The 144,179-nt window shown below is 43.1% G+C and overlaps 1 protein-coding gene across 2 annotated transcripts; it reads right to left on the minus strand.

Annotated features, from left to right (window-relative positions):
• Positions 1-19,379: 19,379 nt before the first annotated feature.
• LOC143924688 (BTB/POZ domain-containing protein KCTD5-like) lies at positions 19,380-116,756 on the minus strand. 2 transcript variants are annotated; one of them, XM_077449100.1, is made up of 7 exons: positions 116,427-116,756; positions 86,164-86,272; positions 71,857-71,948; positions 59,181-59,276; positions 56,913-57,029; positions 46,604-46,729; positions 19,380-27,171 (listed from the first exon to the last, which is right to left on the minus strand). In XM_077449100.1, the coding sequence occupies exons 1-7, from the start codon at positions 116,640-116,642 to the stop codon at positions 27,142-27,144; spliced, it is 786 nt and encodes a 261-aa protein (XP_077305226.1). In that variant the 5' UTR covers positions 116,643-116,756; the 3' UTR covers positions 19,380-27,141. The 2 variants fall into 2 exon arrangements, with proteins under 2 accessions (XP_077305226.1, XP_077305227.1); XM_077449101.1 differs by lacking the exon at positions 56,913-57,029 and having other exon boundaries at positions 116,427-116,720.
• Positions 116,757-144,179: the final 27,423 nt, after the last annotated feature.

Raw genomic sequence — 144,179 nt, forward strand, 5'->3', positions numbered from 1 at the left:
GAAACACCAAGTCCGAAAAAGAGGCCTGGTCCTTAAGTGGTTAAGGAAGACATGGCCAGCATATGGAGTTTGCATGTTCTCCCTGTGCCTGCGTGGGTTTCCTCCGGGTACTCCGGTTTCCTCCCACACTCCAAAGACATGCAGGTAGGTTAATTGGCTTCTGTCCCAAATTGTCCCTAGTATATGAATGGGACCTTGGATTGTGGGCTCCTTGAGGGTAGGGACCAATGTGAGTGTGTAATGTACAGGGATAGGGACAATTGTAGACACTCACTCAGGTTGAACTGGATGGACTGGAGTCTTTATTCAACCTTACTAACTATGTAACTATATAATATATTACAGATCTAGCTGAAAATCAGCCAAACTATTTTTTTTTTTTTCTTTAAATAAAAAATGTGATCTCTGAGTCTGATGATATTTACCAGATTCAACCTCAATGAGTACCGTATATACTCGAGTATAAGCCGAGTTTTTCAGTCCACTTTTTGGGCTGAAAAAAGCCGCCTCGGCTTATACTCGAGTCACTGAAATTTTTGCCGGAGATCGAGGAGAAAAAGGGGCGGGGCCATGCCGCTGGCTGACGCTGGTGAATGGCCTGTAAGTGTACCGCTCAACACCATCCCCTCTGCTCCCTTTCGTTCTGTCCAGTTTTTTTTTTTGTTCCTCGATGTGCTGTATGGCTGTATGGCTGCAGTGGCGGGGGGGGACTCTTTCTTCTATTTCGGGCGCGGAGGAATACACCCTCTGCACCCGCACCGCACTCCTCAGCATTAGGCTGGTCACCGCAGTGGGGGGACTCTTTCTGCTATTTCGGGCGCGGATGAATACATCCTCTGCACCCGCGCCGCACACCGCTCAGCATTAGGTTACTGTGTGCTGCGGAGTGATATCCGATCCAATCCTCTCTCTCTCTCTCTCTACACACTATAACAAGAAGCAGAGAGAGCAGGGGCCGGGCGATCCAGTCATTTTTAAGTTGAGGTGAGCGGCAAAAAAAAAAAAATGAAACTGACCTGCTTTTGTAGACCTTATTCTATCTACCGTATATTGATTAGAATCCTGTAATTTTTTTTATCTTAAGCAATATTGTACTTTAAGGCTGGGTTCACACTGCAGAGGTTACGAGAACCGGATGTGATTCGCACTGCAGTGCAAATCACATGCGATCTCTGTGCGATGCGAGTTCAGCCATACAGATAGTATGGCTGAATTGGCATCGCATCCGACCCAAACTCGCACAGGACCCTTTTTTTGGTCCGCAGCAGAATCGGATCGCATGGGTGTTCACACCATGCGATCCGATTCCTGTCCGAGTTTGCAGATCGCACTGCGATATGCGAACTGATCTGGGGGTGTCATTAACATTTCACTGACACTCCCAGTAGTTCGCATAGGGCAGTGTGAAGTGCCGCTGGGAGGTATGCGATGCGGGAACCTGCTGCGGATTCACGGCGTTCCCGCATCGCTGCAGTGTGAACCCAGCCTAAAGTGCAATTACCGGTATTACCGTAAAATTATGTTTCAAAAGGCTGGGTTCACACCGGAGCGATGCGGGAATGCCGCAAATCCACGGCGGGTTCCCGCATCGCATACCTCCCAGCGGCACTTCACACTGCCCTATGCGAACTGCTGGGAGTGTCAGTGAAATGTTAATGACACCCCCAGATCAGTTCGCATATCGCAGTGCGATCTGCACACTCGCACAGGAATCGGATCGCATGGTGTGAACACCCATGTGATCCGATTCTGCTGCGGACCAAAAAAAGGGTCCTGTGCGAGTTTGGGGCGGGTGCGATGCGAATTCAGCCATACTATCTGTATGGCTGAACTCGCATCGCACAGAGATCGGATGTGATTTTGCACTGCAGTGCGGTGCGAATGACATCCGGTTCTCGTAGCCACAGCAGTGTGAACCCAGCCTTAATGAGTTCTAGCACATGTAAACACAAAAGAATACCGGTACCCTTTTTTTTTTTGTTAAATATAAAAGATGTTGCACCGAGTGGTGAATAGATACGGTACCAAACATACCGTACCATGCTTTAAAACGATGCCCACCTGTGGAATGGCAGCACACTACGGTAAATTTATATTATCCATAGACGGCGCCGGGGTCTGGGGAGGGGCAATGGGTGGGGCCAGGGTGGAGCTGAAGGGGGCCCCGTCAGGTAGGCTGTACGGGGCCCCATGATTTCTATCAGCGGCCCTGTCCACGGACATCATCATCACAGCGGGACATCAGCATCATGAGGTGAGTGAAAAATCACAATGGTTACTGTATATTTAATGGGCAGGCTGTATACCGGTATGTGTCTAATGTGTTATCCAGAGCATTATTACAATGGGTACTGTATATTTAATGGACACAGGCAGGCTGTACGGTATATTTAATGGACACAGGCAGGCTGTACGGTATATTTAATGGACACAGGCAGGCTGTACGGTATATTTAATGGACACAGGCAGGCTGTATATTTAATGGGCACAGGCAGGACACTGGTAGAATGTACGGTATATTATGAGCCCTAACACAGGCTGCTCTATGCAAACAGTCATGTCATCACTTTCTGTAATATCAGCCTGCATTAGGCCTCAAAAGGTACCCAAACAAGTCTTTTTTTTTTTTTATCCTGTTAGAAATGGATCCCAACACTTCTACCGGTAATCCTGGACCAAAAGAAAAACGCAGGTCATTCGAAGCTGGTTTCAAACTTAAGGTTGTGTCAAGAGCAGAAGAAAGCAATAACAGTATTGCAAGTAGGGAATTTTGTGTTGATGAAAAACAAGTGAGGGAATGGCGGAAAAAGAAAGCTGACTTGGAAAAGATTCCAAAGGCAAAAAAAGCTCAACGTGGTTTAACAACTTCATATGGGGCTTTAGAGACTGAATTGCATAAATGGGTTATGGAGTGTCGTCAAAATGGTTACTGCGTAACACGCATGGGAATTCGCTTACGTGCCCTTCAGATGGCTAAAGATGACAAATTAAAAGCACCAGGCATTGAAAAATTTGCTGCGTCAGCAGGATGGTGTACCCGCTTCATGAATAGGTTTGGCCTATGTTTGCGGCAAAGAACAAAGATTTCACAGAAGTTGCCAAAAGACCTTGATGAAAAAGTGATGTCATTCCATTCATTCATCATAAAACAAAGAAGGATCCATAACTATGACCTGGGAGATATTGGAAATATGGATGAAACACCGATGACCTTTGATCTTCCAAGCAACAGAACTGTGGCAAGTTTGGGAGACAAAACTATTTTTCTCAGAACCACAGGAAATGAAAAAAATCATTTCACAGTTGTTCTGTCATGTTTGGCTAATGGAACAAAGCTGCGGCCTGTCATTATTTTTAAAAGAAAGACCTTGCCTAAAAAGGTCAAATTCCCACCACGAATTACAGTGCGCGCACATGTGAAAGGCTGGATGGATGAAGACGGAACAAAAAAATGGCTGGAAGAAATTTGGAAAGAACGACCAGGAGCAGCCTTAAAGAAAAAACCATCATTGCTAGTTTGGGATATGTTCAGAGCCCACACATCTGATGGCATAAAAGAAATGGCAAAATCTTCTCAAGTTACTTTGGCCGTTATTCCAGGTGGGCTTACATCTGTATTGCAACCGCTAGATGTGTGTTTAAATAAACCTTTTAAAGACCGTGTGAGAAAGATGTGGCATGAATGGATGTCATCTGGTCAAGCCCGACTGACAAAAGGTGGAAATCTGATGAAGCCCGACATAGAATTGATAGCAAAGTGGGTTCGTGATGCATGGGAAGAGATTCCGGAGGACATGGTGCAACGCGCCTTCAAGAAATGTGGCATTAGTAATGCTATGGATGGCAGTGAAGACAGCGCTTTGTATGAGAACGACAGCAGTGATAGTGATGACTGCGAACTCAGTGATGATGACAATGTCTACGCTGATAATCTCACACCAGCTAATGCTGAAGCTCTGTTTGGACATACAGATGATGAGGAATCCAGTTTTGAAGGATTTTAACTCTTGTGTTTTAGCTTGGTTGCTGAATGAGCTAAGGTTTTTGTACTTTTAAAGTTATTGTTGATACCATATTGTTTTATTGACCCTCTTTACACTTTTATATTTTTTTACAGAGATAGTTTACTGTTTTTCTTTGAAATAAATATTCAAAAACATTATTGGTATCTATTTTTATTTTTGAAATTTACCGGTAGCTGCTGCATTTCCCACCCTAGGCTTATACTCGAGTCAATAACTTTTTCCAGTTTTTTGTGGTAAAAGTAGGTGCCTCGGCTTATATTCGGGTCGGCCTATACTCGAGTATATACGGGTATATACAGCATATCTCTTCTGTCTGTTATTCGCAGAGTGGAGGGATTTTGCTCCCTAACCATATAGTTGGTTATTTATATTTACCACTGCATATAGATATTTAAAAATAAATTGCCTTTTTTTTTAATTTACATATTAACTAAATTCTACACCACACTTTTTTTTTTTTTTTAGGTTATTATCTGATTAATCAAAACAATAATGGTCCAACTAATCAATTATGAAAACAATCATTAGTTGCACAGCACTATGCAAGATATTCTCTGAGATGATGAGGTGGCAAGGCAGTGACATCACAATCTCCACCTCATTCAATCACAGAATGCCTTAAATCCAATAATAAATACAAGGCGTTCTTTGAATGGAGGCAGTGCCAAGCAAGCCACCCCCTGTAGTGAATATGCAGAAGGAAAGCTGCTTGGCCATGAAAACTGCTTGGCCAAGAAAATTGCACCAGTCACTGTAGTAGCCATGATTACTACAGTGATTGTCATTTTCCACAGTGGTCCCTCAGGTATGAGATATGCAACCATAAGGATCATAAGCAGGCCTCAGCTTTAAAGAGGAGCCAATCAAAAGCAAGCCCCCAATGGGTAAAGTGGAAAGCATTTGGAATAGGAAATCAGCTAATGGCCCAGCGATTTGCTAATAACATCATTACTTTATCAAGAGATCCATATACTGTATTTTTATTTTTTTTGCCATAATTTGTTGGAGAAGACTCTTGAAAGTCCCTTGGATGGCAAGAAGATCAAACCAGTCAATCCTGAATATTCACTGGAAGGAGAGATTCTGAAGCTGAAACTTGAATACTTTGACCACCTAATGCAAAGAGAGGACTCATTGGAAAAGACCCTGATGCTGGGAAACATGGAAAGAAAAGGGAGAAGAGGATGACAAAAAACAAGATGGACAGATAGCATCATCAAAACAATGAAAATAACGTTAAGCAAGCTCCGGGAAGCAGCGGAGCACAGAAAAGCATGGCACACTATGATTCATGAGGTTACGAAGAGTCAGACACGACTAAACGACTGAACAACAATTGCCATAATTATTTTATTTTCTATGTCTATTAAGGGCATGAATAAATTTGAACTGGGATCTTGTGAAAGGGGACCGAAACTCTAGAAGCTGCACACGAAAGGCAAAGAAAGGATGTTGTGTGTTTATTACTGATGATCTCAGGCATGTTTGGATCCTAGTCAGAAATCACCTGAGCAAGTTCACCAGGAAGCTGTAGCTAGGCAAATCATAAGCGGTCAGAGCATTCTCCAGTCTGCAGCCACACATGAACCTGCCCTTTGTGTTGGTGTGCTCACTCACTTTTAACCAGGACTTACTAATGCATTGAACATTATAAAGGTAATGTCTCCTGCCACCTAGTGACTGTGCAGCTCCACAGCAACTTTTTGTTACTTTGGTATGTCCCTCTGTTCCACCTGTTTAGTGCTAGGTGGTATAGTCTTTAGATTTTTCTTTACGCTGAAGACAGTTCTTAAAGTATCAGATGTATGCTTGGGGTCATTGTCCTGCTGCAGAATAAATTTGGCATCAGTCACACACCTCCCTGAAGGTATGGCATGATAGATAAGTATCTGCCTGCATTTCTCAGCATTGAGGACACCATTAATCCTAACCAAATCTCCAACTCCATTTGCAGAAATGCAGCCCAGACTTGCAAGGAACCTCCAGCATGGTTCACTGTTGCTCTCCGATCAATTTGTTTCCTGCTACAGCCAAATACAGATAACCCTAATTTAAATGACTTATATCATCAGATTGGAATTACGACCAGATTTCCCCACCCCAATGGCCTGCTATATATTGTTGTATAGTACAGTATTGAATGTATTTGTGTTCTGTACTTGTGCAAGTTAAAACAGAGTTATTGAGCTGGAGTTTTGTGTTTAGACCTTTTTTTCACAATACAGTACAGTAGTTAAGAATGCTTAAAATATTGATTGCCTGTGACTCCTCATTTAACAACCTGGTCGTGGGAACGGAACTTGGTCGTTAAGTGAAGAGAGCCTGTATTTCAAATTTTGACTCATCAGTCCAGAGCACATGCTGCCATTTTTTACACCCCAATTCCTATGTTTTCGTACATAGCTGAGTTGCTTAGTCATGTATTGAAATATTTTACTTACCCTGTAAAACAAACATGGCTTATAAGCAACTGCATCATTTAAAGAAAAGTCAAGCTGGAGAGCGCTAAACCAGAATCCAGGGAACATGCTGCATCCAAAGAGTACTCCCCCTCTGGTGGGCATGGTCTTCCATTAAGACTACTTCTGGCCAGACTTCTCCAGACAGTAGATGGGTATATCTGGGTACCACTGGTTTCCATCAGTTCTGTGCTGATGGCCCTGCTGGACATCTTCCGATGTCAATGAGAAGTAAAGATGATGTATTTAATCTGCTGCATTTAGTTTCTATGGCCAACCACTGCATCTAGAGTCCTTAACATTGGCTGATTCTTCATGCTTCTTGAAAAGAGCTTGAGCAGCACATCTTAAACCCCTAGTTTGCTTTGTAATCTTTGCCCAGGATAGACCTTGATTATGCAGTGTAACTACCTTGCGTCTTGACCTGAGACATGAAACAGCTCCACAACCTCACCTTAGTAGCTGAGTTTGTCTGTTCCTCACCCACTTTTAAGGTTCCTAGACAGCTGTTTTTGTTAATGACTGTTTCAAGCACCCACTTGGTCTATTTCGTTAACCTTTATACCTGACCTTAATCCTACAAAATCCTTAAATTTGTGCAAGTGTAAGAATTGAGAATACTTTGAAGCCAAAAGGGTAATCATACCAACTATTAATTTGATTTTGGTTTTTCTGTTTTCTTACTATACATTTTGTAAACTGCTTAAAAATAAACAATTAAAATATATATTTTTGAAAGCATTTTTTTACCTTACAGTAATTTATATATATCGATATAAAATAAAAATAAAAAAAGCTGCCATCTACATATTTAACTGAGTATTTAGCTGCTTACTTGAATTTCAGCTTTTAAGAGAATATTTTTCTCATGAAAGGAAGCGCTTTTTTCTTTAAAGCACAGTGCAAGGTAGGTTCAAGAACAGAACTGTATTGTACATGTATTTTTTTTTTTTTTTTTTTTTTTTACACCATCGATCTAAAACTTTGGAGCATCAATTTAAAACAGTGAATACATTTATTTCCCACGACCCTTTAAATAGCTTTTATTTTAACCTGCATAGACAGCCTTTGCTCATTCTGTCTGAATCATCAATAGAATGTTCCTAGAATAGTATTCCCAGTATGATATCAGATGACCATTTTCTCCTCAAAACAGGATACATCAGATCTCATTACCAGCTGTGTGATGTATGTCTGCCTGCCGTTCAGCTTCAAGCCTGACAAATGAACACAAAACAAACCACACTGTTGTGTATTAAATTCTAATGCCTGCTATTTATAACCCACATACCAATTTTAGCCAACATTAAACATATTCAATTTAAAGGGCTAATACTTCAGATATAGCCATGTGAATACATGCTAGGTACAAAGCAGAAATATTCAAAAGAAATAATGTGGGTTTCCTATATTTATTTCTACTTATTTGCTTTGCGGGGAGAAAAACTGTTTACAGAGTTCAGTAGCTCATGCATATACATGCAAAGCAGAGCAGTCTCCCAACCCTCTCCATTACTCAGTGCTTGGGTAATCCTGTGTCCCGAGTGTACACTGCATTGAAATATTTCACTATAAAAACTATTTTTTGGAAGTAAAAAAAATAAAATTTGTTTGAAAGCTAAAATCAAAATGTTTAAAAGTTTTTACACAGGAATTCACGCACAAAACATTTTTTCTGCACCGTGCACTGGTGTGAACCGGCCCCTATATGAAACTTTTCCTGATAGATATAGGTTTGTCATGATGATGAGGATATGGCAGACTTCATTATTTCAAATAACAGATTTCCTGTAAGATAAAATATATTTCCATTTGATACCAATTTTACTGCATAAAAAACAGAAAAAGGGTGAAAGTATGAACCATTTATTTCTTGCAGTTTCAAGGATGCAAGCAACATTATACATGGAATAAACACCCAGACACATTCAGTGCAGAAATACTAAAACAAACAAATATGAAATATGTCTACATAGGGATGACACTGTCCAAGTCTTTACATCAAGAATGAAACAGTGCATGGTTAGGCAAATTTCAATTGCTAGTGTGTTTACAGTGGTTCTCGGATGTTCTGTACAATATGCAAAACCTAAACTGAAGTGAAGGAAGGTGACGCTAACTGGCCAATAAAATAAAATGGGTTTATATGAGCCATTTAAACTTGCCTCATGCATATGAATTTAAACACTTGGATATTAAAATCCCAAGCGATAGTATAGATCCAGTGCTGTACTCAGGCAAATACATTTTGGGTGAGGACCCTGTGTATTCCTAGGACTGTTAGTCATCTGATAGGGCACTGATCAATCCAAAATTTCCCAATTTAAGACCCAGGGAAGGACCAAACTGGGCAGCATTTAGCCCCTGGGACAGTACTAAAAAGATATGTTGGGTTAATGGCCCAGCTCTACATGGTGTCCATATATATTTTTAATGGTCCAAATGAATCTGCCCCTATTTGTTGGGTTCTCTCCCAGGTCAAAAACTCTCAGTTCACCCTGCTGGACCCCATCATATTGAGACCATTAGGAAGCCCAATTGTAGGGGTGTTGAGCATAGTCACAGCTAATCTCCTTTGCGTGAAACTTGTGGATTGGAACCCTGTCACACACCTGACATCTAAGATACATGTGACCTATTAGAATAAACTTCTGAGTATTATAATTTCTTTTAGCCAATACATTATGTCGAAGCTTCTACTAGTGCAGAGATAGGAAAGGGACAGTCATTTTTTTAAAAGATCAGATGTTCCCCTAGCGAACAGATCCAGTTGAAGATACAATATATCTTTTGGGGAAGTATGAGCTAATTTGCACACCAAAATAACCTGGGAAATGGAAGCCAACAAACAGTATGCAAATCATAATTATTATGGGCAGAAGAGGTTTGGAACAGTTGAACAGTTGAGCCTTAAAATTTGCCAAAATTGGTAAGTGCATTTGACCTTAGGTCATCAGAGGCAATACTTGAGTTTGGGCAGTAGTCAAAGAAATATTGTCTGTTCTAATGCCCAATTCTTACACAGAACAGCTTGGTCATGCTTTCCTGGTGTCAAACTCTACATAACAGCTTGGCGTGGCAAAACAATACATTGCAATAGCAAGGAAAAAGTTTGGAAAGCTGATGCAAAGACCTTAACCTTGAGGTCGACTATACCGTTTTAGCATGATGGGAGATCTTCAGAGATTTTCCTTACATTACTCTAACAGTAGATTATCCATTAGAAGAAAACGTGAAATGTTTTTTGCTGAAAGATAAACTGTGTACGGTTGAGTGTACAGTTTAATATGGCAACTTCAGGTTTGCTGGTGGTAGGTCAATGCATAAGAAAGTCATGAGCATTGTAGGTAACACAATTTGTAAGAATCTGCTACATAAACTTCCCAATAGGGCTGCTAGGTATCTGGAGTCTATAAAATGTACTGGTTCTCTTGCAGTTTTAAATAAGCATTTTGCTTATGGTAGTTAGCATGGAATGCAGAGCAACATCTAATAAGGCAGATGCATGAAGAATTCTGAAAAATTTACTGGCTGGATATTATATTGTTTTGATCTATGCTATATTAAGTGTATGGCATAGCAAAAACAGTTTTTCTAGTTTTGGATAGAGTGGGGAAGTATTAGATGCCCTGCCATTTTTTTTTTGCACCGCCAACTAGGACTTGGTTATAGAAATGTATACCCTCTTCCTGTCCTGCTGAGAATGATTTTACCAGACAAGTATTGAGGGCAAATCTGCAACAGGAACACTGGCAGGAATGAAAAACCTGACTGGTTCAAACCTTCCACTACTCAACAAAAAAGTATTTAATATTGTGCATTTGGCTTCAGTGTAGATTGAGTTTGTGGGGCTTAAAACTATATTGGTAAGAATTTTTTTACCCAAACCCACAAAGTCTCTACTCTCTAGCTGAGCATTTTACAGATTACCATCAAAATATCATCTGCTGAATTCAGAAGGTATATCAATATAAACCAGGTTTACTATACAGAAAAAAGGAGATGTGCCTCAGGTTGGTGCACCTGATTTATACATAGTGACTGCTGCTGGTAAGTTGATGTAAGAAAATAGAGCTGCTCTCGATTTCCATTTATTCAGCAACACCTGTGGACCCAGCAAGCACAAAAGCATGGCAACTTCAATGAAGTAGATAAATCCGAGTCAGAAATAACTTACTTGATTAAGCTCAGGTGAAGTGGATACTGTTAGGCCTAAGACACTCTCTGTGTCCATCTACACTAATCATAAGTCAATCTAAAAACTTCAAAGAATGCTGTCAGGTTGAATAACTGTAATAGAGATCTCTATACCCCAGGTCCTAGTGGTATGGAAATGGTTCCAGTACCTTAGATTGGCAACAACTGCAGCTGTGGGTAGAACCTGGATATCTGAAAATCGGAAAATTTCATTAGTGTAGCCCACAAGAGAGTGGTCAGTGGCAGGATCAACTTGCAGGCATCACCCAAAAACTGAATTCTTTCCTCAGAATAATTCACAATCAACCATACACGAGGCTTCCTTTAAATGGCCCTGGATAACCCCCACCTTACTTTAAGATATACAGCCACTTGAAGTCAGACTGATGAATGCAACAACACTGAAGTATTCATTAAATTATTAATGAGTCTAAAGTGCACTGGACTTTCAGACAGGATTAGTTCACAGCAAGAGGCTTTCAGAACATGCCTGAAAACATACACTCACAGAATAGTGTTAACCAACTCAACTATAGTACATTGGATTTATTTTAAAACTTCAAATGCATCAATGGATGACAAGAACTAGAACATTAACTGCAGTATCAGATTGTCTATGGGACTAGAAATGAAAACAATATTACAAATTTTCACAAAACCCTATTTGGGTTCTTCACAAAGCACTTTGGAGAATTAGGTAAGACCTGTCATGCACACAACATAAGCAGTCTTATGAGCTCAACAGATTTGGGACTGCAACCAATTTGTTTGCAAGGCATACTACTGGCACGGTTTGCCGATGTCACAGGTTATACAAAAAAACGCATCTACCCAGATATTCTGCTTTTTGATTGTACAGCAGGTCCACTTTAATAAAATTAATTTCAGCAGTATAGACATTTGTGCATGCTACCAGTGAAATTAATAAAAGCTGCTGCAATAGTTTTGGCTGTTATGGTGGAAAAATGCCACGAGATTACAAGTTTTCCTTGTGGAAATGTTTTGATAAAATTCCCTTCTTTGGAGCCACTAATGAATGTGATGACATAAATCTGTGTACCTTATGGTGTGGTCACAACTTCTAATGAAAATACCACAGAGATCACATGCTATTTATTCATATATGTGGGGCACCAATGTAATGGCAGCAGGTCTCGAGACATTTTTGGGGAAATGTGCGATTCCAAAAACATATACATCTATGAGGCATGGGGTTTATTACCTGTGTTTAGGGACAGATGTTCACCCCTGTCCACAAACAGCTTGCATCTAAGGAAAAAGATCTGTGCCTAACTGCAAATACATGCTCCATGTGCGATTTACATCTGAATACCAGAAGACAGCTGTAGCTGCTGTCAGCCAGCAATTGCTTTGTACAGGCTGAGTGGCCACAACTATCCACATCCACCTGTAAATCCCGATCCAAGAACCTGCTAGATTGTTGCTGAATCTGGAATTAAAATACCATGTGAATGAGGACTAAGAGTCCTGACATGCCTGTAATTCATTCCAAAATTGCATTTACTGGTTTTGGACTGTTTTTTGTTTTTGCGATTTGGGTGCCTATGCCCAAGACTTACCCATTTTCATATTACAGAATCTCTGGGTAAAGTTGTATAACTCTTAGGGGAAAATTATAGATTTTTAACTGTTCCCAGATGATATACTGCATGATTAGAGGGCACGTCAAGTAAAACCGTAGTCCTTTGTTTTCATAAAAACCCTTTTTCTCTATAGTGCAGAGAGATTTTAGGCAGGCCATGTATTCATCATTTTTTTCTTTTGTTCAACCAGCAGGTTATCAAAAAAGTAAGGCAGGATTCCCCCATTGACATTCAAAGTTGATGGGGGAATCACTCCCGAAGCCTTTACCGCCGGAATTGATAATGTTGATGGCTATAGCCAGTAGTACTGATCGTTCAGGGAAACATCCAGCAGGTAGGTTCTACAACCAGCCATTCATGGATCGAACTACGATCCATATATAGCTGCCTTAAGTCTCCCAAAGTCCAACAAGACTGCTGACTGAATTGCAGTTCATGGTGGACAGATCATAAAAAGATTCCGTGGATACCAAGGTACAATCTGCAATTTATAATCCGGAGTTCAGGTAAAATGTGACAAGAGGTTTCCTTGGTGGTGGAGGGGTCCTAAACAAACTGGATCCTGTGTTACTGGAAACACACCAGCATGGTTAATTGGAGGTTTTAAGAGGTAATTACATAGTATAGATTACTGTTGATTTTGCTCAGTGTTCACATGCTAAGCCAAACTCTGCAAGGTAGCAGCACAAAAATCCACAATGGCTATAAACTACTTCGCTATTTCTAGTGCTTTGTAATTAAACACACATTTCTTGCGATGTTCATCACTAACCAAAATAAAGCACATTTATACAGATTAGCCCTTTTTTCTTACTGCATTACAAAGTTTTATTTTTAGTAACTCATACAGATTGTATAGCCCTTTTTTTTAAGATTTGTAAAATACAAGTCACATAAAATTCAAAAGTCTGTAAAATGTCAAATTGTGGAGCAAGTGTATTCAATCAAAACAGAACATTTTTAGGCCACACTACAAATATACGGGTGTGTATAGAAGAATTTAATCAAGCACAAAGGTCAGGAATGTAGAGTCCAGACAAATTCTGCAACAGAACACAAATTTCATACCAGAACTGTATAACATATATAACTTTTTGTGGGATGTGGTGCCTATTTTCATGGGTGCTTACTATGCTGAGTTGTACCAAATCTAATTTCTACTGTATAATGAACATGTTAATCTGCAGTTTAACGCTAGCACCCCAGCTGTTTTACGAGTTTATCAGTCATGTGCAAAATGGTGGCAAAAAACATTTATTTTCAGTTTTTTTTTTTTTTTTTTTTTTTTTTAGAGCAACAAGACCAGACAACTTTGTGAAGGCCTAGTTAAATATTATAAAAACAAAAAAGAATTACCGCGCTCCCTAGTGAATAAAAATAAACAAAAAACGTACATAAATAGCTGCAGCTCAAAATTGTGAGATACACAAATAACAAATATGGAATAGAAAGACAAGCTGCGCTCATTGATCAAAACACAAAAAATACTTAATTGAGAAAATCCGTGAGGACCCCATAATAAATAACATTCATAATAATAAAATTGATATTAGTAAATAATTAAGGTGACTATATATGAAAAAAGTGAATAGCCCCCCCCCCCCTCCAAAAAAAGGGCAATTAAGTCCGTGAGAGTAAATAAGATGATTATTCAGTAAGTGAAATGATACTCAGATGGCACCCTATGATGTGATCCACCACTGCATAAAATACACGCTTACTTGAAGGCAAGCGACTAAAAGCTTGCAAATAAATGGGGTATCCAGTCAGCAATGCAACCACAACTCAACCTCACAGTGATGAACCGGAAGGCAGGCAGGATAACTCAGTCCGATGGACACACGAAGCGATCAAACGGCACCCAAAAAGATGAAGACAAGACTTTCCATAGTGTCAATCAGTATAACCAACTTAATAAGAGTAAAAAAAATGCACTTACATCAAGTAGCAGATGAAACCTCACAAATAAAAACAATAGCCAGTCGGCTTGCTAATCGCCCCGTTCAAACTCAGCGGTGCACAGCACTGACGTCATCGCTGTGTACCGATGAGTTTGAATGGGCGATTGCAAGCAGACCGGCCATTGTTTTTATTTGTGACCTTTTATCTGCTACTTGATGTGCATTTTTTTACTCTTATTAAATTGGTTTTACTGATTGACACTATGGAGAGTCTTGTCTTCATCTTTTTGGGTGCCACTGTTTGATTGCTTTGTGTGTCTATCGGACCGAGTTATCCTGCCTGCCTTCAGGTTCATCACTGTGAGGTTGAGTTGTTGTTTGATTTTCTGACTGGATGCCCTATTTTCAAGCTTTTAGTAGCTTGCCTTCCGGTAAGCGTGTATTTTATGTGGTGGTGGATCACATCATAGGGTGCCATCTGAGTTTCATTTCACTTCAATGAATAATCTTACTCTCCCGGACTTAATTTCCCTTTTTTTTTGGGACAATATATTTGGGACTATTCACTTTTTTTTCACATATATATTGTCACCTTATTTACTAATGTCAATTGTATTATTATCAATGTTATTTATTATGGGGTCCTCATGGATTTTCTCAAGTATCTGTTTTGATCATTAAGCGCAGCTTCCATTTAATATAGGGCAGACCCTCATACTACACAGATGTTCGTAACCTGGGTTATCTGACAGATGAAATTGGAAAGTACTGGGCAGGTTTAGAAAAAATATATATATATATATATATATATTACACACCGACAGCATTCTGCAGAGAGAAGTGTCAGATATAAATAGGTGCCACAACAAGCCTATATACCTACAGGCCAGGATTGACCAATGTGTTTGCCATGTGTCAAGGCAAGGGCAGGGAGTGCGCCTCACCAATTTTCAGCTTTGGCTTATTGTGATAAATAGCAAAATATCAGTACTGTACCTACCCAATAAAAGGACTTAAAACATATCTGTGTATGAAAAATCTCTGATAAACCTACACGATCAGCCATCACATTATAACCACTGACAGGTACAGTGAACAACATTATCTCGTTACAATGGCATCTTAAAGTGGGTGGGCTATATTAGGCAGCAAATGAACATGTTGCCCCTGAAGCAGATGTGTTGAAAGCAGAAAAAAAATGGGTAAGTATAAGGATCTGAGTGACTCTGTCAAGAGCCAAACTATAATGGCTAGACAACTGGGTCAGAACAACTTCAAAACTGTGGTTTTTGTTTGATGTTCCATGGTCAGACCCAACCAAAAGTGGTCCAAGGAAGGAAAACCAGATAACCAGTGACAGGGTCAAGGACAGCCAAGGCTCATTGACGCATGTGGGGAGTGAAGGCTGGCTGGTGTAGTCCAATTCAATAGAAATTTCTGAAAGAGTTAATGCTGGTTCTGATTAAAGGCATCAGAACAAAGTGCATGTTGCATATGGGGCTGTGTATCCATGGACTGATCAGGGTTCCCATGCTGACCCATGTCCACAGTCAAAAGTGTCTACAGTGTCTATGGGTGCGTGTACATTGCTTACCTGGGGAAGAGATGGCACCATTATACACTATGGGAAGAAGGCAAGTTTTCTACTAGGAAACCTTGGGTCCTGCCAATCATGTGAATCTAAATTATGTGACACGTATCACATCCCTAAATATTGTTGTTGATCAAGTACACTTCTTCATTTAACCGGTATTCCATGACATTAGCCTCTTTCGGCAGAATAATGTGCCATGGCACATTGAAAAAATGGTTCAAGAATAGTTTGAGGAAATCAACAAGTTTAAGCTGTTTACTTGGCCTCCAAATTCTCCAGATCATAATCCAATTGAGCATCTGTGGGATGGGGATGTGCTGGAAAAACAAGTCCAATCCACCCCCACCTTGCAATTTTTTTTTTTTTCATTTGGGTAGCCACAAAGGTCATTGGTTGTAGTACAAAGGTCTTTGGTTGTAGGGTGATTGCAAAGTTTTATTTGGTCACAGGTACAATGCAGGGTTCATGGTAGGCTTTAAGTGCCCACAGCCATTGTAGACAATGTGTTTAGAGTATACAATAGTGTAATTTGGTAGGCTGTATAGATATTAGCTTCAACAAGCCACAGGGTTAATGCACCCTTCAGTCTGTTAATATCACACAACAGAACTAAAACCATGTGAAGTCAGATCATTCAAAGGGGACAAAAAGAATCGACATGATGTAAATATGAATTCAACATCATCCCCCCTTTGGCTGCTAAGGACCGAATAGCCATTACACACAAAGCAGTATTCCAACCCAATCACCCATTCAGGTAATACTGACTGGCAAATATTGCAAATAAGATCCTAACGGGAATGAAGGCATCCAAAGGCTCTTCTGTAGCCCATAGTAAAATAATTAAAGGGACATTAATGTTTTTAACAAAAATCTTCACAAAGAACTATTTGTGCATATAAACAAACATTCTATGTGTGTTGTTTACCTGTATATATCTTGCTCACAGCCATCACTCAAGTGACACTATACAGTATTTGCCAAACACTCCTCTCTTGGTTGCTATATAAAAAAAAAAGTAGGGAGGGGAAGAGGTGGGCCAGTATAGACTGTGATTAAGACACTTCCAAAAGAGGAAAGTGCTATTGCATTCCAGGAAAAGGAGGCTGTGCTAGCAGCGAACTGACTCTTCTGGAGAAGTTACGTTTTCAGTACATTGCAAGCGAATAAAAATAGAATATATAAAATTCATTTAGATTACTTAAAGGAGGTTCTTTTTTTCACAGATTTGTACTCCATAATTATTTCAATTGCAGAATAACTGAATTCCCCAATAGTAGATTTATTCAAAGCATTCATATAGCACTGTGCTTTACATCTTGTACAGTCAGCTCAGTCCCTGCCCTCAATTAGTTTTCAAAAATAAGGTCCATAGCGCCAGATCCATTTACATAAAATATTTAGCCTTGAACTGTGTTTTAGCCAAAGTTCTCCTTTAACGCGACTTCCCCTAAAATATCTTTAAAGAGTCAAATTTAATGCTACCAAAAGTGATTAACAGTCTTGATGATTTATTACAACCAGAATAAAATGTATTATTTTTTAAAAACAAAAAAATGGTGGAAATCAAAACAGCCATTTAGAAAAAAAAAAGAAAAAGTAAAACAAGGTTAAAATGTTTACTGCTGGTTTATGCAGCACTAGTTCGGGCATCAAAAAAAACAAAAAAACAAAAAACAAAACTCTGGTCTAAAACATTCCTGTCGTTTTGAATGACAGGAAATATAGCCCATTTAATCTCATGGTTGATTCATTAAAACTAAAAGGAGTTTCCAATAGCAACCAATTAGGATTCCCATTTAATGTTATGGCCCAATTAAAGAATTGAACACAATACTGTTCCAAGCCAACACTTCAAACTTGCCTTCTCACCATAGGTACATGCACAGCACCCAAACATCAGTCAACAAAACGCTACATGACGCACAAAGAGTGCAACTCCGGGGGGACTTATTGTAGTGGGTGAGATGCCTCACAGGTGGGAAAAATGATGGACCATCTAAGTGAATAATGTGGATTTCATGCAGATTATGGTGTGGGACATTTTTTCCACACTTTTTTGGGGAATTAAAAAGTTTGAATTGGTTGCTAGGGTTCACTATTTTTATGAATCAAATCTTTTACTCAGTTTTCAAAGCTGGAAGGTTTGTTAACAGTTAAAATTACCTGATGTAATAAGCCAATATTATGTCAGCTGTACATACTTTACTCATTGGGATCTGTGCCATTTGTGTGTGCAAGGAGGAAGTGACACACAACTGGATTAAACTAAAAACAACCAAACACCCCAAAATGTACAGTAGGTACTTTCTGATACCTTAACATATCTTTTCCCACCACTATCAACTTCATCACTAAGGAAGCCTCAAGATTCAAAACAAGTACCCTGAAGGTCTGTATATACCCAGTCCAAGGCAAGCCCCCTGCTCAGGCCCAAATTGTGGGAAGCTAGGAGGAGTGTCAAATCTTCCCTTATATGCAGAAGCACAAAGATTTTTGGGATGGATGCCATAAGGGATGGGGTAGGTGGGTTAAGGAACCAGAGGTTACCTGCTATACAACATAGAGGTCAGGCATGATGGTATGGCGTTAACTTCAGTAATTTTTTTCAACTTTCCATCTATTAAATCTTCTGCCCTTGTTGTTATAACTTTGGATAGTAAAACCTTTTTTTTCTGCCAGTAAATACCTTATACAGCTCACTTCCTGTTTCTTATCTGGTAATTAGCCTAGGCTTATGACATCATGCACAGCCCGCTCTCTCTCTTGAGAGTTTGCAAGAAAGGGAGGGTTGAGTCATAAGGGGGCCAATGAGAGCTGCAGAGCTGGCAGTGTGCCTGTGTAAATCCAGGAAGTGAACAGGCAGCTGCCCACAGTTAAAATGGCTGCCGCCAGACTCAGTGGGAGATTTCTGCAGCATATTTGGCAAGTGCATAATCAGTGTGTGTGTGTATATATATATATATATATATATATATATATATATATATATATATATATATATATATATATATATGCAAAGTGGTTGGAGGAAAGCTTCAGAATGGCAAAGATTATTTTTTATTACAATGTATGTGAGCAGACTGCAGTTCCTCTTTAAGTGAAGATGTACCTCAATTCCTCCACACTTGTATGGCTGGGGTTATTGTAAGTGGCTAGTAGTTAGTGCTTAGAATAAAAAAAATATATATGGATTACTGTTACCAAAACCATTTTCATCAAATTTACAAATACTTTCACTTCCCAACCTTTTTTTTTTTTTTTACAGATGAAATAAATGTCGACTTGCACACCAGTGGTGATTCTGTTTCTATAAACTTGTTTTGTCTTCACAACCTCTTCTGCCTGCACTACTAGTATACATGTTTATTTACATTTCTTAGTTCAACTACAGCAAATTTACATCTGTATCCAAAAAGTCTTGGGTGGAATGGCAATGATTGTTACTTATTATAGAGCAGGGAAGGGATTTTTTTTTTTTTCTTTTTACACACCAACCCCACCCAAATAGAAAAACAAACAAACATAGCAATAAAAAAAAAAAAAAAAAACTATTGCCATAAAAGCAATAAGAAAAAAAAGAAAAAATCGACACCTGGTCACCCAAAAACGACACAAGCTTTTATTAGGAAAAATATTGCTATGTTCAGTTTTACACAGTTGTTTTTAATAAACATTTCTTTTAAGGCCGTGATAGAATATATTTAGAACAGTGTTGGCCAAAGCAACCAATCAACTTACAATTCCTAGGCTTAATAAAAAATAGGGCAGAGCTGATGGATGAAGAGGGCTAAAGTCTGCAGCCCATTACTATAATTATAATTTTTTTAGCCTGTTTTCAATACCTTAGTAATGGAGTCTCAAAACTTGCATATAGTGTAAGGGGTAATGTCAAACTGGCATAAGTAAACCAAAGTCTGGCAATTATAACACTGTAGTCCAGACTTATCACTGCGTCTGTTGAAAGAATTGCCACAGATAAAGTTGTTTGTGGCAACAAATTCATTTTTTTTCTGGGAGTAATGGGAAATTGAAGAATCTGATTGCACTCAGTAACAGACTGTATGAAATAATTCTTCAAATCACAAAAAATGATAAATGAGGTCCATTGTGCTGAGCTGCTGTATACAACGAATTTACTAGAATTCTGACAAAACAATCTATTGAGAGAGGCATGAAAGGACGATGTAGTCTGATCATCACTCACTACAAACCATGGTATACCAATAGGTCATATGCCAGTCATTTTGCTCTCAAAATCCTACTATATATTCTAAAAAGGATTTCCATCATATCTTTATGGAACCCTCCAGTTCAAGGACTACAGCGTACACAGCAATGCGTGGAAGAGAAAGAACTTGGTAGAGTGCGGAGCCAAGTGCATTTGCATGACCGATTACCAGCCAACTCTCCTCACCACAATCCATGAACCTTTTCCTATAATAAAATTTAAATGGGCACAGCTTTCATAAAATCAGGGTGGGAAAAACCATGGGGAACCCTAGAGATCTTTAAAAATATATGCTTCTTGGCCATTCCTATAAGCCAGTGATGATGAACCTTGGCACCCCAGATGTTTGGAACTACATTTCCTATGATACTCATGCACTCTGCAGTGTAGTTGAGCATTGTGGGAAATGTAGTTCCAAAACATCTTGAGTGCCAAGGTTTGCCATCACTGCTATAGGCTATTCTAACTGCCCCCAATTCTTAAAGTGGAAGTCCATGCAAAAACTAAAATCCCTGCATCTATAGCCACCAACATTCTAACACTAACCTCTATAGCCCTGTAAAGAAAAAATGAGTACATACCTTTTCTGCAAGCGATCCTACCTGATCTCCAGTGGCAGAAGCTATACCGAGTACACGTACAACAACTGCTGTGAAATGAATAGGAAGTGATGTCACCCATAGAGTTACTATGGGGGTTCCGTTGACGGACGTGTCCTCTGCACTCACCTCCACAGCGAAGTCACGGCTGACAGCTCAGCGTGGGATCAGAGCTTCCACTGCTGGAGATCGGATCGCTTGCAGAAAAGGTATGTATACTCTTTATTTTTTTCAGGGATAGAGAGGTTAGTGTTCGAATGTTGGTGGCTATAGATGCATGGATTTTAGTATTTGCATGGACTTCCACTGCAGTTTTAAGATGTAGATACAGGTCAGTGATGGCGAACCTTGGCACCGCAGATGTTTTGGAACTACATTTCCTATGATGCTCATGCACTCTGCAGTGTTGATGAGCATCATGGGAAATGTAGTTCCAAAACAGCTGGGGTGCCAAGGGTCGCCATCACTGATATAGCTCATCAGAAATGTCCTGTGGGTTTTTTTTTTTCTATTATTATAATCAAACCTGGTAATATACTTTCTTTTGGGAAGCTGTATTTAGTGTTTGGCCTCTACGGTGTATACATGAATATTGTTTCAAAGATGCATCTTTAACTCCCCCACAAAACTTTAGTATTTTAGTAGGTTATGATGGGGACAGATTTTAAACTAGGATCATTCAAATCTATAAAGGAATGCTTTCTTTGATACTGTGCAAATGCATCAAGAGAACATTTAACGTGTTTATAAGGTAAAAAGATTTTTTACCTTAAATGCATTTTCTGAATTAAGGTAAAAAACAAAAAAAAAAAAAAAAAAAAAAAAAAAAACCCTTTTAAATATTGCTCCCCTCTTATACATTTACTTGAGCCAGATCTTGATCCAGCACTGTGCCCATATGCAGCAGCTGCTCTCCCCTCTCTCTCGTTCCTTTCATGGGAGACTTGGCAGCAGTGGAAGTCATTGGCTCATGCTGCTGTCAGTCAAATCCTGAAAGGGAGCTGGGGCAGGGCTGAGCCAGGCTATGAGTGTCTATGGACACACACATACACATCCTAGCTCGGGATCAGCCTGCATAGCAGATGGAGAAGGAGGAGTGCAAAGCACAAGCGGGGGACCCCAGAAAAGGAGGATCTAAAATGTTCTAAATTTTAAATAATTTTTTTTTTTTTTAATAACAAACATGTCATATTTACCTGCTCTGTGCTGTTGATTTTTCACAGAGCAGGCAAGTATGACATTTTTTTTTTTTTTTTTAAATGACAAACACATTTAAGATTTATAACATTTTAAACTGAACCGATAAGGATTCCAATGCAGAAGCAAGTTAAATATGTTGTTCAGATTTGCTTGATTTTTCTGTCTCTGTTACAGAACAATGAATTAAAAAAGTGCACCTATAATAATAAATGTCTACATCCACACAACTGAGCAGATAGCAAGGGAAAAGTCTTCACACCTTTTTACTTTAGCCTTCAGGAACCTGGGCATTCTGGTCAACTGAGTATTATCAAAAATCCCTAAAAATGCCAGACAGCTGAGACCACCACACCATTTATTTAAACATTGTTCATGAATGCACTGGGAATCGGCACCATTACTGAGGCACACTATTTAAACCTGACACTAAAATAATGCCCAGCTGGGTTTGATTTTCAAGGGTATATCTCCGTAATCTTCTGAGTATATAAAAGAGTAGCGTTTTAAGGAGACAATATGGAAATCTGGAGATGAAGGATAGCACTTTAAAGTATCTTGAGGATGACAGAAAATGGGGGCTGCTAGTGCTGTGCTCCTCCTGAAAATACAAGTTGACTTTCTGGTGTCAATACTCTAATCACAGACCTGGAACAAATACAGGAACAGGAAAGTCAGAAAAGTCAACGGTCTTTTTCAGCATACTTGCTCTGGGTACAATATGTTAAAGAAAGTATCAGAATGACAGCATGGAAAATAGCATATTATAACTAGGTTATAGAGGTTATAACCAACAACCTGGATGTTTTCTCATGACAGGTTTCTTTAAAGGGCGTGTAAACCCTTGTGTTTTTTTTCACCTTAATGCATCTTATGCATTAAGGTGAAAAAACACCTTGCAGTGACCAGCCCCCCCTCGTTTTACTTACCTGAGCCCTGGAACTTCACTCGGCAGGACATGCTGTCTATCTGCCTGGGGTTCTGGGCTCTTGATTGGATAGAATGATAGCAGCGCAGCCATTGGCTCCCGCTGCTGTCAATCAAATCCAATGATGGCGGGGGCGGGGCAGTGTCATACATTTGGTAGCTATGGACGCCGAATGATGGACTCGGGAGCGCGCCCGCAAGGTAACCCTTCCAGGGGAGTGCTTCTCCTAGGGGGGTTATCTGATTTGCGGAGGAGACGCCAAGGGACCCCAGAAGACGGTGTTCGGAACCACTCTGTGCAAAACGAGCTGCACAGTGGAGGTAAGTATGACATTTTTTTTTTTTTTAAATAATCAAAGCTTTACAATCACTTTAAGAAGGCCTAAAAACCTATATAGTCAATTTAGGCTTGTGGCGTTGCATCCACCTGGGTTTCCTTCTGGGGGGGGACACAGGAAAAAAAAAAAAAAAAAAAAAAAAAAGGTACAGAGAATACCTTTAGCTACTGACAGAGTTGGTCAATCACTAAATAGTAAGGAATTAGGAAGGAATAATGAGTACCTGTCAACTGCACAACATGAATTACAATCAAGAGCCAGCTTAAAAGGACACGTTCACTTTAAAAAAATAAAAATAAATGCACATTGTTTTTGCAGGTAAGAAAAATTTGCTTTTTTTTTTTTTTTTTTTTTTTGGCAGCCGGGAAAGCATTGCACCAGTGATCAGATCGCTGATGCCATGCAGGTTTCCTGCAGACTGTCAGTGTGAGTTTTACACTGACAAGACTACTCGAAGTACCACAGCACTCAACAGCGCCAGCGTAGTTCAGTGAAAACTACAATCCGACAGCCGCAAAGGATGCTGGGACTTGTAGTTCATTCATACACAGAGCTCTGTGTATGAATGACGCGGCCATGTGGACAGAGCCCTGCACGGGTTTGCCGGTTTCAAAAAGTCACAGCTAATATGAGGAACTTCTCCCCATACTGCTGCCACAGGGAGAAAGAGCAGCAGGGAGCAACTGCAGCAGTGGTAACATTACATGTTCTACCCTAAAAACAGGTGGAACATGTAACATGTTGCTAAAGGTGAACTTAACTATTAAACCTGTTCAACAGACACCAGGCCGGAAGCAAGGGGTGGAGATGTTTACAGGGGAGTTCACAGTATTTGTATATAATCTGGAAACTGATTAAGGCTAGATACATACAGGCGACAGTTTCTACCACTCTCTGAAGACCGCTTTTCAGAGAGCGTTAGGGTAGCAGCTTCCAGACAATGAGGAGGCAAATCTGTTTATCGTTTTTTTGTTTTTATTTGCCAAATGGCGATTTTACATTGAACCAACATGCTGCAACTACGAGCCAAGCGTTTGGCTCATGGTTGTGAAGCAGTCTTAGACTTTAACCGTCCCATCTATAAAACTTGACAAGCCAAGTTAAAATTTGCCATGACTGCAAAGGATTGTGGCATGTGTGCCACCTCCTTCTAGTGCCTTATTTAGGTTTTCCATGGGCAGTAAAAATGCAGCTGATCTACTTGTTTTTACCACCAGTGTGAATGAGGCCTAAACAGGCCATATGTCCAGAAAAACAAACCATGGTACCTCAGATCTAAAAGCAGCTGTGTAACAGATTTCTAGTGGAGAAAATTGCAATGCATTAAAGACTGGCTACTACGTGCAACATTTCTCTTGCTTTAGGCTACGTTGTGTTTCTACACCACATACAAAATGGCATTGGTTCTGATTAAACATAGTGCAGCCGCTGGAAGCAATCACTGGGAAAACCACCTTCAGGAAACACCATTGTACTCCACATAGCTGTAAATGAAAAGGTTCTTCACCATTACCTGAACCCTGGTGTCTTAGAAACTGCAAGATGGCAAAGGAGAAGTGGAAAAATGCCAGCAAGAAAAATAAAATATTATATATATATATATATATATATATATATATATATATATATATATATATATATATATATATATATATATATATAAACTTTAAAAGGAGAACTCCAATGTGAGATTGTTGCTAAGAAACTAGGGCATGTACTCATGGATATAGATGGCATCTATTTGATTTCCAGCTGTAAAGGTGTTTTAATTCAATAAACACAGGAAGATATTACCCAGAGTAGCCATTTTAAAACTGACAAACATCACTGGGGGGGGGGGGGGGGGCTAAAAGGTTGCAATCTGACAGAAGTGGAAACTAATTTGGTATAAAACTAGCAATATCTATCAGAAGCTTTCACTTCATTCAACTGAGTTCAGAAAGATTAATGCACCCACTGAATATGTATCCCGCTACGAGTTATGCCGCGTACACACGACCAGACTTTTCGAGGGACTAAGTCTGACAGACTTTCGACTGAGTTCTGACGGACTTTCCGAATGAACGGACTTGGCCACACACAATCACACCAAAGTCTGACGGATTCGAACGTGATGACGTATGACTGGACTAGAATAAGGAAGTTCATAGCCAGTAGCCAATAGCTGCCCTAGCGTCGGTTTTAGTTCGTCAGACTAGCACACACACGAGGGGATTTCTCAGTAGGAACTGGGTCCGGCAGAGTTCTGTCGGAAAAATTTGAAACATGTTCCATTTCTAAAGTCTGTCAGACTTTTGCAAATCAAAAGTCCACTGCAGCCCACACACGTTCGAATAGTCTGCCGGAATCATTCCGTCAGACTTTTGATGTTGAAAAGTCTGGTCGTGTGTACGCGGCATTAGATGTGCATTTTAAGCAAAAAGGCACAAAATCAATTTGAAACAGTCTACGCAAAAATGCAGTATACTTATATCATCTCTGCTGCATAAAAAAGCAAGCAGCAAACACAGGAAATTCTCTATTCATATTGAATACTAAAGTGTAGCATTTTAGCAAGAGCTGCCAGCCTGGTAATTGTATTTGGAGTCTGTTGAAGAATTGTATGACTGTTAAAAACCTTACCTTAAATCCCAGTCTTTTTTTTTTTGTTGTTTTACATTGCTAAAATGATAGCTATATACCAGATAGGTAATCAAGAAACCAAACAGGAAAAAAAAATATAAAGTAATAATTTTCTGACATCACATTTAAACCAGCCTGTTACTGTGTTGCTCTAAGCATCTGCTTCATTTGAATCAGCTGCCTAACGCACCACAACATATCACAAATTCTGCATTTAATAGTGTACCAAATCACAGCGTGTTGACTTTAACAGCATTAAAAAGCAGATGCTTTGGGGTTTCTATTTAAGATGCCTAATGCTCATAATCATATGGTGCAGCAACACATGTGTCACAGTGAATTGGTATGAAGGGCCCTTCAATTACATGGTTCTCTTTTGGGATTACTTTAGCTGATGACAGCACTTAGTCTACCATACAAAGACAGGTTGTTTTGCCTTTCATCATGTATACTCTGCTCCAGGCTTCATTTCAGATAATGGAGGAGGTGTGAGGTGACTTGCATCGTTGCAGCAAGAAAACATATTAAAGAAGCCAAACATGTATGTGCAAGGCTGCCGTAGCCTATAGCAAATTCATCATCTCTAACTGACAATTTCAGTAAATTGGATTTAGGTTGCTATAGGTTACTGCATTTGGCACACAACTGCCCTTTTGGACGGCTTCATTTTCTAAGTCTTGCTTTTTAGGAAAATGTTAAAAAGAAACCGCTTAGCAAGTTCAGCCTGTAGGTGGATGATGAGAATTTGCCTACCGTACATAGAATTTGCCAAGTTTATATTGATCTGTTAGAAGATAATAGGATACATTTACATCACAAAAAAAAGTTCCTTAAAAAAATATATAAAAAAAAAAAAAATTGTTTCAGTTTCTGTCAAGGAAGAAGAGTTTCTCTGGAAGAAACCATTTGCAGCAATAGACAAGTGCAGATTACATAGAGACATGCTCCGCGTTCCCTTTGCTGATACATTTCGGGGACCCACCTTGGTTGAAACTGCTTCAGATGTTTTGGTTTGCAGGGTATGGCTGCCTACTAGAGGTTCAATGTAGAGCAGCAACATCCCCCATGGTGACCAGATTGAAATTTTCTGAACAATCGTGGGTCGTGTTTAGTGTCACAGTATGCCTGATACGTCGCGACCAAGTGCAGCGCATTGAATGTACAGATTGTCAGTTTACCACTTTTCTGTATCAATGCTGTGCAAAAAATTATATTGTAGAGAGAAGAAACATAGGGGCTGGGAGGGAAAATAGGCAATAGACCCACTTAATAGAAGTTCCTGTTCAAATACACATTTCCCATTAAACACTGAAGCTTCCACCCAAAAATGCAACTTTTCAACTTTTGAAAAACAAAATAAAATTCTAAAGCAGGCTTCTTGTGGTGGCTCTCCAAAGTTGACTTCTTTGCTTGCAATAAAATTGTATGGCGGGAAAAAAGGGACACTTCACATTCGGGAGCCTCGTTCTTGCAAAATCTGAAAGATAATAAAACTGAATGTTAGTGGGATGACTGACTGGTAGTAATCACACATCTAAAAGAACTTGCATTTCTCAAGTCATATGGTTTATAAAAGGCTACCACTCACATGGCTAAATTACTACAAACTGTCCTATTTTGCCTTTTTTTTCTGGCTCAAACTACAGGCATTGTCAGAACTTCTAGCCAATTGTGTGGCTTTCATGATGATCCTCTAGAAAGATTATAAACTTGTAACAATTTTGTAGCTGGTGAAGTCAGAACTCCTAGTCTTCATACGTCTTTGTCAGTAGCCCATTAGTTAAAGCAACCTTGTATCAGTGGCCTATTAAGTTCACCATTACCATTTTCCCCCTAAAGAACAGCTTCCCGAAGGACCAGTATACCATTTATATACCCCTGTTGCAGAAAAGAAAATGCTGTTCCTACGTTTTGGAGCAGGCATCACTTTGGCCTCTTGCTTTCTTCTATAGAAAACTCCTCTAAAGCTTCCAGGTATCTGGCAGAGCCTTTAGCAGAGTGAGGAAGAGCAGCGGACAGTATATGCGACCTTAAAAAGGAAGTAGAAAAAGTGGGTGGAAATAAAAATAAAATAGAAAATGTAGTGGTACAGTGTGTGGTTCACAGAGCAAAACACACTCTATTCTGTGATGCAGTAAGGCAGTGTATGATGGGATATGAAGTTTCCTTTTTGTCACAATGCTACAGGAAGTCAGGTGTTCAAGTGCATCTTTTGAAAAGAGAGGGTGCAGACTTAAGACCCCTTTCACACTGGGGCGTTTTTCAGGCGCTTTAGCGTTAAAAAAAGAGCCTGTAAAGTGCTTGAAAGAAGCTGCAACTGTAATCCCAATGTAAAAGCCTGAGTGCTTTCACACTGGGGCGTTTTTCAGGCGCTTTAGCTTTAAAAAAAAGCGCCTGTAAAGCGCCTGAAAGAAGCCGCAATTGCAATCCCAATGTAAAAGTCAGAGTACTTTCACACTGTGGCGCTGCGCTGGCAGGGCATCAAAAAAAAGTCCTGCAAGCAGCTTCTTTGCAGCGCTTTTGGAGCGGTGAATACACCGCTCCTAAAGCGCCCCTTCCCATTGAAATCAATGGGAAGCGCCTGCAAAGCACCTGAAAAGCGCTTTTGGCAGTAGCATTTTGTGGGCGCTTTTAACCCTTTATTTGGCCACTAGTAGGGGTTAAAAGCGCCCCAATAGCGCTCAGGAAACGCTGGTAAAGCGCTGCTAGTTTAAGCGGCACTTTACGAGTGTTTTTCGGGCGCTGACATATTGAAAGGGCTCTTAAAGCACTTGGCCTTTCACATTGGGATTGCAGATGAGGCTTCTTTCAAGAGCTTCACAGGTGCTTTTTTTTTTAACACTAAAGCGCCTGAAAAACGCCCCAGTGTGAAAGGAGTCTAAGGCTGTTGTTGACTAGTTAAGTGAGAGATGCTCAATGGGATGGCTTGGGCAGAAAATACTTTAGAAAAACGCTTCTATTTATTATGAAAACTGAAATTCTGAACTTTAAAGCGACCATGTCACCAGAAGATCATTTTAACCCAATAGGTCACCTAAAAAAGCACACGAATATACTTACTATACTTATATACTTTTCAGCAGCTCATGTTTCAGAAAGTCACAGCAAATCCAGTTCGCCAACCACTACAAGAATTCTACACTTCCAGAAGGAATTCCTTCCATCAGCACATAGATCACTACTGGACATGCGTCAAGCTTTCTCATATTAAGGCTTTGGTTTCAGATTTAAAAATGCTGAAAGTCTTTTTAAGCCAGAGATCTTTTGGGCTTGGCACTCATGGTGCTCAGCTTACATACGTGTAGTGTGTACACCAAGCTATTGTAAAGCCTTTTTAAGCTATCCTGAAGCCTTTAATGAAACCTTTTGCTATGGTTTAGGGATGTTAAACAGCCCATTATTGAAATTCTGACTGTCTTGATAAATAAGATGCTAGCAGAACTATCAGGTAGTGCAGAAGCTGAAACCTGGTAACAGAATATTTAAAACTCAGCAGCCCCATTAAAATTTGAGTTCACAATTCCTTAAATGAAAAACTCTGCAATAGCTTACTGTACACAATGCTTTTATAAAAAGCCAAAGCCTGTTTGTTTAAAGCTTTGAGGCCACAGAGAAATGTCAGTTGAGTAGTCATGCAAGAGTCACCATTGCAGAGCTGATCAGGTACAAAGTTGGAGGAGCCCTTTCCCACTCCGTGAAGATACAAAAAGGAGAAGCCTCACACCAATGACCTCACTTGGCTCAGTAAATTTACATTTCAGCAAAAGCAACACAATGCACCCTGCCTGGAGAGAATGACTCTCCTACCCTTAAAGGCTTAGTCGCTGAGGCAGGGTGAGCTGTGTGGATTTTATCGATTAATAAAAATGTACTGAACCAAGTGTTCAGCTTCTCTCTGTCAGTGCATCACTTCCTAGCTGTCCAGATGAACGAGCATCGAAGGAAACACTTCAGTATGCCACTAGCCAGCAATGGCTTGCTCATTCAGCCATCAAGACACATGACAGTTATCCCTGTTGCCAGTACTAAAGTTAACACTTAAAAAGTTTTACCTTGACGGTATTAAATTCTAATAATGACATTATGCCCAAATCAGGAGAAAGGATTTGTACACACTTGGGAAAAGACACAGGCAGATATTGCTTATGGAAAACTGGACACTGAAGAGCTCATCTGGTGTGCGTTTACCTTTTTGTCCACAAATTCCCAAAAGCTTCCACCTAACTCAGCACCATACCCTACTTTTCATCATCTCAACTCTAGCAAGATCGAGGGCCTTTTTTATATAACTCATGGTAAAGATTCACAACCGTATCAGACTGCACAATTGCTATATTTAATGAACAAAACATTCTTTAAAAGGCCAAAGTCAATTTATTTATAATTTAAAGTACACCTGCCATGAAAACCAGAGTTGCTTACAGGCATTCATTTCCAATAGCCTTCCACACAGTACATAGGAACCAACAGGAATCATTTGGTGGAGGGGGGATTATGGCGTGGGGTTGTTTTTCAAGGGTTGGGCTTGGCCCCTTAGTTCTAGTGAAGGAAACACTTAAGGCATCAGCAAGCACAGAAAGACATTTTGCACAATTTCACACTCCCAACTTTGTGGGAACAGTTTGGGGATGGCCCCTTCCTGTTCCAACATGACTGCGCACCAGTGCGCAAATCAAGGTCCATAAAGACATGGGTGAGCGAGTTTAGGGTGGAGGAACTTGACTGGTCTGCACAGATTCCTGACCTCAACCCGATAGAACAGCTTTGGGATGAATTAGAGCATAGACTACAAGCCAAGCCTTCCCGTCCACAAAAATGCCTGACCTCAGAAATGCACTTCTGGAAGAATGGTCAAATATTCCTATAGACACTTCTAAACCTGGTGGACAGCCTTCCCAGAAGAGTTGAAGCTGTTATAGCTGCAAATGGTGGGCCAACTCAATATTGAACGCTACGGACGAAGACTGGGATGCCATTAAAGTTCATATGCATGTAAAAGCAGGCATCACATTACTTATATTACTGGTAATATAGTATATATTCAATGCTCTATGGCATACATTAGCACTAGAAATGAAAGCCCTGCCACAAAATCAGAGACACAGACAAATCACTAAATATGAAGTCAACTTGTGCTGTATACAAGTCATCAAAAGACTCTTGTCTCCTCCCTGTGTATAAGAGTAGCAGTCTTCTCATGTGTGCCTTAACACAAAAAAAAAAAAAAAAAAATACGGTATAAATATTTAGGTAGTTGGGATTCTTGCCTTTGTTATTCCACTCTATTAAAGTGGTTGTAAACCCACAGGGAGATTTTAAAAAAAAAAAAAAATCTGCAAGACAAAGGCATAATGAGCTAGTATGCATAGCATACTAGCTCATTATGATATACTTACCTTATATGTAAGCCCCCACAGTGGTCCCGGTATACGTCTCTTGGAGTTACTTCCAAGTATCGCAGGCTCCGGCGCTGGTTGGCTGGAGCCACCAAGATATCACTCCCGCACATACATGGGAGAGCCGCCGGTAACGGCACGTCAGCTGAAGCAACGACACAAATGAGCCGTTGCTTCAGTGCGCATGTGCAGATGACGACGGCACATGTTTATACAGGGGATATCTCCGAAACCGTGTAGGTTTAGGAGATAACCATGGTAGCTACATGTAAGCCTTATTATAGGCTTACCTGTAGTAAAAAAAAGTGGTAGTAAAGGGTTAACAACCACTATAAGAGAATTGTATACCTGGGGTCTCCATATCGGTAACACTCACGGTCAGTTCTGGAGAAGCAGTCATGTCCCTCCTTATGCTTGTAAGGTCTTGCACCTATCGTACCATGTGCTGTCCTGGAGAATAGTTACCAACATATACCAACGCAACTATGCCCAAGATACCACAAAAATATTTGTACCCAAAATTATGCACAGTTGATAAGTTAAAAGCCTTTACAGCTCATCAGAACTGTGTCCCTAGAATTATTGCCCTCACTCAGACATTTGCGGCAATACCTCCCATGTGTGGTACAATGGCGGTTTAAATACATGTTGCACAATGCTCGTGTTTGCAGGGCAATGGGGCGAAGTTGAATTTTTCACATTTCTTTTAAATTTTTTCATTTTTAACTTTTTGCCATCAGAAGGGGGTTAACAGGTCCCCTCTGTGATAGCATTGGGCAATTGAAAAGTACTAGACCCCCAGTGTCTCCCCTGCCCCTAACAGCAGCTAATAAAACACATACTGTACTTTATATAGTAAATTACAGCTCTAAAGCTGGGAATGCTCAAAGCTGTCCTCAATCTCCTCCCGCACTCCATCCCGAGACCCAGGCTGCCTTGGTATCTGTATAGCAACTCAGGTGACTTTTACATTACCAACAAAAGCCAGATGAGCAAAACAGTAACAAGCTCTTGGCTGCTACTGCAGCAGGGAGCTTGTTATAAACGCTTCCCACCCTGGATGTATGTACAGAGAGGCAAAGTGGTTAAACCCAAAACCCAATCTGATCACAGCTAGACAGATCGTACCAGTCCAGTCTTCTCAGGCTCTTCGTTTTAAACACCAGACACTTATGCCCCGTACACACAATCAGACTTTACGACAACAAAACTGTGGAATTTTGTTTAAAGGTTGTGGGCTCCAACTTGTCTCGCATACACATGGTCACACAAATGTTGGCCAAACAATTATGAACGTGGTGGCGTACAAGAAGTACAACGAGCCGAGAAAAAGGAATTTCAATAGCCAGTGCAGTTCCTTCTGCTTGATTCCGAGCATGCGTGAACCTTTGTGTGTCGGACTTGTGTACACACGATCGGAAATTCCAACAAAGTTTTGTTGGTGGAAAATGTGAGAACCTGCTAGCCAACATTTGTTGGTGGAAAGTCCGACAACAAATGTTCGATGGGGCATACACACGGTAGGACTTTCAGCCAACAAGCTCACATCCAACATTTGTTGTCAGAAAATCCTATTGTGTGTACAGGGCATTACAGTGCCTTGCAAAAGTATTCAACCACCTTGGTATTTTTCGTGTTTTATTGCCTCACAACCTGGAATTAACATGGATTGTTTGAGGCTTTGCATCATTTAATCACTTCAGCCCCAGAAGGATTTACCCCCTTCCTGACCAGAGCACTTTCTGCGATTTGGCACTGCGTTGCTTTAACTGACAATTGCGCGGTCGTGCAATGTTGCACCCAAACAAAATTGACGTCCTTTTCCACCACAAATAGAGCTTTCTTTTGGTGGTATTTGATTACCTCTACGGGTTTTATTTTTTGCGCTATAAAACAAAAAGAACGTAAATTTTTTTTACTTTTTGCTATAATAAATACCCCCCAAAAATATATAAAAATATATTTTCCTCAGTTTAGGCCGATATGTACACTCTACTAAATATTTTTGGGGAAAAAAAAGAATCGGAATAAACGAATATTGATTGGTTTGCGCAAACGTTAAAGCGTTTACAAAATAGGGGATAGTTTTATGGCATTTTTATTATAATTTTTTATTAGTAATGGCGGCAATCATCGATTTTTATCGTGACTGCGACATTATGGCAGACACATCGGACACTTGACGCTATTTTGGGACCAGTCATTTATACAGCGTTCAGTGCCTTAAAAATGCACTGATTACTGTGTAAATGACACTGGCAGGGAAGGGGTTAAACACTAGGGGGTGGGGGGCGGGGTTCTACTCAAATGACAGTGATCACTGTTCTTGATGACAGAAGCCTAAACTGAGTGCAGCCTCTTCAATAGGCACATAAATAACCACTGTATCATATTGCTCATCCTAGTTAGGAATAGACATTCTGATCAAAAACACTTCTGCAGAAAACGTCCAATAAACCTACTTGTACAAACCTCTAAGGGAGTCATAGGGAATACTTGCAGATTAAGGCTGCAATAATTCCTGCAGCTTCACCCTAAATCTATATCCAATCACAAAATTCATAAATGGATTGACCCATCTCAGAATTGCCATAAAATTTAGTCTTTAGGTTTAAACAGGGACCTAAAATTATGAATAAGCCCTGGCCTGCAACAAGTAACCAAACCAGGTTCCCATAAAACATAATGGTTTAGGCCCAGAAAGAGAGCATGCCAAGGACAAGGCAACAATGCCAGAACACCCGAAGCCTACCAACAATTTTGCGTGCCCCTTGAATATAGAAGAATGCAGTGAAGGAGAGCTCCAAAAAGATCTTCTGGTATTTGTGCCTCCATCAGGTTTGGCCAGACAATGCACCAGCATGCCCAGGCCACTCTCCTTGTCCAGCTTACAAACAAGAAGCCCAGACAGGAACACAACTCCCACCCAGAAGAGACACCCACACTGGTTTAGTGAAATTAGCCTTGCCCATCCCAAAGCATATTTGTCCATTCACTGCCCCAGCACTGCTTACAAGAATGATCTAAGCAAGGCCAATCAGCCCAAAGGATATGTCACCTCACAGTACTGGTATTCTCCTAGCACTGAAAAGGGAGCACACCCAGATATTTTCTCAGAAAATAAAGAAAAAGGACACTGGGGGCTCAGAGATGGACAAGAGCTACATTTGTGGCAATGCATTCACTTTCCCAACCCATTTGGGATCCCTATTTAAGCCACCAATCCCCCAATGATCTATTAACAGGGCCTGGTCCTGGTGGTGTGTGATGGTCACCACAGACTGACTGAATGCACAATGGTGCTCATACGGTATCATATATATGGAAAGTGCTACTGGGGCATGTGGTGGATGAGTTTGCATTTTCATACAAGTCTATGGGATGGATCCAGCCTGCAGCAGGTCATATGGACTACAACAGTTCTAATACACCAGTGAATTAATTCTAAATGACCTAAGAAGCATTTCAAAAGGATATCCAACTCATGCCCCTGACAAGCCCAAAATTCACTGACACAAGTGTTTATGTAGGTATTTTCAGTGCCGCAGTTCATAAGGAATGACACTAGATTTTTTTCTTTACTCATTCTTGCAGGGTTCACTTCGCAGTGTAGGAAAAAAGGACCACTTACCTGACGATCTCTAATGAACCCTGTATGGAATATGCCAAGGCACAAAACCAAAGACAGTAGGAGTTTACCGGGCAGAACAAACTTACTACAAACATAGTACAGGAATAAAAAGCATTTCTATAAGCATACTCCAAAAAAATGGGCAGGAAAGAGCTTGGTTTAGCACTGGTGCATTAACATAAAAGGAATCAGAAGGGCAGATAATTGAAGTCTTGTATTATGCTGAGCATCTCACTGACTACAGAAGTACCACGTCCTGCTATTGGTGCATTTTTTTTGTATTACCAACTCAACCAATTCAGCATGTAATTCAGAGAGATGCTATATTTCATAACATGAATTGGGAGGATTTCAAATCTAAAATCTTGCACAGGTGAAGTTCTACTTAAGAGGGAGCTAGTGACAAAAGATGGGATGGAGATAGGTCAGGAGCAGCTCTGAGGACGCAAGTGGGGTTTTTCAGGAAAGCCAGTGCTCACCAGCAAATAAAACTTAATCTGAGTCATTCATATCGTAATCCGTCTCTTCATCCTCACTCTGTATCAGCATGCAGCATGCATGTGCAAAGAAAAGGAATGAAAAACAAAAGAGTAAGTGAAAAGAGAAAACATGCAAGATAGGAAAAACATTGATTAGGGGAGGTTACTAGCATACAATGACAATAGTCTATGATTGGGCTTACAGATACAGTAAAACCTTGGATTGAGAGTAACTTGGTCTGCAAGTGTTTTGCAAGACGAGCAATTTTTTGTTTTATAAATTTTGACTTGATAAACAAGCAAAGTCTTGATATACAAGTAGCGTCATGTCACAACTGAATATAAAAGAGAAGAGAGGCGCCTCCAAGTGTAGCAATATGGTTACATTTACTAAGGATACAACATTAAGCAACTCACATGGTTGCCGATTAAAACAAGCACAAAGTATGCAAGCATCCAGGGTAAAGCTGTCCACATAGACCATCCCCTGCACCGCCACTGACATCATCCCTTCCATGCTGTGCTCCACCCCTCGATCACCCTACTGCAGGGTAGTCTTGCTGGTCATGATTGCAGACTGACAGTGGTGAGAGACGGCGGTGTGGAGGATGGTCTATGTGGGCAGCTTTACCTAGGATGCTTGCATACTTAGATGTGCCTGTTTTAATCATCAACCATGCGAGTTGCTAAATGTTCTACCTTCGTTAAATGTAACCATATTGCTACACTAAAGCCCCATACACACTATCAGTTTTTCTGCTGAGTTTTTTCTTCAGATTTACCAAAACCATATAATATGAGGTCAAACCTTAGGCATTTCAATTTGTAGGCAATCAGGCAGGCCCTTCCACTACATGGTTTTGGTAAACCTGAAGGAAAAACTCAGCAGAAAAACTGATATAGTGTGTATGGGGCTTTAGAGGAGCTTCTATTTTCTTTTATACTCTGTAGCTCTTGACGGAGGCTTCCATTTGTGGATTGACATTTTACAGTTACACAACCTATCCCATTGTTATAATCTTTTTATATGGACTATAAACTGAAGAAGGACTTATGAATAAATGGTTGTGGAATGAATCATCTGAGTTTCCATTATTTCTTATGGGGAAATTTGCTTCGATATACGAGTGCTTTGGATTACAAGCACGTTTCCAGAATGAATTATGCTTGCAATCCAAGGTTTTTCTGTACACGTGTAAATGAAAGTGATACAGCTGTATTAGTCTAGCTATAGAAAGTTAAGACATGAAGCCCTGTAGCATTCCCGTGTCGACACCCATGGGCACTTACATCTTCTCCCAGTATTCCTTCCAGGTTTGGACTCTTCTGCTGCTTGATTGGCTGGGATGATGTAACTACATTCAGAAAAACAAACACCGACAGGCAAGGGAGAAGCATTTACAACAGAAGAGACCAATAGGGTCTCTTCTGTGAAATTCTTTTCCCTGGTAGTCAGGGTTTGTCCAATAGCGTCACCACTAATCCTACCCGTCAGCATTTTTTTTTTTTTATCTTTTACGTTCAACTCTGCTTTTATAGCATGTTTTTGTAGGCACTTTTAAAAAGGAAAAGCTCACCTTTTGTAACATGTTACATGTCAGACCCATAGTCAGGGTATAACGTGCCGCAAAAGGTCATGCTGGAACACAAAATGGCCTTTCCAAAACGGTTGCCTAGAAGGTTCACAGTTGAGAAATGTCTTTAATTTTGAATAGAGTAGTGAAAGGATTAAAACCCCTTTTGGTTTTATACTTGTAGCTGCAAGCGATTTTCCCTTACTCCCCGTCCTGACATTTTAACCTTAACCTTTACTGACAACACTTGGGGGTTGATTTACTCTAACTGGAGAAAGTGCAGCTCTGCACAGAAACCAATCAGTTCCCAGGTTTTATTGTCAAAGCTTAACTGAACAAACTGAAGTTAGAAGCTGATTGGCAACCAAGGACAGCTGCACCAGATTTTGTACTCTCTCCGGTTTTAGTAAAACAACCCTTTGAAGTCAATCATTTTGTGGGAAGAAAATAGTTATGATTATTTAGCGTAGCAAACTTAGGCTACATTCACAAGGCAATTAAGCTGAAGGTAGTCTCCTGTGCTCATTGGAAGCTGTGAGCTGGTGACCACTCCTGACTGCAGCTAAACTATGAATGTAGCCCTAAAGATAAACTCTGGGCACAAAAATTCAGGTAATGTGTTCCAATAGCCACAAAAGGATATAAATCCACTCAACAATGCCCCTGTGCTCACATCTGTTACAAAAAAGGTTCACAGCTACATACAAAGCATTCCCCCAAAGAGTCCAAATATGACTATATTGAGTTCTCTCCAAAAACTCTTACATATGGTTAAACATTTTAAGGGGCAATATGCAACAACATCAGTACCCATGTATGAAAGTAATGATAATGATAAGGCAGTTAAACCAAGATATTTATATTTGTTAGTTTGATCTCAGTTGTAAACCAATTTATGAAGTATAATGCAAGTCTTGCTTGATTGCAGAATTTTTATTGCAATTGCCTCATAATAGTCACTGGACTTTGAATATTATTTGGTCGCCATGCGATCTATACATATGGGGAATTTCCATTAAGGCAACGTTACAGTACAGAGACACAAGTGGGTGTGCACGCCCTATAACTATTTTTGCATTGTAAACCAATCTGAGTGGATTTTATGGGCTATAACCTAGCAACGCTCTTTACAACAACATAGTAAGAAAAGATAAATCGACTGGAGACCATTAATCAATGACTAATTACACAGCCAAAAACAAATCACAGGAAACAAGCAGCAACTTGCAGGGCAGATGTTTTGTCCATCATATGTTATAATTATTGCTGCCTAAAGGAAAGTAAAATAGAGCACATAGAGAAGTGACAGACTAATTTTTTAAACCCAAGGATGCGTGCAACCAAAATTTCAGTGATTAAAATAGACTATAGCAATTTGACATTTACAATGTAAATAAAGGGATGGGGGTCATAAAATGGAACCAAAGAGTGATCAGCAGAGGCGCCCATTCAATTAAAAAGTGCTTCAAAGTGGATTTTTCAGGAAGGTCGGTGTTTATTGATCATAAAAATAAGTAAATATACCATCAACGATATTACCTCAGATTTCTCAATACTTTCGTTTGACCATCTAATATAATGTCTCAGCACAAAATCCCAGCTCTTTAGATACGTACAGCTGTCCCATGCTTTCAGAGGCCAGCTTCCCTCTGATGAGATGCAACTGGTGCAACCAGACCTGAAAAGGGTTCTGCATTATGAGTGTACAGAAACAAAAATCCACTTCCATACTCTATACACATGTTCTCCGAGTTTCTTCTCCTGAGCTGTCAAAGCTTTGTGAGAACTGGGTCCGGGATGTTCCGAATATGGACTCAGAGGACAGGGAGGATATGTGGAATTTCCCATTAAAAAATCTTGTCTCCTTGAGAGACCGCCTCATACAGTACACGATTGTTCACAGCGCTTACCTTACTCCTTCTCGATTGCATAAGATGAGGCCATCCCTTACCTCTGAGTGCTGGAGCTGTGACAATGCCCCAGGGGATTACATTCAAAATTTTTGGTCCTGCCGGGTGATTAGTGTCTACTGGTGACAAATACTTGCAGAGTTGAAGGTATCACTAAATGTCTCTATTGCTCCATCCCCAAGGATATGTCTGCTTGGGTTGGTGGAGGAGCTAGTATCCAGGGTGGCCTAAAAGACCTTGTTGGGTTTCCTACGATTCTATGCCAGGAAATCCATCACCCTGTGCTCGGTGGGCTCCCCCCTCAATTTCTCTATGGAAAAAGCATGTCAATAAGGTGCTGCCTTTTTACAAAAGACATCTACTGTAAATAGAGGCTGCCCTAAAAAATATGACAGGGTGTGGGCTAAATGGTTGGCAGACCCTTCTACCTCTATGATGGATTAGGTGAGCCATTCGGTAATAATTGGCCTTCCTGCAGGATGGATATAAATGGCTCCGTAAAGGGGTAGTAAACCCTAAAGGTTTTTCACCTTAATGCATATGCATTAAGGTGAAAAACCTTTTGTAGTGCAGCTTCCCCCCAGAGTCCCCCCCTTTTACTTACCCAATCAGATTGTTCCAACGATAGGTATGAGCAGAGCAGCTCCAGCCACTGTTTTGGGCCCTTATTGGCTGGATGGACTCACGCTGCTGTCAATCTGAGCCAGTGACACAGGAGCCGGGGGCCCAGTCCTGCAGTCTGTCAATGGACGCAGCAGAAGGACTCAGGAGGGCGCCCCCAGCACAAGTGCCCCCCGGGAATGCGGGTCTCCGTGGGGGCACTCAAGAAAAGGAGGAGCCAGGAGCGCCGATGGAGGACCCCAGAAGAGGAGGATCGGGCACCTCCGTGCAAAAGCCTTGCACAGAGAAGGGAAGTATTACATTTAAAAAATAAACAAAATATCTAACATCATATGTCTATAGTATCTGTATTTTATCTAACTTTGTTTCTCTGTGACCCTGCGCAGTTATTCTATCTTGAGATGTGACAAGATATTGATTGTGCCATTGTATGGTTGTGTTTGTATGTTCTGTTTAAAAAAAAAACACCATCAATGCATTTTGTGGGCCTTTAGTGGCCACTTTGTCAGGAAAAGGTGTACAACACAATGAATAAAAAATACATAAAAAAAACTGGCAAACATTTTCAATATGAAACCAAAAAGGATAAAATTAAAGTTATGGTTTGCACTCTAATATTTAATGGGGATGGTTGTATGGGTAAAATTCCATATGAAGCGTCCCAGTACATGGTGGAGTGATAATTTTGCTTGATTCAGACTAATCAGATCAGATTGCAACTTTATCACACAGAAATATCACTGCACCATATATTGGGGTGCTTGGTATACGATTATCACCACCAAATATTCCATTACAAACCATAATTTCATGCATAATTTAGTATACATATATCCATCTCACTTTTTACTCAAAATCGCAATAAAAAAGGTATTTTTACCACTTTTTTTAATGGCATATATTTTTTACTATATACGTACTAATCAGCCATAACATTTGGACCACCCACCATAACCCATCCAGGCATGGACTCTCCTAGACCTCTGAAAGTATGCCGTGATATCTGGCACCAAGCTGTCAGCAGCAGATCCTTTAAGTCCTGTAAGTTTTGAGGTGAGGCCCCCACCAAACAGTCTTGTTTTTCCAGCACATCCCATAGATTGGATTGAGATCAAGAGAATTTGGAGGCCAAGTAAACGCTTTGAATTTGTTGTGTTCCTCAAACTATTCTTAAAATCATCAGACATAGCCACCTTGTTCCATTGTTTTGTGGTCCAGTTCTGATGCTCATGTGCCCATTGATGGCTCTTGGCTGTGGACACAGGTCAGCATGGGCACGCTGACTGGTCTGTGGCTATGCAACCCCATAGGCAACAAATGGCGATGCACTGTGTTCTGATACTTTTCTATGGAATTCAGCATACGCTTTTTCAGAAATTTGAGATACAATAGTTCTTCTGTTTTATCTACTGGACTACACAGGCCAGCCTTCATTCTTCATGGGCATCAATGAGCCTTGGCTGCCCATGACCCTATTGTCAGTTTTCCTTCCTTGGAATACTTTTGGTAGGTCCTGACCACTGTAAACATTACACAAGAGTGCAGTTTTGGAGTTTCTCTGCCCCAGTTCTCTAGCCAATACAATTTAGCTCTGGTCAAAGTCACTAATATCCTTATGCTTGCCCAGTTTTTCTGCTTTCACCACATTAACTTTCTGGGCAACAGGCTGACTTGCTTCCTAATATATCCCACCCACTTTCAGGTGCCATTGTCACAAATGAATCAATGATGTTCAGCTTACCTGTCAGTGGTCATAACGTTATGGCTGATCAGTTTAATTCCCATACTTTAGATTAACATTGAAAAAGTTTTATCCAGTTTACTGTACACCTTTTCCTGGCAAAAACATTAATTGTCTGCTGACTTCCTGCTTGCAAGACCGCTGGCTTCTATCCCTCTCTTAGCTCAGCCAGTGGGCTGGCACGTCCCCTTGTAGTCCTCTGAAAGCTGAGCAGGAGGAAGCAGACATGTTGTGGGCGGATGGGGTCTCACAGCCCCTGGTCTGTGCCACCAATGGAGGAGGTGTCCTTCTCCTCTCTCCTTCCCAACAGTCACCGCTGCCCCCCCCCACTTCATCCACGCCACACTGCACCTCCCCCCCCCCCATGCAGAGCAGGGATGATTATCATCAGTAATCCCTTGTATGACACAGCGGGGGATCTCCCACGGTGTCAGGTATAGTATACAAGATCGCTGAGCGCTGATGTCCCGCCGTTATTAGCAGTGTGTGCCGTCAATCATAATAACGGTGGGGCGGGACATCTGCTTGTGGTGTTCTCGTATACTATATCTGACACAGCGGGAATTACTGACGATGATCACCCCCTCTCTGCACTGGTGTTCCCTGACATGCTGGTCCCCAACGAGCAGCATTGGTGGTCACTGACATTCGGCACTGTTGGTCCCTGACATGGTGGTCCCTGACAAGCAGCACTGGTGGTGCTTGACAAGCGGAAGTAGTGCCCCCCCCCCACTGATGGTCCCTGACATTCGGGGGGTGTACTAATTTGTTTGCTTTAAGCAGGTTGAAAGACACTCGTTCAACCAATAGAAAACAAAAAGGTAATAGAAACCCCCATATACACAATGAATACCACAGCTGATCCAGAGGAAGGCAAAACAAATACAATTAAAGCATGTGGGGGGGAAATTCCTCCCTGATCCCCAATCAGGCAATCAGATATTCCCTGGTTCAAGTACCTCTGGTGTTCTTACCACTGACTGTTAGTATCCAGTTATATTTCGTGCATATAAGAACGCATCCAGCTTTCTTTTAAAACAATATACTGAGCTGGCCAAAACTAGTTCTTCAGGGAGTCTATTCCACAGCGCTTACTGTGAAGAAGCCTTTCCATATGTGAAGGCTAAATCTTTTCCTCCAGGTGTAAAGAGTGCCACTTTATCCTCTAATAACCTGAAAGTGAACAACTCCATAACAAGTTCACTAAATGGACCACTTACTACTTGGTGATCATATGCCCCTTAATCGCCCTCTTTTCGAGAGACAAATTCAGTTCAGATAATCTTTCCTCACGGCTGGTTCAGTTATTCAGTGGCTCCCACTCCAGGTAACTGGGTGGATCTCAACAGTAAAGTTGGGATCTCTACACGGTCTAGACCAGCTGAGTGACATCAGTCGGCAGCAGACTTTAGCCCGTTTGTGGAAACCAGGTTACAGGAGTGCAGCACAAAGTGCACTCCTGTGACCCACAGGAGAAGTAGGGCCAAAAAGAGCTTTGGAGCTTTGACCCTACTTTTCCTTTAATATATTGATGAATATGTTTTATTGAGCAATACTGACCTCCCTGAAGAATCCACTTGGAAGCAACTTTTTTTGTTGAATGCGGACTACACTTTGGTTCCATTTTGGTGCCCAATCCCTTTTACCGTTGCTCGCCAAATCTCACTGCAACCTAATGCAGTGCAAGCATTTCCAATAAAACCTGACGGGCATCGAGTGTGACCACCTACACTCTGTGTGGAGACAGTCATACTTACACATGTGCTAAAATGGTTGCTTGACCCTAGGATGGTCCTGAGTGATTAAATGCTACAAAACTATACTTTTTGTCATACAATTGACGATAATTTTTTTTTTTTGTTGGGCTTTTTATCCCTCTTTCTCCTTGTCTCTGCTCATCTGGAGCACCACTTACTCATCTTAATGAAAGGCATGCTCATTTAGAGACTAAAGTTGGGTATACACGGAGTATTTTTTTTTTCATTCAACCAGTGGGCTGAATAAGAAAATAAATAAAAAAAACAAAACAAAAAAACAGTACTTCGTGTCCCATAGTTTAGTCACTTCATCTCTAACAATTCACAGTCATCTATAACAATTAGAAATAGGTCACATTACAATTTGAACCGTACATAGTGAAATATAGAGTTCTTGTATAAAGGCCAATGGGTACTAGCAGGGGGTAATCAAGGTTTAACATAAAACAATGGGCAATTACACAATTAATGACCGTTAATGCTCCATACCCAAATAGATGTAGTAATTCTGGACACTTCAATACAGAGAAACAATAACAAAAAAGAGAAACGTAGTAAAGACCCAATTATAGGGTAGGTGAAACAATTTGGCTCATGGGGCTAAAGCGTTTGTAAAGGTAAAGAACAATTACAGCCAGCTCCTCTGTTCGATTAAGTTCTCCTACACCGTGCAATTGTTTTTTTTAAACGATCCATGTAAATACCCAATCTTTGATGGCCGGTCACATGACCTCTGGCTGCTCTATTCCTCCGATCTAAGGGCTACAGAGAGGGGTTGAGAGCCCCCACTGACATCAGGAGGTCACATGACCACTGTGAATGGCCAGAAGAGATCAAAGATAAGGTATTTGCAGGTTTAATTTTACAAAAAAACATTTACACAGTGTAGGAGAGATTACTATAACAGAGGAGCTGGCTGTAATTGATCTTTACTTTTACTGCCAGCTACTAACAGTGGCAGGAGAGGGGCTAAGAGGGGGAGAGACACACACCAGGAGCTGACAGGCCGGGAGGGAGGGGGAGGGAGGAGAAGAGAGCAGCTGGATGACAGAGGCACGTAAACCTGACCACAGTAATCAGGCATCAGCAGCCATGATTACTATGGTCAGCACACAGAGGGGGACACGGAAACAGGCAGGATCAACCAGGTTTTTTACAGCTTAGACAGAACAAGCAAGCACTTTTTTTAGGGTTACAACCACTTTAAGGTTACTCTAGAAGGAAAGAACCCAATAAACTAGTATAGGGTTCTTATTAAATCTAGAAAGCTTTCAATAGAATGTAGAGACCAAGATGGCCAAGTACTATAGTATCCTGACAGTTGGGTCTCCCACCCTGTCAGAATACACTGATCAACACTGCAGCAATTGGCTGCAGTGGCCAATAGAATGCTGGTTTGACAGAAATCGGCCTAATGATCTGTATCTGTCAAACAGGCAGGGCTACACAGAGTTTAAAATTCAGGTCAGCTCCTGCTGAACCAGCTGAATTTTGATATGCGAATACCATGGCTTTCTTAAAAGAAGAAAAAAAAATTCTATTTACTGTAAAATCTCTTAAAGTCCATCAAGGGACACAAGATTTTATGGTATTCGTAAACTGGACTTTACTGATGCCTACAGGAAAACATGTTGACACCAGCCCCCGAAAAATCCCTCCACCCATCATGACCAAACACTCTACTAGAATCCAGCAAAAAGTCAGTTTTTGGATCCAAAGAGACCATATTCAGGTCGTGGCCAGAGACTGGAATCCCTAACAAAGTCCAAAAGGAGCTGAAAAGCAGCTGCAGGAGATGCCCGATTTACAAATCTAGAGCTACAACAGGTGACATGGACATCCAATTGTTGGAAAGGAAAATACCTGGAAATGCAGCAGTTTTAAATAAAATACAGCTACCCCCTTGTAGAAGTGGTGGTGCACCTTCAAGCATAAGAAGAAGAGGTGTTAAAAAACCTCTGACCTTCAATCCCTACGGTTTGTATGGCAGGAAGGATCAGATTGCACGCATTCTACTACCTCTGTAGTAGATTAAATGGGGTTGTTAAGCTTGACCACTGATCTCCTAGGCCAAGGAAAAAGTATACGCCAACCTACAGTGACATTTCTAATGATGGCGTCAGGCACAGGTCCAAAGAGACAATTTCTCTCAAAAGAACAGAGGATGATGTTCCATGGATATGTTATTATTCCAGGCATGCAGCCATAGTGCCCTGCACATCACCATCATGCAAGAAACTATCTTAGATGCTTGCATCATGCCAAAGAGCAAGGCTCCAAAAGGTTTTCCCAAATGCTTAGTGAAAGAAGACCCATGCCTGTGGTAACTAGCATCTATAGAAATGAGACCACCATGAAATAAGTTCTTTTAGAAATGGGAAAGGCTGCATCACATTCTCTGGAAATTGTCCCAAGATGTCACAGGACATTTCCAGTCCTCAAAATCTGAGTCATCTGCAGGTGGCTCAAAAACAGAAAGGGAGGCCTCAGCCTTGCCTGACCAAGCTGAAGAAGATATTGAAGAGGACAAGCCTATAACGTGAGTTACAGGTTCAAGATTACACGTGTCTGTTCCCTCTGGGAACAGTAGAAGAGTATAGTCTGTGGTCATTCATTTCAGTGGGACTGCCTTGTGCGTGCCTTATGTACTCAAACACAAGTAGCTGAGTAGTAGCCGAGTTGCCGTTTTACAAAGGGATCATTTTAGGTGAGCAGTGGAATGACACTGGAAACGTATCCACATGGTGCTTCAGGAGTAGCAGCGGGACAATGCTTCCTCCAAGATAAAAAAAGAAATGTCAGTTGCAGGAAATTTGAAAAAGGTGCCCAATAGTACCAAATGCAAGGCAACTCTCAGTGCTTTGGCCTGACTGGCCTTACTCATTATGAGTGTCCTTCGAGACAGGGTCACACCAGAGGTTGTGCCAGGGCTCTGGACCAAAAAAGTGCTCTGCTACCAATATAAAAAGGTCTAGAAAACCCTACAATGCGGAGCCAACAGTCACATTGCAGGCTAGCTTTACAATCTTCTTGTCCAACAGGTCAGAGTAATGCCTCCAAAGCTTTTGCTGAGGATACGCTGATCCAGACAGCTACTATGTCAAGACGAAAACAACCAGTGGCAGTAGAAATCTTGAATGAAGTTCTTTAACAAAATAAAAAGATAGTTCTACTTTCTTTTAGCAGCGTTTAAAGGGGTTGTAAAGACAATTTTTATCATCTTAATGCATTCCATACATTAAGATAAGTCTGTGTGCAGCACCCCCCTCAGCCACCCTAATACTTACATGAGCCCCCTCTCTATCCAGGCGATGTGCACGAGTCACTCGATCGTCCGGGACTCTCCCTCCTGATTGGCTGAGACACAGCAGCGGTGCCAATGGCTCACACTGCTGTCAAAGTCCATTAGCCCATCTGGAGAGAACGGGAGCAGAGCCGAGCCACAGCTTCATATCTGAATGGACACATGGAGCTGCAGCTCAGCTTGGGTGCCCCATAGCAAGCTACTTGCTGTAGGGGAACTCAACAGGAGGGAGGGGCCTGGAGCAACAAAAAGGGACCCAAGAAGTGGAGAATCCGGGCTGCTCTGTGCAAATCCACTGCACAGAGCATGCAAGTATAATATATATATATTTTTTTTTTTTAATAAATAACAAACACACTTTGCAAGCACTTTAAAGCTTTTAGCATCCACAACACTACAGTACTTAGACAAGCCCTGGTCCCCTTGTTACATATATCCAGGAAAGTTACATTAAAACAAAATCATTTAGAGTAGATAAAAGACAGACAGGACATACCTTTGCCTTTTCACTAGGTTCACTAGTTGTGCCGTATGGGGTATTGTGCAATTCTTTGGAGACCACACACAAAAATTCTGCCTGGTCTTCGTTTCCATAATTATAGGAAGAACCAATGTTGACCAGCTGAAAAGAATATTAACAAAATCAGCCTGAGTTATACTTATTAGAAATGGAGTACAGTATTAACAAAAGTAGACATACAGCATGAAGCACAACAGCTTAAGAAAAACACTTAACTGAGCATTTACCCCGACTGTATTCATTATACAGACTAAAAACGTGTACTTACTGTGCGTTTTAACATCTATAAAAAGGCATCAATTGCCTATCTTTTCATAACAAGGAGATTAATGTCTTTACGATCATCTCAACCAGAATAAAGCCCTTTGTCAACAAGATCACACCCTAGCCTGTGGGTCTTTGTGTGTTGTGAACCCCCCCACCCCACAAACAAAATATAGTTGCTGCATTTCTGATGAGGTTTCAGAAAAACATACTTTCCATAAGAATAAATAGTACTAAATTCAACCACACACCGCAACTTAACCCATGTGTACATAGCCTACAATTTAAAGGATGGACTGCTTTAAAAAAAACTCTGCTATGAAGCACCAATCTTTATTATAATCTAGCCATGCACTAAGACTGGGGGGCTTTTTAAGAGATTGTATTTAAAAAGGCAGCTGTGCCCATCACATAGTAGGTTTTGGGATTAAAACTCAATTTCCCCAAATCAGTGATATCATTCTGGGGGTAGATAGGCCAAAACTGAGCACTCCACCCAGTCAATCATAGCAGACCACTTAAAATTTCCTGTAATATCTTTCCACAATAAATGTGACAAATCCATACAGGAGTCAGAATGCTAGTATTTCAAACGACTACATTTTTATTTATAAGATTACATTTTTCCAGATAATCATCCAGTTGTACAAAAAGACTGACAGGTAACTCAAATTCCTAGTGATACAATGTCCCAGGGCAGTTACCGTAATTTATTAGCGTGTATAACGCACTTTTTTCCCCTTAAAATCAGGGGAAAATCACGGGTGCGCGTTATACGCTGATCTCTGCTGTCTGTGAGGGCAAGAGGAGCGCCGCCGACATTGACCGAGCCGAGCGTACTGTGTACTCGGCTAGCCTTAGATCCACTCGCAGTCATGCCCAGCCACGCCTCCTCGCCTTTACATCCCGCCATTGGCCTGGTGTTGTGTCCATCATAGGAGCTGGGCCAAGGGGCGGGCGGAGGCGTGACTGCAAGTGGAGCCAAGTACACAGTACATTCGGCTCGGTCTATGTCGGCGGCGCTCCTCTTGCCCTCAGAGACAGCAGGGTCGAGCTGAGAGGAGCCGAATATCTTGGCTGCGGCACTAAATTTAAAAACCCAAACATGTTGCAATTTTGGGCAAGGCTGCAGATGGACACTGGGGAAGGCTGCATTGATGGGCATTTAAAATGTAAGTTTTTTCCCTAAACTTGGGGTGCGTGTTATACGCCGTTAACTACGGTATTTAATAAATGCACATGTTACGTTGAACAATTCCCAAGTACACGTCATTTAGCTTTGGTTTGGCAAATAAAGTCCCCTGGCAGATCTTCATCATGCCAAAACTTTCTCCAATACCAAGACCAAAAAAGTGTCAGAACCCTAATAAATATAAATACATTTTAACAAACTTATTTATACACACACACACACACACACCCCTTGTTATTGAATCCTACTGTATAAACCTCAGGCTGAGCCCTTGTATAATTTTGCACTCTAACCCAGGAAAGTCGAAAACTCTAAGGTCTGCCAGGGTTGTTTAAACTTCAGAACAATGAGTGTATTGACAGGTAAACATGATGATACCTAGAGATTCAAAAAGGGGAATAAAAAATCTGGGAAAGATGTAAATGCCTCATGTCTACAAAGGCTAAACAACGTAATTAGAAGGACAACACACTCCATTCAAGCAACACTTTCATATGTGAAAACCACAAATGTTTATTTACTCTACTAATTGGTCATTGTTTTTAAACTGGCAAGAGCACACAAAAGGACGTTTAAAGAAACATTCTGTTACAGGACAGTCTAATCCAGAGGAGAAATTTATATAGTTGAGTACAATGTTGGAAAGGATTCTCAATGGGTACTTTAAAAGTTCTATGTATAAAACATGATGATATATGAAAAGACATAATCCGGATGAAATAGCATCATCTTAAAAGGATCTACGAAGTTTACCATAGTTATGGTTGTTTGTTTGTAATCATTATTTTAGAAATGTGTGCTTCATAATGTAGCCATACCCAAACAAGAGTTTATGGTGTGGGATTTGTATGTATATCATGCCATCAGTGTTGCCAACCACCCAAAGTGAAATTTACTGACAGGATGCCAAAACTTACAAACAGTACCATTAAAAAAATAAAAATAATTACTGGCAGAAATCATGACATTTGCTGACAGTCACATTTTTTACTGACACTGGAAAAAGAAAAAAGGACCTAAAAAATGGCCATTTTCAGTGCTAAACGGTGCAAATATCAATACTTTAACTTAAACATATTGCCAACAGCACTAGCTACATGTTTATAGTTTAACCACTTGAGATCCGCGCTATAGTCAATTGACGGCTACAGCGCAGATCTCCTTTTCCGGGACTACGTCTATTGACGTAGTCCCGTGTATGAGCGGCCTGCGGCGCGCTCTGTGATCGGCGAGTCCATGAGACTCGCCTGATCACCGATCCGTGCAAGGGGTCGATCCCGACCCCTTATCACATGATCAGCTGTCAGCCAATGACAGCTGATCATGTGATATAACGGAGCCGGTAATCTATTATAAAAAAAAAAGCCGATCACCGGTGGCCGTGATCGGGACATCAGTCCCGATCACGGCCAGCCCTGTTAGCGACCACCTGCCCCCTGCCAGTGCCCACCTGCCCCCTGCAGTGCCCCACTTATTAAAAGTGCCCCCCGGCAGTGCCACCCAGCAGTGCCCATAGTGCCACCCAGCAGTGCCCACAGTGCCACCCAGCAGTGCCACCCACAGTGCCACCCAGCAGTGCCACCCACAGTGCCACCCAGCAGTGCCCACAATCTGCCTCAAAGGTGCTGCACCCCAGTGCCGCCCATCAGTGCCCAGCAGTGCCGCCCATCAGTGCCCAGCAGTGCCGCCCATCAGTGCCCAGCAGTGCCACCTATCAGAGCCACCTATCAGTGCCCATCAGTCCTATCTATCAGTGCCCATCCGTGCCACCCATCCGTGCCATCTTATCTGTGCCCATCAGTGCAGCCTATCAGTGCAGCCCATCAGTGCCCACCAGTGCAGCCCATCAGTGCCCACCAGTGCAGCCCACCAGTGCAGCCCACCAGTGCAGCCCACCAGTGCCCACCAGTGCAGCCCATCAGTGCCCACCAGTGCAGCCCATCAGTGCCCACCAGTGCAGCCCATCAGTGCCCACCAGTGCAGCCCACCAGTGCAGCCCACCAGTGCAGCCCACCAGTGCAGCCCACCAGTGCAGCCCACCAGTGCAGCCCATCAGTGCCCACCAGTGCAGCCCATCAGTGCCCACCAGTGCAGCCTATCAGTGCCGCCTAATCAGCGCACTTCAATGAAGGAGAAAAATGACCCGTTTTATAACAAACTATTAAAACATGATTTTTATTTTTATTTTTTTTGCATCTTTTTTGGTTTGTTTAGCAAAAAATAAAACTCAGAGCTGTAATTAAATACCACCAAAAGAAAGCTCCATTTGCGGGAAAAAAAATGATAAAAATTTCATTTGGGTACAGTGTTGTATGCCCGCGCAATTGTCATTCAAAGTGCATCAGCGCTGAAAGCTGAAAATTGGTCTGGGACTGAGGGGGGTTTAAGTACCCAGTGAGCAAGTGGTTAACAAAAGTCAAAAAACATTTATCCATTCACATGAAGGTCAGGTTAACCACTTGCCGACCAGCCACCGTCGTTGTATGGCGGCAGGCAGGCTCTCCTGCATGAATCACCGTACCTGTATGGCGGCTCACGCAGGCGCAGTTGCGGGCAGGCGCACACCACTGGCTGCATGCTCTGCATGAACGTGCCTGCGGGTCAGGTGGACTTAATATCTGCCGGCGACCCGCGATCGCCTAGTAGAGGCAGAACAGGGATCAGTCAGTGTAAACATGCGGCTCGCTGTACTGACAGGGGACATGTCAGATCTTCTCTGTTCCCAGTGATCAGGAACAGTGATTTCTGTCATGTCCCAGTGAGCACATCCCCCTACAGTTAGAACACACCTAGGGAACACACTTAACCCCTTGATTGCCCCCTAGTGTTAACCCCTTCCCTGCCAGTGTCATTTTTACATTGATCAGTGCATTTTTATAGCACTGATCAATGTAACGTCACTGGTCCCCAAAAAGTGTCATTTGAGGTCAGATTTGTCCGCCGCAATGTCGCAGTCACGCTAAAAATCACAGATCACCGCCATTACTAGTAAAAACAATAAAAAGTCCCTAAATCTATCCCATATTTTGTAGACGCAATAACTTTTGTGCAAACCAATCAATATACGCCTATTGTGATTTTTTTTAACCAAAAATATGTAGAAGATTAAATATCGGCCTAAACTGATGAATAAATGTGGGTTTTTTTGGCTATGTATTATAGAAAAAAGTAAAAAAGTTTTTATTTCTCAAAATTGTCACGCTTTTTTGTTTATAGTGCAAATAAATAAAAAAAATGCAGAGGTGATCAAATACCACAAATGCTGAAGGGGAATGTTGAAGATCATGATCTAAGGGGGAACTCTGATGTAAGGGGTGGGGGCTCTGGTGACCAGAGACCACCTTATATCAGAGTTCACTGCGTTCCCGTTTACATCAGAGATCCCTTTTACATCAGGGTCTACAGAGTTCCCCCTTGCACAAGGGGGAATCCTGCAAACGGATGTAAAGGGGGATTGCTGGGAACTCTGATATAAGGTGGTCTCTGCTCATGATGTGGGTGGGGGGAAGGGGGACTCTCAGAGACCACATTCTGCTTAGTGAATACACTAAGGTAAGGGGATGAAACCTTTATATCAGTGCCCCCATGCATCCCTCAGACTGGCATGGCGGCACGGTCACTGACCTCCTCTCAGGTGCACCGTGCAGGGCTCAGTCAGACAGCTCCAGCTTGGTGACTCTGGTTTTATCCCAAAGTCTCCTCTGCAGTGCCTGACTCCTCCCATGACCCCCATTCCCAGCAGTGCTCCCACTGTTGACTCCTCTCCAAACTCCCCCTCAGCGACTGCAGACATGATAAAAGACAGGAGGTGGTCAGGGGCTGCGGACATTGTGCAGGAGGAGGTCAGGGGCTGCGGACATTGTGCAGCAGGAGGTCAGGGGCTGCGGACATTGTGCAGGAGGAGGTCAGGGGCTGCGGACAGACATTTTTTTACAGGCTACCCGTAAATTAATGGGCGGTTGGCAACACTGCCCTATACAGTAGTGTCCTCCTGCAGTATCCACTACATATCACCCCCACTCAAAAGTAGTGTCCTAGTCTGCCCCCAGACAGCAAACAAACTTTACATAGCATTAGTAAGCATTCACAGGTGTGGCTGGGGTGGTAGCTGTGGGGCAGGGCAGAGGGCCAGGGCGGGTGGGGGCTGTCTCTCTGCCTGGTCCCGCCTTGAGCTCTGCCTTCGACTGTCACAGTGGCTCAGCCAGTGTGCCTGGTCTGCTGCCTGCCTGAAATTAGATGGTCAGAGCAACTAGTCACTGCAATTATTTAAATTTAATAGTTTTACCAATTGCCGCTTGCTAGGATTGCCTGCCTGCCTGTCTGTCTCTGAATCATTCACTCTGTCTCTGAGTGACCGACCTTGTGCATTCACCAGAGTGTGCTTGCACTGCTGGCCAGGGCCTGGTGTGTGTTCGTGCAGAGCCCGGGGGTCCAAGTCCACACTATTTGTCTGGGTCTCCCCCTCAATCACACATGCAAGACACCTGCACTGACTGTCCACTCCACGAGGCTCCTCAGTCCAGCCTTTCGACCTCCATGACGTAAAAATCACGGGCAGAGCTCGCCTTGTAGTAGCAAATAGGCACACCGACTCCCATAGAAATATGGGCAGTTGGCAACACTGCATGCCATCTGTGTAGTTAGCAGTTTAGTACTGCTACTTCAAGAGAGTAATGATCACAAAATAGGAAACAGACTCGCTAAGGCAGGGATCTTCAAACTATGGCCCTCCAGCTGTTGCAAAACTACACGTCCCATGAGGCATTGTAAAACTCTGACATTCACAGACATGACTAGGTGTGATGGGATTTGTAGTTTCTAAACAACTGCAGGGCTATAATTTGGAGACCCCTGCTCTAAGGCATTCTATATATTTTAGATTTAAATAAACATAGTCCTATAAATACATTTACTATACATTTGTAATTCCCTCCCCCTAAAAAACTGAAATAGACAATTCGGGTCCTATGGTGCCATCTCGTGGTCGCATGAGTTAATATGTAGTTAAACACAGGGCTGATGATTACAATGCCCCACCAAGCATAGAGGAGGTTACACTTTAAGGGCCAGGTTTATCAAAGTTTTATGAATGTATTCTCTGCCACTCAGTAAAATAGCCTGTCAGGCAACAGAAAGGAATCACATCACTTGAAGGACATTCATCACGACACACAACCATTATCTAGAGATTGCATCACCTGGGAGACTTCACCATCAGATAACCCACCTAGCCAGATGTAATTCTGGGGAAGACCAACTCCACCCATTAGTCAGCAGCCATCTTAGAATAATCTGGCCAGTAACCATAAAAGGATAACCATAGTTTCATATAAATTATTGATTTTATGTGTGCAATTATTTTATGCTAGCAGATTTGCTATCCCATCACATATCCTAACATCTGAAAATGTGGTCATTTTAATTGGCTGTATTAGCATAACTTTAGACGGAATTCACCCGGAAATTCAACTGCAGCAGGTTCACAGTTAGTCAAAAGTACATGATTATCTCCTAAATTAAGTAACAATTTAGGATATCTACAATTGGAGAAAATATTTAGTTTTATCCAAAACATATACCAAGGATTTAGCAATTAATTGTAAATGATAGTATCTGTGTCAACCTATTGATCAAACTGTTAGTGGTGTTTGTAAGTGACCTATTGTAAATAAATATTAATGTTTGAAAATCTCAGTCTATACTTACACTGATCTTATCGTGTTCTTTAAAGATTTTTGCATGGCAAAAAAAACTCAGAATAATGAAGTCAGTTAATTTTATTGGGATTTTACGAGATAGACCAACACAAAGTGGCACATAATTGTGAAGTGGAAGGAAAATGATAAATGGTTTAACATTTTTGACAAATAAATATGTGAAAAGTGTGGCGTGCATTTGTATTCCTCCCCCTTGAGTCAATACTTTGTAGAACCAACTTTCCCTCCAATTACAGCTGCAAGTCTTTTTGGGTACGTTTCTACCAGCTTTGCACATCTAGAGAGTGATTTTTTTGCCCACTCTTCTTTCGAAAATAGCTCAAGCTGTCAGATTGGATGGAGAGCGTCTGAACAGCAATTTTCAAGTCTTGCCACAGATTCTCAATTGGATTTAGTTTTGGACTTGGACTGGTCTATTCTAATCCATGAACATGCTTTGCTGAAAACCATTCTGTTGTAGGTCTGGTATGTTTAGGGTCGATGTCCTGCTGGAAGGTGAACCTCCACCCCAGTCTCAAGTCTTTTACAGACTAACAGGTTTTCTTCTAATGCCGCATACACACAACCAGACTTTCCGTTAGAATAAACTCCAACGGTCTTCCTGACGGAGTTCTGACCAAACGGACTTGCCCACACAAGATCAGATCAAAGTCCGTTAGTTTCTAATGCAATGACGTACGACGGGACTATACAAGGAAGTTCAATAGCTAGTAGCCAATAATTGCCATACATTGTATTTGGTCCATCAGACCAGCATACAAACGGTTTTCCCAACAGAAATTGATCCAGTCTGAAAGATTTAAAGCATGTTCTATTTCTAGGTCCATCAGAATTTTTTTTTTTTTTAAAACAATTGGATTATCTCACACTATCGGAATATCCGACGGAATGATTCCATCTGACCTTTCCTGCCGGAAAGTCCGGTCGTGTGTACGTGGCATAAGACTGCCCTATATTTGGCTCCATCCATCTTCCCATTAACTCTGACCAGTTTCTCTGTCCCTGTTCGAGAAAAGCATCTTCTCCACAACATGATGCTGCCACCACCATGTTTCACGGTGGGGATGGTATGTTTGGGGTGGTGTGCAGTTTTCTGCCACGCATAGCGTTTTGTTTTTTGCCTTAAAAGTTCAATTTTGGTCTCATCTGACCAGAGCACCTTCTTCCATGCTTGCTCTGTCCCCCACATGGCTTCTCGCAAACTGCAAATAGGACTTTTTAGGACTTTCTTTCAACAATGGCTTTCTTCTTGCCACTCTTCCACAAAGGCCAGATTTGTGGCGTGCATGATTAATAGTTGCCCTGTGGACAAATTCTCCCACCTGAGCTGTGGCTCTGCAGCGCCTCCAGAGTAACCATGGGCCTCTTGGCTGCTTCTCTGATTAATACTCTCCTTGCCCCGAATGTCAGTTTAGGTGGACAGCCATGACTTGGTAGGTTTGCAGTTGTGCCATACTCTTTCCATCGTTGGATGATGGATTAAACAGTGCTCTGTGAGATGTTCAAAGCTTGGGATATTTTTTTTTATAACCTAACCCCGCTTTAAACGTCTCCAAAACTTTATCCTGTTTGGTGTGTTCGCTGGCTTTCATGACGCTGTTTGGTCACCAAGGTTCTCTAACAAACCACTGAGGGATTCACAGAACAGCTACATTCATACTGAGATTAAAGTATACACCAGTGATTCTCAGCCAGGGTTTTGTGGAACCTTCAGCATTGGGCAATTTCTGCCTCTCAGACAAGTTCCCACTGACACCATTGATCTCTTTAACTATCTGTAAGGAGGTAATTCTTCCCAATGACCACAAGTGTAAGGACCATTCTTCCCACTGACCATCACACCAATGTATCACGAGTTATAGATTGCTAATTTTTAGCAGGGGTTCCCCGAGACCGGAGAACTATTTCAAGGGTTCCACTGTGTTGAAAAGGTTGAGAAAGGCTGGTATACACAATTGGACTATTTACTAATTCGGTGACTTCTGAAGGCCATTTTTGGTTGTAAAATGACACAATGTGGAAATTTTCAAGGGATATGAATACTTTTTCAAGGCACTGTAATAAAGATCACCGAATTAGTAAATAGTCCAATTGTGTATACCAGCTTTTCTCAACCTTTTCAACACAGTGGAACCCTTGAAATAGTTCTCCGGTCTCAGGGAACCCCTGTTAAAAATTAGCAATCTATAATTCGTGATACATTGGTGTGATGGTCAGTGGGAAGAATGGTCCTTATATATATATATATATATATATATATATATATATATATCTCCCAATTGATCAATGTTTTAGCATACTACAGTACAGAGCAATTTCACACAGTTGTTTTATAGCAAGTATCATTTAGCAGTTTGCAAAATGATTTGCTGAATGCTTTTTTAAAAGAGATACTGACATGACAGTAAAATAGAGTGCTCTAAACACCTCAAGCCTAAACATGTCTCATTGCTCATACAATATCAAAATGGTTTCCATGGCTGTGTAGACCTGACAAGAACGCCAATGTGACAAGCTGCAAATACCTTAAGCTATCAACAGGTTTCTATACAACAAATTTAAAAATCAGGACCAGAGATATTCACTTTAAAAACTATTCTAATTTAATTAATGGATTGCCCTTTTTCCCTTAGGTGGGTTGTAAATTGAAACCAATATAAGCGTTCAGCTTTCCATTTTAAACAGACTCATGTGCTGTAATAGATGGTAGGAAGTTGTAAACGGCACCCTCGAGATTTTGCTAAGGGATAATCTGCATTTTTGTCAAAATGCAGTTTAGCCTATAGCAAGAGAGTTTTAAGTACAGCTAGAGAAATCCTTTAAGGTTTCTCATTCATTTACTAAAAGGTATTGTATTTATTACAATTAAAAAAAATAGCCAAGCAGGCAAGCAATACTTTTAGGCAGCGATTTTCATTCAGAAATAAAATACAGGAGAGAGTGGAGGGGGTGCCATAACCAAGCACAGTAGAAGACTGGGATCTGCAACACAACATGCTGGCCCTAATGGCATTCTGCTCACATTTAACAGTTAGTTGGCAAGGCCATGCATGTGTACAGGAAGGGTACAGAAGAGGAGAGAATATAGAGCTGTGTGCAGTAAAGGACACACCTCACCGCTGAATTTCTGGAGGATGGTCTCCTCCTCTTTTACTTCCCTTGAAACAATGAGCAGAAACTCTGACTGACGATCCCGCCTGCATCCATACATGGAACCTATGCTGACAAACTGCAACCACAGCAAATACATAGTAACCATGCTGGAAAACAAATGCCTAGCCAAACAAGCAGTCAAGTGAAAAATGAAAGTGTCTAGACATTGGCTGAAATTCCTACTCTGTCATTCTATGAACTACAGCATACCAAGGCATTCTCTACAAAAAAATATTGATTTTGGGCAACCCTAACTACTAGAGATCTTTCTCCGCCAACTTCTCCTCCTCTCCAGCACTGAAGCCTATGAATTAGGGAGTATTAGATGCCCATGTGGGGACCCATGTTCCCCACTGGGCACTTGTTTTTTTCCACAAATACCCTATGTGGAATGGAAGGAACCAGCAGGTGGTGGGGAACATTGGCATTAACACTCGGGAGTGCTGGATACCTTTCTGAGGCTGTAGCAATGGGCGGAGGAGAAGCAGAAGACATGAGAGGCAGAAGAAACAGGCTGCTGTAGAGGAGAGCATACATTATTCTTCTATTGCAAGAAAAGTTCATTTTCAAATCTTTAGACATCCAACAAGGGTTTACAAGTTGTGTGACATTAACCCACCTTTGAGCTGAAATCACTTAGATCCCATTCAGATCTCGGTGGTGTGGTCATGTGCTTTAAAACACACATTTCACAGCACGCAGCAAGAAGGCATTTACCACAATGTACTGCCATTGTTTGGAAGGCACTCTTAATGCACATTTACTGCAGCGCACCAAAACAATACATCATGCTTTGTGATGCTCATTCTCACCATAGCAGGCAGTATTCCTTATGGTTTTGCTTAAGAGCTTAACAGTAAATTTAGCGTAATAACTGTTGCTTGTTCTCCTAAAATAGGGCAGGCTGTTCATACAGCTAATCCGCATGGCCAGAATAATTAGAAAATGCCAAACACGGGCCTATAGCCCATTAAAAGCAGTAATAGTCTATTCCAAAAATATATGCACACTCCCAAATATTTTACTCCTAAAAGGTATAGAAAAAAACATTTGATATGCCAGAAATGCACTCAGCTCCTAAGACCTGTTGTGGGCTGACAACCCATGTAAATTTTAAGGCCTTAATGGTGTCAGCCCTGCCAAGTTGACCTTTGCCTAAACTATTTCAATTATTACCACTCTCCTATCTCCACCAACAGACACTAATAATCATGCATTCCCCAGATAAGACCCAGAAGGGCTAATTGAACTTCTTTAAACTTGCCATACATGGACTGAACTTTGTGAGGTTCAGCAGGGACTGGCTGAATTTCGATTCATCTTTGACCATTCCCATTCCATAGAAGTTCATCTAATGATTGACTTCTCAGAACCAGCTTGTTGGAAACTTTTCCTTCAAACCAATTGGCTGTGGGGCTGATCAGTGTATTCTGACAGCAGAGCACTCCCTGGTGTCAGAATAAAAGAACACATCAGGGAGGATTTCCCCATCCACCCCACTTGTGGGGGATCAGCTGATCCATGTATATGGCCAGTCTTCAATAACTGATGAAGTGTTCAGAGGGGACAGGACAGCCCTGAATTTGACACAATCAGGTGTTTTAAAGGAGAAGTTCACCTTTGGGCTCATGTTACATGTTCTACCTGTTTTTAAGGCAAAACATATAAGGTGACAACGGGTCGAGAATCTTCTCCCCGCACTCGCCGTCACCATTTGAAAAGAGCATGGCAGAGTTCTATGAATGAATGAACTACAAGTGCTAACATCCTTTGTGGCTGACAGATTGTAGATCCCAAAGAGTGCTCTAGGTAGTTCATTGATTCTTCCTGTCATTGTGCCCTTTCAAACAGACAGTTTACAATGACAGTCTGCAGGAGCCCCACATTGCACCCATGATCTTCTGATCATGAGTGCAATGCTTTCCAGGCTCCTAGAAAAAGAAAATCGTAAATGCACATTTTTTTACCTGCAAAAAAAATGTGCATTTGTTTTTTTCAAAAAAGTGAACTTGTCCTTTAAGGAGACCAGAAGGTAGCAAACCAGAGGCCATAAAACTCCACATGAATGTCAGTTCCACTTAATTTTGTAGAACAAAAATATAGTTTGTCAAAAGCAAGCAGTTCACGGTAAATCATATGCCATTGCATTTACTTTTAAAAAGGAACAATTATAAAAACAAAATGAAACATTTAGAATTAAACACCGTAAGCTACTCTCATGGCTTACCTGCTCAAACTTCCAGCCATCAGACATTGTGGAGACCATCTGAGTGAGCTCTTCCTCCTGACACTGCAGCACTCTGTAAACATGTTTAACTGGCACCTTGCAGTGGACAGAAAAAGTTAAATAATTATTAAAATAATCATTTGCTAGCTATACTCCCTTATGTGGGAGGCAGACAAAAGCTATAAAAAGTATAAAAAATGTATAGTAACACAGTTACCACATTCGTTCTAAATACTGGACTAGAACAGGCAACGTGTAGTTTAAAAAGGATACTAACAGATTTTAAACATTAATTAGTAAATCTAGTGCAAATCTAAGAAACTGCAAGCTCCCACTTACCTTATCCCAGAGATCTGCAGCACTGGGATAGTGATTGCGAACAAAGATTCCACCTTGTTCTTTGTGTTGGTCCAGTATTCGCTTCTGCAATTTCTGCTGTCATTCTGATTATTACCCCAGTCTGACGTCTGATATTTATAACGCTACCTGCCTGGTGGTCATACTGAACTCTGACGACACTGCATCTGCCACCAGATCAGTGCAAAAACAAGTCATCCAGTGCCACCAGGGACTGAAAAGCAGCTCACCATATAATTTTTGGCCTAAAACTAGTGAAGTCAAGATGCACTATAATGCACAAATAGCCAAAATATTATCAGAGTATGCAACACACCATCAATTAAAGTTGTGGAAAATCATATTTCTCCTGAATTAGCAAACATACAGTTATATAAAGACAAGACACATGATTGCAAAAGTCAAAATGCCACCAGCAAATATTAAAGGCCAGTCTGTGGCAGATTGCTCTCCAGAGGGCAGTAGAGCAGCAGCTGCACTGCCTGCCAAACGCAGCCTCTTGTATAAAATGTAAAACCGTGCCTTGGTAGTTCAATGTGAACTATAGCCGTCAGCAGCAAAGGGTGACAGTACCTGTAGTTCATTCATTCACTGAACTCTATGAATAAATGATACAGCCATATGGGCAGAGTCCATCGTGGCCATGCTCTTTTTGAATAGCGACAGCGGGGAGAATATCCCCAGCCTGCTGTCACGAGTGGTTGGGGGGGTCCTGAGAGGAATCTGGGGGAGAGCAAGCGTATCCTAAACAGTTTACATCATAAATATGGGTGTAACATGTTCACAATGGTGAACTTATCCGTTGAGCATTTTCAACTGGGTTGTGCTAGGAGAGTATCCCCATTTTGTATTTGGCTACTACTACGATTGGAGGCAGCAACAATTGAGATAAGCGAGCATTGCACCTACTCCAGTGGTGGAATAGTGGTGCATTGGTGTATTTGGCACTGAAGAACATCACTGCTTAATTGATCTCTGGTGAAGATTTATGCATTGAAAGTCAAAGTGAACACTAATTTGTTACAGACATCTGATTTTTTTCTTTAGAGACGTTTTTCTAATTGGGTGGAGAACACCCAATATATAGCACAGGTATGTTTTTATGTTTTGTGTACAGCACAAAACAAAACCGCACAGTGGATGATATAATTTATTCAGATTTTTTTATTTTATTTTTCCCACAATTAGACGTTGATTTAAGTGAATGATTATTCTACAAGTGTATCCAACACATATTATCCATGTTGATTCACATTTAAAAAGGAGCTGCACAGACTTTAGTACACTTTTTTTTAGGCGTATTAGTGAGCGAGTACACTTGTTTGGTGGTTGCAGAAGTTCCATTCCACAAACTTACAGTTGTATGCAAAAGTTTAGGAACCCCTGACAATTTCCACAATTGTCATTTATAAATATTTGGGTGTTTGGATCAGCAATTTAATTTTTGATCTATCAAATAACTGAAGGACACAGTAATATTTCAGCAGTGAAATGAGGTTTATTGGATTAACAAAAAATGTGCATATATATATATATATATATATATATATATATATATATATATATATATATATATATATATATATATATATATATATATATGCGCATCAAAACGGAATTAGACAGGTGCATAAACTTGGGCACCCTTATTTTATTGATTTAAATACCTGTAACTACGTAGCACTGATTAATTGGAAAACACAATTGGTTTGGTGAGCTCATTAAGCCTTGAACTTCATAGACAGGTGCATCTAATCATGAGAAAAGGTATTTAACCACTAGAGATCCGCGCTATAGCCAAATGACGGCTACAGCGTGGACCTCCTTTGCCGGGACTACGTCTATTGACGTCGCCCGTGCACGAGCGGCCTGCGCGTCCCCTGAGCCGACCGGCGGCCTTGATCGGGACATCAGTCCCGATCACGGCCAGCCCTGCCAGTGCCCACCTGCCAGTGCCACCTCATTAATAAATAAGTGCCCCCCGTCAGTGCCACCCAGCAGTGCCCACAATCTGCCTCAACAACGGTGCTGCACCCCAGTGCCACATATCCATATAACTGAACTGAAGATGTTTTGTAAGGAGGAATCCAGACACTCATTACAGGCTATAGGAAGCGTCTAGAGGCTGTTATTTCTGCTAAAGGATGCTCTACTAAATATTTATGTGATTTTTCTGTTGGGGTGCCCAAAATTTATGCACCTGTCTAATTTAGTTTTGATGCATATTGTGCATTTTCTGTTAATCCAATAAACCCTATTTCACTACTGAAATATTACTGTGTCCTTCAGTTATTTGATAGATCAAAATGAAATTGCTGATCCAAAACACCCAAATATTTATAAATGACAATCATGAAAATTGTCAGGGGTTCATAAAGTTTTGCATACAACTGTACTGTATAGTTCCTTTAGCAGAGCTAAACTTCTACCTTGACATATATTTGTAAAACGTGATGTTTATCCACAGGCCCCCAACGAAGTCCAATGCCAAAAAGGTCTCAGCCTATCTTGCTGAGCCACTACTTTTAAATGAGCTTTGAATAATTTGTTGCACTATACAAATGTGAGTTTCTGCAGTTCTAATATAGAATATTTGTTAGTCTTTCACTACTGCAAGACTTTTTGTATTTATGCTAGAGGTTTGCTATTGTGAAGATTTTGTTTTACAACCTAATGAAAGTGAAGAGCAATATCCTGGATCTTCTTTTGAATTCATGCGAGTGAATTTGTCCTTCATAGTTTTAGTGTTTAAAAAACAGTATACGGTGTGCTACTTTTTAAGCAATGGTGGTACTGGATGTGCGTTTCTGCAATGATTTGGCAGTGGATCAGGATTCATTTTGATACACCTGGACTCCATTTTCATGTTTGCATTTTTTACAAAATTTGATCCACGCCCTGGAGGAAGCCATGGAAAGTAGGTGGGACAACCCCCAAAGCATGGATCCTAGCCTTGGTCGTTTGGAGTGCACGGCAACGAGCTGGAGATATACCATGTCTGGACCTACTGCAATTAAAGTGATTTCAAAAGCAGAAGGTTTTTTTAAAAAATGTATGCATTAAGATAAAAAGCCTTCTGTGTGCAGCCGAACCCCCCCCCACCCCCATACTCACCAGAGCCCCATCTAGTTCCAGCGATGTTGTAGGATTGTCTCGGCTGCCTGGGACTGCTCCTCCTCAGGAGAGAAAAGGGTGGGGCTGGGCCGGGCTATGGCTCCATGTCTGAATTGCCCCAGGGAGCTCGAGTGCTTGCTGTGGGGACACTCAACGGGAGGGAAGGGCTAGTAGAGCCGGAGAGGGACCCGAGAAGTGGAGAATCCAGGCTGCTCTGTGCAAATCCACTGCACAGGCAGGTAAATATAACAAATTCTTTATATTTAACTTAAAAAAAAAAATAATAATAACTTTACAATCATTTAAAGGATGTGGAGCCTGATACACATGATTACCAGTGGATAAGCATAGATCTCACCAAGGACCATGACACAGTGTCAGTCCTATAGGGCTATGTACCAAGCCCAATCTGGGTTACACATTTATCAGCTGTATTGCTTGTGGAGTAGTCACTTTTATTCACACTGCAAGCTGCTATTACATTGTATAATCTCAAAGAGACTTATCCAGCATTAGTCCCAGCAAGGTGTCCTTTCCAACTTAAGCTCTGTGTTTTTTTTTTTTTAAGGGAAGGGTGTTACAGTTTAGGTGGGATATATGTTGAGGAGGGTGAGCAAACATCATGGGGAGGGTAACAAGGAAGGGGGTTTTCCCTTTTGTAAAAATGTTTATATATATATATATATATATATATATATATATACCGTATATACTCGAGTATAGGCCGACCCGAATATAAGCCGAGGCCCCCAATTTACCCCCAAAAAAACTGGCAAACTTATTGACTCGTGTATAAGCCGAGGGTGAGACATGCCTGTCCATCCCTGTGTGTGTGTCCGTCCATCCCTGTGTGTCCGTCCATCCCTGTGTGTGTGTGTGTCCATCCATCCATCCATCCCTGTGTGTGTGTGTCTCCATCCATCCATCCATCCATCCCTGTGTGTGTGTGTGTCTCCATCCATCCATCCATCCATCCCTGTGTGTGTCTCCATCCGTGTGTGTGTGTGTGTGTGTGTGTGTGTGTGTGTGTGTGTGTGTGTGTGTGTGTCCAGCCTACCTTTGTCCCGAGCCTCCGTCCCGTGCCTTGCCTCCTTGCCTCCGTCCCGTGCCGTGACTTGCCTCCTTGCATCCGTCCCGTGTCGTGCCTTGCCGCCGCCGTCCCGTCCCGTCCCGTGCCGTGCCTTCCCTTGCCTCCGTCCCGTGCCCTCTTCGTCGGCGGCCATTGTAAAGTTCAAAAGCTGCGCCGCCGCCTTCGCCTGTGATAGGCGGAACACTGAATTTCCCAGCAGCCTGTGTTCCGCCTATCACAGACGTCGTATCATCCTCGTCCGTAGTACGAGGATGATACGATGTCCGTGATAGGCGGAACACAGGCTGCTGGGAAATTCAGTGTTCCGCCTATCACAGGCGAAAACAGGACTGGCCGCTGTCTGTCTGCTCGACACGCTGATCGAGCGGGCAGACAGCGATGACTCGAGTATAAGTCGAGGGGGGCACTTTCAGCCTCAAAAAAGAGGCTGAAAATCTCGGCTTATACTCGAGTATATACGGTATATATATATATATATATATATATATATATATATACACACACACACACACACATATATACATATACACACACACACACATACACACATACATACATACATATATAAAATAAATGTTTTGCCTGCATAACAAAAAACACAAAAAAACAAAACAAAAAAAAAAAAAAACACAAACACTCACTTATGAGGATGCATCATCTGTCCGCTGCCACCTCTAAGACCAAGAGCTGAGCGATCAAGCACCACTGATCACTCTCTTTCGGTCTTCAGTTGGCAGAGAACAGGGGACAGTCAGCGGCTCTTTGCTCTGCCCCTCCAGCACTTACTAGAGTGCTGGGCTGTGACGGGGTCTGGCTCAGGCTCTCAGCGGCATGCTGAGAGGCTGAGCTAGCTGCCAGTCAGGAATCTGTGCAGATACTGGCAAGTCGGGATCCATCCAGGGAAGAGACTGGCCTAGTGACATCAGCTGACAGTGGACTTTATTGTTGGCTAAATATGGGTCACAGGAGTGCAGAACTAAAAATACACTCCTTTAGGTATAACTAAAGGCAAAACTTTTTGCTTTCGTTTTGGATAAAGTGTAGAGGGATTAGAAAACCTATTAATTGTGGTCTGTGCCGCTGTTGAGAGAGATTCAGCCTCTTTGTCCTGGTTACAATTATTAAAAGTGAAAGAAAATCCCAAAATGTTGGGTTGTCCTCTGGAAAGAAATAGAGGGGAAATAGTCCAATGGGGACATAAGCTCTGGTGACCTGGGGGGCCCCAAAAGGATTCCCTTAATTTGCAGGGATTTCCTCACTTCCTGTTTTGGCTATGGGACAGGAAGTGAAGGGAAAGCTCCCCAGTGGGACACAGATCCCAGCTTTGTTTGCTAGTGTCCAAACTCCTGTAAGTCACAGTATAAAACTCTTGTGTGAGAATTAAACCAGTGTCCCCAATAGGTAAAGAAATATAGTATGGGGGGTCTGAGCACAAACAAAAATGAGAATCTGTAACTGAAGTTACACAGAAATGTCATCATCCCTAGATGCACTTGTTTACTTTTCCCGAGCAATCTAAAGAATCAAAAAACGAGAGTGCCTGATTACAATTTTTTGACTGCTGAAAAACTGAGTGGCAGATTGTTGAAGGGTTCCTTTCATACAATGCCTTTTTATTCAATCAAAAATAGATGGAATGTATATATATATTGTCAACATGCTATATGGTTTTTATTTGGAATGAAACAAAAAAAAAAATTACCCTTGTTATGTGTATGCATGTTTACATTATGTAATGAAATGCATCCACAGTTTGTCATCTTTTTCCCCGTTTAAGATTTTTGGCCTCAAAATAGTGCTAATTAGCTAGAAGATTTTCTGGCCAGGAATTCCCTTAGCTTACTTTACACTCATCTGCTGCAGGCAACAGTCCCTGCTAGACTTTGCTTGCATCACTCAGTCCATTAAAACAAACCCTTTCACTGATCCCATAAAAGTAAAAAGGAACCTCCTTCTTGGGTTGGTGTTGTGCAGATCTGCGCATCAGTACAGATGCTGTTAGCATTACCGGCCACGACTAAATTTGAGATTCATTATCTGGGTGACGTAAATAATCTCAGCTCAATGAATGTTTTGTCTGTTCTGGTACAGATAAAATATATACTGAGGGCACTTTGTTAATGTTGTTCATATCTGCTGCAGAGGACTTCCTTTTATGGAACATTTTCATTCTCTCGGTTTACCGAAATGCCAGCAAGTACAGAACAAACTGTTGATGTTAAGAGTTAAAGCAGAATATAGCGTGCTCTTCAAGCTCCACAAAAAAAAAAAAAAAAAAAAAAAAAAAAAAAAAGAAATATATATATATAATTTTTTTTTTTTTTTTTTTTTTACACATATACACACACAAATCTCACAAAAGTGAGTATACCCCTCACATGTTTGTAAATATTTTCTGTTTTCGTGTGACAACACTGAAGAAATGACACTACTACAAATGTAAAGTAGTGAGTGTACAGCTTTTATAACAGTGTAAATTTGCTGTCCTCTCAAAATAACACACAGCCATTAAGGTCTATACCGCTGGCAACAAAAGTGAGTACACCCTTAAATGAACATGTCCAAATTGGACCCAAAGTGTCGATATTTGGTGTGGCCACCATTATTTTCCAGCACTGCCTTATCCGTCTTGGACATGGAGTTCACCAGAGCTTTACAGGTTGCCATTGGAGTCCTCTTCCACTCCATCATGGAATTGGTGGATGTTAGGGACCTTGCGCTCCTCCACCTTCTGTTTGAGGATGCCCCACAGATGCTCAATAGGGTTAAGGTCTGGAGACATGCTTGGTCAGTCCATCAGCTTTACCCTCAGCTTCTTTAGCAAGGCAGAGGTGTGGAGGTGTGTTTGGGGTTATGTTGGAATACCGCCCTGCGGTACAGTCTCCGAACGGAGGGGCTCATGCTCTGCTTCACTATGTCATAGTACATGTTGACATTCATGGTTCCCTCAATGAACTGTAGCTCCCCATTGTCGGCAACACTCATGCAGCCCCAGACCACAACACTCCCACCACCATGCTTGAATGGAGGCAAGACAGACCTGTCTTTGTACTCCTCACCTGGTTGCCGCCACACACACTTGATACCATCTGAATCAAATAAGTTTATCTTGGTCTCATCAGACCACAGGACATGTTAAAATCTGCCAGTTGTCAATAGAATAGGAAGTAAGGTGAAATATGGGAATGCCTGTTCCAGTGGGATCTCCTATGGCTTTGGGAGATTCCCCTAATTCACATTCTGTCTCTGGGACAAGCATTCACACGAGCTGGAACTATGTACTATAGCCTACGTTCGTGTAGAACTAAAAGACAAAACATGCCCCCCGTCCCTCCATTTTGAAAAGAGTAAAGGAGGGTTATAAGGATGAAAACAAAAAAAAAAAAAGAGAGAGTAAAAAGAGGGTTATAACCCCTCAATTTTATTTGCCATCTTTGTCCCCATTTGATAGATCTCCCCTTCACCTCTTGCCCCTTAGCCAAAACAGAAAGTGGGAGAAAATCCCTCCATAAGTAATGGAATCCCTGGTTGTCACCAGAACTAGTATACCCAGTGGAAATGGTAACAACCCAGAATTTGGGATTTTTCTTGCATTTGTTCTGGTGACTGTTAGCACCAAAAGTGAGAGGGTGCAAAAGTGTACTTCTGCGACTCACAAGATAAGGTATGGTCATAAGCTTTAGTCATACTTTTTAAAATTATACCTACAATATTTTGCACCATGTGGCGTTTTACAAGGTTTTTTTCTGGTGGCTAAAACTAATGCCTTCATATACCCATTTGTTTTTCTGAAGTACCTCTAACCAAAAAAAAAAAAAAATTGTACCTCTCCTTTCTCTTGGTGCCAAATAATGAATTAAAAATAAAAAAATTACCTAGAGCCAATATTTTAAACCATCTTGGATTTAAGGGATTGAACTTTTTGGAGTTTAACCAAAATACATTCCAGGTGCACCAAAAACAAAATGGTGTACAAATCTTGTAGCTTGTGTTCTTCAGCCACAGCCCAAAATAGGTAAGCCCGTAACCCACTGGCAGCATGCACCATATCCTTGCTCTATGGTGATCTCTTTACATCAGCGATAGACAACCTTAGAGAACCTTAGAGAGATGGAGAGCTACTCGAACAACACTGATTAAGTCAAAGATCACCTGGGGCCGGTTGACAATAGAACGCAATGCCAGAAAGGCATGTTCCATGTGTTTAAAAAGCACTACCTTTGTGATCTACTGTGGGTGATGATACATTGTTAATCGCAAATGGAGTGGAATGCAGGGTGAAAGAGTGCGTTGCGCTCAAAATGCAGGGTGAAGGAGTGTTACGCTCAGAATGCAGGGCTTGGAGGGGGGGGGGGGGTGGGGGTGTGATGTGAAGGATGGCAGAGGAGGACACTGCTATGGGGTGGCCCTGCCCCCTTCACATCACCACCAATCTCCCCTCCCACACACAGTAGTGTCCTCTTCCCCCTATGACATCCTACCTGTGCACACAGGAGACAGAGAGGCAGCACAGCTCTGGAGAGGAGCAGGAGCTGGCAGGATGACTTTTCATATTAATAGGCTGGTGATTAGGACCTAGCAACCAATCACCTGCGAGTTAACTTAAAAAGTTAACTTGGCCAGCTCCTCCTCCTGTCCTCTGGCCTGAGCTGTGCTGCCTCTCTGTCTCCGCTGTTCAATGATGACAGTGGCGGAGGAGGCTTGGGTGGGGGAGAGAGAATGACTTAAGGTGTGACTTAAGGGAGGCTGAGGGCAGAGAGGGAAGGCGGGGGTTAGCGGTGCAGACCCGTTTTTCATTCTGTCACCTACCTGCGATCGACAGGTGCCCGACCCCAGCTTTACAGAATTCCAACATGCTCCCTGATGAATCATAGATACAGTTCTCCAAACTGAGCTTGGCATATTGCAGAGCCATAGATCTGGCTCACTAGGGGGCATGTCAGAACTCTGCATTAAGGTCACTGGCTACAGAAAGCAAGAATTCCAACTATACAGCTGCCCGCAGGGGACAGGCTTTTCTACTGAGGAGGCTTTATTTTGTTGTGTACAGGAGTGAGAGAGCATGTGGGTCAGTACTGCATGGAGAGCTGTCATATCGGGGAGGTGCAGGGGTTGGTCCGTTTGTAACATGTTAAATCCTGAATATGGGTGTAGCATGTAACATGTTTTGAGAGGTGAACCTATCCTTTAAATATATCAGCTACGTACAATATACTGTACAATACCAAAAGATTCAGCGAATCTGGAGAAATCTCTGTGCATAAAGGGACGAAACACATTACTGGATGCCCGTGATCTTTGGGCTCTCAGATTGCCTGTTTTTTAATGCAGTGCTTTCTGTGATGGGCATCACTGCATGGGCATCACTGCATGGGCATCTTCTGTTGGCCAAAGTGCATTGGAAATGATCTGTTGCAAAGTGGAAAGCTGTTCTGTGGTCAGATGAATCTAAATTTCCTTCTGGACTAAAGAGGAGAAGGGACCGGTTTGTTATCAGAGCTCAGTTCAAAAGCCTGCATTTCTGATGTTATGGGGGTGAATTAGTGTGTATGGAGTAGGCAGCTTGGACATCTAGGAACGGCAACAACAATGATGAAAAATATATACAGGATTTAGAGCACCATATGCTCGCAATGAGACATCTTTTTCAGGGAAGGATTTGCATATTTCAGCAGGACAACGCTAAACCATAAAGATGTGTAAAAGGCAGAGTACCGGAATTCCTCTTATGCCACTTCCAGTCAACACTGACACTGCTTACGCCCTACGCGTTATGTCACAGTCACGCCTTTATGGCATTTTTATGTTTTTTTTTTTTAATGAGAGTGCAATTCTTATTAAATAAATTGGCTTTATCTTTCATCACACTACACTGGGAGGCTTTTCTCTGTATTTACTTTACTGAGGGCTATGCAGTATGATTACATGATTTAAAAGGGACCTCATCCTAAAATCTGTGGAGATACTCTACTAAGGGAGACCCCTGTGGACAGAGGTGGAAGTGTCCCAAATACTGAGAGCTGTGCACCCTGGAGGATTGGATTGATGTATGCTTTTAGATCAGGGCTCGACAAAACCCGGGCGCCAGGTCGCATTGGCGACTAGAATTAGCGACTGGCGCCTGGGGCAGCACAGCTGGGGGTATCCTGTCTTTGTGGACCCCCCCATGTATATACATACATATATACATACATATACACACATATATACACACACACTTTTTTTTTCTTTTTTATTCTAACACCTTAGAGAGTAAAATGGTGGTCGTTGCAATAATGTCTGTCACACCATATTTGCACAGCGTACTTACAAGCGCACTTTTTTGGGGGAAAAAATAATTTATTTAATAAAAAAAATAAGACAACAGTAAAGTTAGCCCAATTTTTTTTTATATTGTGAAAGATAATGTTACGCCGAGTAAATTGATACCCAACATGTCATGCTTCAAAATTGCGCCCGCTCGTGGAATGGCGACAAACTTTTACCCTTTAAAATCTCCATAGGCGACGTTTAAAAAATTCTACAGGTTGCACGTTTTGAGTTACAGAGAAGGTCTAGGGCTAGAATTATTGCTCTTACTCTACCGATCGCAGCGATACCTCACATGTGGTTTGAACATTGCTTTCATATATGCGTTCGCTTCTGCACGCAAGCTTGGCGGGACAGGGCGCATTTAAAAAAAAAAATTTTTTCTCAGTTTAACTTTTATTTTTATTTTTTTTCACTGTTCTTTTAAAAAAAAAAAAATGTGTGTCACTTTTATTCCTATTACAAGGAATGCAAAAATCCCTTGTAATAGAAAAAAGCATGACAGGTCCTCTTATATATGAGATATGGGGTCAGAGAGACCTCACATCTTATATTTACACTAAAATGCAATTTTAAAAAAAATCGTCATTTGAAAAAAATAAAACAACTAAAATGTCCCTCTAAGAGCTATGGGCAATGACTTGGAGACAGGTGGGGGGGCTGGAGGCGCTATCTTACCCTCACTCGTCTCCATGTCAGGCCAGGGACAGGTCCAGATCGCCGTCACGGACCTGGCTCCTAACTTTTTTAGCTGGCTCCTAGATTCCAAGCAAATTTGTCAACCCCTGTTTTAGATTACAAAGTGCAGGTGAGAGTTCTGGGAGACTGGATAGAGCACAAGGTGTTATGCTATACTAGGATCACTACAGTGGAGTGGGTCACTTATTGGCAAGGAAGGTCACCAGCACCATTGGATTGATGGCACTCATTCATTGTGAACTCAATTTATATTTTTCAATAAATATTTTTAGATTTGTATACATTATATTTTGTATTACTATACTTTACACCTATATTGGTTATCATTTGGCAGTGCTACACCACACAATTAGGATTAAGACTAGGCATGCCATGGATGCTGTGACCTGGAACAGGAAGATATCTTGTACAAAAGATGGACATAAGGGAAATTGATTGGCCATGACATTACAAACTTCAGCCACAACATGAGCCCAGAAATACAAGGCAAACTAAAAGCACAGGGAATATAACTACATTATTATTAAAAACGGCAAAAACATTTTGAAAGTCTACAAAAATACGTAATAACCTGGAAGAATAAAAATAAATAAAACTTTGCAAACACCATGAAAACAAATGAACTGCAATAAATCCATCACTGGCAAAGTACTTTTACATGAGTCAGATTATTATATATCAAAATCAGTGCACCAAGGTTGTCACATTTCAGCTTGCCTATTGACATGTTGGACGGTCAATGTCAAAGCTGAAAATAGAAGCATGATTAGTTCAGTCTGTGACCCATATCCCCATTTGACCTTACACTTAAATACAAGACATTGCTAAAGCTAAAGAGAGGACAGTGCAATGTGCTTATTACAGGCTAAACCTAAGCCAAAAGTAACAGACAAGGGTACAGAGTACAATATTGTTCAAAGAGAAAGATCAATTATAATAGTCTACATTTATAACAAGTATCTGGTACAGTTGTCAGGCTCTCTATATAAAACATGAAAATAACATTGGAAAGTGTAAACTCAAGTGGGACTCTTCTACAATGAGTTTTCCTGGACCAAATCCACCCCCCCCCCCCCCCCACCACCACCCAATGTCACAAAGCCTCACCTGTGATGTTTTACTGTCCCTCTCTCTTATTCTGTCCTTTACAATCTTAATTAGTGATGTGATATTGTAGAACTCGGCTTCTTCCAGAACACCTGTTGAAAGGATGAGAGTGGTAAAAGGTCAGTTGAAGAAAACCTCACCTACCTGGACTCAGAGTGCATTAGAAGGTTTTGAGTTTCATGTCCATAAAATATACATTTGTTTCCTATTCCTCTGAATACGCATTCTCAGGCAGCCCTAGGTAGAATACACATTCTATAGGAAGCTGCCCCAGAATCATCTTCAGCATTATTAAAGCAGAAACACAATGACAGTGTGCCAACTAGATTAGCCTCTATAAGCCAGGTTTAAAGTATTGTAATAAAGTGCATCTATGGTCAAAATTGAAAAATCATTCATTTCCACATTTTATATCAATTATTTCAAGTTTACTTCCATTAATCTGAATGATCTAGAAGCTTGTAAACTTAATTTTTAAAAAGGATCCACACATTTACTTCCTGGTAGTCACTATGCCTTGTTGATAAGTCGCTGCCATGTCACAGAATTTACAGAGGCCGCCTTCTGAACTACAGAGATGCTGAGAGGAGGAAGATGTGTTTTAGGAGAGCCCTACAGGAATCATACAAAGAAATGGCCAAGGAAACACTGTTTGCAGACAGCAAAGGACCATGGCATATGTAGTCCTTAGAAACTGAAAGTAAACCACAGAGAAGTTTCAAAGCATGCTGGAAATTCCAGGGAGTTTTGGAAAGATGTCCAGCAGGCAGGACTCACAACATGACTGATTAGAGTAAGCCTTTACTGGATTGTCAAAAAATAAAAAAACTTGTTTGTATTGCTATTACAATGCTGACATTATAGTACAAACGTTTGTGTGGTAACCTTAGGATTTTCTTTAAATCAGTAAAGCTAAATTGGACTGGCTGTCGTGGGTTACTGATCTTTGTACCATGTTACTGAATAAAACACAAAGCTCATCTATAGAAGGTTGAGAAACCATCAGATTATCCACCATCACCAAAAAGAGCACATTCAGAACAAGGCTGCGTACCCTATGCATGGCCATTTTTTTCCGGTACAGGGGATGCACAGGTGTTGCATGCATCCTACTGTTTATTGGAACACATGGCTGCACAGACAAATGCTCTGTGTCCCAATGTTACACTGTGTGTGTCCATGCAGTCATGTTTCCCAATAGAAAACAATGAGATGCCGGCACAGGGACACAACACCTGTGCATCCCCATGCCAGGGGCCATACCATGGCCCTGCACAAAACATGCAGCCAAGCACCTTGTGCGAACAGGGCCCAATAGTAAAAATTTAGCTGGGGGGTTAGGGGACCAAGACTGGCAGCAGGGGAACCAAGAAGAGGAGGATCGAGGCTTCTCTGTGCAAAACCATTGCACAAAGCAGGTAAGTATAACATTTATTTTTAAATAACAAACAAGGTTAACATCACTTTAAATCAGAATTTGCTTCACAGAAAACTCAGGGGACTTTAGAGATCAGGCAAGCATGAATTTGCAGAAAGATAGCAAAGACAATTCTGGTAATTAGTACATGAACTTCTCATAAAGGAATCAGGCCGAATAGCCAAATTAAACAATAGAAACATCCAAACAATACACACACAAATACACATGAACAAGGAGAATAAAGAAAATATACCACAACCAGGGGGTTTCTCCTACCATAGATGCTCCAGTAATCCACATCAGACATATTGTCAAACCAGTTGATGGTGTTCTCACATAAGGGTTTTACTTTCACTTGTTGTTAAATTCCCTACTTGAATCCCAGCTTTAACTGGTTTGACTTTCTAGTCATGTGTTTAAGGTGCCCGATTTCTGAAACTGTCACTTTTGGTTAAATCCCTTAGAAGGACCCTTCCATCACCAGGGTAGGCCCCCTCATTTCTTTGATCATTTGGAACAAAAGTTTGGAGCTTAGAGATTTAGCTACGACAGGCAGTTTCAAGCATCTAAGCTTCTCACATAGCACTGATGTCTGTTCACATTAGAGGTCGACCGATATGGGTTTTTCTCTGGCTGATGCCGATATTTAGAAATCATGGTGGCTGATGGCCGATATGTGATGCCGATTTTTTGGGGCTGATATTTTTTATATTTTATTTATTTATTTATTTTTTATCCCCCTTCATCTCAAAAAACAGACATCTTTCCCACTGGGGCGCTTTAAGCGCTTTTGGGCTAAAAATAGCGCCTGTAAAGTGCCTGCAAAATGGCTCCCCTGCAGTCTGTGTGAAAGACCGAGTGCTTTCACACGGAGGCGATGCGCTGGCAGGATGTTAAAAAAAAGTCCTGCAAGCAGCACGTTTGGAGTGGTGCATACCGCTCCTCCACCACTTCTGCCCATTGATATTAATGGGGACCACTGCCGAAGCGCATGCAATCCGATTTGGCAGCGGTGCTTCACGGGAACATTTAATCTCTCCTTCGGCCGCTAACTGGGTTATATGCGCCCCGCTAGCAGCCTAATAGCACCGCTAAAATGATGGTAAATTGCCCCTAAAACTAGCAGCATTTTACCATCAACGCCTGCCCGCTCCAGTGTGAAAGCAGCCTATAAAATAAAAACCGGTAGTCAAAACTTTTGGACAAAAAAAAAAAATGGGCCAACTTTACTGTTTTAGGGTTGTTTTTTTTTTTTTTGTTTTGTTGTTTTTTTTTTTTAAATCATTTTGTGTATTTTTTTTCCCCAAAAAAATGCATTTGAGAGACCTCTGCGCAAATGCCGGGTCACGTAAAATATTGCAACAACCGCTATTTTATTCCCTAGGATCTCTGCTAAAAATATATATATAATTTTTTGGGGGTCTAAGTGATTTTCTGGCAGAAAATACAGGGCTTTTACTTGTAAGCAACAAGTGTCAGAAAAGAGTTGAGTTCATTCATTCAAGTGTAAACATTGTATCCATTTGCTCTTTTCTTTGCAGACTGCCCAGAGAGGAGACAAGTCCCTTCTATGAAGACTCGGGAAACTTACATTGACTTCTATTACAGAAGTAATTTCCAAGTCGGCTGTTCTAAATCAGCCTTTTTATCAGCCGATGCCGATTAATTAAAAAAACTGCAAAATACCGGCCGATATATCGGTCGACCCCTAGTTCACATGCATAGGGCACTTTGGCTTTATGCCTGGAAGGCTGCTGAACATCTGGCCCAATTTTGTCTTTTGAGAAAAGTTGCCTCGAGACCTGCTCTCAAAACCATCCTTGGCAATGCCACTGCTACTAGTACTTTTATTTTATAATTATTTTTGTCATTTATAATACTACTATTACTATTTTGAATATATTGCTTTTTGTCACGAAGTTTTGAAAATACATTTTTTTTTTCTTTGCTTTCTTCATTTTCAAAAACAAATGAGAGCTGCAAAATACTCACCATGTCTCTCAAGCAAATAGCTTGGGGTGTCTACTTTCCAAAATGGGGTAATTTGGGGCGGTTTTGTGCCATCTTGGCATTTTACAGCCTTCAAAACTGTGATAGGTAGTGAGGAGTGAAATCAAAAATTTACGCTCTTAGAAATCCTGAAGGCAGAGATTGGTTTTCGGGGCCCTGTGCGCAGCTAGGCTCCCAAAAGGTTCCACATATGTGGTATCCCCATATTCAAAAGCAACAAAATTTATTTTGGGGTGTAATTCCACATATGCCCATGGCATGTTTGAGCAATATATCCTTTAGTGACAACTTTGTGAAAAAAAATAAAAAAAAGTTTGTAATTTTCCTGCAACTTGTGGCAAAATATAAAATATTCCATGGACTTACCATGCCTCTCAGCAAATAGCTTGGGGGCGTCTACTTTCCAAAATGGGGACAATTAGGGAGGTTTTATGCCATCTTGGCATTTTATGGCCTTCAGAACTGTGATGGGTAGTGAGGAGTGAAATCAAAAATTTACGCCCTTAGAAATCCTGAAGGCGCTGCTCGGATTTCGGGGCCCCACAACACGGCTAGGCTCCCAAAAAGTCACACGTGTGGTATTCCCATACTCAGGAGAAGCAGAAAAAAAAATTATTTTGGGGTGCAAGTCCACATATAACCATGCCATGAGTGAGCAATATATCATTTAGTGCCAACTTTTTTTTTTTTTTTTTTTTTTTACAAAAAGTTTTGTTTTTGGTCATTATTCAATCACTTGGGACAAAAAAATAAAAAAAATTCAATAGGCTCAACATGCCTCTTAGCAATTTCCTTAGGGTGTCTACTTTCCAAAATGGGGTAATTTTGGGCGGGGGGGGGATGTACTGCCCTGCCCTTTTAGCACCTCAAGAAATGAGATAGGCATAAAGTAAAACTAAATGCTGCATAAATTCCAGAAAATGTACCCTAGTTTGTAGACGCTATAACTTGCAAAAACCAATATACACTTATCGACATTTTTTTACGCCGTCTCTTTTAAGACATGGCTAAATAAATTTTGGCCTAAATGTATGACTAAAATTGAGTTTACTGGATTTATCGTCTAAAAAATAAAAAAAAAATAAAAAGTAGAAAACATTTTTTTTCCCCTTCAAAATTTTCAGTCTTTTCCGTTTATCGCAAAAAAATAAAATATCGCAGAGGCACTAAAATACCATCAAACGAAAGCTCTAATTGTGGGGGGGAAAAATACGCAAATTTCATTTAGGTACAACATTGCATGACTGCGCAATAACCAGTTAATGCAGCGCAGTGCCAAATTGTAAAAAGTCCTCTGGTCTTTGGCCAGCCAAATGGTCCGGGGCTTAAGTGGTTAAGGAAACCACTCCAAATCTTATACACAAACCAAATGACACAAGAAAAATACACACAGGGATACTAGTTTAACCACTTGCTTACTGGGCACTTAAACCCCCCTCAGTCCCAGACCAATTTTCAGCTTTCAGCGCTGATGCACTTTGAATGACAATTGCGCGGGCATACAACACTGTACCCAAATGAAATTTTTATCATTTTTTTCCCACAAATAGAGCTTTCTTTTGGTGGTATTTAGTTACAGCTCGGAGTTTTATTTTTTGCTAAACAAACAAAAAAAGATGCAAAAAAAAATAAATAAATAAAATAAAAAAATCATGTTTTAATAGTTTGTTATAAAATTTTGCAAACGGGTCATTTTTCTCCTTCATTGAAGTGCGCTGATTAGGCGGCACTGATGGCTGCATTGGTGGGCACTGATGGGCTGCACTGGTGGGCACTGATAGGAATAGTTAAGGCGGCACTAATAGGCACAGATAAGGCGGCACCGATGGGCACAGATAAGGCGGCACTGATGGGCAAAGATGGGCACAGATAAGATGGCATGGATGGGTGGCACGGATGGGTGGCACGGATGGGCACTGATAGGTACCACTGATAGATGGGACTGATGGGCACTGATAGGTGGCTCTGATAGGTGGCACTGCTGGGCACTGATGGGCGGCACTGCTGGGCACTGATGGGCGGCACTGCTGGGCACTGATGGGCGGCACTGGGTCGCAGCACCTTTGAGGCAGATTGTGGGCACTATGGGTGGCACTGTTGGTGGCACTGCTGGATGGCACTGTGGGTGGCATTGTGGGTGGCACTGTAGGTGGCACTGATGGGGGGCACTGATGGGGGGCACTTACTTTTATTCAGGATGGCACGGCGGTGGGCGGGTGGGCACTGGCAGGGGGCAGGTGGTCAGCTGTATTGCTGGCCGTGATCGGGACTGATGTCCCGATCACGGCCGCCGGTGATCGGCTTTTTTTTTCTCTCCTCGTGCTGTCAGCGCGAGGAGTAATAGCCGATTACCGGCTCCGTTCTATCACATGATCAGCTGTCATTGGCTGAGAGCTGATCACGTGATAAGGGGTCGGGATCGACCCCTTGCACGGATCGGTGATCAGGCGAGTCTCACGGACTCGCCGATCACAGAGCGCGCCGTGCGCGCCCCTCAGGGGGCGCGCAGGCCGCTCGTATCCGGGACGACGTCAATAGACGTAGTCCCGGAAATGTAGGTCCGCGCTGATGCCGTCATTTGGCAATAGCGCGGATCTGTAGTGGTTAATACTAAATGAGAATAAAATAGACAGCTCTAAAATAAATGCTCTGATTAACAATCCCAATAAAAATGTCTGGTAGGAGCCCACCACTTCAATAAGCATAGACAAGAGAAAAGAAGACCCACAGTGTTTATACCCGAGTGATAGAGGTGGATGCACTACCCACGGGAAACACACAGGGCTGACCCTGGTAGCATGTCTAGGTTACAGGTGCACTATACACCTATGGTCAGCCTCGGGTGGCCATCTTCTCTGACTCACCTGTCTAGGAGAAAGAGTATTCAGAACCCCCTTAATTTGCACAGCGTTCGGCCCCAACAGTTCTGGCATTCTTTCTTTCACTTGCCAGGTAACAAGTTCCAGTATCTCCTGCATGTGGACTGGTGCGGCTGTGTGCAACATCCAAAACAGTCCCCAGTGCACTGTCACTGAAAGAACAGTTCTGGCTTTTCCATTCACAGGACGTACGGTGCTGACAAATGTATTGAGCTTTACATTTTGTGCAAGAAATGCCGCTGGCACTGCCCCTATCAGGGACAGAACCAGGGACAAAATTTTAGCCGGGGAAGGACAGTGTCCTCAGTTCGGGGGCTGTATGTCTGGCCACCTGGTCACCCATATGGCGCCCATGGCACTTGCCATATCTGCCATACCTTTAGATAAGCCACTGCAGTCTCCTGAACCCAATATCATTGAGCCACTCGGAGGAGATCTCAAAACGTGCAGTTCATGCAAGACAGCCCAGGGATTTACAGGAACTGAAGGCTTTTTGCCAAGAGGAATTGTCAGCTTTACCATCTGAGAAGATAAAGAGCCTCATCCACAAATAACACAAAAGACTTTAAGCCGTCATTAATGTTAAGGGGGGGGGCGGGTAATACATGGTATTAAGAACTGATATATGTAAAATTTTTGATCAGGGTAATTTGGCTAGTTTCTGTTGTCATTATTTAAAAAGACTAAATACCGTTGTCTGATAATAAATGGCTTCATCTCAACACTGACCATGAGTGAAGGAAGAGTTTTTGTGTTCTCATTCATATTCTCTGAAAAATGGCCAAGAAATCATAAATTCTGCCAGGGTATGTAAACTTATGAGCACAACTGTATATATTTTATAAACCAAATTTATTAAACAGAAATAAAAGTATTGTGATTTTAATATTTATTAAATTGTTTATTGGCATTAATTTGTTCTTCATCATTTGTATTTATATTCCATTTCGAACATTACAATATGCTGGTTACTAGTAGCTGGGAATCACATTTTAAAAACTTTTGTTCTTTAATGGATACATTTATACAGCATCCTTATCCGGATTTCAGGTACTGCTCTATGTCCTCTGAACTGATGGCTGACTCTGGTGTATAGTTGGGGGGTCCCAATGTCGACAGAACATCCAGCGGTGCTCTATTCCCTTTGTATTCTTTAAAAGCCTTGGCTACCATATGGGAGGGGCTTGACAAAGAGGGAACACACTCAAAACAGGTTGCTGCCCTACTTTAAAATATCATCTCGGCTATGAGGACTATTGTTAGTCCAGAGAACGACACTCAAAAGTGTATATACTGGGGTTGATTTACTAAGACTGGAGAGTGCAAAATCTGGTGAAGCCGTGCATGGTAGCCAATCTGCTTCTAACTTCAGCTTGTTCAGTTAAGCTTTGACAAAGAACTTGAAGTTGATTGGTTTCTATGGAGAGCTTCGCCAGGTTTTGCACTTTAGTTTTAGTAAAGCAACCCCACTGTGTGCTTCATTAACCGGATTCAGGACTCTCCATTCCTGTCATACAAAGCAAGTGTGCCATTTTAATGAATGTAATAAAAGGATACAGAATATTAACTGGATCCCGCCCTCTTGTTTATTCTTTATTTGCATCAGCACTGATCAGCCCAGTTACAGGAGCCTAATGTTCACACATCATGGACATTTCCTAGAAACAATTTTTTTTACCGGCGTCTAGCATTTTTACAGCTCTATCGCTGGAGCCTCAGAAAGCACAGCTCAAAAACGCCATGGACTTACGTTGAGAGGCGTTTAAGCTACAAAACACGCTCATAAAAGCAGCTGTAAAAATGTCCATGGGCATGAGACCTAAAAGTGAAGTTGCGGCTAAAAAGTGCAGTGGGCCTAAGCAGCAAAAAAGTAAAAAGTATATTTTAACCTGATCAGGAATATGTAATTGTATAAAGATTGACGTAGAGGATATATGGTTATATTAATTTCTTAATTGACTTTAAACAGTACTTCTCCCTCAACCCTTCAACTCTATTACACAAAAAAAAAAAAAAAAGGAATTCATCTTCTACCTCCTGATACACATAAACACCTTTTAAGTCAAGAACAAAGTCAGGTCATGGTAACCCGATTTCAGAACAGAGTGCTTCATCTGCTTTGGACAAAATATCCACTTTGTATTCATTTTAGTAAGGCGCCAGTTAAAAAAGAAGTTGTAAAGGCAGAAGGTTTTTTTTATCTTAATGCATTCTATGCATTAAGATAAAAAAAAAAAAACCTTCTGTGTGTACCATCCCCCTCCCAATTACCTACCCGAGCTGCTCCTCTCTCCAGCGATGTCCACAATCCCCACAGCCATCCAGTACACGCCTCCTGATAGGCTGAGACAATGCGGCACTATTGGCTCATGCGGCTGTCAAAGTCAGTCAGCCAAGCAGGAGAGAGGAGGAAGTGAGGCCAGGTCAGGGCTCCGTGTCTGACTGAATACACTGTGCTCCGACTCAGCTTGGGTGACCCCTGTAGCAAGCTGATGGCCGAGGGGCACTCAAAAAGGAGGGAAGGACTAGGCGCAGCAAAGAGGGACCCGAGAAGCGGAGGAAATATTTAAAGTGGAGTTCCGACAAAAAAAAAAAAAAAAATAGGATTTTTTTTGTACTAACCATAAAATCCTTTTCTCTGTAATTCACCGACCGACACAGCTCCTCTCTGTAACTAAATGGGTTGTATAGCCTGCCATTAGGAGAACTAGGCAAAATTGTTACACAATACACAGAACTTTTAATCCCGCCCCAGTGCTATCAACCCTCCTCACTGCTCCCAGCAGCTTCAGTACGTCAACAAGCAGTATAACGTAGAAAAAAGGGGAGTGGGTGCTGTGTCGGTCGGTGAATTACAGAGAAAAGGATTTTATGGTGAGTACAAAAAAATCCTATTTTCTCTTATATTCACCGACCGACAAAGCTTCTCTCTGTAACTAAATGGGACGTCCCCAAGCAGTGCCAAACGAGGCATGGGAAAAAAAACGGCATAAAAAAACTTCATCCACCATGGCAAGTAGGAAATAGTGAAACCAAACCCACAAAAAAACAAAAAAACAAAAACAAAACACACACACATGCACACACACCAGCGTTTGGAAAACCTCCACCATATAACCGGGCATCCTCAACATGAGTGAACCCCAATCGCGATCCCGCGCTGCCTCAGCAACGCCAATACTGGAGCCAGTACTTTGGTAAAGACTGGGGGGGCTGATGCCAGGCCAAAAGGAAGAGTCACAAACTGGTAGTGGGCATCCCCTACTGCCAAACGCAGACATTTTTGATGCCGAAGGCAAATGGGTATGTGCAGGTAAGCATCCAGGATGTCTAAGGATGCCAGGAAGTCCCCTTGATGGAGTGCAGCGACAATTGAGCGAACAGATTCCATTCTGAACCTCTGCACCTTTACAAAGTGATTGAGGGCTTTTAAGTCCAAGATTGTGGTTCCCAAGAAGGAAGGGATACGTCCAAACAGATTGGAGTAGAACCCCTGGAAGTGTTCCGATTCCAGAACCGGTACAATCACCCCCTGATTTAGCAAGTCCCTTACTGCTCCTAACAGGGCCTCCCGGCGAACCGGGCACACGGGTATGCTGGAGGGGAAGAATCTGTTTGGCGGCCAAGAGAGAAACTATCTTGTAGCCTGTGGAAATCAGATCGCCGACCCATTGGTCGGATAACCGGGAGGTACACTGGGCTGCAAACTCCCGAAAATGACCCACCACCCGATAAGTGGGTGGAGGCAAACCTTCATGCGGTAGCACTTTTGGTCGCAGGCTTGTTAGGCTTGCGGTTCCAGGGACACTTTTGACTGTCCGTGGGCATCCTGTCGGGCTGGGGGCGTTTTGCCGAAGCACCGGGCGGATGAAAAAGCCGACTGCGAGCGGAAAAAGAGGGCCCTTGCCTGCGGCGAGGCTCCTTGGCCTTCCTGGCCTGTGGGAGTAGTGTACTCTTACCACCAGTGGCATTCTTAATAACGTCATCCAATGAGGCTCCGAAAAGCCACTCGCCAAGGAAGGGAAGATCCGTCTGGGCTTTCTTGGATGCCTGGTCAGCAGACCAGCATTTCAGCCAAATTAGGCACCTCAGCACCACAGCTGACATTGAAGCCTTGGATAACAGAGGGATAGTATCCAGGGCCGCGTCACAAAAAGTACTTAAGGCCTTGCACTAGCTGGTCTGCTAGCTCCACACAGACAGGGGAGGCGTTCTGCTCTCCCAATTCGCGGTGCAAAAGTTTTGCTCACTCAGTCAGTGTCTGCGACACCAGTGCGGATGCCAGTACAGGTCGCACGGCTGACCCCTCAACCATAAATAAGGAACGAGCCACCGCCTCGGCCTTCCAATCCGCGGGATCCTTGAATGCAGGAGTCCCCTTAACCCGGGATCGTGGTTACTTTATTTAACCTAGATACTGGGGGGGTCGACGACTGGAGGAGCCGCCCACTTTTTGAGAAGGCTGAAGGGGTAACACACCGCCAAATTTTTGGGGACTGAAAAGGTCCGTTGCGGGTGACCCCATTCCCTGTAGATGAATTTGTCAAAATACATCAAATACGGGAACACCTTAGGTGAATGTGCTGGCCTGTGGGACCCAAAAGGGACCGGTATCACGCACAGCTGTGATGAGTGCTCCAACAAGCCGCTTTGTAGCGGCCGGACCCGGACGGGGAATCATCTTCACTGTCCGAATGGTCCTGGTCAGCCACGTCTGATAGGTCAGAGCAGGGGTCACCAGCTGCAGCAGGGCCCGAGTCTGCATCAGAGCTCTACCCAGAGGACGGGGGGGGGGGGGCAGGGGCCTCTTACGCGCACCTTTCCTTCAAGGCGCCGAATCTATCTTAGCAACATAGGAGTCTTTGGTGGTGGGTATACTTATCGCTAGACTCATCACCCTGGGGCGTTCTGTGAATGCCACTAGCAGTGCCTGTAGTCCCTAGGAGGTTCCCAGTTGCAGAGAGGAGAAAAACTGTCAGCAGCAGCTGCTTATAACAGCGGTGAAACGTTCTACAGAGCTAGCTTCAGCGTTCAGCAAGGAGCCATTTAGCGTCCTGTACACACAGTGGACACAGGAAACAGCAAGTGAGAGCACATGTAATGCTGCCACAAGAGAACTGCGGTGAAAAGAGCGCTCAGGCTTGAAAATGGCCGCCAATGTAACTAAATAGGAGATCCTAAAGAAGATGGCTGCTGAAGTTCACCAGGGGAATACAGGCTTTCCCACATCCAAGATGGCCGCCGGACAGCACCATGCGGTGACAGAACAAAACTAGAAATGTGCTGCCTGCCTACAGTCAGAACAACCTCCAAAAACACTTTTGGGACCACCCAGACCGGGACCAGGACCAACGCCAGCCGCACAGAGCCCCCACGGGTGAGAAACCAGCAAACACACACCGCCCGCAGCGCATGCGGCCACTCCCCTCAGAGGGGGAAAGGAGGTGCGATAGGGACTTGGGAGAGAAGATAGGGAGGTGAGGTGGCCCCCGAATCAACCCCCCAGGGAAGGCCCAGCTGCTCGCCCCACCGAGGCAGGGAGAGCCGTACTTACCAGTCCTGAAGAGCTGGGAGACATTCCAACACAGACCTACTCCTGCGCAGTTACAGGGTAGCTGCTGGGCCGGTATAATGTGACCCAGACTGCAGTAGCCTGGTCATGTGAATACCCCGGAGCATTGAAGCTCACCAACCACCTCTGGAGCCTAGGCATGTCGTGGCCTGCCGAGCCTTAGCTGCGGCCTGCTCAGACTCGATGGCCGGACTGGGGAGACTACAAAGATATCATTAACCAGCCTGTCACCCAGCCGGCAGTTGATGAAAGATCCTGGGATCTTCTATCTTGCGCAAAAAAACATCAAACCTGCAGCAAAAACATGGACCGAGAGGGCCTGCAGAGTTCCTAGGTCATTCTCCTTACTAGGCAAAATAAAAATTTAAGCTGCTGGGAGCAGTGAGGAGGGTTGATAGCACAGGGTCCGCCCCCCTGGGGCGGGATTAAAAGTTCTGTGTATTGTGTAACAATTTTGCCTAGTTCTCCTAATGGCAGGCTATACAACCCATTTAGTTACAGAGAGGAGCTGTGTCGGTCGGTGAATATAAGAGAAATTATTTTATTTTTTTAAGTCAGCAGCTACAAAAATACTGCAGCTGCTAACTTAATAATCGGACACTTACCTGTCCAAGGGTCCAGCGATGCGGGGGTCGGCATTGTCACTGTGGACGCCCGGCTGTGGCTTCACAACCAGGCACACATTGTGCATGCGAGAGCCGCGCGCTGTGACTGGCCGGACAAATATTTTGGACCTGTGATGTGTCCCAGATGATTGGCGAGGGGGGGGTGGCTGAAGAGGTGAACTTACTGCCGCGGGAGGAAGCGCGAGCTGGAACCCTCTAAAAAGAGCACCCCCACCAAATGTGGCATGTCAGGGAGTCACCTTGCCTTAAAGGGGAAGTTCCATTTATGGGTGGAACGCCTCTTTAATGCAACTAATGTAATTACTTGCATTTGACTTTGTATCAGCCTTTGTAATTCATTATACAGCAGCACTGACTGGCAGCAGACTGGGAGAGTTAAGGGACAGCAATGGAAGGCAGTCAGGTGAAATGTAGGCAAATATGTGGAGAAGGACAAAGCCATGGAGGAGAAAGCAAGAGAGTAGAGAGCTATAAAGAAGTGCAACTTTTAAGGTACAATTGAACCTTCCAGTTTAAACCCGCTAAATACATCCCAGGGGTATCAAAACAAAAAAGGCGTGCAAAGTCATGCAGAGTATACAAGTCTAGGTTCAAATCTATGCAGCTGCGCTTGATGCGTTTTTCAGGCACATTTATCAGTCCATTTTGTGTTTTTAAACTAGCATTTTTTATGCGTTATCGCATGTAGTTTTCATGCATTTTATGGTTTTGTTTTTTTCTTCCTCTTTAAAAATGCACTGTAAAACACACACTATATAGCTGGCTGCTAAGGAGGGGGCCGGGAAGCCAGCTGCTGCATCCTTAGCAGCCGATGAGTCATCCCCGCTGAAAGTAAAAGAAAAATCTCTGGGTGGGTTCTCTGGGTGATGTCATCGTGATGGACAAGTCCCATTGCTATACAAGAGTCGCCAGAGTGGGCAGCAACAAAACAGACAACAACATCTACAGAACAAAAGCGGCTTTTTACATTTTAGCGGGTAACCGGCGGTGAGGAAGAAGACAGCGGCGGGAAGGATAAGACGGTAGGTAGGAGAAGACAGAGCTATTAATAAAAGAATTGTCAAAAACCGTCTCTTGTGTTTTTATTAAATTTCACTGCTTTTTTTTTTTAATGGATACCCGATACCCATAGAGGGGGGCCAGGTTCTGAAGGCCCCCTTCTTGAAGGTGGGGGGGCTTCCAGATTCGAATAAGCGCCTGCCCACAGACCCCAACAACCACCGGATAGGATTGTCGGGAAGAGGCCCTTGTCCTCATCAACATGGGGGCAAGGTGCTTTGGGGTGGGGAGCACAAACCTCTCCACCATGTTGAGGGCATACAGCCTGGTATGGTTCAGGAGGGGGCTCACTCGCCCCCACCCTACCCTGATGCGCGGTATGCTCAGATAAGGGTCTGGTATGGATTTTGGGGGGGGGGGGGGGCCCACGCTTTTTTTTTTTTTAACGAAAATTGTTTTGCCGGCAATTATTTTTTTTTTTTTTTTTTTTACATTCAGCAAGGAACCCTGCTGACAGCTGATGACTCATCAATTGTTAAGGACGCAGCAGCCGCCTTTCTGCTTAGCAACCAGCTATATACAGTAATGAAAGTTCAGTTGGCCTTTAATGGCAACGTAGAAAGTGGTGCCATTCTTAGCTATGCAAATCTCAAGACCGAATGAACAGAAATACAAATCATTTGGCTTCCATCTGTGTATATATATTTTCAGCAATAAAATAAATTTAAAATTTTATTATATATATATATATATATATATATATATATATAAAGAAGGCGAGGAATACTCTGAACAGCTTACCTTCTTCTGCTAGGTCTTTGTTTATCACCAGTTTCCCGTGTCTCAAATAGTTCAAAACTGGCCCAAAGTATGTGGGGTCTCGGTCTATTATATAGGCACCAATTTCATCCTGCAAACACAAAATGTAGATGGATTAGACAGTTAAAAGGCTGCATCCTGAACACTGTCAAAATGATAAAATCTCCAAAACTTCCAAGATACGTTCAGTTCCCCGTCCGCCCCACATCCAATTACTAGCTACCAAAGAAAGTTCAATGGTGTTTTTTTTATATTTTGCAAAACCTCATCATCTAAAGAATAGGTTAGGAAGGAATGGGGGAAATAAAAATACACACACACACACACACACACACACACACACTTGTAAATTCTTGAATCACCACTTGGGAGATACCACTTTACTAACTTGCCTCTCCTTGGGGGGGGGGGGCTCTATAAAGTACTCAGGTCTTTATTAGGGATGCACCGAAATTTCGCAATTTGCCGAAAGGAAAAAACGGCCGATAATTGAGCCGAAAATGGGGTGGGGCCTGGGGGCAGAACTCCGCCCCCGCCCCTGGTGCCACCCATGATGGGGGGTGTATAGCGCAGGAGAGCCGCCGCCGTCTGGTTGAATAGAGCACCGGGAACAGCACAGCTTTAATTTCAATAGCTGGGTGTTCCCCGTCGCGCGCTGTCACACACAGCCCCTCCCCCTTGTCCGGGGAACTTTGATAGACAGATTCCCTGTCCAGATTGGACGGGTGATCTGTCTATCAAAGTGCCTGAACAAGGGGGAGGGGTTGTGTGTGACGGCGCGTGACGGGGAATACACAGCTATTGAAATTAAAGCTGTGCTGTTCCCGGCGCTCTATTCAACCAGACGGCTCTCTTCACTGCACAGGGGCATCGCTGGCTGCATCGCTGGCTGCCATCGCTGGGGGACATCGCTGGCTGCCATCGCTGGGGGACATCGCTGGGGGACATCGCTGGGGGACATCGCTGGGGGACATCGCTGGCTGCATCGCTGGGGGACATCGCTGGCTGCATCGCTGGGGGACATCGCTGGCTGCATCGCTGGGGGACATCGCTGGCTGCATCGCTGGGGGACATCACTGGCTGCATCGCTGGGGGACATCGCTGGCTGCATCGCTGGGGGACATCGCTGGCTGCATCGCTGGGGGACATCGCTGGCTGCATCGCTGGGGGACATCGCTGGCTGCATCGCTGGGGGACATCGCTGGCTGCATCGCTGGGGGACATCGCTGGCTGCACTTATCTCTTGTACCACGTCCCCAGTCCCCGACCACCTCCTGTACCACGTCCCCAGTCCCCGACCACCTCCTGTACCACGTCCCCAGTCCCCGACCACCTCCTGTACCACGTCCCCAGTCCCCGACCACCTCCTGTACCACGTCCCCAGTCCCCGACCACCTCCTGTACCACGTCCCCAGTCCCCGACCACCTCCTGTTCCACGTCCCCAGTCCCCGACCACCTCCTGTTCCACGTCCCCAGTCCCCGACCACCTCCTGTTCCACGTCCCCAGTCCCCGACCACCTCCTGTTCCACGTCCCCAGTCCCCGACCACCTCCTGTACCACGTCCCCAGTCCCCGACCACCTCCTGTACCACGTCCCCAGTCCCCGACCACCTCCTGTACCACGTCCCCAGTCCCCGACCACCTCCTGTACCACGTCCCCAGTCCCCGACCACCTCCTGTACCACGTCCCCAGTCCCCGACCACCTCCTGTACCACGTCCCCAGTCTCCGACCACCTCCTGTACCACGTCCCCAGTCTCCGACCACCTCCTGTACCACGTCCCCAGTCTCCGACCACCTCCTGTACCACGTCCCCAGTCTCCGACCACCTCCTGTACCACGTCCCCAGTCTCCGACCACCTCCTGTACCACGTCCCCAGTCTCCGACCACCTCCTGTACCACGTCCCCAGTCTCCGACCACCTCCTGTACCACGTCCCCAGTCTCCGACCACCTCCTGTACCACGTCCCCAGTCTCCGACCACCTCCTGTACCACGTCCCCAGTCTCCGACCACCTCCTGTACCACGTCCCCAGTCTCCGACCACCTCCTGTACCACGTCCCCAGTCTCTGACCATCTCCTGTATAAAAATATTTTTTAAAAACAGTCATTTTCCGTATCGGTTTCGGTTTTTGGCCTAGTGCATTTTTCATTTTCGGTATCGGCACCAAAAAACCCATTCGGTGCATCCCTAGTCTTTATCGCCGTTTGTGACCCTGTTAGACAGCAATAGTAACCTGAAAAAAGGTTTCAAGCCTCCACATGATATATAAAAACTGATTTATTTTTTTATGGCATTTAACTTTAAAGGGTATCTCACTTTAATAAAGCAGATCTCCATCCCATAACCTTAATGCATTCATGGACAGTGACATATGTACCCGTTCAGTTCAATAGTACTCACATTTCAGCAGCAACTTTTCCCAGTTGATAGTGAAATGCTTGTACAACAAATTTATAACATTAGGTTTAAACTCTTATATAAGCTTGTTGACCAGTTTGAGTCCCCGGGGTGGTTTTAAAATGACATTGAGATAGCAGCTATTTATCCTAGTGCAATTTTAAACTGTGACAGGGGTCAGCAGCTCCTGGTGGACCTGGCAGGGGTTAGCGCTGGAACCACCAGTTGCCTGTTTCAGCTCACATGCAGCACTATGTTTTAGCTCCTGGGCTTCCAGAGCACTTCACTTCCCTGTTGTGTTTACATAGGGAGTGTGATGACATCACCGCACATTCATTTAGTACAGAGGGTCAGGCAGAGCTGTCATAGCTTTGCCCAGACTTTTATACAACAACTAATCACTGCTATAGTCTTCGATTGTAGGCTGACTGCAGCCAGTAATAGATGATCAATATCAGTGATCTACTTCTGCAAACCTGATTCAGATCCAGACACTCAAAAAAGGATAATAAGGAGAATATTTTTATATATACAGTATCTAACAAAAGTGAGTACACCCCTCACAGTTTTGTAAATATTTTTTTGTGTGATAACACTGAGGAAATCTCACTTTGCTACAATGTAAAGTAGTGAGTGTACAGCTTGTACAACAGTGTAAATTTGCTGTCCCCTCAAAATAACTCACACAGCCATTAATGTCTAAACCGCTGGCAAAAATAGTGAGTACACTCCTAAGTGAAAATGTCAAAATTGGGCCCAAAAAGTGTCAATATTTTGTGTGGCCACCATTATTTTGCAGCACGACCTTAACCCTCTTGGGCATGGAGTTCACCAGAGCTTCACAGGTTTCCACTGGATTCTTCTTCCACTCCTCCATGACATCACGGAGCTGGTGGATGTTAGAGACCTTGCGCTCGCTCCTCCACCTTCCGTTTGAGGCCCCACAGACGCTCAATAGGGTTTAGGTCTGGAGACATGCTTGGCCAGTCCATCACCTTTACCTTCAGCTTCTTTAGGCAGTGGTCGTCTTGGAGGTGTGTTTAGGGTGTTGTCATGGGAATACAGCCCTGCAGCCCAGTCTCTGAAGGGAGGGGGGATCATGCTCTGCTTTAGTATGTCACAGTACATGTTGGCATTCATGGTTCCCTCAATGAACTGTAGCTCCCCAGTGTCGGGAACAGCACTCATGCAGCCCCAGACCATGACACTCCCACCACCATGCTTGACTGTAGGAAAGACACACTTGTCTTTGTACTCCTCACCTGGTTGCTGCCACACACACTTGACACCATCTGCACCAAATAAGTTTATCTTGGTCTCATCAGACCACAGAACACAGTTACAGTAATCCATGTCCCAAGTCTGCTCATCTTCAGCAAACTGTTTGCGGGCTTTCTTGTGCAACATCTTTAGAGGAGGCTTCCTTCTGGGAGGACAGCCATGCAGATCAATTTGATGCAGTGTGTGGCGTATGGTCTGAGCACTGACAGGCTGACCCCCACCCCTTTAACCTCTGCAGCAAAGCTGGCAGCACTCATACGTCTATTTCCCAAAAACAACCTCTGGATATGACGGTGAGCACGTGCACTCAACTTCTCTGGTCGACCTTGGTGAGGCCTGTTTTGAATGGAAACTGTCCTGTTAAACCGCTGGATGGTCTTGGCCACTGTGCTGCAGCTCAGTTTCATAGCCTTGGCAATACTCTTATAGCCTAGGCCAGTGATGGCGAACCTTGGCACCCCAGATGTTTTGGAACTACATTTCCCATGATGCTCATGCACTCTGCAGTGTAGTTGAGGATCATGGGAAATGTAGTTCCAAAACATCTGGGGTGCCAAGGTTCGCCATCACTGGCCTAGGCCATCTTTATGTAGAGCAACATTTTTTTTCCAGATCATCAGAGAGTTCTTTGTCATGTTTAACTTCCTGTGACCAATATGAGAGAGTCACACCTGAGACCTTGTAACGAGTGACACATGACACCGGGGAGGGAAAAATGGCTAATTGGGCCCAATTTGGACATTTTCACTTAGGGGTGTACTCAGTTTTGTGAGAGAGTGTGTGTGCGTATTATATACATATTATATATACATACACACACTCTCTCACAAAACTGAGTACACCCCTAAGTGAAAATGTCCAAATTGGGCCCAATTAGCCATTTTTCCCTCCCCGGTGTCATGTGTCACTCGTTACAAGGTCTCAGGTGTGACTCTCTCATATTGGTCACAGGAAGTTAAACATGACAAAGAACTCTCTGAGGATCTGAAAAAAAAAAAAAATTGTTGCTCTACATAAAGATTGCCTAGGCTATAAGTGATAATGTCCATCATTTTAGTATAATATATATATATATATATATATATATATATATATATATATATATATATATATATATATATATATATATACACACATATACATATACACACACATACATATACATCTACATATACATACATATACATATACATATACATACACACACACACACACACACACACACACACATATACATATACACATACATACATACATATACACACACACACACACACACACACACACACACACATATACATATACACATACATACATACATATACACACACACACACACACACACACGGTGAGGCAGCAGAGCTGCAAACTGGGTGTGCAGGAGCCTGGTATTGCACCCGGCCATCCTATGGAGAAAAAAAATAAAAGCTAATTTTATTTTATTTTTTGCTGCAAAGAACATGCACGTTTCATTTATTTTTTTATGCCTTTAAACATTCCGGAGCTCAAGTAGTTAAGAAAACCAATTTTGGAAGGGAGGTTCTATTTTATGCACAAGGCAGCTGCACAACAGGATATCATTTGCACAAAGCACAGAATACATGAATAATGCAAAACAGCATTAATGAAAACAAGGATATATAGTTTTATCCTTAGAGGTAAGGATATTCAATATAGCCTAATAAGAAAGGGGCAACTGAACCACATCCAGGTGGGCTTTTAAGTTGCCTCACCTCACCAAACCTTTTCATATTCTTCCTGCTCAGCATCCCTATTGGACAGACTTCCTTTACTTCCTGTCGATTTTGTCTCTGTTACAGGGACACATCCCATTTGTGCCCTTGACCATCATCACTAAAAGTGAAAGCAAAAGAAAAAGCCCAAATCTTAGATTGTCTCCACAACAGAAATAGTGGGGAAATCTTCCAATGGGGGCACTAGTTCTGGTGAGCCCGCTGACAAGGTATTACCTCATTTCTGAGTAAACCTTACTCTATTAAACAAAACAAAAAAAATCTTAATTAACATATACTTAAAATACTTGAAACTGGGTCTGCTTTTCCATGCATCTTGACTGTACAATAACCATAACCTGTAATGCATAATACCCCGTCATATTTCACCATTTAGCTCACTATTTTTACTATAAAGCCTGAGTGTGCCATATGACACACAGAAGGGGGAAAATAAAAAGGTATACAATTGAGACTGAAAAATCAAACACACGCACACACACACACACACACACACACCTCAAAAAGTAACATCTGGGGAATTGATGTATTTATGTAATTATCATTTACTGGCTGCTAACATATTGCTGAAGAGCAGCTAAATAAATCTAGAATTCCCAAGAGACAAATCATTTCCCTTGTGGAACTTTAGACACTTGCAAGTGAGCAAGAATAATAGTTGTTATGGCATTAGTAGAGTGACAAACAATCCGTGTCATGCGCAATCCGACAGCTGTGACAAATGCTCCTGCATCTCAGGAAAAGGCCAATTCCGAATGGCTACAAGTGCCACTAGAATTAAAAGAAGCTGTCATAAGCCTATTCAGGGCAAAATGATCAAAGGAAAACCAAGTTAAGAGAAATACAATGGGCAGCCATTGCTGGACACCCTTTCTAAAAATTCCAGTTGCCTGGGGGGTCACGAGGACCATATGGTCGGGTCAGTGCCTCAAAGTATTGAAGCCAGCAGTCATGCAATGTTTATAATAAAACTCTAGACTTTATAACCACATTATTTTTTAAATAACACGTTATACTCACCTGCTCTGTGCAATGCTATCACACAGAATGAAGCCCTCCAGTGCAGGATTATCACCGCTGATCGGGCCGACATCTTCCCCTGGTCTTTCTTTTGGGTTTGCAAGCTCCAGCTATATGATTGACGGAAGCCACGATGACGTCACTCCCGCAAATGCGGGTGGGAGCCCTCGGTTCTGGCACAAAGCTTTGAAGGTCTGGCAAGGTATGCAACAGTGATGCAACTGGCTGCATCTACTGGCGCACTGGAGATATTCATTTTACCTACAGGCAAGCCTTATTTATAGGCTTACCTATAAGTAAAAATGAACAATCGGGGTTTACTACCGCTTTAATATAAAGGGTTGGGCAGCGCCCACCCTCCATCCAGATCTACAACACCACCTGCCTGTGCCCTGCTTTACCCAGAAGAGTACACCCAGCTAATAAGTGCCTCGGTCCTGCCCTGTAAAAAGGTAATACTGTGCAGGGGAGGCTGCCAGTAAACGGGGAACTGAAATGTAAGGGAGAAACGGGGGCTATTACTGCAAGGGGGATTGTGATGGGCACTGTGATGTGCCGGGGACCACAGTGTAACAGTGACACGATCTGACATTTTTGACACTTTGCTTGGAACCAGTGACACTAATACAGTGTCACTGTACTAATGACCCTGGCAAAGAAGGGGTTACCATTTAGGGCGATCAAGGGGTTAAGCCGTGTCTAGCCTTGTTTACATTGGCAAGACACAGAGAACTGAGATATGCCTATGATCGATGGGTGGCGGACGACATCAAGTGCCTGGCACACAGATGAGCTTCTTCTGTGAATTATCACTGCAGAAGCAGGCCACTGGTGTTCTGCCGAGAAAGTTCCCCCCGGGGGATAATGATCCCCCTGCACTGCGCAGGCGCAATGCTTGCGCAGTACGAACCACAACGGAGCCGCCAAAAACAGTGGAAGCTGAACACCTGCGAGTCAGCTGTACACAGCGCCTGCGTGCCAACACTGTTGTAAAAAAAACACTTTGTAACAGGGTCGCTTGCCATGCTTCACTTGCCGTATTTATATTCTAACTCTATGTCCACTTGGATGGTGGGGCTTGAACCTGGACTCAGGGCAGAATGTAGTACGCAGGCGCCGTGTAGAGCCGACGATCAGCTGTTCATCTTCGGAGACTTTCAGCGGCTCTGTAGTTATTTGTACTGCGCAAGCGCAAGTGCGCAGTACAGGAGGGTCCTTATCCGACCAGGGAACTTTCTCGGCAAGACACCGGCGTCGCGCAAGCCCCCTGCAGGCAGAAATCTGGAAGTACGTGTACCAGTATATATTACACACACACGTAATCCGGTGCACAGCTGCTGCCCTTTAGCAGTAAAACTGCTAAAAGAACAAGCGGTTAAGTGGTTATAAGCCTTAGACATGAAATAGGAGTACATCCTTTTATATGTTGTACTTGACTATCCAAAGAACAGAGTGTGATTTCTCTCTGCTGCCACATTCCTCTTTGCTTCTGACAGTTTTTCTAGACCCCATGAGAGAAGTGACAGGAAGGAGATCTCCAGCCTGTGACCGATAACCTTATCTCTGCATGTTCTCTGTGTACTGTGCTCAGAGCTGTCCCCACTGAGAGACTTCAGATCCGACTCCCTGCTGCTAGCGCTGAGAGAAAAAAAAATAAAACATTCTTTCCACTCTGTTTTCTACAGAAGAAATGGCTGCAGATAAACAGAAACAAGAAGCTGGAAAGGTAGAGTACTGTGCTACAAGTTAGATTTGTTTTAAAAGTGCTTTATTCATGTGTCTGTGCGCATGCGTGTGTGTGCGCACACATGTGTGTGGGTGAGCGAGTGTGCGCATGCGTGTGGGTGTGCCCATTTGTGTTTGTGCATGCATGTGTCCGTGCATGTGTGGGTGTGCGCACGCATGTGTCTGTGCAAGGTGAATCGAGATCACGTTTTTTTAACGATTAATCGTGCAGCTCTAGTCTGTATGCATGTGTGCGTATTCATGTATGTATGTGTATGCACGTGTGTATGTTACCTTTAATCCGGACCCCCCCCCCCCCCCCATCAGAACTGCTTTTGTAAGGCTTGTGTGCGATAGCAGCCAGGACTGCTGCTCCTCTGAAAAGCAATCCATGAACAGATCGCTTTTAAGAGGCATTACATTGCCTCCTCACCACCCGTTTTAAGCCCGCAAATGCAGCATCACTATACCGCAACTGGCTATCTTCCTTGAGATGGGTACAATGGATAACAGGTTGGTAGTAAAGTCATTCTAGGTAAACCTTTTGCTGGACAGATTAGGAAATCCTCAAACCCTTCAAGTATTTTTGTCTTATTGGGGAGATCTTTTCTCCCCAATAAATGCAGCATCACTATACCGCAACTGTGCAATCCACACAGTTTCGGGGAAGTTGCAGCGCAAGCCCATTCACCCTGAGTATACCTCCAGCTGCAGCCACAGCATGTGTACACCCCCAGCTGCTCCCTCTGCAGCTAAAGGGGGAAAAGTTGGGGGTGGTAAAACAGCTTAACCATGTGGTTTTACTGCCCCTCCAACCTGACATGTGAACAAGCCCTTGGTTCACATCTGTGTAGCTGCGTGCTGTGTGTAGGGCAGCCCATTCATTTCAATGGAAAGAAGTCCCCGCGTTTTTTTTTTGTTTTTTTTTTATCGCACTGCACCAAAAGCACCCCAGATTTTCCAATGTGTGGGGTATCATTAAGAATTAATGGTACCCTAAAGAGCATTTGTCTTCGTGTTGGGAACAAGGGCGACAAAGGCAAGAGAATTCTTGTTGGGCAGTGTATTAGTGCTCGAACGAACACACTCAGACCGAATGTTAATGGTTCAAAAAATGTCAGGCAAAATGGTTGGCCCTCACGCATATTCACTTCATCAAATCTGGACCTCTTTGAAAAAAAAGTTTGGACACCCCTGAGCTAAAGGCTGAGCACTTCACTGGGTATTTGTGAGGATTTCAACCACTAAGCAAATGTTTGCATTTTTGTAGTAATGGTGTAATTGGGAAGGGGGAATCTTATACAACAGAGCGTTATCCTATAGTACAATAAGCAAAGAGGGGTCACTGGCTATCGTCCTTGAGATGGGGACAATGGATAACAGGTTGGTAGTAAAGTAATTCTAGGTAAACCTGTTGCAGGACAGATTAGGAAATCCTCAAACCCTTCAAGTATTTTTTGTCTTATTAGGGAGATCTTTTCTATTCCTGTGCCATAGCAATGCTGCCACTGCCAGCAGGTTGAACGTAAAATGAGGTAGGTCCTCAGTAAAGGGGCAGCTATGAAGTTTTGAGGGATATATGAATCGTGAATGTTGATGCTGAGCAGGCGGCTCACATGCACAGATATGCACTTGGAGCCCTTCAGACAAGAGTGAGAACAATTAAACCAGAGAGCCAAATTCAAAAAGGTAAGAGTTCAAACATAATTATAAAAGAGGAAATCTACATAAAATCCACAAAGAAAGCCAACACATTTCAGGGATCTGAAAGCTCCCCTTTCATTAGGGCTTGCAAAGCAGCCACTTAATGTAGCAGTGTTTCCACTGCAGCAGGAGGATTTAACGTGGGAACAACACAAACGTATTGCTCACGGTCTGGACAAGTCACGCAATTTTAGCTGTGTAAATACACATAGCTAGGTTAGTTGTCCTGGAGTAGGAAAGACAGGATGCAGCAATAGTGGTGTTAAATGCAAGAAGGCATTCTAGAACCCTCTTAGGTGAATATGCTTCTTGCTCATCCCTGTTGATTATAACACCATATGCAGTGAAACCTGTTCTTACCGAAAACCTTTAGAAAACAGCACACAACAGTACAATCTGAAAGAATCGCAGAATTGGCAAAAAATAAAATAAAAAAATAAAAATAAAAAAGGTGTGAAACCTTCAGACTTGATTATTTGCATGGGCATGTTTAATGATCAGGCTGTTAAAACTAAACCCAGTCCTTGCATGCATCATGTAAATTTCTGCACATGCCAACCAAATGCTATTTTATTAAACACACCAATTCAAATATGTTTAAAGTGATTGTAAAGTCTTGTAAGTAAAAAAAAAAAAAAAAACAAAAAAAAAAAAAAACACACACACAATACACACACACACACACACACACACAACAAAAACTATACTTACCCTGCTCTGTGCAGCTGGTTTTGCACAGAGTGGCCCAGATTGTCCTCTTCTCAGGTCCCTCTTTGCTGCTCCTAGCCCCTCCCTCCTATCAAGTGCCCCCCCAGTCAGCAGCTTGCTATGGGGGTACTGGGGCCGAGTCACAGCATTGTGTGTCCATTCAGACACGGATCCCCGACCCGGTCACCTCTCTCCCCTGATTGGCTGACTAACAGCCGCGGGGGCCAATGGCACTGCTACTGTGTCTTAGCCAATCAGGAGTGTCCCGGATGGCTTAGACATTCGTGGACATCACTGAAAAGAGATGGAGCTCAGGTAAGTGATTAAGGGGGTGCTAGGGAAGCTGTTATAATGTTGTTAGATATAGCTGTAATAATGCTGTTCTATGCATTATCTTAATGCATAGAATGCTTTAAGATAAATGCATTAAAGCGGAGGTCCACCCTAAAATGGACCTTCCGCTCATCGGATTCCTCCCCCCCTCCGGCGCCACGATTGGCACCTTTCAGGGGGGAGGGGTTGCAGTTACCTGGATAATCCAGGTAACTGCACCCACTTACGGGCTAGCTCTCTGCGGAAAGGGGCGTACATTACGCCCCCGCAAGTGCCCGCCCCCTTCCGCAAGTGCCCCGCTGCCTGCTGGGAAACACACAGATCCCAGAGGCAGCGGGGACCGTCCTCATTGCGCAGCGCGGCTCGCGCATGCGCAGTAGGGAACCGGGAAATGAAGCCGAAGGGCTCCATTTCCTGATTCCCATACCCAAGATGGCGGCGGCAGCACTCGAGTGTCGATCTAGAGATCGGCTTCGGGTGCCGACATCGCGGGCGCGCTGGACAGGTGTCACTATTTTAAAAGTCAGCAGCTGCAGTATTTGTAGCTGCGGACTCCCGCTTTAAGATAGAAAAACCTTCTGCCTTTATAGCTCCTTTAAGACTAGTACACATGAGTCAAATGTCGGGAGGCATCAGCCGGTTCCATAGAAACCAGCCGACATTTGGCCCATGCGTACTGCAGTCGGTCAGACAGAAATCTATGGGAGACGTCACCCACCGCTCCAGACTTTACTAGCCTTTGTAGGGGTGCACTTTACACTCCCCTGAAGCAGCTGCTGGCTAACGGGAGAACATGATTGGACTGGTATGGCCTGAAAATAGGCAGTATATTAATATTTCTTACACAGAGTAGTACAGTGCCTTGAAAATGTATTCATACCCCTTGCAATTTTCCAAATCTTGCCACATTACAACCAAAACGTAAATGTATTTTATTGGTTTTTGGTTTTCTGTTAAAAAGTGTAATATATATATATTTTACTGGGATTTTATGTGAAAGACCAACACAAAAATGGGCACATAATTGTGACATGGAAAGAAAATGATAAATATGTGAAATAAGTGTGGCGTGCATTTGTATTCATCCCCCTTCCCCCGGATACCCCGAACTCTAGTGGCACCAATTGCATTCAGAAGTCACCTAACTAGTTAAGAGTTCACCTGTGTGTAATTTAATCTCAGTATAAATGCAGCTGTTCTGTGAAGCCCTCAGAGGTTTGTTAGAGAACCTTAGTGAACAAACAGCATCATGAAGACCAAGGAATACACCAGACAGGTCGGGATAAGGTTGTGGAGACGTTTAAACAGGGTAAGGTTATTAAAAAAAAAATTTTTTAAACTTATATATATCCCAAGCTTTGGGAGCACTGTTTAATCCATCATCTGAAAATGGAAAGAGTAACTGCAAACCTACCAAGACATGGCCGTCCACCTAAACTGACAGGCTGGACAAGCTCAGGTGGTAGAATCTGTCCACAGGACAACTATTAGTCGTGCACTTCACAAATCTGACCTTTATAGAAGAGTGGCAAGAAGAAAGTCATTGTTGAAGGAAAGCCATAAGAAGTCCCATTTGCAGTTTGCGACAAGCTATCTAGGGGACACAGTAAACATGTGGAAGAAGGTTCTCTGGTCAGATGAGACCAAAATTTAACTTTTTTGGCCCAAAAGCAAAAGAGCTGTGATGGGAAACTAACACTGTACATCCTGAACACACCATCCTTATCATGAAACATGGTGGTGGCAGCATCATGTTGTGGGGATGCTTTTCTTCAGCAGGGACAGGAAAGCTGGTCAGAGTTGATGGGCCAGAGAAGGAATGAGCCAAATACAGGGCAATCTTAGAAGAAAACCTGTTAGAGTCTGCAAAAGACTTGACTGGGGCGGAGGTTCACCTTCCAGCAGGACAATGACCCTAAATATAAAAGCCAGAGCTGCAATGGAATGGTTTAGATCAAAGCATATTCATGTGTTAGAATGGCCCAGTCCAAGTCCAGACCTAAATCCAATTGAGAATCTATGGCAAGATATGAAAATTGCTGTTCACAGACGTTATCCATACAATCTGACAGAGTTTGAGCTATTCTGCAAAGAAAAAAAAAAAAAAAAAAAAAAAAAAAAGGCCAGCAATTTCACTCTAGATGTGCCAAACTGGTAAAGACACCCAAAAAGACTTGCAGCTGTAATTGCAGGGAAAGGTGGTTCTACAAAGTATTGACTGGGGGGCTGAATACAAATACATGCCACACTTTTCAAATATTTATTTGTAAAAGAAAATTGAAAATCTTTTATTGTTTTCATTCCACTTCACACTTACATGTTCCTCTTTGTGTTGGTCGATCACATAAAATCCCAATAAAATAAATTTACGTTTTTGGTTGTAACAAGACAATATGTGGAAAATTTCAACGGATATGAATACTTTTTGAAGGCACTGTTAGTCTAGGTGTTAGGAGCGGAGAGTCGTTAGGTAAAGCCCAAACTCCCTTTTAAAGCGGTTATAAACCTTTGTGTTTTTTCACCTTAACGCATCCTATGGTGAAAAAACACCAGGCAGTGACCAGTCCCCCAGGCCCCCCCCCCCCCCATTTTACTTACCTGAGCCTTGGAGCTTGACCCAGTGGGGATGCGCTGTCTCTCTGCCCAGGGTTCTCACCTCGATTGGCTAGATTGATAGTAGCGCAGCCATTGGCTCCCGCTGCTCTCAATCAAATCCAAGACGCATGCACCAGGGGGGCGGGGACGAGTGATAAATTCGGCAGCTATGGACACCGAATGCTGGACTCGAGCGTGCCCGCAAGGTAACCCCCTCGGGAGAGCGCTTCTCCTAGGGGGTTATCTGATGTGGGGAGGAGCCGCAACAGCTGCCGGGGGACCCCAGAAGACGAGGTTCGGGGCCACTCTGTGCAACGAGCTGCACAGTGAGGTACGTTTTTTTTTTTTTTTTTTTTTTTTAATAACACACACACACACACCAAACAAACCCTTACAATCAATCACTTTAAGCTTTAAACAGCAGATGCCATCCGACACATTCAAAGCTTCCTCATTTGATTAACCAATTATTCAGTAGGTAAATCTTTTTCCCCTTCAGGCACTTTTAAGGAGGTTTCCTGGGTTCTCTCCGAGAAGGCTGTAAATAGGCAAATCCTTTCTTTGTGAATGCAAATCAAGCAGGGAGACCCAAATAGACCCAACAGATAAGCTCATCTGAAAACTTTTCGGAAATATGCAAAAAGAAGAATGAAGAATGCTTTACATATTTAAACAAGTACCATTTACCAATAGTACAAAACATAGAAATTACATATGTAAACTGTTTTAAACTGCTTCACTATTGTAAAGTTTATTCCATGCTACAGTATAGCTGTGACTGAACCGCATTTGTTGGTTGATTGACATGTCACTACTTTGTCCTGTAGGTGGATGGACCCACAGCACACATGGGGTACATGGACTTCAGACACTCCCAGAAGAGTCGGACAAAGTCACTTTAATTAGCACACTTCAGACAGGAGCATTCAGATGCAGTGCGCGCATGGACACAGTCACATGTCAAAATTTGACATGTGGGCAGGAGCACAAACCCAAATGTGTGTGTGTGTGTGTTCTGATCTGTGCAATTTTGACACACGACTGTGTCTATACAGCTGTGGAATCTGCATCCACTTCTATGGGCTGTCTGTACAAAACTCCAAGAAGGATGCACACACAGCAAATAAAAAAAAAAAAAAAAAGTAAAAAAAAAAAAAAAAGAAGCAGCTCAGCACAAAGAATGGGTCTCAGGTGGTATCTGAATGAGCCCTAAGTGACTATAAATACAAACCGGCAAACTTTTCAACAAAAGTTCTGGCTACAGAAATTTCAGCCAAATATAAATCTCTACACTAATATGCAAAACATTACCTATGAATGTAGGATGGGCAGATGACTGAAAGGTTAGCCCGCTCCATTCATAAATTGTCTTCTATTCATAGAAGCTGTAGTACGACTTCTATGGACGAAGCAGAAAGGCGGGCACAGTTGGGTTCTCTTGATGACAGCTCCTCCGTTCTAATAAGCCTTCTACACTGAAAGACTAGGACAACAAGGGAGGGGAGGGAAGATTACTACTTAAAGAGGAAGTAAACCCTGATGAGTTTACTTCCTCTTTCATTCCCTGCAAAGGTAAAGCATAATGGACTACCATGCATCGCATAGTAGTCCATTATGTGTAACTTACCTGACACAGGAGCCAGCGATGTCACCGCTGTCCTCTGTAGTCTGGCGCATCCACCTTCTCGGTGGGTCTCGCTACTCCACCGCTGTCATTCGGCGAAGCCGCGATGACGTCACTCCCGCGCATGCGCACAGGAGCCGCCACGCGCGGCATATTCGCCATTGACGGTGCCGCACTTAGTGCGCATGCGCCGTAGACAGCGGTGCCTGTCTTTCGGCAAATATCTCATAAACCGTGTAGGTTTAGGAGATATTTCTTGTACCTACAGGTAAGCCTTAATCTAGGCTTACCTGTAGGTCAAAGTGTGTTGTAAGGGTTTACAACCACTTTAAAGTGGAACTTTAGTCAGAAAATTAGGTCCTGGTAGATCACTGGCCCCTTTCGCAGGTATAGCTATGCAAAATATAAAAAATTAGTGCCTATACAGGCAGTCCCCGAGTTACGAACAGGTTAGGGAGGAGTGCCTGTTTGTTCTTAAGGCGGATTCCGGTGATTTCCAATGTCGTTTTCCGCTGCTTTCCGATGTGCCCGCCGGCGCCGCCTGCCGTTCGTAAGTAGGAGTTGTTCGCAAGTCGGAGGTTCGTAACTTGGGGACCTGCTGTACTGTAAAATCTAGTAATACACTGTCTCATCCTGCTCTGCACATGCTCAGTTGCTCTCCATTTTTAGGCACTGCTGAGTTATGTCCCTTGTGCTTAGTGTTCTTTGTAAAGTTGGGCTTTAAACCATCACAACAAACAGTGGTTCTTAAAGTGGAACTTTAGCCATAACAATTTGATAAAAAAAAAAAAAAAAAAATAATAATAATAACAACCTTCTTGAGCAAGAAACATACCTTTCACATTAAAAATTTTGCAACCAAAATTAGCTCCAGCTTTGTTACGGTTTCTTCTTCCTGGAGGCTGCCATTTTGCTGAAGCCCAGAGCCCCATGAGCAGCAGTAAATCTTTGGGCTGTCAGTGGATCGGCCTCTACAATTTCGGCACAGTGCCCAAAAATAGAGAGAACTGAGTATGTGCAGAACAGGGAGAGAGTGTATAGGCACTTATTTTTAATGATTTACATAGCTATACCTGCAAAGGGGTCAGTTTGCAGTGCTCTAGCAGGACTTCATTTTCTGAATAAAGTTCCACTTTAATAAGTTAAATGTACAGTATGTGGATTGACATCATGGTCCTGAAGAAGCAAATTGGATCAGTGTAGCGAGTAGACCTGTTCAATGTGCTTTGTAATTGGTCAACATACTTTGATAAGATTAAAGGGGTTGTAATTAAAGCTTAAATTTTTTTCCCCTTTTGGTGGCACATCTGCAGGCTGGATCGCAAGTTGGACTGTATGAGTCTATAGAGACACAGCGTGGTTCAGACCCCCTATACCTCCTCACAGGATCTGACTGATTGCAGAGGGGGAGAAGATCTGCTGCAGACGGGCATAGCACTGGCTCAAGATCGGGCTCAGGTAAGTGCAGGGCAGCGAATACATTAGGGTAAAAATTTAGAAAGGAGCCAATAAACTATAAACTAAAATAAATAAAAATTCTAGGATAGAATAGAATAGAGATTATATATATATATATATTTTTTTTTTTTTTTTTTTTTTTTAATGTTATCCCTCCAAATCTAAATGATAACATTGAAAAGGGACAGAGATTATTCTGAGCCTGACAATAGTTCACTTAAAAGCTTGAAGCAAAATTGTCCCATGCAAAGTAGCTTGCTAAACCAAAAGCTTTTACACACAAAGGGTCATTTATGACCAGCACTTAAGCTTTCAACCAATTACAAAAGAGAAGCATTAGAGACACCGCTGAGACTGGCTTTCCAAAGTAATATTTCAACACTATTTGGTGACAAAGCGCATTTGACATTTGGCGATAGGTTCACCTTAAATGCTGCTGAGCCTGTAAAAGAGAATATACACTGATCAGCCATAACATTACAACTAACAGGTAAAGTGAACAACATTGATGATCTCCTTACAACAGCATCTGAAAGTGGCTGTGATATATTAGGCAGCAAGGGAACATGTTTTCCCTGAAGTTGATGTGTTGAAAGCAGGAAAGATGTGCAAGTGTGAGGATCTGAGAGACTGACAAGGGCCAAATTGTTAATAACTAGACTGGGTCAGTGCAACTCCAAAACTGCAGCTCTTGTGGGATGTTCCCAGTCTGAGATGCTCAGGACTTACCAAAACGTAGTCAAAGGAAGGAAAACTGGCGATCTGGCAACAGGGTCATGGGTGGCCAAAACTCATAGATCCACGTGGGGAGCCAAGGCTGGCTTGTGTAGTACGACCCGACAGAAAAGCTACTGTAGCTCAATGGCTGAAAAAATACTGCTGGTTCTGACAGCAAGTTGTAAAGCCGCAGACTGGTCAGGGTGCCCATGCCAACAGTGTCCACAGCAAAAAGTGCCTACGACGATGTGAGCATCAAAACTGGACCACAGAGCAATGAAGAAGGTGGCCTGGTCTGATAAATTCAAGAAAGGTTTGAAGAGCACAACAAGTTTGAGATGTTGACTTGGACCCCAAATTCTCCAGATCTCAATCCAATCAAGCAACTACGGGATGTGCTGAAAAAAGTCCAATCTAGATAGGCGCTACCGCACAATTTACAGAACTTAAAAAATCTGCTGCTGACAGCCAGGTGCCAGATAACATAGTATACCTACGGAGGTCTAGGGACCCATGCCTCGACAAGTTATGGTGGGTGGTCATAATGTTATGGCTGATTGGTGCATAGTTTACCTTTCTGCTTATATTGTATGCTCAAGTCCAAGCCCAAGTCAGAGGTTCTGCAATGCCATTTATGCAGAAAACTGAAACAAGGCTAATGCTTTATTCTATTAGGTTTAAAACAGGGGTAGGCAACCCAGGACCCTCCAGCTGTTGTGGAACTACATTTCCCATGAGGCATTGCAAGTCTGGCAGTTACAATTGCTCCCAGAGGCATAATGGGACTTATAGTTCTGAAACAGCGGGAGGGCACCAGGTTACCTACTCCTGGTTTAAAAGATAAGTTTACCTTTTGTAACACATTACAACCGCATTCAGGGTGTAACATAGGGGTGCAACGGATCAAAAAAAACTCACGGGTTGGATCGTTCCTCGGATCAGAGTCACGGATCGGATAATTTTTTCAGATCAGCAAATAATAATTGAATTTGCAAAAACCTGTGAAAATTCCACCACCATATAGTCCCCACTGTAATATCCATAATCTCCCCCACTGTAACATTGGCCGAGTATGGCTGTGTACAGCCGAGCATGGCTGGGTATGGCAGAGTACGGCTGGGTATTGGCAGGGTATGGCAGAGTATGGAGGGATGGCTGTGACTGCAATTGTCACAGAGCAGCGCTGTGGGCACTACAGATCCAGCCCACAGCGCTGCTGCCATCCAATCTCTACCCTCCACTGTACAGATCAGTACACAGACGGGAGAGAGGAACCGGCTTCATAACATGACGCCGGTTTGTTTACAAGTGATCACTCCGTCATTTAACGGAGCAATCACATTGTAAACTGCCACTGGGTGTACAAAGATGGCCGCTGCTCCAGAGCTAGGCCAAAGCCGGTGCCCTTCCTAAGGCCGAGGAGCGCTCCCCGGATTGCGGCATGTGCCGATCCGAACAGAGTGACCCGTTCGGATCACGGATCGGTGACGATCCGTTGCACCCCTAGTGTAACATGTTATAAATGTACCAGCCACCACACGCCACTCTGATCCCCACAAAGAAAACATTGTTCTGTGAATGAACGGACTACAATTAAATGACACCCTTTGCAGCTGTCTGCTTAAAGTTCTCAATGAACTACCAAGGCGCTTTTGAGCACTGTGGTAGTTCCTTCATTCTTCCTGTCAGCGTGAAACTGCCTGTCCATACAATGTATGGGGCAGACAGATTACACCCTGACAGTCTGCAGGAGACCTGCATGGCATTAACGATCTGATTGCTGGTGCAATGCTTTCCAGATTTCTAAAAAATAAAACACACTAATAATAATAATAACATTAATAAAATGTGCATTTTTTTTTATTAAAAAGGTGAACTTATCCTTTAAAGTGATTGTAAATCCTTGTTTTTTTCTTGGTTTCTTTTTAAACAACATATCATACTTACCTCCACTGTGGAGTTCGTTTTGCACAGTGTGGCCCCGATCATCCTCTTCTGGGGTCCCCTGGCAGCGCTATCAGCTCCTCCCTGCATCGTATAACCTAGGAGAAGCGCTCTCCCGGGGGGTTACCTTGCTCCTGAGTCCAGAATTTGCGTCCATAGACGCAAAATGCAGGACTCGGCCCCGCCCCCGTGTCATTGGATTTGATTGACACCAGCGGGAGCCAATGGCTGCGCTGCTATCAATCTATCCAATCAAGAGCGGAGAACCCCAGGCAGAAAAGGTGAGCGCGTCTCCACCGAGGGAACAAGCGGGCTCAGGTGAGTAAAACAGAGGGGCTATGGGGCTGGTCACTGTCAGAAGTTTTTCCACCTTAATGCATAGGATGCATTAAGGTGAAAAAACACCAGGGTTTACAACCCCTTAAGCCAGTGTCCTACAAATCCATATCAAAAGCATGGGTCTGTTCTCATCCAGCACAACTATTGCAGGTCAGTAAATCAAGCGAAGATCAGGATTCTTAAAAGGGATCTCTCCACCTTGACAAAGTCAGAAATGGCAGCTTCCATATTCCCATTTTTTCAGGACTACTTTAAATCACACTAGTTCCTTCACTATGCATATCATCACTATGGAATCTGAAACCCTCAAACAACGCATGTAATCTCAGTTAAAAACAAAAAACAAAAAAAAAAAAAAAAAGTGAGTTTCTAGTATGAAAATGTAAAAGGTATAATAGTGTTGCAGAGCTGCACGATTCTGGCTAAAATGAGAATCACGATTTTTTTTCTTAGAATAAAGATTACGATTCTGGTGGCATAACATCTTTCACATTATACAAAAAAATTGGGTTAACTTTACTGTTTAGTTTTTTTTTTTTTTTAATACATTAAAGTGCATTTAAAAAATAAAATAAAAATTGTGTTTGAAAAACCGCTGCGCAAATATGGTGTGACAAAATATTGCAACAACCACCATTTAAAAAAAAAATAATAATATCATGTTTGGGTGTTCAGTATTTTTTGCTAGAAATTACTCGATTTTAACTTTGTAAACAAACGTCAGAAAAAGGTTTTAGCCTTTAGACCCCTTTCACACTGGGCATTTTTCAGGCGCTTTAGCGTTTAAAAAAAAAAAAAAAAAAAAAAAAGCGATTGAAAGCCAGCGCCCGAAAAATGCATGTAAAGTACTGCTTAAACTAGCGGCGCTTTACCAGTGTTTTTCGAGTGCTAATGGGGTGCTTTTAACCACTGCTAGTGGCCAAATAAAGGGTTAAAAGCGCACACAAAGCGCCGCTGCCAAAAGCACTTTGCAGGTGCTTTTCAGGCGTTTTGCAGGTGCTTCCCATTGATTTCAATGGGAAGGGGCGCTTTAGGAACGGTGTATTCACTGCTCCAAAAGTGCTGCAAAGAAGCTGCTTGCAGGACTTTTTTTTGACACCCTGCCAACGCAGCGCCTCAGTGTAAAAGCACTCAGGCTTTTACATTGGTATTGCAGTTGTGGCTTCTTTCGGGTGCTTTTTTTTTTTTTAAGCTAAAGCACCTGAAAAACGCCCTAGTATGAAAAGGATCTCAGTGTGAAAGCACTCGGGCAGATGAGGCTTCTTTCAAGCACTTTATAGGCGCTTTTTTTAACACTAAATCGCCTGAAAAACTCCCCAGTCTTAAAGGGGGTCTTAAAGTGGGGTACCCCCTAAAAAAAAAAAAAAAAATTCAAGTCAGCAGCTACAAATACTGCAGCTGCTGGCTTTTAATAATCGGACACTTACCTGCCCCAGGGTCCAGCGATGCGGGGGAACGAAGCCCCCCCCTCGCTCCCCTGCTCCGCTCGCGGCGCCGTCATGCATACTGTGGGCACCCGGCTGCGGCTTCACAGCCGGGCACCCACTGCGCATGCGCGAGCGGCGCAGGGCGCCGTGATACGCCGTACAGTCACCTGGGACACATGACAGGTCCCAGGTGAATGTGCGGCGCGAGGGGAAGTGATGTCACCAGCCCAGGCAATGAAGAAGGCAGACTACGAGGGACCCCCTAGCAACCGGCATTTAGAGGTGAGTAAAAATTTTTTTTTTGCCAATTATTTTTTTTTGATTTTTTTTTTACGAATTTTAAGTAGTTTTATTTTTTTGGTGGCAACACCACTTTAAAGTGGAGTTCCAGTCTTTTTTTTTTTTTTTTTTTTTTTTTATTATTAAAAGTCAGGAGCTACAAAAAAAAAAAAAATTAATTAGCTCCTGACTTTTAATAAACTCACCTGTCCCATGGTCCAGTGATGTGGCCACATGGAGCGCCGCTCCTCTACCCCTCCTGTCTGTGGCGCCACCATTGAAACTGTAAGCACCTGACCGTCACAACTTGTGGCTTCATGGCCGGGCACGTGCTGAGCTCTCCGAGTGGACAGGCAATCGTCAGGGAACTGTGACGTGTCCCAGAAGATGAGAGGGAGAGGCCGCCAAGGGGGAGAGGAGGAGTTGCCTAGGCGGCCCGAAGTTAGAAGCAGGAAGTGGGACAGGAAAAAAAAAAAGGACATGCCAAACATGGCAAGTAAGGGGGGTGAGGAGTGCTTAAAACAGAGGTTCCCTATTTGGGTGGAACTCTGCTTTAAGTGGTTAAGCTTCCCTTATTTACATACACAAGTTCATCCCTTTGATCCAAGAAGGAAAAGTTACAATGTTTATAGTTATCTACCAGGGCTGACAATGTTGTGAAAAACTTGGCAGGCTGCCCGTGAGTGAGCAGAGAACTCTCTTAAACCTAAATTAATGATTCAGGAAATTCTACATAGAGATCGTGAGGATGGTTGAATCGAGATCACGATTTTTTAACGATTAATCGTGCAGCTCTATTCTGTTGTCTATTGCCAGCCAGAACTTTTAGGGCTCGTGCACATGGGTGTAGTAAATTCCCAATATCTACACAGGATCCTACTGTCAGTAGTATTCTGCATGAAGAAAAAGGAGGTTATTGTTCATAAAAGCTTTTCGTTCACAGTTTAGAGGCATAAAATGTTTGTAAAGCCTTCACGTGTACACATTCTTTTAACTATTCCTCTAACTCAGATTTTAATCCCAGGATGTACGCATGCTCATATGTCTACACGCAAAATTTACAGAAATACTGACTGCTACCGCAGAATTCTCTTTGTAATCGTATGGAGTTGCCCATGGTACAAAGTAATGAGCACAACGCAGCAGTGCGCTTGGGCTCATAATATACAACACTTCTGCGTTCAGGTCCATGAAAAGATATACGCTGTACGAATCTGAATGCAGTATTTTCTTTTTTTTTTTTTTAAACACCTGTGTGCATGTCATGACCTCCAATTTTTTAAGCTAGCAAAATGTAGTAAAGATACACATTCAGCAGTCCCATTACCCGTTTATGGGTGGCCCGAGAGTTTTTTTTTTTGGGAAGAAGAGTGGGCAGACACCTCATGGGGAGTTACAGTCTATCAGCAATTTAGCTAGTTTAACGGACATAAAAAAAAATTGATCAAGATAAATAATGCATGTGGACTTTTTCTTAAGCAGAGCCATTAGACAGAGTGCAAGCAATAAGCATTTTCATAATGTATCCTGTTCCCAAACTAGCCATTTATAAGATGGGCTCCTCCCTCTTGTTATACATTACATAAGACTGAAATGTGGGCCTTTATATTCTACTCATGACTGCTCTACATCTTGGAGGTGTCCGATATCAGTTTAACTAAATGGGGGCATTCATTTTTCTTCCAATACATTACAAAGAAATCTAGAAAACTGCTTGAGATGCAAAACAAAACTTCACTGCATTTTTTAGGCCTGGTCAGTGTCACTACAATGGTAGTTATCTGTATTCCCACTTAGTAATGCTATTTTAAGGCTTGCATTCATGAATGGTTGTTAATGTTCAAGACAGCAAAGCCTCGCTATACACTATTCCAGGCATTTAAAACAACCAGATTGAACGAAATGCCCGACTTTGTTCATAGGAACTCCACAAAAAAGGCACAGATTGGATGAGACACCAAACAAGGGTGTAATATCTCTGCAATAGTTTGCATCTTCATTCCCTACTGCAACAAAAATGTATTACTCAAAACTGGACTTTTCAATGCATTTCTTCTACAGTATGGACAATTAACCACTTAAAGCGGAGGTCTACACAAAAATGAAACCTCCGCTTTTCGGAACCCTCCCCTCCAGTGTCACATTTGGCACCTTTCGGGGGGGAGGGGGGTGCAGATACCTGTAGAATACAGGTATTTGCACCCACTTCCGGGAATAGACTCCCGTGGGAGTCACGGCACTCCCCCGCTGTCTCCTGGGAAAACACACAGGTCCCAGGAGATAGCTCAGTGGTCTTACAAGCTCCTTTTTTTTTGGGGGGGGGGGGGGGGGGGGAATACACTTTTATGAATTAAAAAAATAAGACAACAATTTTTTTCTATATTGTGAAAAATAATGTTACGCCGAGTATATTGATACCCAACATGTCATGTTTCAAAATTGCACCTGCTCGTGGAATGGCGACAAACTTTGGCACTTAAAAATCTCCATGGGCGACATTTAAAAATGTCTACAAGTTACCAGCTTTGAGTTACAGAGGAGGCAATCTAGTGCTAGAATTACTGCTCTTGCTCCAACGATCGCAGAGGTACCTCGTGTGGTTTGAACACCGTTTTCATATGCGGGGACAACTTACGTAAGCGTTCCCTTCCGCGTGGAAGCTCAGCAAGACAGGGCGCTTTAAAAATTGTATTTATTTTTTTCTTATTTTACTTTTTAGGCCTCTTTCACACTGACGTCCCGTTCAGGCCCGCCTGTCAGTTTTTCAGGCGGACCTGAACGGGTGCTCCATAGAGGTCTATGGAGCGTCGGATGTCAGCGGTGACATGTCCGCTGACATCCGACCCGCTATTTTTCCATCCGTCTGCGGATCGGATCGGGTGACGACGGGCACTGCGGTCCGTCGTCATCCGATCTCCCATAGGGGAGAGCGGCGCTGTGACAGGTCCGTCCCTGCGCAGTGTGCAGAGACGGAGCTGTCATCTCCCTGCTCAGCGGGGATCGGCGGAGTGATCCCCGCTGAGCAAACGGATATCCACGGGGCGGATCAGAACTGATCCGCCCCGTGTGAAAGGACCCTTACACTGTCTTAAAAAAAATAAAATAAATTGGTCACTTTTATTCCCAATAGAAAAAAAAGCTTGACAGGACCTCTTTAATGTGAGATCTGGTATAAAAAATGACCTTGGATCTCACAATTACACTTAAAAATCCCCTTTAAGATTATTGGGAGGAAGTGACGCTTGACGTCGCTTCCATCATCCAATGTTATGGAGCCAAGTGGGGGCCATCTTTCCCCCAATCGGCTCCAGGCCAAACCACTATCCCCTGAAGAAGAGGTTTAATTGTTACAAACCTCAAAACGCGTCAGCCATCGTCTGACCCAGTTCACTGCTGGCCAGTCTCAAGTGGTTGTCTGTACATATATACACGTTTCTTGGTATTTTTGTATAATAGATATACGCATCCTATTGTGACTTCCCATAAGTCACCAATTAATTTTTAAACTTTTCTAATAATATATCAATATAATTTTCATTACATTTAATGGTCAAGGATTTTCTGCCTTTAAAAGTCCCACAGAGGAACCTGCTTGTTTTTGTATCCAATTTTCAGGGATGTGGGCAGCAATTCCGGTTTCATAGAACGATGGTACTATCTCAACTTGCTGGTCCGTAAGTGGTTAAAGTGAGAATTAAATTTGTCAGTTTGGGGTGGAGATGACCTTTAAAGTACAACTAAGGTTCACACACTAGTGCAATCTGAGAAGAAATCGCATGACAATCACATGGTTTTGAATGATGCTCATTATAATCAATGCAGCACAGCATGACGCGAGTCTGAAAAAAGGGTCCTGTACTACTGTGGTGCAATTCCAGCACAATTTTGGCATAAGACTTTAATGGAAACAACAAAAACACATCTATATTTTGTTGCATTTTTGATCCAAGTTCAGTGCTTTTTAACCCCAACTACTCTCCTCCTTCCAGCAGAGGTGTGCATCTTCAGTGGCCTCACGATTCGATTACAATTATGTCAACGATTTGATTCCGTGATGCATCATGATTACTGCCCATGGTTTTTCATCAACAAATTCAAGCAGTCAGGAGAACTGAAGCATGGAAGAATCAAAGGATGGATGGAGGAGTCTGGGGGATAGGGAAGGAGGAAGCCACAAATAGGAAAGGAACGGTTGCACAGATGCAGATATCAAGCATTTGCACGAGTATCAGTACTAGTGCAAATGCTACGATGCTTGATTCGATACCTGTTGTATCGGACCAGGCATCTTCAGCCTAGCAGGAAGGGCGGGGCAGATTCACAGGTGATTGGTGCGGTGGTGGTGGGGGCACAAGCACCAATCTCCCGGTGTGGCTTTTAATAATTTAATCTGACAGCTGCTTCTCCTCCTCTCTCACCAGCGGCTATCAAATACTTTACTGAAAGCGACACAGGAAGATTGGTGCTTGTACCTCCCCCCACCACCGCACCAATCATCCCCCGCGTCGTCCTCCCCTGGCTCTCCAGGCCCCAGCTTCCCCATGCGCTCCTCGCTCTCTCTGGGTCCACCTCCAGCTCCCCCATATGGTCCTCACTATCTCCGGGTCCCTCTCCAGCTCCCCCATATGGTCCTCACTATCTACAGGTCCCTCTCCAGCTCCCCCATATGGTGCTAACTCTCCCCGGCTCCCCCGTATGGCCCTCGCTCTCTCCGGATCCTCCTCTGGTCCTCCCTGCCCCAGATCTGTCTGGATGGAGAGCGGAGACTTTTCTGAATGCACATAGTGGTCACTGACTGTCCATTCATAACTGAGCATTGTAAAATGTGTTTACAATGTTTCAGTTTATGAATGGACAGGAGCCTCTGTCTCCTCTCCATTCATTTTCAGTGCAGCTGAGGCTGCTGAGAAAGGGACTGGGAAATCTGTGTCCTCAGCCCCTTTCTCTGTCTGTTTAGACCCCTGATATCTCACCAAAGTCCCCCAACAGGGCTGATAAAAAACAATGAAATTAAGAGATTAAAAAAAAAAAAAAGCTGACAGTCCACGGCTCATCAGTGCTGCATATTAGTGCCTCCTTACCAGTGCCACTGTCATGACATAAAAAACAAAAAAGGTATCCGCATCAGCGAGAACTAAAAAAAAAAAAAAAAAAAAAAAAAAAAAAAAATATTAATATCAGTACTTGTACTCTGTTTTAAAAATAGAGGTATTGCTGCAACCCTAAAAGAAAGGATGGAGGAGTCCGGGGATAGGGAAGGAGGAACCCATGAATAGGAAAGGAAGGATGGAGGAGTCTGGAGATAGGGAACTAAAAGGATGGAAAAGTCCGGGTATAGAACTGAAGGATGGAAGGGTCAAGGGATAAGAATTGAAAGATGGTGAAATCCATGGATGGAGAATGAAAGAGTCTGGGGATAGGGAAGGAGGAATCCATGAAAAAGAAAGAAATGATGGAAGAAGCCGAGGCTGGGGATGGAAGGCTGGAAGAGTCCAGGAATATTATTCGATGGAGGAGTCTGAAGGACGGAGGGGACCAGAGATAAGAATGGATGGGACCTCAGACTGTTCCCGCTCACCACCACCTGCGCAGTGTTTTTGTGGGGAGGTTTTTGCTGACACATAATGCTCATATTTGGAGCAGGGGTGTCAGTTTGGCATTTTCTCCCTGAGATCTATATTAAAGTGTTCCGGCACTCACACACTTGTATTGAGGTGCTCATGGCAACCCCATCTGCCCCCCCCCCAAAACATAACATGTTTCTTATCTTTTTACTAAGTGTAACATTATCTTGTATCTTTTGCCAAAAGATTATGTATTGTAATGCATTTGTGTTCACTAAATTTCATTAAATTGTATTTTTTCCTACAAATCGATATTTGATAAACTGCTATGCAAATATTGTGTGACATATTAACTTGCAACAACCACCATTTTATTCTCCAGGGCCCCTGCAAAAGTAGTCTAATACAGAGAATAACTGTATAGAATAAGTTACTGAACCCTCACAAACACTATGGGCAGTTGTAGATTTGAAGAATGCAATCCGGTGTGATTGGATGTTGTGAAAGGTTTTCCAGCTCATTCAAATGACAGATGTCAGGACATATGTTGGAAGAGATTCTTTTGGCTGCTGGCTTACCAGGTGACTTATAAGGCAGCTAAAAGCACATTGAGGTTAATCCTGTATAATCTCATATTAAGTGTCCAACTGATCGGAATAATTTCCTAAAAAGTAAAAAAAAAAATTATATATATATATATATATATATATATATATATATATATATATATATATATATATATATATATATATATATATAGTTCCCACAAATCCTCAGGAAAACCTGATTATTCATGTGATGTACGGGGCTAAATCTACTGACACATTACAAAAGGCAAAATCAGTCACATGTAGAGCGCATTAAAGTGATACTAGGAAACCTAAAGACAGGAGTGCCTGGATATCCAGGACAGGAGAATGGCGCCTACTCTGTCCTGCTACCCTACAGCATCATGGAATCAAATGACAACCCAATTCACAGTTTTCCTTCTGTATTGAGTCATCTATGTTTTTTTTTTAATGGTTACATTCAAAATTTCAGAAAAAAAAAAAAACCCTGTACAAGAAGAGTAGGAGACCAAATCTCACTTTCTGCTAAGACGGGGGCCTGGGCTCTTTGACCGCCAGCACTCCCCGGCTATACACACCCCATATTTCTACCATTCTGTCCCCAGGGATGAACACAAGAAATCTGTCGACTTCTGGAATGTCACCTAGCAGCTATTGTATCCAGCAGCCACTGACTGTAAACCAAGTCCCAGCAGAGTATGGTCAGCCTATGAATGCCTCTGTACTGGTCATTTCACTCCAGTTATAAGAAGACTACAGTGTCATTCTCTGGGCACCGGAACCTCAAACCTGCATTTTAATTTCCCAGTCCGAGTGGGAATATTCCAACCCAAACCTCATTACCGCCTCTTCTCCTCAGCATCCCCCCCCCCCATCTCTTCTCCTAAGTGTCCCTCCACCCCCCTCTTCTCAGCGCCCACCCCCCCCCATCTCTTCTCCCAAGTGTCCCTCCCCCCCATATGTTCTCAGCATCCACACCCCCATCTCTTCTTCTCGGCATTCCCCCCCCCCATATCTCTCTCTTCTCCTCAGCGCCCCCCCCCCCACCCATATCTCTCTCTCTCTCTCTTCTCAACAGCGACCCCCCATATCTCTCTCTCTCTCTCTTCAGCATCCCCTGTCCCCCCCCTCTCTTCTCCTCAGCATCCCCTGTCCCCCCCCTCTCTCTTCTCCTCAGCATCCCCTGTCCCCCCCCCCTCTCTCTTCTCCTCAGCATCCCCTGCCCCCCCCCCCCTCTCTCTTCTCCTCAGCATCCCCTGTCCCCCCCCCCCTCTCTCTTCTCCTCAGCATCCCCTGTCCCCCCCCCCTCTCTCTTCTCCTCAGCATCCCCTGTCCCCCCCCCTCTCTCTTCTCCTCAGCATCCCCTGTCCCCCCCCCCTCTCTCTTCTCCTCAGCATCCCCTGTTCCCCCTCTCTCTTCTCCTCAGCATCCCCTGTCCCCCCTCTCTCTTCTCCTCAGCATCCCCTGTCCCCCCCTCTCTCTTCTCCTCAGCATCCCCTGTCCCCCCCTCTCTCTTCTCCTCAGCATCCCCTGTCCCCCCCTCTCTCTTCTCCTCAGCATCCCCTGTTCCCCCTCTCTCTTCTCCTCAGCATCCCCTGTCCCCCCTCTCTCTTCTCCTCAGCATCCCCTGTCCCCCCCTCTCTCTTCTCCTCAGCATCCCCTGTCCCCCCCTCTCTCTTCTCCTCAGCATCCCCTGTCCCCCCCCCCTCTCTTCTCCTCAGCATCCCCTGTCCCCCCCTCTCTCTTCTCCTCAGCATCCCCTGTCCCCCCCTCTCTCTTCTCCTCAGCATCCCCTGTCCCCCCCCCTCTCTTCTCCTCAGCATCCCCTGTCCCCCCCTCTCTCTTCTCCTCAGCATCCCCTGTCCCCCCCTCTCTCTTCTCCTCAGCATCCCCTGTCCCCCCCCTCTCTCTTCTCCTCAGCATCCCCTGTCCCCCCCTCTCTCTTCTCCTCAGCATCCCCTGTCCCCCCCTCTCTCTTCTCCTCAGCATCCCCTGTCCCCCCCTCTCTCTTCTCCTCAGCATCCCCTGTCCCCCCCTCTCTCTTCTCCTCAGCATCCCCTGTCCCCCCCTCTCTCTTCTCCTCAGCATCCCCTGTCCCCCCCTCTCTCTTCTCCTCAGCATCCCCTGTCCCCCCCTCTCTCTTCTCCTCAGCATCCCCTGTCCCCCCCTCTCTCTTCTCCTCAGCATCCACTGTCCCCCCCTCTCTCTTCTCCTCAGCATCCCCTGTCCCCCCTCTCTCTTCTCCTCAGCATCCCCTGTCCCCCCTCTCTCTTCTCCTCAGCATCCCCTGTCCCCCCTCTCTCTTCTCCTCAGCATCCCCTGTCCCCCCTCTCTCTTCTCCTCAGCATCCCCTGTCCCCCCTCTCTCTTCTCCTCAGCATCCCCTGTCCCCCCTCTCTCTTCTCCTCAGCATCCCCTGTTCCCCCTCTCTCTTCTCCTCAGCATCCCCTGTTCCCCCTCTCTCTTCTCCTCAGCATCCCCTGTTCCCCCTCTCTTCTCCTCAGCATCCCCTGTTCCCCCTCTCTTCTCCTCAGCATCCCCTGTTCCCCCTCTCTTCTCCTCAGCATCCCCTGTTCCCCCTCTCTTCTCCTCAGCATCCCCTGTCCCTCCCTCTCTTCTCCTCAGCATCCCCTGTCCCTCCCTCTCTTCTCCTCAGCATCCCCTGTTCCCCCTCTCTTCTCCTCTCCTCAGCATCCCCTGTTCCCCCGCTCTTCTCCTCAGCATCCCCTGTCCCTCCCCTCCCCAGTGCACCCCCTGCGCCGTGTTCCCTCTCTCCCCTCATGTGCCCTCCCCGCCCCCCTTACCTTATCAGAGTCCAGGTCCGGGTCCGCCTGGCACAGCCGGTACAGGAAGGATTTGGGGTCCCTGCACAGGGTCTGTCGGGTTGTCAGGAAGCACGTCCCCCCCACATTGAGCCGGACCCACTTGGACACCCCACCTCTCTCCCCCGGAGCCGCACACCTCCGGCACCCCACCGCCGCCGCCCCGGAGCCATTCAGCTCACAGCTCTCCTCCGCCATGTCCGTCACTCCCCAGCCACTGACAACCCCGGAAGTGTCCGCTCTTCAATAGTCTCCTCCTTCTGCGGGCTGGGAGTCTTCCTGGCAACTCGTCGGAAGTTCCTGATCCGGGGGGCTGCGCTCAGTGGTGCACCCAGCGGAAGTAAACAAAGGAAGGCGCCTGAGGGTGATTCCTATAGACTGGAACCATTGCTAGGCTATGGGAGGAAGGGGCCCGCCTGGATGTGAAGGAACCTCTGATTGTCTCTTCCACAGACAGCTCACAACTGAGCTGCAAAGCTGTATAAATAAATGTCGATTTATATTACAATCTAGTCGGTGTCTGCTTCCTGATTTACTGCACTGCCCAATAGTAAAGACAAAATAAAACACAATACATGGTGTTGGTTTATTCCTGTTTATAAAATTAATGCACATTAGACCTCATTCACACACAGTCTTATCAGCTCATGAGTAAGGATGAGCTCCAGCGTGTTCGCATGCTCCACATGCAGAGCCCACCAGGAAGTCGGCGCAGCGCTGTGCTAATCACAGGCAACTAGACATTGCCCTATCGCTGCAGCCGCGCATCGGAGCAATGTCTCACTGCCTGTGATTAGCGCAGCGCTGCACCAACCTCCTGGCGGGCTCTGCACGTGGTGTATACGAACACGCCTGAGCTCATCCTTACTCATGAGGTGTAAAATCCCTGGGGGGCCACACATGTCGTGTACATCTGCCAAAACAAGTGAATTGCTTTGTATGGTAATTGCTGATTGCTACTGCCTTCGAAAGTGGCACAAGCCATGGTAAGTGGCATACACATATGATGTGTAGGTAAATACCAAAGCAGAAGCTATCAGCATTACCCCAGCACAGTTCTTCAGTTGTATTGGTGGGCGTAGTTGGCATGTGTGGTTCCCCCCAGGAACCAGAAAGCATAGGGGATTTTACACCTCAGCACACAGGAGTTGCTAAGCATCCATGTGTATAAGTCCTCAGGCCTCATTCACAGTGGCAATGTCAATAGCTACCAACTGTCCCTGATTTGGAACAATGTCCCCCCTGTCCCTCTTTCCCCCTCATTTGTCCTTCATTTTGGTCTAATCTAGATAGTTGTATATAAAATGCACTTTTTACCTTTCAAAAAGTGTTTCCCAGTGCTAAAGCTTTCATCCAAAATGTAAATTGCTGCATTTGTAAATTTCAAAAGCAACTATAAAGGAATAGTAGTGGTAAACAAAAAGCACTTGCGGGTTTAACTAATCTTTTTTTTAGGTTAATTTTCCTTCAAGGGGGCGTGGCAGGGGGCATGTCCTATGCCTACATTCTTTTGCTAGTAGGTGTTACTCATTCCCATCTCAAAAAGTTGGGAGGTATGGCATATATGCATTTTTAGGACATATCTAAAACACATGTAGCCCAGGGTTTTCTACTATAGTTATTATAGTTGAATAGTTTGTTGTTGTTTCAAATGAGTTTGGCTCCCTCTAGTGTCTGCTGGGCTCTGTTAGGATTTTCCTTATTCTCTGAGAAGGAATGCAGCAGAGTATTGTGGGAGATATAGTTTGGATGAGGAAGTGACTCTGTTAGCTGGACCAGCCCTGAAATACATGACAGAGAATGACAGGAAAAGGTAGAGGGCAGTTTCTTGCCCCCCCTTTTCCTCATGGGAGAGCGGCTGGATCAGCTGTTTCAAGTTCCCCTGCAGAGCCTGTGGCCAGCGGGGAAACAGCTGTTAGTCACATGTTTTTGAGGAGGGGTACAGGTGACCCCTCTTCATGACATGTAAAAAAGCCTGGGAAGAACTGGTTTAAACCAGTTTTCTTGGGGCTATATAAAGGAGGTTCTGCTGAGGGGGCTCATTCGCCTCAGAAGAAGAGCTGTGGTGTTCTCTCTGGGTTCTGCCCTGAACAAACAGTCTCTTCTGAGGCCGGAAGATGAGAGAGGAGGGAAGCCTGGATTCACCAATGCCTAGACCTACCCACCCGTCGTGTCAAGAGGCTCCGGTGGGAGCTACACCACCTGTCAGCCATCCTGGTCCGGAGGAAAGAAGAGGAGAGTGGTCAGCGGTGGAAGCCCGGGAGCCGTCGCTGCGTCAGGAAGAAGCGGATTCCGAAGATGTGGAGGAGGAGCCAGCGCGTCAGCAAGGAAGCGCTGCCCCCGGTTCGGTCGGATGGGGCGGCGAAAAAGAAGCGCAACCCCCGCCGGAGCTATTCGCCTACCCGCCACGCCCTGCTATTCAGAAGAGCTGGTCCTTCTCAGGACCGTACCAGAGGGCAGGTGGGCGGGGGAAGGCTTGGAGCGGGCAGGCAGAGCGGCCAGCTGAGCAGAAGAGCATCCACGTCTGAAGCGGTGGGTGGGGCCAGAGGTGGTACGGAAGGCGGAGCAACCTCTCTGAGGGAGTGGTCTCCCCCTCCACAGCGTCAGGCATCACCTAGGCAACCGACCATGCTGCCTTTCACTGAAGCAGGGCTTGATAGTGGGCCTGCTTTACATTAAGGGAGTGTAGGTATGTATGAACCTTCTGTTAATGAATTATTAAATGGTACTATTATCTAAAGTGTCTAAAGAATTAGCTATTCAGAAACAGTTTTGTCAGCCAGCTATAAGTAATGTTTTAGCCTCTGACGTTTCAGCTATGGAAGTTTGGTCGCCACCTAGTGGCGTCTCTGCTAATGGCACTCCAGCTTTGCCAATTCATTTAGAACAGAATATCAATGTGTATTATAGTAATGCTAAATCACAAAACTTGCTGGAAATTTGTTTAAAGGAGTCCATGCCCTGTGATATTTTTCCGTTGGGATTTCATTTGTGTCAGGTTGTTAAGGAAAAATTTGGCGGGGGGGAATTTTTAGATATTCTTTCATTTTTCCTTCCGCTAAAGATTTTATTATTAAAAAAAATAAATAAATATAAGAGGATGACGACAGACGTAGACCTGTATCAAAATTTTTTTTTTTTAATAACTGGTTACAGGCGTTTTGTATTTTTGCGGGTGTTTTATGTGAAATATCACCTGAAAAAAGTACGGGTTTATTTCAACACTTAGACATTAAGTGGCATGGTTTAATTTTGATGAGGCATTTCGTCAGAAGTAAAAAAAAAAAAAAAGCAACAAATTTGTAATCTGGAGATTTTTCAAACAGCACACACACACCAGTGATATTAGCAAACATGCTCACATGGCTTCAGGCGTTTCCAGACAAGTTGAAGGCCCATCTTCTCATTGTAGGTTTTAGGGATGTTTTTTTATTGCCTATATTTCAAGGTCAGGGTTGTACCATAGTTAATAATTCAAATCAGTATCTGAATTTCCTCAAGTAGTTTTAGATAAGGTTAATTTTGAAATTTCAGAAGGAAGGGTTGCAACTTTTCTTTCCCTCCGTTTTCAAATTCCCCTTTTCTTTCCCTCAGTTTTCAAATTTTAGGATTTCTCCTTTAGGTGTAGTTCCAAAAAAAAAAAAAGGAAAATAATTATTTTAGATTAATTCATCACTTATCTTTTCCTAAAGGCAATTCCCTTAACCAGTTGCCGACCGCCGCACGCCGATGTACGTCGGCAGAATGGCACGGGCAGGCATAAGGACTTACATGTACGTCCCTTGCCTCCCGCGGGTCGGGGGCCCGATCGGGCCCCCGCCCGGTGCCTGCGGCGGTCGGTTTTCGTCCGGGACGAGGGGGCGGCCATTCATTCATGGCCACCCCCTCGCGATCGCTCCCGACGAATAGAAATCCCCCGTGACATCACTTCCTCTCCTGTAATGTAAACACAGGAGAGGAAGTGATGTATTCTCTCCTCCGTGTCGGTATTTTTCGTTCCGACACGGAGGAGAGCGGATCGGTGAGTTGCACCAACACTCTACACACACAGTAGAACATGCCAGGCACACTCACACCCCCCCTTTACCCCCCGATCACCCCCCCAATTACCCCTGCCCCCCAGTCACAGTGACACCAATGTCATTTTTTTTTTTTTTTTTTTTGCATTGGTGTCATTTGTGACTGTAATAACTGTTAGGGCAGTTAGAGTTAGCCCCCTTTAGTTCTAATGTACCCCCCTAACCCCCCCAATAAAGGTTTAACCCCGTGATCACCCCCCGTCGCCAGTGTCACTAAGGCTGGGTTCACATTGCAGCGGTTTATGAGAACGAATGTGATTCGCACCGCACTGCAGTGCAAATCACATCCGATCTCTGTGCGATTCGAGTTCAGCCATTCGCCGCACCCGCCGCACCCGCCACACCCGCCGCAAATTCGCACGGGACCCTTTTTTTGGCCCGCAGCAGAATCGGATCGCATGGGTGTTCACACCATGTGATCCGAGTTTGCAGATCGCACTGCGATATGCGAACTGATCTGGGGGTGTCAGTAACATTTCACTGACACTCCCAGCAGTTCGCATAGGGCAGTGTGAACTGCCGCCGGGAGGCATGCGATGCGGGAACCCGCCGCGGATTCGCGGCGTTTCCGCATCGCTCCAGTGTGAACCCAGCCTAATAAGCGATCATTTTTCTGATCGCCGTATTAGTGTCACAGGTGACGCTAGTTAGGCAGGTAGGTATTTAGGTTCGCCGCAGCTTTTTATAGCGCCAGGGACCCCCATATACTACCGCATAAAGCCCCCTGATTGCCCCCTAGTTAACCCTTTCACCAGTGATCACCATATAACTGTTACAGGTGACGCTGGTTGGTTAGTTATTTTTTTATAGTTTCAGGGCACCCGCTATTTATTACCTAATAAAGGTTTAACCCCCTGATCACCCGGCGGGTGTCATTTGTGACTACTAACTGTTAGGGCAGTTAGGGTTAGCCCCCTTTAGTTCTAAGGTACCCCCCTAACCCCCCCAATAAAGGTTTAACCCCGTGATCACCCCCCCGTCGCCAGTGTCACTAAGGCTGGGTTCACATTGCAGCGGTTTATGAGAACGGATGTGATTCGCACCGCACTGCAGTGCAAATCACATCCGATCTCTGTGCGATTCGAGTTCAGCCATTCGCCGCACCCGCCGCAAATTCGCACGGGACCCTTTTTTCGGCCCGCAGCAGAATCGGATCGCATGGGTGTTCACACCATGCGATCCGAGTTTGCAGATCGCACTGCGATATGCGAACTGATCTGGGGGTGTCAGTAACATTTCACTGACACTCCCAGCAGTTCGCATAGGGCAGTGTGAACTGCCGCCGGGAGGCATGCGATGCGGGAACCCACCGCGCATTCGTGGCGTTCCCGCATCGCTCCAGTGTGAACCCAGCCTAATAAGCAATCGTTTTTCTGATCGCTGTATTAGTGTCACAGGTGACGCTAGTTAGGCAGGTAGGTATTTAGGTTCGCTGCAGCTTTTTATAGCGCCAGGGACCCCCATATACTACCGCATAAAGCCCCCTGATTGCCCCCTAGTTAACCCTTTCACCAGTGATCACCATATAACTGTTACAGGTGACGCTGGTTGGTTAGTTATTTTTTTATAGTTTCAGGGCACCCGCCATTTATTACCTAGTCTCACTAGTGTACCCCTAAATTTAGGGGTGTCTACTTTCCAAAATGGGGTCATTTGGGGGGGGGTTTGTGCCATCTTGGCATTTTATGGCCTTCAAAACTGTAACGCCCTTAGAAAGCCTGAAGGCGGTGCTTGGTTTTCGGGGCCCCGTACGCGGCTAGGCTCCCAAAAAGTCCCACATATGTGGTATCCCCGTACTCAGGAGAAGCAGCAGAATTTATTTTGGGGTGTCATTTCACATATGCCCATGGCATGCGTGAGCAATATATCATTTAGTGACAACTTTGTGAAAAAAAAAAAAAAGTTTGTAATTTTCCCGCAACTTGTGGCAAAATATAAAATATTCCATGGACTCAACATGCCTCTCAGCAAATAGCTTGGGGTGTCTACTTTCTAAAATGGGGTCATTTGTGGGGGTTTTGTGCCATCTTGGCATTTTATGGCCTTCAAAACTGTAATAGGTAGTGAGAAGTGAACTCAAAAATTTACGCCCTTAGAAAGCCTGAAGGCGGTGCTTGGTTTTCGGGGCCCCGTACGCGGCTAGGCTCCCAAAAAGTCCCACATATGTGGTATCCCCGTACTCAGGAGAAGCAGCAGAATTTATTTTGGGGTGTCATTTCACATATGCCCATGGCATGCATGAGCAATATATCATTTAGTGACAACTTTGTGAAAAAAAAAAAAAAAAAAAAAAGTTTGTAATTTTCCCGCAACTTGTGGCAAAATATAAAATATTCCATGAACTCAACATGCCTCTCAGCCAATAGCTTGGGGTGTCTACTTTCTAAAATGGGGTCATTTGTGGGGGTTTTGTGCCATCTTGGCATTTTATGGCCTTCAAAACTGTAATAGGTAGTGAGAAGTGAACTCAAAAATTTACGCCCTTAGAAAGCCTGAAGGCGGTGCTTGGTTTTCGGGGCCCCGTACGCGGCTAGGCTCCCAAAAAGTCCCACATATGTGGTATCCCCGTACTCAGGAGAAGCAGCAGAATTTATTTTGGGGTGTCATTTCACATACGCCCATAGCATGTGTGAGCAATATATCATTTAGTGACAACTTTGTGTAAAAAAAAAAAAATAATTTTTTTTTTGTCATTATTCAATCGCTTGAGGCAAAAAAATAAAATATTCAATGGGCTCAACATGCCTCTTATCAATTTCCTTAGGGGGTCTACTTTCCAAAATGGGGTCATTTGGGGGGGTTTTGTACTGCCCTGCCATTTTAGCACCTCAAGAAATGAGATAGGCAGTCGTAAACTAAAAGCTGCGTAAATTCCAGAAAACGTACCTTAGTTTGTAGATGTGACAACTTTTGCGCAAACCAATAAATATACAATTATTGACTTTTTTTTACCAAAGACATGTGGCTGAATACATTTTGGCCTAAATGTATGACTAAAATTGAGTTTATTGGATTTTTCTAATAACAAAAAGTAGAAAATATCATTTTTTTTCAAAATTTGCGGTCTTTTTACGTTTATATCGCAAAAAATAAAAATCGCAGAGGCAATCAAATACCATCAAAAGAAAGCTCTATTTGTGGGAAGAAAAGGACGCAAATTTTGTTTGGGTACAACATTGCATGACCGCGCAATTACCAGTTAAAGCAGCGCAGTGCCAAAGTGTAAAAAGACCTCTGGTCATTTACCAGCAAAATGGTCCGGTCTGAAAGTGGTTAATGACCAAATTGATGAGAGTATGTCATCAGTTTCATATGCTTCTTTTGGAGGTGCTCTAGTAAAGTAAAGAATGTTGGGGAAGGGAGCTATTTTAGCAAAGGCGGATGTCAAGTCAGCTTTTCGCTTACTTCCCATTAATCCTTTATCTTTTAATTCCCTTGGGTTTTTTCTTTACTGATGATTTTTATTTTGATAAATGTTTACCTATGGGTTGTTCCTTGTCTTGCTTTTATTTTGAGTCTTTCTCTTCATTTTAGAGTGGGTAGTTTTTTGCCATTTCCGGTTCACAATTTTTAATTCATTATCTAGATGATTTTGTTTTTAGGCCCTCCCGATTCTTTCCTTTGTATTAATTTATTACAGAAAATTTTTGAGGTTTGCGACCATTTTGGTATCCCATTGGCTCAGTAGAGGACTATTTGGCCTTCAACTTGTCTGGAATTTCTAGGTATCGTTATTGATACTGGTTAATGGAGTTTAGGTTATCAGAAGAAAAAATTGAGAAAATAGCCTCTTTATTGTTCAAGTTAATAAAAAAAAAAAAAAGCAGTGATGTGAAGGAGGAGCTGGTTTGGTTGCAATTTCTTTCACATTTAACAATGGTAGGGCATTATGGCAGGGGGATTTCATTCTAGATTCGGATTTCCTTCTCTTCACTGATGAAGCAGGGTCACATGGCTTTGCCGCAATTTGGCAGAAGCATTGGTGCGCTGAACGTTGGCATGTTTTTGATTAGTAAAGTGTTACATTAAAAACATAGTGTTATTGGAATTTTTTCCTATCATTGTTGCATTTGAGCTTTGTTCTTTCTTCCAAAATAAAATAATTTTGATACGTACAGATAATAAAGGAGTAATGTACGCTATTAATTGTCTAACATCCAAGTCTCCGCCATTCATTGTCCTTATAAGATACCTGATTTTTAAATGCTTACGTTTGAACATATTGGTTAAAGGCTTTACATGTACCAGGTAAGGACAATGATTTGGCAGATGAGTTGTCTCGTTCACAGGTGGAGCGTTTTTTCAAGCTACTTCTGGAGGCGGATCGTGTGGGACACTCCTGTCCAATCAATTTATGGGACCTGGTTTAAGGCCTATTTCTATTTATATTATCAATTCTGCTTGGTTTCTGTATTAAAAAAAAAAAAAGAATTATAATAATAATTTTTTAATATGATAGGTGAACCGTTGGGTTCCTTGTCTGAGTTGTTGTTGCTGCCTGAACTGTGGTGGTTGGGCTAGCTTTAAGTTTATTTGTTGTTGCTGCCTGAGCCGTGGTGGCTGGGCTAGCTTTAAGTTTGTTACTGTTTATTAAAGTTTCTTGGTTCTGCTTTGCTTCATGACAGCTACAATTTTTATTTTTATTTTCCTTATTTTGAATATTATCAATTCTTTGGCACCTTCTACTTGGGCAGGATATCAATCTGCTTGGTTTATGTATCAATCATTTTTAAACATATTAGGTGAACCGTTGGGTTCCGTGTCTGAATTGCTGTTATTGAAGTTTGTTGGTTCTTTGTTTGAGCAGAATTATTTCTTGGTCGTACATACATAAAACCCTGTCGGGAATTTATTTTTTCTTGAAATTAAATAACATGCCATCTTGCATGCAGTATTTTTCTATAAAACAAGCTTTAAAAGTTTACAAAAGGATTAATTTTAGGCCTGATTCAAGGAAGCCCATCACTCCTCTAGTACTGGGTGAGCTTTGTTCCATGACGGATAAAAAAAAAAAAAAAAAAAAATTCTCATTTTGAATCGGTTCTTTTTTGGGCGTTTTTTTCAGTTATGCGGCACTTAGGGTATCTGAGCTGGTTCAAATATACATGTCTGAAGTTGTTATTTTTGAAAGTTCATTAAAAATTTTAATTAGCAGATCCAAAACGGATCAGGTAGGTAAAGGTAATTGGTTAATATTAGATATGTGTATGAGTACTAGCATTTGCCCGGTGGCTCTGATACGTCAATATTCATCAATTAGGCCTTTGGGGTTTTCTAAGTTTTTCATTCATGAATCAGGGTTACCCCTTACTAAATACCAGTTCTTATGTGTTTTCAGGAGATGTTTGAAGGCCTTAAATTTAGATCAGGAACATTTATCGATGCATTCTTTTCGGATTGGAGCAGCAACAGAGGCCGCTAGATTGGGTTTTGATGTTAGATCTATTAAACAGTTTGATAGATGGAAGTCGGATAGGTATTTGCTTTATATTCGTCCTAACGCAATACTATGATTTATTTCAGGTAACACTCGCACTGTGTGGATGATTGGACACTCCTTCATCTATTGGGCGAATTTGAGAGCTCAGCAACGAGTTTATACTAACAATTTAGGATTGGATGCTTCTAAATTTAAGATTTTTTGGTGTGGAAAGAGAGGAATGTTATGGTCAGACCTAATTTATTTTATTTCACAGCTTCTTCTTCATTTTCCCTCTCTGGATATCTTAATTATTCATATAAGTGGTAATGATATTGGTTACCATAAAACTTTGGACCTTAATTTTCGGATTAGGGATGATCTACAGAAGATACAGCTATCATTTCCCAATTCAGTAGTGTTTTTTTCAGAAATTGTGCAGAGAATAGGTTGGCTTTCCTATCCTTCTGTACGTCCTTTTGAAAAAATCAGGAAGAGAGTGAACAGGGCAGTATCCAATTTGCTATCAAGATTGGGAATGCTATCCTTTAGGCACACGGAGCTGGAAGGGGGTATCCCCGGCCTTTTCAGGCAGGATGGCATCCATCTGTCTGATATTGGCTTGGATATTTTCAATGTAGGTTTAAGTTACTGTGTTGAGATGGCCGCGGGTTGGGGTTCTGTGGGCAGTTGGCCTTAGGTCCTCCTGCCCTTTTGGGTATTTTGTGTTGCTGCCTGAGCCATAGTGACTGGGCTAGCTTTAAGTTTATTGGATGAGTTTTGATGAGTTATGTACAACATTTTGAAACCAATAATAAACAACCGCGGCCATTATTATACAAACACTTGTCTGCTTGTCTTATTTCAAAAGTTATTGAATAAAAATTCCAGCCTGCTGTCCCATGACAGGAAAAGGGAGAGGGCAGTTTCTTGCCCCCCCTTTTCCTCATGGGAGAGCGGCTGGATCAGCTGTTTCAAGTTCCCCTGCAGAGCCTGTGGCCAGCGGGGAAACAGCTGTTAGTCACATGTTTTTGAGGAGGGGTACAGGTGACCCCTCTTCATGACATGTAAAAAAGCCTGGGAAGAACTAGTTTAAACCAGTTTTCATGGGGCTATATAAAGGAGGTTCTGCTGAGGGGGCTCATTCGCCTCAGAAGAAGAGCTGTGGTGTTCTTTCCCCTCCCTCCCTCCCTAAAAAATAAAAAAATTGTATTTAAATGTATTTTAATTCTGTATGGTTATGTTCATTTATTTTGTTGCGGTTGTTGTTAGGTGGTAAGTCACCTTTGCAAAAAATAAAATAAAAAATAATACAGAATTGTAATAGCAAAGGGGGACAAGTTATTATGGCTTTTTACTTATAGTGTTTCAAGTGTTGGGTATTTTGTGTTGCTGCCTGAGCCGTAGTGACTGGGCTAGCTTTACGTTTATTGGATGAGTTTTGATGAGTTATGTACAACATTTTGAAACCAATAATAAACAACCGCAGCCATTATTATCCAAACACCTGTCTGCTTGTCTTAATTCAAAAGTTATTGAATAAAAATTCCAGCCTGCTGTCCCATGCAAAGCGCCCAGCACTGCCTGCTGGGAGGAGGAATAAAAGAACCAGCATGGCCTGCTTTCAGCCTCTCTGGATGCCATTCAACACCTGCCAGCAGGAGGTCTGTGTGTGGCCAGGAGTGAGAGACTGCGGCCTATACAGCGGAGAGCTGGATCACCCGCCTCTGAGGTATCTCGGAGTACAGCCCTGCTATCCTAGCAAGCGGACGGACCTGCGCTTCGGAGCAGCTGGAAGCCCCTGCACTTCAGCCCATCCGGAGTTGCAGCATGGCACGGCGGCGTCATCTTCACCAGACAGAGACACCAGGAGGGGATTCCAGATAGAGCCTCACTGCCATTGAAGTCCATTGTGGTGAGAGGGCGCCTGCTCATTCCAGTAGAGAGTATAGTACTGCTGAGTGAGTTCTTTCTACAGACCGCTGGTGAGACTTGTAGTTCCATGGAGGTGAATCTACTTCTTCACAGGCATCATACAGCTGAGTTTTAGTGTCTTGTCTTTCTCCCTGCGCTGTAAGGTCAGTACTGTATTGCACTCACATGTAAGGATGAATCTACAAGTCGTGATATTTCTTCAGTTAATCATCCATCAGCATATCTTTTGTTCTACAGTCATTTCTTTTTCTTTATCTTTGTGGATTACAAATACTGCAGTTTAAATGTCAGGCTAGCTGAAGATATCCGTAATTAAAAGAACTTCCATCATCTTCCTCTTTTACCAAGCATTGCTGCTCTACTTATAAGTTGAACTCTAAATTATAGCTTAGGGGGAGCCATTGAGTATATGTTAGACTTTACACTGTGTTCTTGAATGTAAAGAATATATACTGCATTTTGGTCTGTGTGTTGAGGCCTCAGTAGGAAGGTATTTAATATATGTTTGAAGATATTGAGTACTTATCCCTCTGTGCACCTGTTCACAAATACTTCTTAAAGCAATTATAAGGTTATAAATTCTGTAAATGTGTATTAAGTGATAACAATTGTCAATGGCAATTTGTGTTTATTCATGATCTTCATTGTGTTCCATTACTTATTTTAGTAAACTTTTCTGAGTGGTTCAGTGATATTGTGTGAGTTTCTCATTGCTAATGTCACATTGCAAAATGGAACTCAAAGTGTCAGAGGTAATAGAGGATCTGCAGAGTTGGGGTAGCCAGTGGGGCATAGAGTCAATCAGCAGCCCTCAGAGGGGTACAGCTCAGGCATGTACTGCCCATCGGGACTACCGGGACCATCCCAGTGGGCCGATGGCTCAGTGGGCCGTTTCAATGACAGCCAGTGGCATCGCTAGGGGGTGGCTATAGCCCTGAATCTGGGACCCATATCCCCGAGTCCCAGGGGTCCCCAGCCACAGGGCCGCAGCCCACTACTGGGCCGCGGCCTCTCTGCAGCCATGCAGCAGACCACACGGGAGAGTGGGCAAGCAGCACCGCCCGCCCTGCATCACTGCTGTTCTGCCCTCACTGTGCAGCCATTAAATGTACCTTCATTAAATGTAAACATATTGCTACACTTAGAGGTGCCTCTGTTCTGTTTTATACTGGGTTATGACATGACACTACTTGCATATCAAAACATCACTTGTATATCAAGACTTTGCTTGTCTTGCAAAAACGCTCTCAAACCAAGTTACTCTCAAACCAAGGTTTTACTATAGTTGTTTAAAAAAATTAACTTTTTATCTTTCAGAAAGTGTTTCCCAATGCTAAACCTTTAATCCAAATTCTAAACCGCTGCATTTGTAAGCCGCTGCATAGCCGAATGACAGCTACAGCATGGTCAGATAACTCTGGATAACTAATGTGAAAGCACTGAAAGCTGAAATCTGTCGATTAGGAAGGGGGTGGGGAAGTGCCCAGTGGGCAAGTGGTTAAAGCAGAGTGGTTAAAGCTGAATTATCATCAAATCATCCAGGCTGTAGATATTTTTCAGTACTAGACTGTATACAGACTTCATGCTGTCATTTCTGCTGGTCACCACCGGCTTGCTGCTCTGACTGATACTATTGCCTCCATTTAGTGCACTCTGTGATTCCGTATACTTGCATATCTCCCAACTTTTTGAGATGGGAATGAGGGACGCCTATCAACAAAAGTATGCAGGCATAGGACACACCCCTTGCCACACCCCCTTAAAGGAGAATTATGTAAACAAAATAAGATTGGTTAAACCCACAAGTGCTTTTTTTACCACTACTATTCCTTTATATTGACTTTTGGAATATACAAATGCAGCAATTTAGAAATTGGATGAAAGGTTTAGCACTGGGAAACACTTTTTGATAAATAAAAAGTGCATTTTATATACATCTATATAGATCAGAGCAAAATGAGGGACAAATGAGGAGAAATGAGGGACAGAGGGACATTGTTCCAAATCAGGGACAGTCCCTTCGAAATCAGGGACAGCTGGGAGCTATGTACTTGACCAATTGAATTGTGAGTATTGGGTGTCTAAACAAGCACTTTTGATATCTTTGGATTCACCACGGCCCATATATGAGACTTTTTTTGCTACCCCTGTTCTGACAATAGGAGGATGCCTAGTGGCAAACAATTTGTTTGACGTTCTAACTGTATTATACCTGTGTCCATTATGAATGACATAGTGAACCTGGATGTTACCCTTTGATCTGCATGGCCCTGTACAGGCTAATGCAATTATAGATTATTTTCCCAGGATCTCACTTCTGATCAATTATTATGTGTTAATACAGTTTGTCTGCTAACTCATTGGTCTGAGTGTGGGTGCGGATGAGACCCCTGGGGGTGTTTTAATGACAACGATGTCAGTTTTAATTTTTGTTGTGTCACCAACCTTTTTGCACATGATTTTCATGTATTGATTTCTAATAAAGGTATTTGAGGAGAAATTGTGTTTTTTTCATCATAGAACAATAGTGGGTTTTCGACAACTTTTTTACTGTTTAAAGAGGAAGTAAAGACTTTTGTGCTTACCTTACTTACCTTACCTGAGATCGAAGCCCCGGCATTGGCCCTCATTCGTCTCCTCCGACGCTGTTACCTAACCCGGAGTGACTTCCGGGTATCGAGGCGCTGTGACTGGCCAGAGCCGCGATGACGTCACTCTCGCACACGCGCGCTGGTGCTATGATTGGTGTTAGAAACGGCATGCTCAGTGCACCTGTGCCTGATGTCTACGGCGCAGGCGCCATAGGCATCAGTGCCACTATTCCTGCAAATATCTCCTAAAGCCTTTAAGTTTGGGAGATATTTCTTGCACTTACAGGTAAGCTTTAATCTAGGCTTACCTGTAGATTAAAGTGGTTGTAATGGGTTTACAACCACTTTAAAGCAGAATTAAACATTGTAAATCTTTTTTTTTATAAAATTTTCCCCAGGAGCTTTATGCCTTAATCTACTAGTATCCACAGCATATTAGCACATTATTGTCAACTTACAAACAACAGCTCTCAGCTGTCATGGGAGCTTCCACCCTCTCCTGGTCTTCCAAACAGGGTTCAGACTCTTCAGCCACTTGATTAGCCGGCCCACAACAAAATCACTTTTTTTCATACACATGGGAGTCGCATCATCATGGCACAGAGCAATACTATAAATGTACATTGAGCTGCACATGGGTTATGCTACACTGAGGTTTTCCTATATTGTAAAAAACTAAATGTAAAAAATGACAACTAAGGGGTCTCTAAACTACCATCTTTGGGCCAAATCTAGCCTGCTGTAAGATTTTATCTAGCCCTCTGATGTAAAAGTGAACTCAAGAGGGCAAGGCAGGGGTCTTCAGACTTTCTAATAAAAGGGCAAGTTAACTGTCCTTCAAATTTTAGGGGGAGCTGGACTGTGGCCAGTGGGGATGGAAATTGTATCAGCTTCAATAGAAGAAAACAGTGCCCCATCTTAAATATCAGGTTTTGGAATATTGTCTAATTTTTGGTGTCAGTTGTTGGAATTATGTCCCATTGTTGTTGTCAGCCGGAGGAACAGCGTTTCATATCAGTGGGAGGAATAATATCCTCAAGGGCCAGATAAAGGCAAGCAAAGGGCCGCATCTGGCCCCCGGGCCACCGTTTGGAGATATGAGGAAATGGATGTAATCAGCACCTCTTTGCTTACTTCTGCTTCGAGCAGGAAATTCACTATATTTATATGGCGACCACTGATGGGAAACCAAGTGTTGGCAGGTAAGGGTTACTGCTGCTCTAATGGGAAATTAGGGGTTTTCTTGGGCATAACCCTCCAGTCCTGTGTACTATAAAAGGGACAAGAGCCAGATCCATACAGGAAATGCTACACACACACACACATGTTCTGCCTGATGCCATTGCCGAAGTCTGGATGGCCTGTATGCAGCTGAGGCCAGAGCTAAACCCTAGACATGGACTCGACCAATGTTGAACTTTTGTTTGAACTGGTATGCTGGGACAGCCACAAGCCTGAAGTCATGGACTAGGTAAGTTAGAAAACGTTTGCACTTTATCTTGGACTGTCAATTGTCTCTGTCATTATGTTTAACTTATTTTTCAAGTAAAACATTTGAAACTCTGCCTTTGCCTGGTCTGAAGTTACTAAAGGGGGCAATGTAAGTAACCGGCACATGTAGTCTACAGCTTGGGTCACTAAGTACATTGGGGTATAAAGACATCAATACAAAGAGTTTTTACAGTGTGAAGATACAGTGGTTACCAAGGGTAATGAAGGTATCTTTAACGTGTACATGTGGCAGGTGAAATAGCTTCTTGCAAGGAGATGTTGTCGGCACTCCTTTGGCCGCATTAGTCTCCCATAGCCCTCTCTGAACTGCCGGGGCCCTCATCTTGTACAAAGGTATGGAAAAGGCAGAGTTAAGTCAAGTACACACATGGAGTCCATGCTAGGTGAATGGCAGGACCGCATACTGTTACTGGGAGTGGGACCCTTATGGACAGGCCACCACTGGTGAATTGCTCTTAAAATGATGACCCTGGATGGCGGAGTTGGTCTCCCAGATGTCACCCTTTATTATAAGGCTATGGCTCTCATACCCATATTAAATTATTGCCACGATACATTGTCCAAACTGTGGTTCCCCCTGGAAAAATTTTACTTGGCAGGTGCCCCCTGGATCCCATCTGTATCCAGAGATCTTTCTGATTGGACCTCCACTCTGACTCAGTCACCCTAATGGTTTGGGACAGAGTAAACAGGACTCAAAAGGCCAAAGGCCCAAATTGCACCCTAAGGGGGATACCCCTGGTTTTCATCGGGTAAAGTACATGGGTTTTTTCTCTCCTGGGGAACAGACAGAGATACTACATGGTGCAAAACTGGCCCCTGAGGGAACCATGGGTTGCAGGAAATAAATTTGCACGATTCCCCCACCAAGACAGACAGCTGCTAGCAATAATCACAAGTAAATTTGTCAGGCTGGTTGTACCCAAGTTGATCAATCGATCATCTTGGTACATTCAGCCTTCCCATACACAGTTCAAATCTCAGTCGGTTCCTGTTAAACCGAGATTTGAACCATCTATGGCCAGCCTAAAGGGAACAAATAAAGGAAATTCAATGTTAGGGTTTACATGATCTTTAAAAAAAAATAGTAAAATTTAAAACCTGCATGAAGAGGATTTATAGTCTGTTATATCCCTGACCATTCCTCATATATTTGCTTTCTTGCAGAGCAACCGTTTCTTTACATTCAACATACTTTCAGGTGTATTGGATGCCTGCACTCTGTGGTCTTCCAGCCAGCCCCAACAGGGTACAGATTTGACGCTGGGGGCCTATGGACTGAACCACAGTATGTGGTGGGGAATGCAGGCATTAAAACACTCCTAGAAGCATCAGATGTAAAGATACTGTCAGAGGCTGAGTAATTGGTGCCAGACAGACAGAGATGTCTTGATCCCTGACGACTCGGTCCAAACCCAGTTGGCAGAACCAGTGGAAAGCTCTCACAAGATGGTATCCTACCGGTTCAGCAGTACCTCACCCTGCAGTTGCATGTGCACAAATAGGCAGGCAATAAACTCATGGGTCTTTAACACATTGGGATATGAAGACATTAGCGTAGAGTGGAATGAGATGAAGACATAAGTGGTTGCCAAGAGTAACTGAAGTGTAACGAGAAGCCTGTCGGTAGCATGTACCGGTTATAGGTGGCATTGCCTCTAGCGGCATGGGAGATGTTGTTGGCATTCCTTGCACCAAAAGTCTGTCTCCCATAGCAACAGGAGCGGCAGGCACCACAGCTGATCCCCATCCTGCACAGAGCCCTCGCAGAGTGCACGGCAGGGCCCACTCCGCTACTTTTGAGTAGTAGTGGAAAAAGATGGACAGGTGGATGTGGACGTTGGCTCAGTGTGTCTCTCCAAAATGCACGGTACACAGTCATGAGTTAACTGGAGAACAGTTGCAGTGCAGTGTACATGGTGTACGTTCATCTAAAAAGTAGATGTCCGCCTTAAGGTTGAGTATTTCCCCCACGGCAAACTTCAACCTTGTTGTACAGAGCAAAGGTACCCCGTGTGTGTATGTAACATGACCCTGTAACAAGTGACAAACATAGCCCAGAAGAACCCATGTAGGTCAGGCCTTCCATGTGACCCAGTACAGTACTTGGTGCCCAACGAGTTAGGGAAAAACATAGAGAATGTGACAAACAACCACACCACTGCCCCACCTGCCCATAAACCAAGTGTTAATTGTCCAACTGCAGGTCGCTAAGAAATGATGGGAGATGCATAATCAGATACCAAGGTCTTCAAAACATCTGAGGAAGCAAAATGCACCCATACTTAACAGAGCGTTTTTGAATTTGTCAAAGGTGTCAGTTTCTACGGAAAATAAATGTGCAAAAAGACTATGCTACAAAGTATGACAATCTTCCTGGCAGTCCAATCTTCATGGAGCCCAAATGGATAGAACTTCCACCTTGAAGGACCCAAAATGGACCACTGTAGATTTTCACCAACTTGAACCACTAATGCGTGCACTAAAGCCTTGCTGCCCTCTTGAATTCGGGGAAAACCAGGGCTAAAAACAAACATAAGAAGAGGGCATAGAAGCCTAGTGCGTTACTGTATAACTCTTTAATGAATGAAAAAATGAAAGCCATTATACTCACAAAAGGAGAAATAACACAGGCGTGACATTAAGCAAATCACTACCAGATGCATAACCATCAGATAGGGAGCAACTGACATGTTTTGAGGGACATGCCCTCTTCCTCAGAGCTAACCTAATCCCATATGCTGCAAGATTTATATACAGTATGGATGAGCCCACCTATACCCACCTTTATTTAGGGGGAGGGATCAAAATAAAACTCAATCCTCACAAAGTTTAACCCTTTTTGGGGAGCCTTCCTGGACCTCAAAACCAGCCAAAAAAGAAAAAACAAAAAAAACAAAACAAAAAGCAAAAGTAACCAGATCACGAGAGCCAAAAAGTAAGTAGACAGGCTTTTTAATGCAGCTTTATCTCTTCTGCATTAAAGTTACATACCTGCCTATCCATCATTGTACGGTGAGCTGCGTAGAAATTTGCCAATGCCAAAGCCGACTAGATGTGCATATGCAGAACATTTTGACCACCCATCATAACATGACCGCCAACCAAATATTAATTAGGTCCCCCTTTTGCCGGAAAAACATCCCTGATCCCTCAAGGCATGAACTCCAGTAGACCTCTGAAAGTATGCTTTGGTATCTGGCACCAAGCCATTGGTAGCAGATGACTTCTTCTGCTGGCTTGTCTTCTTCCCATAGTGCATCCTGGTGCCATCTCTTCCCCAGGTAAGTGACAGACAAGCACCCAGCCATCTACATTATGTAAAATAAAACGTGATTCATCAGACCAGGCCACCTTCTACCTTTCAGTGGTCCCATTCTGATGCTCACGTATCCATTGTAGGAGCTTTTGGCTGTCAACACGGGTCAGCATGGGCACTCAGACCGGTCTACAAAGCCCTATACACAACAAACTACAAATGAACTGTGTGTTCTGACACCTTTTAATCAGAACCAGCATTAACTGTTTAAGCAATTTGAACTACAGACACTCTTCTATTGGATTTGATTACATGGGTCAACATTCGCTTCCCACATGCATCAGTGAGCTTTGGCCGCCAATGACCCTGTTGCCAGTTCACCGATTTTCCTTCCTTGGACCACTTTTGGTTGTTCCTGACCACTGCAGATCGGAAACGTCACACAATGACAGAATTCAACTTCACAAGTGATGTAATGTGTTGAATAGTTTTGTATGTATTCTTTCGTTTCTGAGCATGCATGGTCTTGCTCTTACGATTATTTTCAGACAAAAACCATACTAATTAAACGATAATCGGATGTTGTGTTCATCTACGATTAAAATTTTATAGTCTGCACATACAACTTTTGTTGTATGAACAATCAGAATCGGCTGTCGAAAGCACCATACTAACGATCTGAAAATCAGCAGATCATTCGTCTGACGAAATTTTACTTCTGTTTTTTGTATCGTGTGTATGGGCCTTTAGCCTTTATTAACAATCCACAAAGGCTACCAGATCATCCTCAGCTGCTACCCTAGACTTGGTTTACATGATGTAATGGTACAAAACAGAATAAAACAATCTATAGACTGTTTATACCAAACACAAAGTCTTTAGTAATGTAAAAAAACAAATGATTTACTGTGCAGTAACACACACTTGATCTTCCCTGTGTTTGCTGCACATAATAATGTTGCTATCCTCATAGCTAATAGATTGACATTTCATGGAAGTTTTTAAATATGGATGACCCAGTTTATTTTCCTTTTTTAGTTATCAGGTTGAAAGCTAAAATCTGACAGCTGGGAAAGAATCAGGCCCCATTTCCACCTTTGTATCTTTAAACAAAATGTTTGTTAGGGCTTTTTTACACCAGGCTAGTTGGGCTCAATTAGGCAGCTTTTCCCAATGCATTCTCAAGGCATAGACAAAGCAATTTGTCTTACGTCCTTGAAAGAACTGTTAGTTTCAAATAAATTAAATAAAAAGAAGGTAAACAGAGTAAAGCATTGCAGTAATGCATCACACCACTCCTACGCACCAGTGGGTGCACATTATATAGAGCATAATGCAGGCCTTCTGATGTGAATGGGCCCTTAATGCATTAAACTGACATTCATACAGGTAAAATACACAAAGTTAATGCAGCTCTGTATTCAAGTATCTCTAGGCAACACTTTTTTTTTTTTTGGATAGAGTAGGGAAGGTTTAGAAGCTCTGTCAAGTTTTTATAGCTGTCCATAGCTCCCAACTATCTCTGTTTTCGAGGGACTGTCCCTGATTTGGAGCACTGTCCCTCTGTCTCCCTCATTTGTCTCTCATTTTGGTCTGATCTATATAGTTGTATATGTAAAAATTCACTTTTTATCTCTCAAAAAGTGTTTCCCAGTGCTAAACCTTTCATCCAAATTATAAATTGCTGCATTTGTAAATTTTAAAAGACAATATAAAGGAATAGTAGTGGTAAAAAGAAGTCCCTTGTGAATTTAATTAACCTTTTTGTTTGGTTAATTCTCCTTTAAGGGTGCATGGCAGGGGATGTGTCCTATGCCTACATACATTTGCTAGTAGGTGTCCCTCATTCCCATCTCAAAATGTTGGGAAGTATGGTTGTCTGTTTCCCCAATGAGGAGATTCACCCGCTTTTTGTACTGGGAGATTTCCTGTAAACTCCTGTTGCACCTTTGGCAAAGGAAGTGAAGGTAAATTTCATCAATGGTACTCAGACAGCAAGCTTCAAGCAATATGTTTTAGGCCCTATTTACACCTAAGCAATTTCATTGAAAATAATGGAAATCCTGGTGTTGAAGCATTTCTGATGAAGCTTCAGATTGCTCAGATGTTAATAGGGCCTAAAATATCCTAATTGTAGTTTCCTCAATGCAAGCATTTTATGTACCTATGTATGATTTGATATAATGCCCCGTACACACGATCAGAAATTCCGCCAGAAAAAGTCTGATGTGAGGTTTTGGGCGGAAATTGCGACCGTGTGTATGCTCCATCGGACTATTGCTGGCGTAATCCCGGCCAGCAAAATATTGAGGGCACGTTCTCTATTTTTCCGACTGAAAAAGTTCCAATCGGAAACTCCAGTCGTCTGTACCAATTCCTACGTGCAAAATTCCTACGCATGCTCGGTAACAATTTGACGCATGCTCGGAAGCATTGAACTTAATTTTCTTGACTCGTCGTAGTGTTGTACGTCACCGCGTTCTTGACGGTCGAAAGTTCAGAGGACTTTTGTGTGACCGTGTGTATGCAAGCCAAGCTTGAGCGGAATTCTGTCGGAAAAACCATCCAAGATTTTTCCGACTAAAACTCTGATCGTGTGTATGCGGCATTAGGCTCTTACATTCCCTGTACAGAAGACGTCAAAGAAAGGGAGGGGAAACAGCACAAGAAATCTATCAGTTTTGCTGCAGTGCAAGAGAATGCTGACATAGAGGGTGAGTGTGTGTCCAACAAGCGTGAGGGTGATCACTGGAGGGTGAGTTTTAGAGCACTGTTGCACTTTGGCTGCTATTGGAGAGATCCACACTTTAAAGAAAGACTTTCTTTGAATTGTGAAGAGAGATATTATTTGAACGATTGTTTGAAAACACAAAGCATCTTTTCTAAGCTTTGGGTTGTAGTACTTTATAAAAGGAAATTTCTTGTACTATAAAATATCTTTTAAAGTGATTGAAAAAAAAAATATATAAAAAAATATATTTTTAAAATAACATGTTACGCATACCTGATCTATGCAATAGAATTGCACAGACCACTCCCGATCCTCCTCTTCCTCAGTCAGGACTCCTAGCGCTTCTTCTTCTCGTGTGTCACCATAGGAAGCCATTACCTATGGTGGTGCACCTGCAGGCTCGAGCCATGCCTCCATAGACACAGACAACATCGCTAAGCCTAGCCTTCCACTCCCTCATCACATCATTTGATTGACAGCAGCGGGATCCAATGGCTCCTACAGCCTCTGCAAAGCCTGTGAGAGTGGGAAGAGCCACTATAGGTGGGCATATTGTTGCATTGAGTGAGGGCTCAGCTAATTATAAGGGGGGGGGGGGTGGTTTGAGGGGGCGATAGGAATACTTAAGCATTAGGCTTTTGAATCACTGTAAATCACTGTGTTATAAGCTTGTTTGAATAATGGCATAGAGTTGGTTTATACCATATACACTATATTATGAAAAGTATTGGGAGGCCTGGCTTTACACAGACATGAACTTTAATGGCAACCCAGTCTTAGCCTGTAGAATTCAATATTGAGTTTTCCCTCCATTTGCAGCTATAACAGCTTCAACTCTTCTGGGAAGGCTGTCCACATGGTTTAGGAGTGTGTTCATGGGAATGTTTGACCATTCTTCCAGAAGCGGATTTGTGAGGTCAGGCACTTATGTGGACAAGAAGGCCTGGCTCACAGTCTCTGCGCTAATTCATCCCAAAGGTGTTCTATCGGGTTGAGGTCAGGACGTGTCTTTATAGACCTGATGTCTTCTCTCTCCGGTTCTTCTCCCTCCAGTGTCTTCTTCCACAGACAGACAGCGGGTGCCAGCAGAACAGCGGGAGCCAGCGTCAGGAGAAGACATCAGCGGAAGGAGAAGAACCCGGCAGAAAAACTGGAGGAAGAAAACAGCGGAGGGAAAAGAACCGGAAGAACCAAAGTAAGAAGAAACCAAAGGGAGAAGACATCAGCAGCGGGGGGGAAAGAACCAGAGGAAGAAGACATCTGCGGAGGAAGAAGAACCAGAGGAGGGAGAAGACAGTGGTGGTACAGGTGAAAGAAGAGACGTTGGAGCTACGACAGGGGGCATTCTTAATATTTATTAAAGGACTTTGTCAAGAACCTTCGTACTATATTTATTTATTTTTGACACTTTCTTGACACTTTCTTGGGTGAATGAGTAGGGGTACAATGTAACCCCTACTCATTCACAAAGGGGGGAGGCTCGGGGGCCCCCTTTCTTAAAGGAGGCTTCCAGATTCTGATAAGCCCTCTGTCTGCAGACCCTCACAACCACTGCCCAGTGTTGTTGGGAAGATGCCCTCGTCCCCATCAACATGGGGACAAGGTGCTTTGGGGTGGGTGGGTGCAGAAGCACCCACTCCCTCATGTTGAGGGCATGTGGCCTGGTATGATCCGGGGGGGCACTCGCTCGCCCCCCCCTTTCCTAACCTGGCGGGCAGCATGCTTGGATAAGGGTTTGGTATGGATTAAACACCCATGCCGTTTTATTGATAAACGTTTTTGGTAAACACCCATGCCGTTTTATTGATTTTGGCATAGGTGTTTACCTTAAAATCCATACCAGGCTGAAGGGTCTGGTATGGTCTTGGTGGGGACCCCATGCTGTTTTTTTTTAAATTTTGGTGTGGGGTTCTCCCTCAAGATCCATACCAGACTCAAAGGGCCTGGTATGTAATTGGGGAAGAACCCTGCACCATTTTTCTTTTAATTTCTGTGTGGGGTTCCCCTTCAAGGTTCTCAAGGTACAACTCGAATGCCACAAGTTGGATCAGTTACGATGATGATCAGACTTTGATCTGACGTCAATGATATTTAATGGGCTGAAAATAGACCAAAGTTGGACCAAAGTAGTGCAGGAACCTTTTTCAAAGTTGTACCGACTTGTGTGGGACCAGTTAAGACAGCTCTCATAGGGGACCATTGATTTATACACGTCATGCTTGTGCTACAAAAGTCGGAGCGTATGTCACACCAGTGTGAACCGGGTGTCAGGGTTTGGCACTCAGCCTTTCCTTCTCTGTGCTCAGGTTGCTCAGCTGTTGGTTAATTACCAAAACTCATCGTTCCACAGTGGCTCACCTATTGATCATCTCCTGCTCGTCAGTCAAGCCCACAGCCAGGCCCTTCTGGCTATTTAAACTGCCTGGTTCATTTCATCAATGGCCTTTGCCTTGGTCAAACATATCTAGAGACTCTCTGCTGTGTTCCTGTTGAAAACTTGCCTAGCTGATGTCCCTTCTGGTTCCTGATCCTGTCTGCTGCCTCTGAGTACGCTGTTCTCTGACTCCCTGATTTCCTGGCTTGTTTTGACTACCCGGTTTGGCTACCAAACCCTGGCTTGTTTTGACTACGTTTACCAGTTGCACCATTTTTACCATTTTATTAAAAGATTGAGTCAGTGCCTGTTCCTGTAATACCTCCCAATCGCATTCTGGCTACTATACGCACCAGTCTCACCTCACCTTTGGGTGACCGAATTTGTGACGCTCAGATCCAGTCTCCTCCTAAGAAACCTGGTGACTGCTGCTTTGTCCCTCAGAATCTCCACACTGCTTTGCTCCAGACTTACCATTCTCCCAAGGCGGCTGGCCACCCAGGGAAGAATGAACTACTTTGGGCTATTTCTCAAATATTCTTCTGGTGGCCTAGTCTCCACACTGATGCAACTGCCTTTACCACCACTACACCTTCCAGTGGGCCTCCTTCAACCCATACCCAATAGAGAGAGGCCTTGGGCCCACCTGTCTATGGATTTTATTGTGGAATTACCCAACTCCCAGGGCAACACAGTTATTCTTATAGTGGTTGACTGGTTCTCAATAATGTCACATTGTATTCCACTAAAGAACTTGCCCACTTCCAAAGAACTGGCATCCATTTTTGCTTGGGAGATCTTTCGATTACATGGGCTACCAAAGGTTATCGTCTCTGACAGGGGTAGTCAGTTTGTCTCCAGGTTTTGGCAAGCCTTTTGTGCACAGTTGGGAATTCAGCTTTCCTTCTCTTCTGTGTATCACCCGCAGTCTAATGGAGCCGCAGAACGAGCCAACCAAGCCTTGGAGCAGTTTCTACACTGCTATATTTCTGACCACCATAACAACTAGTCAGACCTGCTACCTTGGGCGGAGTTTGCTCACAATAGTGCCACCAATACCGCTTCACGATTGTCTCCGTTTATGGCAAATTATGGTTTCCAACCATCCATGCTGCCTGACTCATTTGTTCCTCAAAGAATTCCTGCATTAGAGGAGCATCTCCGCAATCTTTGCTCCACTTGGGTGCAGGTTCAGGAGTCCTTGCGACTTGCCAGTGAGAGGTAGAGACTCTCCCGGCGCCTACCTATGCCTTCCTACCAAGTTGGGGAAAGGGTCTGGCTGTTACCTCACTGAAACTGGCACCACAATTTATTGGGCCTTTCCGTATTCTACATAGGATCAACCCAGTGGCTTACACATTAGACCTTCCTTCTAACATGCGTATTTCGAATTTTTTTCATATCTCCTTATTGAAAACTTTGGTGTGCAACCACTTCACCACCTCTGTACCATGTCCTTGCCCGGTGCAGGTCGAGAACCATGAAGAGTATGAGATACAATCGATCATTGATTCCCGTAGGGTTCGTGGGCACATACAGTACCTGGTTCATTGGAAAGGGTATGGTCCAGAGGAATCTCTTGGGTCTCATCTTCGGATGTACATGCTCCTGTCCTCCTTCATGCTTTCCATAGATGTTTTCCCCTTTAAACCTGGTGGTCCGCTGAGAGAGAGGGGTCATCGAGGAGGGGGTACTGTCAGGGCTGGGCTCTCAGCCCTTTCTTCTCAGTGCTCAGGTTGCTCAACTGTCGGTTAATTACCAGAACTCATCGTTCCACAGTGGCTCACCTGTTGATTATCTCCTGCTCGTCAGTCATTCCCACAGCCAGCCCCTTCTGGCTATTTAAACTGCCTGGTTTATTTCATCAATTGCCTTCACCTTGGTCAAACATATCTAGAGACTCTCTGCTGTGTTCCTGTTGAAGACTTGCCTGGCTGACATCCCTTCTGGCCTTATAACCAAACTCCTGATATGTGTGATAAGAGTATACAACTACAACAAAGGCTTCCCAAGGGTGCTTTTGGAGATTAATTGGCAATATTGAGTATATCATAGTGTAAATGCTTATCTATCAACGGTGAACCTTAGGGCAGGACCAGGTCCACCAGATGTTTGCCATGTTCCCTATCATATTAGGTAGACATTCTTACATGGTGTCAGAGACCATGAATCAGACTGAGACAGAAGTACAATTAAATCACAATTGTTTATTAAATAAAAATACAAAGGTAAGTAGAGAAAGCATAGTCAAAGCATAGCCAGAGTCCAGTAACCAGATAGTGTAGTCAGCCAGTCCAGAGTTCAATAACCAGATTGGGTAATCAGCCAGGCCAGAAGTCAAGGATCCAAGTGGAACAACAGCAAGCAGGATAAGGAGCCAGAAGGGATGTCAGCAAGCCAGTCTTTAAACAGAACCACAGGAGATGGTTTCTTGTGATGTGACCAAGGCGAAGGCAGAGATGAAGTCAGCTGGACAGCTTTAAGTAGGCAGGTCAGACGAGCATGATCAGGAACAGCTGGTAACTGTGGAGAGAGATGAGAGCTGGCAATTAGCCGACAGCTGAACAGCCAGCCCAGAGAAGGAAGGGCTAAGCCAGCCCTGACACATGGGCATAGTCCTTTTCCACTTCATACCTACATCAATTTCTATGAAGGGAGCAATTCTTCAAAATCTAGATAGCAGATTAAGTGCTATATGTCAAAGGGTCAGCCTATTGTTAACTCTTATTGACACTGTGCTTACAAGCTTGGGTCAAGTGTTTGACAAGACCTCCTTTAAATTAATGGGAATCGCCAATAGTTCACATAGCCCATACATACTAGAATAGCATCCAGCACAACTTGTCTTGTGCAAAGACTTTTCTTGATATAACAATGGCATGTGTATAGAAAGGTTTCCACCAGAAACCTAACATTGTTTACTCCTGAAAGACCTATTTGATGTGTTTTTTTGGAGTCTAAGTAATCAAAAAATCTGGCTATATATATATATATATATATATATATATATATATATATAAATGTATGTATATACACTGTAAATATTGAATCTCCATGTACAGCTGTGGCCAAACGTTTTGAGAATGCCACAAATATAAATTTTCTCAAAGTCTGCTGCTTCAGTATATATAGATCTTTTTGTCAGATGTTACTATGGTATACTGAAGTATAATTACAAACATTTCAGAAGTGTCAAAAGCTTTTATTGACAATTGCATTACGTTTATGCAGTGTTGACCTTTCTTTTTCAAGACCTCTGTGATTCGCCCTGGCATGCTGTCAATCAACTTCTGGGCCACATACTGTCTGATGGCACTCCATTCTTACATCAATACTTGGAGGTTGTCAGAATTTATGTTTTTTTTTATTTTTGTTCATCTGTCTCTTGAAGATTGACCACAAGTTCTCAAAAGCGTTAAGGTCTGGAGAGTTTCCTGACCATGGACCCAAAGTTATGTTTTGTTCCCCAAGCCACTTAGTTGTCACTTCTGCCTTATGGCAAGATGCTCCATAATGCTGGAAAAGGCATTGTTCATCACCAAGCTGTTCTTGGATGGTTGGGAGAAGTTGCTCTTGGGGAATGTTTTTGTACCATTCTTTATTCATATAATAAAAAGAAGAAAAAAAGAAAGAAAATTAGTTGGGACTTTAAATGAGGTATACAGGGGCCGTTCGAGTCCCCTCCTCCATCCCGGTTCAATATATAAAAATAGGAGAACGTAGCTAGCGGGACTTTTCCATGAAGCACACGGGAGCAATGAAACAGATTGGATTAAAAGTCGTTTTTAATTATTCGAATTGTTTATGAAATATTCGTATCAATTGGTTCCATATA

The sequence above is a fragment of the Lithobates pipiens genome, unplaced genomic scaffold (genome assembly GCF_037356315.1).
Source record: "Lithobates pipiens isolate NorthernLeopardFrog02 unplaced genomic scaffold, aLitPip1_a1.2 Scaffold_22, whole genome shotgun sequence".
Classification (NCBI taxonomy): Eukaryota; Metazoa; Chordata; class Amphibia; order Anura; family Ranidae; genus Lithobates; species Lithobates pipiens.

Coding starts and splice junctions, on each gene's coding strand:
- LOC143924688 (XM_077449100.1), bottom strand. CDS start 116,642: ATGGCGGAGGAGAGCTGTGAGCTGAATGGCTCCGGGGCGGCGGCGGTG. Junction 86,273..116,426: donor CGGACCTGGACTCTGATAAG/GTAAGGGGGGCG, acceptor TTGTGTTTGCAG/GATGAAATTGGTGCCTATAT. Junction 71,949..86,163: donor CAAAGACCTAGCAGAAGAAG/GTAAGCTGTTCA, acceptor TCCTTTCAACAG/GTGTTCTGGAAGAAGCCGAG.